The sequence below is a fragment of the Camellia sinensis genome, chromosome 8, assembly GCF_055761805.1.
Source record: "Camellia sinensis isolate YWXY chromosome 8, ASM5576180v1, whole genome shotgun sequence".
NCBI classification, from domain to species: domain Eukaryota; kingdom Viridiplantae; phylum Streptophyta; class Magnoliopsida; order Ericales; family Theaceae; genus Camellia; species Camellia sinensis.
The window spans coordinates 157,310,860-157,435,129 of NC_138968.1; the positions used below are offsets into that span (position 1 = coordinate 157,310,860).

At 39.7% G+C, this 124,270-nt stretch overlaps 3 protein-coding genes and 2 long non-coding RNA genes across 7 annotated transcripts; all 5 read right to left on the bottom strand.

Moving 5' to 3' along the window:
• Positions 1-8,072: 8,072 nt before the first annotated feature.
• LOC145798213 (ATP-dependent DNA helicase PIF1-like) lies at positions 8,073-11,167 on the bottom strand. The gene is made up of 3 exons (XM_082885709.1): positions 10,252-11,167; positions 8,958-9,316; positions 8,073-8,837 (listed from the first exon to the last, which is right to left on the bottom strand). The coding sequence occupies exons 1-3, from the start codon at positions 11,165-11,167 to the stop codon at positions 8,073-8,075; spliced, it is 2,040 nt and encodes a 679-aa protein (XP_082741835.1).
• Positions 11,168-26,822: 15,655 nt separating this feature from the next.
• On the bottom strand, positions 26,823-62,379 carry LOC114288471 (uncharacterized). Of its 2 annotated transcripts, XM_082883887.1 has the most exons (10): positions 62,083-62,379; positions 48,227-48,245; positions 45,482-45,516; positions 41,864-41,898; positions 28,522-28,580; positions 28,364-28,387; positions 28,203-28,280; positions 27,974-28,063; positions 27,068-27,489; positions 26,823-26,959 (listed from the first exon to the last, which is right to left on the bottom strand). In XM_082883887.1, the coding sequence occupies exons 1-5, from the start codon at positions 62,263-62,265 to the stop codon at positions 28,565-28,567; spliced, it is 288 nt and encodes a 95-aa protein (XP_082740013.1). In that variant the 5' UTR covers positions 62,266-62,379; the 3' UTR covers positions 26,823-26,959; positions 27,068-27,489; positions 27,974-28,063; positions 28,203-28,280; positions 28,364-28,387; positions 28,522-28,564. The 2 variants fall into 2 exon arrangements, with proteins under 2 accessions (XP_082740013.1, XP_082740012.1); XM_082883886.1 differs by lacking the exons at positions 26,823-26,959; positions 27,068-27,489; positions 27,974-28,063; ... (1 more) ...; positions 28,364-28,387; positions 28,522-28,580 and having other exon boundaries at positions 41,705-41,898.
• Positions 62,380-63,731: 1,352 nt separating this feature from the next.
• On the bottom strand, positions 63,732-66,144 carry LOC145796724 (uncharacterized). Of its 2 annotated transcripts, XR_014337214.1 has the most exons (3): positions 65,520-65,875; positions 64,351-64,783; positions 63,732-64,059 (listed from the first exon to the last, which is right to left on the bottom strand). It is a non-coding gene; the product is annotated as an uncharacterized LOC145796724 (long non-coding RNA). The 2 variants fall into 2 exon arrangements; XR_014337215.1 differs by lacking the exon at positions 63,732-64,059 and having other exon boundaries at positions 64,175-64,783; positions 65,520-66,144.
• Positions 66,145-83,475: 17,331 nt separating this feature from the next.
• On the bottom strand, positions 83,476-85,298 carry LOC145798214 (putative disease resistance protein At5g63020). Its single transcript, XM_082885710.1, has 4 exons — positions 85,164-85,298; positions 84,643-84,929; positions 84,263-84,559; positions 83,476-83,554 (listed from the first exon to the last, which is right to left on the bottom strand). Exons 1-4 carry the CDS (start codon positions 85,296-85,298, stop codon positions 83,476-83,478), a joined length of 798 nt encoding a protein of 265 aa, XP_082741836.1.
• A 9,217-nt stretch (positions 85,299-94,515) lies between these two features.
• On the bottom strand, positions 94,516-96,949 carry LOC145797240 (uncharacterized). The gene is made up of 2 exons (XR_014338527.1): positions 96,750-96,949; positions 94,516-95,293 (listed from the first exon to the last, which is right to left on the bottom strand). It is a non-coding gene; the product is annotated as an uncharacterized LOC145797240 (long non-coding RNA).
• Positions 96,950-124,270: the final 27,321 nt, after the last annotated feature.

Consider the following 124,270-nt stretch of genomic DNA (forward strand, 5'->3'; position numbering starts at 1 on the left):
CTACTGCAACCGTGAAATTTTAAAAATCATTAGCAATCCCTCTAAAACCAAATTTTATGCATTTTTTTGACTCTTTTAACTTTAATTTGTTACATTTCAATCAAAATTTCGTTATGTAGGAACATTTTTGACTCATTTTCAACTAAATGATTTGTATTTATTTTTGACATATGCTAAACTTTTAATAAAAAAAAAAATTGATTTGAATATTTATTTTTTCTTGTACTGAGGAAAAAAAAAATATATATATATATATATATATTAATATAAATAGAGGTACAGGTGTATAAACAGGTGTAGCCACACACCACCTCCAAAACAAATAAATAGAAGAAAAAAAAACCCTTATCCCTGGCTTCTTCACTGCAAGTAATATCCAAGTAACTCTCTCTTTTATATCATACTATAAACAAATAAATAGAAGAAAAAAAAAAACTTAAAATTTGAATCTACAAATCCACCATAAACCCATGCACCTCCATGTACCCAAGTAATTCTCTCTTCTTACCCATCTCAACTCAGACTCCCAATGCACCTTCATGTATATCCACTTCAATCTCATACTTCCATACCATAATATAACCACCTCTCTCTCTCTCTCTCTCTCTCTCTCTCTCTCTCAAAATGTTGACCGGAAGTTGCAGAATCCCGCCAAACCCAGGCAACTTCAGTTTAGATTGACGAAAAAAAAAAAAAAAAAAAAAACCAGAACAGAACAGAGCACATCAAGAAGAAAAACAGAGTCGCAGCACAATAACAAAAACAGAGACTGTATCGGCCCGTATTGGCTCATATATCAGATTCACGCTGTAGACACCCCATTTTTGACCGTCCTCAAGACTTGGACGTCACCGTTTGAACACTCGGTGATCATCCATGTTTGTGTTCGTCTTGAGTTCCCGGAGGTCTCCTCCATGCGCCTTGCCTCAAGATCTCTCGACTCGACTGTTTTGTGTTTGGTTTTGCGCCAAACACTTGTGTTTTTGCTTTGGAGGGCAAGGAATGGCTTGTTGGCCATCCCCACACCTCACCGGCCATGGCTTGAGGCAACCGGCCACTGTTTTGTTGCCATCGGCCAAATGTTTGGCCGGTCGGCACTATTGATGGTCGGCCAACCATTGTTTTGGCCAATTTGGCATCTTTGGCTGGCTGACCACTGTGCATCTGCTTTTGAAAGATATTTTGTGCCAGCTGTGCTAGCTGGCACCCACTTTGCCCTCCCTCCATACACGTGTATGAAGGGATTTCACTCTTGTTTAGCTTGTTTTGTAAGCTTTGCAAGAGTGATCCTTTATAAAGGGAGGCCTTCTCCTCCATTCTCAAGGGTTACAAAAAAGTTCCAGAGAGCTCTGAGATTAGGGTTTTGCATAGTGTATCTATCCATCTCTATATCTCCCTCTCTTTTTGCCTTTGTGTGTGTTTGTTCTTAGTTTTGCACTAAGACACCTACCATTACACTATACCTTGGTTGATGAGGAGCCAAAGGGGTGTTCTTGAAGTTCTTCAGTGGATTCAAGCTAAGGAAGGCTGCTGGAGCATTGTTCTTGAAGAGGTCTACAAGGGTAAGAACTTTCCCTTTAAATACCCCATTTTTGCATAGACTTTTAGCCATCCTTACATCTGTTTTTAAGCTTAACTTCTAACATATAAAAAGTTCTGATTTTAAGTGCTTAAAATAGTTGTTTAAGGTTGTCTTGGTGTTTGGGGTTGTTTGACCCCTCTTAGGCCTTGTTTGGCCCCATTTTTGTGCTATTTTGGTAAGCTCCGGGACCACCTTGTTTTGGCCTCCTCACCACTGAAACCCAGAGGGATTTCAGTGGTGGGGATGGTGCTTTAAAGTCCTAAGAAGGAGAGGGTCATCCCCTCTCCTTGTTGCCTTCAATGTTGGCCATTTTAGCCTCATGTGTGAGCATCTTGTTTAAGTGCATGTTGGCCATATCTTAAGTGTTATTTGTGCTTATTTTGCCATGATATAGCACTATTTTTAATTGGTTTAGACACACCATGCTTGCTTTGCATACTTGTCTTGTAATGCCATAAAATTGCCTTAACATGCACCTAGCATTTAGACCACTATGCTTACTTGTTTTGGCTTAGCTTTGTGAAGCTTTTATGCATGTTTTGATGTGCTTGAGGTCTATTTTTGGTTGTTTGGGCCATCCATGGCTTGCTTTGTATAGCTACCATGCAATCTCCTTTGTAGGCCTTGAGTGTTGACCCCTCTAGCATGCTTTACTTGCTTTGTTTCAGTGGTTTGGAACCACTTATCATGTCATTTTAGTCCTTATGGCATGCTTGTATGCTTGCATATGATGCTCTTTTAATGCTTTAAAAGGTTGGTATTTCATGCTCCATGTTTGTACCATTGTGCATGCCTCTAAGATTAGATCATTTAGATGCCATCTAAGTGATTTTTGGGGCTCACTTTGGCATGATTTAGGACTTTTTTGGTCCGCTTTGGTCATTTGCTCCATGTGTCACATGACCATAGTTTAAGTCCTTGGGCTTGGTTGCATGTTTTGCTTGCATTGGTAGGTTGATTTTGCATCATCTTCTACATGTTTTCAAAGCTTATCATGTATGCTATTTGTTCATGTTAAGTATGCTTACAAGCTGCCTCTTTATGCCCAACTATCGGACTTTGTGTGTATGAGTGTTTGTGTGTGTACATTGGCCTTGCATGTTGTCACATACTTGGCCCATAAACATCTTGTTGCATGCTTAGGTTGTAATGCATTTGGCACTCATTCTCTTTTGGTCGCTTAACATGTTGCATGTCATGCATACTTACATGTGTACATTGCATCTTACATGCTTGATTAGCTTGCATACTTCACATGCTTGTTTGCTTAGGTTGTGTGGCTAGTACACATTGCATATTTGTATGCTTACCCTCATGCATGCCTTGCCTCTTGAATCACCATGATAGAGGTTGGGCCTTATGTGTTTATTTGGTTTGCATCTCATTTGATATTGAAATGGCACACTTGGTTTCTTGGGCCATTACGCATTGAAATACGCGATTGGTGGTCCGAGAATCAAGGTCCATCTTCCTTTGAGTCATGAACATGATAAGGAGGGTGTTGGTGCAACATTTGCTTGAAATATATTGTCATGCCATGTTTGTCCTCTGTTGCTGTCAAGACAGGATTCTGCAGGCATATATGGTCGGCCGACCATATATATTGCTGACCGACCAATGATGGATGGCCGAGAGTTTAATATTTGGTCGATGGCCACTTCTCCTTAGCCGGTGACCATTCCTCATAGCTGGTGATGCTCCACAGTGTTCAGAGAGGGTTCCTTGGGACTTGTGCAATTTTCAGAAGAGTAGAGCAGGGTAAACAGAGGCAACTTATGCATGGCATTGGATTTCCAAGCGGAGCCGAGCATGCGTGCATTGGACCCTCTTCCCGAGGCTTTTTTATTGCCTTCTTAGCTTAGTTAATTTGCTTAACTAGTTAGGTGGTCTGTAATAATTAATTAGCTTGTAGGTTAATTAATTTGTATTATTCTTTTGGTTTCTCCGAGCGAGGGCGAATGTGTAATAAGTGTGGGTGTGGGTGTGCATATCTTCCAATCCCCATTTCTTTCTCCCTTTTACTTACCTGCTTTTGATGGTTAGTATTAGGGCATATTTAAATTAGCATACCTTATGCTATGCATGCGTGCATTCATTCATCAGTATTGCATGCACCGGGCTCGGCGCATCATGCTAACTACATAGTATTTCAAATCTAACTTGAATACATGTTACTTGTTGCATTTCACATGCTATCCTAGGATTTGCCGAGCCTATTCTAGATCGCATTTTTCCTGTGATGCATTAGCCATTTAACATGGACTTGGATCATACGTTTGATTGCTAACATGTTCTTTGTTTTGGCTCGGAGTACGCTGTAAGTATTTATACTTTAGCATCTTGCATGAGTGTGAATATTAACATGACAGCATGCTTACCATGAGGCTATGTGCTTATGTGATATAATTGCCTGAATGCCTATGGGTGAAGGTTGGATTGCTTAAGTTGGAACAACTTGTTGAAATCTGTATTTTAGCCTACTTGCGAGTAGCAAATGTCAAATCATTTTCCGAACAAACGGATATGCAATGTTTTGTTCCAAATTAGGCGATCTAGTCTATACTTTTGTGTTGTGCGCATCACATAGTAAGATTAGGCTAATAACCGGTTTAAGAACACATAACGTTTTCAAAACTAGATATCATGGTTAGTAGAGGCCGATCTTTGGATCGGGCGAGCGGGGGTGCTCATAGCTGACCTTCCCTAATTGTACCCAAGTTCCCGAGCCGAGGCAACTTTGGTGATGACGGACACGTGGCCTTTGGCAACGAGTCAGGGTTTCCTAAATTCTCCCAAAATAAAATATTTAGGTAGCGACTCTGTATCTGGCAAAGCAGTCCATGTTTGACACTTCTTTCTAAAAAATCTGTTTTCCAAAATGATTTGCCAGATTTGGACTCTTTGGTGATTTATCAAATCTCACATTGCACATTGTGAGATCAGATTAAGAACCGACACACAAATCGAGTTCGAACTATAGCATGGGGCCCAAGGGCATGTCTACACACGCCATTACGTACCGAGACTCGGACGCTACGGCTGTGAATTTTATTCTCACCGGTATACTGGTGAATATCCGAATCGGTGCTATGATTTTTCGGTACACCGGCTGATATTTAGAACTATGCACTGATCTATACGCATACATATACACAAAACTTGAATCACTGATAATACATATATACACAAATTCACTCACTGATATTCATTCAAAGTTTGTGTATATATATATATATAGAGAGAGAGAGAGCGAGTTATAGAGAGAGAGAGAGAGAGAGAGAGAGAGAGAGAGAGAGATTAGACTTTTCAAATACATGTTGAAATTGTTTTCTATATATCTACATCCTTCGCTCTATATATTTCTTGTGATTTTGTAGGTTGAAGAGAACATTTGCAAGTTTGCAAAGAAAAGCATGAAACCATAGATCCGTGTCATAGATCGTAGTCATTCTATATTTTTTTAGTTATTATTATTGTTGTTGTGGTAGATTGGATCTGCGGAGAAGCTCTCTCTATTTTTTTTAGTTGTTAGATTATTATTGTTGGTGTGGTGATATATCTGGATTGTTGTTAGATTATTATTGTTGTGCTGGATCTGTGGAGATTTTAAATCAGATCTTTATTTTTACTTTTTTTAGTTGTTGATTGTTATTGTTATTGTTGAAGATGAAGAAAAAAAATTGCAACAAAATGGTGATAAAACACAATGCAACAGAAAGAGAGAGAGAAAGAGAGAGAGAGAGAGAGAGAGAGAGAGAGAGAGCGAGAGAAAACAAAGTTCTGAACAGAGAGAGAGAGAGAGAAAACAAGATCTGAACAGATAGAATTTGATTTGGCTTGGTATTTCAACAAACATAGAGATTACACAGATAAAATTTGGACAGATAGAAAATTTGCACAGATAGAAAGTTTTAAAAAAAAAAAATTGAACAAATAGAAAATTTACATAGAAAATTTTGAACAGATAGACAAAAATTTGAACAGATAAACAAAAAAGTTGAACAGATAATCAATGAAAAGTCAAATAGATAAAAAGGTCAGAGGTAAAATTGAAAACAAAACATCTTTTATGATTTCTCACCAAACTGTTTCACAAAGTGTGGATCTTTCATCAACAAAAAAAATTCAATGGACCTAATGCCTTAGACATTTGTTTGAATGGATTTTTCACCAATTTATTTTATTTTATTTTTATTATAGAGAAATAGGAGAATGTGAGAAAAATTACCTTTTTTATTATAGGACAAGTAAAATTGTAGGAGAAATATTGTGGGCCTTCAAATTATTTATTTAGTTTTAAAATTGAAATTCAACATAATTGGGTTAAAGTTATGAAGCTCTTAGAATCTCATGCTTAGAAACTCCATTTTTATTTATATAATAGATATAAGATTCCTATCTAAAATTCGTGATTCAACACTTAGGCCTCGTTTGGCAGCAGGCCAGTTTAGCTAAAAAGTCAAAAAATTACTAAAAAAGTCAAAAAGCCAACAATCCATACCAAAAAGTCAAAGATTCTCTTTTCTCTCTACTTTTTGCACATCCTTTCGTAAAAAGTCAAAAAGTCATCCCAAACATACTAGTTTTTTTTAGCTCATGTTTTAGCCAAATAGCCAAAAAAATACTAAATTAGCCTGTTCCCAAACGAGGCCTTAGTGAACTTTTAAATCAAACATTTTTACTTTTTACATCCACTTAATTTATTTGTATTTAAAAAGTAAAATATTTATGAAAAAATCTTTAAAAAAAATACTAAAGACAAGAAGAAAAAGAAATTGTACATTTTCGTATCTTTGTCTATTTACTAGAGTATGCCCGTGCCTGAAGGCACGGTGACCATTAATAGATGAAAATGTAATTGAACATAAAATTATTGGGTTAAAATGCTATCTTTGTCTATTTACTAGAGTATGCCCGTGCTTGAAGGCACGGTGACCATTAATAGATGAAAATGTAATTGAACATAAAATTATTGGGTTAAAATGCAATTTATTTAATTTGTTGGGAAAAAAAATTTGAGGTGAAAATATAAATAGATGATCCGTATGGTTTTGAATTTTCAAATGAATTTTATAATTAGATTTTTTAAAAGAGTTTGGAGTATTGTAGTATGATGACACAAATGCAAACAAAGATCATATCACCAAATATTTACTATTGTAGTATTTTTGTTTATATAACCCACTTGCAATTTGTAATAGAAAATAAGCATTTTATTATCATAGCCAATAACAGTACCCAAATAAATTTCTATATCCACATTTTTTTAGATAGTGAGTTTTGGTTAAAGTAATGAAGAGAGATCTCAAAGCTATAGTTTTGCATCAATTTTAATGTAATGGTTAAAATCTACCAATTTTTATGGTTTGGTGGTCAGTTTATTGTGCAGAAAATTAAATAAATTGTATGCTACTTGGTGAATAAATCAATTTGAACATAATTTTTCCAAATTTATAGGTAAACGAAATAGTGAAAAGTAAACACATAAGTGCTACGTAAAATTCAAGCACAACCAAAGCATAAGATTTTAAACAAACAACAAAATGTAAATCCCACAATACAGAAACATCTATATAAAAATCATACGAAATACGCCAGCCAATGCTATGCCATAGAAAAAAATAAACAACAAATTAAGCACACCAGCCAATGCTCTGCAATACAAAAATGCCAAATAACAAATTAAGCACACCAGCCAGTGCTCTGCAATACAAAAAAAAAATGTCAAATAACAAATCAAGCACACCAGCCAATGTTCTGTAATACAAAGAAAATGCAACACCCTTCTTGATAAAAAGATAACCAAGTAAAAATATGATTAGTTTTGTTTAACCTAATTCAAGAGCATATTAGGAAGAAAAAACAAATATATATATATATATATATATATCACCTAGTGTGTTACATTTATAAAAACAAACTCATAGCATAAATCAATAATTCAAATGAATATTATCTAACATACATCTAAACTTAGTTATAAATTTCACATAGATAAAAGGCTTTACAAAACTATTGTAAGTAATAAATTTCACATCGATCGGAAACTTTACAAAATATGGATCGTAGCTAGCATATGTACGCTTTTCACAAAAATAAATATTAGATTCAAACTTGTTCTTTCTTAGAAATCCTAGGAGCGCCTCATCACTTTCCAAAAAGTCCTCATATCAACTTGTATGTATCCCCAGTGAGGAGCATGCACGACAATCTACTAATTTATGAAAATAAATAAAATTAGTATATTAGCAAAAGAAAAATTATATATATATCAAAACACTTTAAAATTGAAATTACCTTATTACATCCCCATCGAAGCAATCTAGTTGTATTTATATTTTTGAGCTCCATATATTTTTTAACCCAATCCTACAAAAGTCGACACATATAGTAAAATATTTTTAAAATAACAATTTGTAATCAATAGAAACAAATTTATCAATAAATAAATTGTACCTTTTGACAAAAGTGGTTTGATCCATAAGTAACACTATAACAAAATTTCAGGATAAACAATGTTTGTTGTAGAATCTGGCTCATCATTAGGAAGGAGGACACTTATACGATCAAAGGATGTGCATCTAGATAAGGCCACATACAATTGCCCATGACTAAACACTGGTGTGCGCAAATCAACTCCAACAAATTTCACAGATTGCCCTTGAGATTTATTAATGGTCAGGGCATATGCCAATCGAACTGGAAATTGACGTCTTGTCATTCGAAAAGGCATTTCTGAAGAAGACGGTGTCAAGGATATCCTTGGTATGAATACCAAATTGCCACATTTTTCTCCAGTAAAAATTTGAGCTTCAATTATGCGAGTATTGCATCTAGAAACCATCAATCTTGTGTCATTGCACAGTCCATCTTTTGGTGCAATATTTCTTAACATTATAGGACAACCCACTTTCAACTCTACCTTAAAAGCTGGTAGCCCAGGAGGATCTAATGAATTTAAATATTTATTAGGATATCTATTTATTATAGTACGATCAATTTCATCATCTTCAGACATCTTGTCTGCTGCCAAATAAGTATGTGTGTTGCCAGGAAAAATATTCAATGCTGCAATATTGATAGCACTGGCATCATCATTCCATGCAGAAAGAATTGTACGTTCAGTTAAAAATGTTGTAGTCGATGTCATTGCCACATCCAGTTGCGGATAAACTACTGAGATTATGTCTTTTAGATCTTGGCATTTGTGTATTGTTGATAGAAGTTTAACAATTTCCTGAGGATTGGTCCCAATCTATTTATAAAAATAAATAAATAAAATAGTAAGTAAAATCAATTAAAGTACATAAACGTAAATGTATTTCGTCAATTTAAAAGAACCATATAATAGAGAAAAAGTTTGAAGAAATATTACCTCCATCAAGATTTTTGCAAAATTAGCATTTTCAAGATTTGCATAATTCAAGCGCATGTTCAAATTTAAAGACAGAACATGTATATCCTTCCATAGAAAAGAGTGTCTTAATGATGCATTCACAATTTGCTCACGGACTCCTTTGGTTATAACTGGTAAGATTTGTCGAAAATCTCCACCAAGAACAACAGTGATACCCCCAAATGGCTTTTCACTATCATAAGTGTCCCGAAGTGTGCGATCAACTGCCTCAACACAATGTCTATGTTGCATAGGAACTTCATCCCAGATTATAAGTTTTGTTTCTCTAAACAATTCTGCTTGTAATGATTGCTTGCTAAATCTACAAATTGAATTTTCTAATACATCCAACGGAATGAAAAATGTTGAATGAGCAATATGACCTCATACCAATAATAATGATGCAATTCCAGATGAAGCCACAGTAATAACAATATGGCCAAGGCTGCGACACTTTAATGCAATCGCATTGTACAAAAACGTTTTTCCTATTCCGACACCTCCATTCAAAAAAAAAAAAAAAATAGTTCCTTTATTTTCAAAGACTGAGGAAGTGATTGCATCATAAGCTGTTCGTTGATCATTGTTGAGGCGATCAATAATAATTTATGCATCTGCCTGTTGTGCCTCATTATGCAGTTGTTGATGTTCGAATATCAACCTGTTACCAACTACTGCACTCCAATTTGTAGAAGGTTGTGGCATTGGCGGGAAGTCAATTAAACTTTGTCCTGATTCTTGGAGCATTTGATTCAAAAGATATAGACCATAGTCTTCAATTTGAGCCTCAGTTGGTTCAGAAATGGCAAACAATGTTCGAATCTTATGTGCAAGATCATCACATTATGCATTGAAAATTGATTCCATAACGTATATGGTTACAGTGGAGAGCACTAAGTAAGAATAATAGTAAACAATCTCCTTAATTGATAACCAGTTTTCATAACTGCAGCCTCTTTAAGGCATTGTATCCATTCTTCATCATCTTCTAAAAGTCCTCTTACAACACATGTTGATTTAAACGTATCATGCAAAACATTGTTGATCGTGCGTAAACATTGAAACGATTTTGGTCCTTTGACAACAGTTAATAACAAACGCAAATAAAATCTCTCACCACAATTAGGGTTAGCAAAGTGCATTCTACCGATTGCATAGCCCTGCTACTTTGGTTTCCATCTCTTTTCTGAATTAAGCCAAACAAAATGTTGTGAAAATTCTTGGTAAGTGAATGGACATTCATCTTCCATAGAAGCGCAACATGCAAAAAAACCAGTAAGAGTTGACATTTGTTGGCCGGCTCTAGAAACAATTGCTTCTAATGATTCATCAGGATTAAAAAGAACGCGGTGCATTCCAGGTAAATGAAGTGCTAAGCGTACAATTGTTGGTATCTCTGCATGCAATGGATAACCAAATATTCGCCAAGCAGCTTCTGGAGGTCCAGTATACCTCGCATCGAGATATTGTTGGATCTCATTTATCAATCCTAACACCATTGTTGCACGATCATAACCCTTATAAATGTACTTGTGTATAAACTTGACACATCTCATTCCGTCACAAACTTCCACATTTATGTGACAATTGAAACGTTTAGAAAGATATACATTGTATGGTACGATGTCTCTGTTATCAACTTTTTTTCCCCTCATAATATGAGCTTGACCATTATTGCGACGACGATAGATAGGATATCCATCTTGATCCATAGTAGTTGTTTCTGCGAACGCTCGAGGATATCTCTTAGTACATTTACCATTTTCCATACATGGTTCTTGTGGATTTCGAGCATCACATGGTTCATGTACCATACAACACTTGGTAGTTTCAAAAAGCATAAGTTCATCTTTTGGATCTGGAAATTCTGCACAAACCAATTTGTCTACTTGAGCACATGTCCGAATTTTGTCTGGACCCTTAAGAAATAGAAGTGCATGCATATGAGGAAGGCCTCGCTTTTGGAATTCAATTGTAAAAACATGCGCAACTTTATTACCAAACACTCGGTTTGTTTCTATCTCCTTCATCAAGCACTTTCTTTTTAACTCAAAAACACGGGCAATTAAATCAGGGCGATCAATAGGCTTTTGGTGCCGTAATAATGCCGAAGTAATTTCTGGCCAATTAGGATTTGTAGTCATGGTGAGAAAAATGTCTGGATGTTGGTTGTATCGTGTGATAGCCATTGAGTCTTGAAAGATTTCAAACATGTGTCTAGGACCTCCAGGAAATGAAGATGGCAAAATAAACCTTTGACCAATTTGATTGGGTTGAAGGTCATTTGGATCAATATCTGTCAAATCTTGCTAAAGTTCAGCACGGATCTTCCCTTGATTAAGCTTGTAGTAGTCAACCTATTTTGTTCAGTTGCAGCCCAAGCATCAACCAAAAACTCTTGGAACAATTTCCTAGCTCTCAAAATTGTTGAATACTCTGTGGGTCGTTCAAACAAATGATAACTATAAAAATCCATTTGAGTAAGCCGATCATTTGAAGGCCGATCACGTTCAACATCCCACAGTTTCATCTCAGGTTCCCATCGAAGCTCACCATGTGGAAATAATAAAACATAATGTAATGGCAAATATGCTGGGTGACATTCATTGATTTGCATTAGCTCATTATTTCCATGTAGATGTAAGATTACATCTCTCATTCCACTAACCTTGGTTCCATCAACTGGTATTACAACTACAATCTCATCTATAGTTGGTCGGTTATACCGTCGTCGATCTGTCGATGAACTGTAGTGGAGATGAGCAGGCAAATTTCGTCCTGTCAAGGCTAATTGATTCAAAATTGCATGAGCCTGGCGAAATTTAGCAACGAATGCATTAACCTGTAATAAACTATCTTGAATAGTTTTTAGAACATCACTTCTTAATTGAGGATTTCTACGATTGCGAACTTCTAAAGCTGAATCAGGGTCATAAATGTACAATTGAGCATAAGCTGCATCTTGCCCTGATTGTGGTAGTAGTGATCCTGTTCGATGTCGCAATTCCCCATGGATAGTGAATGATGTAGGGCCTCTTCCAGTAAGTACTCTTGGATCTAATGTAGCACCAAGACTTGTAAAAGCATTGGTTGCATTGTACACTCGAGTATAACGTCGAAACGATTTTGATTTATCATCATTCCCATCATATAATGCTTGAAGAAGTGAAGGGGGTGTAATAAGCAGAGGAAGCTTAACATTCCCTTTTGAACAACATGTTCCGAATAGAGGACGGTTTGGAGATGATTTTACTAATTTTCCATCCATCCAATGTAATGCTGAACAGAAAGGGCATAATACATCCATCTTGCCATGAGAATGACGACATGAATTTATATGTGCTCGATTACTAACCATTGGACTCATAGGTATATCCTCTAATTCCTTATTAGTACATAGATCCTCTTGAAGGGAAGGAGTTGTAAGAGTAGGCCTACAAATATTGGTTCTGTGTAAATTAAAATAGAATGGTAATAGTATGAGTATGTATTTCAAGAATTAAACACAGTCTTTTACCAATTCCTTTGTGGAGCTAAAGATGTGCTTGGCATTGAGAACGAACATGTGGAAGGATGTGCAACCATTGTTTGTTTTTGCGCCGACTGAGTATCCTCAGTTGCCTTTGTTCCTAGTTCCAAGCAAGCACGACTACGACGACACGGTATTAAAGAAGTCTGTCTCAGTTGAATACATTCTCTTGATTTTTCCCGTTCTCGCCGTGCACGTTGGGCCAATGTAGCTTTTGATATAACATTGTTATTGTGTGCCTAAAATGTGAACATTATATCATTGATACCTAAAATACAAATATTATCGTATACTATTTTATTTCTTTTTCTTCCTGCCTTGTGATAATTTTAAGAATATTTTTACATTTTCTTTGTCCTACTTCCTTTTCCATTTTGCTTCCTTTTCCCTCTTAATGCCTTGTGATATAACAATTTGTTTTTTAATTATTGTTTTCTCTTTCTTCTTGCCTCATGATGATTTTAAGAAAATTAAAAATATTTTCTATGCCTATTGTAGACGCGCCCGCGTGAGGCCCTCGTGCTACAGTTAGGACTCAATTTGTGTCACGGTTCTTAATCTGGACCAAAGAGTCCAAATCCGGCAAATCGCTTTGAGAAACAGATTTTTGAAAAGAAGTGCCAAACATGGACTGCTTTGCCAGATACAGAGTCGCCACCTAAATATTTTATTTTGGAGAAATTTAGGAAACCCTGACTCAGTGCCAAAGGCCACGTGTCCGTCATCACCAAAGTTGCCTCGGCTCGGGAACTTGGGTACGATTGGGGAAGGTCAGCTATGAGCACCCCCTCTCACCCGATCCGAAGATCGGCCTCTACTAACCATGATATCCAGTTTTGAAAACGTTATGTGTTCTTATCCCGATTATTAGCCTAGAATTACTATGTTATGCGCACAGCACAAAAGTATAGACTAGATCGCCTAATTTGGAAATAATCATTGCATATCCGTTTGTTTTGAAAATTGTTTTGGAATTTGCTACTCGCAAGTAGGCTAAAACACGGATTTCAATGAGCTATTCCAACTCAGAGAATCCAACCTTCACCCACAGGCATTCAGGCAATTTATAACATATAAGCATCTAGCCACATGGTAAGCATGTTGTCATGTCAACATCCACACGCATGCGGTATGCTAAAGTATAAATACTTACATAGTACTCTAAGCCAAAACAGGGAACTCGTTAGCAAATCAATGTATGATCCAAGTCCATGTTAAGTGCCTAATGCAACGCATATAAAATGTCACTAGAGTAGGCTCGGCTAATCTAGAATGGCATGTAAAGTGCGGCAAGTAGCATGTATTCAAGTCAGATTTGAAATACGATGCAGTTAGCATGATGCGCCGAGCCTGGTGCATGCAATACTGATGAATGATGCACGCGTGCATAGCATGAGGTATGCTAAAGTAAACATGTCCTAATACTAGCCATCAAAGCAAATAAGTAAAAGGGAGAAAGAAGCGGGGGTTGGAAGACATGCACACACACACCCACACTTATTACACAATTGCCCTCGCTCGGAGGGTCCGAATAAATATTACAGTCCGAATAACAAACCAACTATCCTAGCTAATTAATTATTACAGACCAACTAAATTAGTTAAGCAAATCAACTAATCTAAGAAAGCGATAAGCGGCCTCGGGAAAAGAGCTCAATGTAATGCATGCTCGGTCTTGCTCGGAAGTCCATTGCCATGCACAAGCTGCCTCTGTTTTCCCTGCTATACTCCTCTGAAAACTGTCAAAGTCTCAGGATATTCTCACTGGATGCTGGGGAATGCCACCGGCCAAAGGAGATCATCACCGGCTGTGATTTGGTGGTCATCGGCTAAAGATGAATCCATCGGCCACCGATGGATTGCCGGTCGGCACTCTGTTCAGTCGATCGGCAAAAAGTTCCTGCAGAATCTGTTTGACAGCAGTAGAGGACAGAGCTTTGCATGGCAATGCAATTCAAACAATGTATGCACCAACCATATCCCTTATCATGTTTATGACTCAAAGGGACATGGTCCTTGGTTCTCGGACCATCAATCGCGCATTTCAATGCGTGATGGCCCAAGAGACCAAATTATACATGTTGATTTCAAATGCAATGCAAACCAACAAACAAAGGCCCAACTCCCATCACTAAGTCAAGGAACAAGGCATGCATGCTAGATGGAGTGCAACCTAGGCATGTGAACTAGCATGCAACATGGGCATACAATGCATTTATGCAAGTATGCAAGCAAACATGCAATGTAAGCATGCAAACAAGCAAAGGATGGACTTAAGCTCGTTTGGGCAGCCCTTAAGGAAGCCCAAAACAGTGGCCATCAACCAAGGAAATGAGGCCAAATGCACATGCAAGCGTTCATGACAACATGGACCAACATTTAAGCACATAAAGGCAACTTTTAAGTGCACTTTAAAAGAAGCATAGCATGGACAATTAACATGCAAATGAAGCTCTGGAAATCATGCTATAGGAGGTGCCAAACCAACTAAACAAAGCAAGCATATCATGCAACCAAGCCCAATGCCTAAGGCTCACCAAAGAGGCATTGGACTACACTTATCAAGACCAAACATGGCATGATTTAAGCAACTAAAATTAGGGTTTTATCATGTCAAAATGAACCAAAAAAAAAAAAAACACTTAGATGACATCTAAATGACTTACACATGGAAGCATGCACAAATGCACTTTCAAGAAGCATGAAACACAAACTCTTGAAACATCAAAGAGCCATGAAATGCAAGTATACAAGCATGCTAAGTGGACTGAAATGACATGGAAAATAGTCCCAACTCACTAAATCAAAGCAAGTAATGCATGCTATACACTCACATACTTGAAGCCTACAAGCTAAAATGCAAAGGGGCTATGCAATGCATGCTAAATTTGACCCAAACGACTAAGGATAGACCTTAAACATGGCAAAATAAACATGAAAGCTTCACAAAGCCAAGCCTAAAACATGCTAGAACAATGGTTTACAACCTAAGGCATGTTAAGGCAACAAAATGGCATTACAAGGCATGTATGCTAAGTACGCATGGTGTACCAAAACCAACATACAACAATGCTATATTATGGCATAATAAGCATAAAAAACAGCCAAGGCATGGTCAACATGAGCCTAAGCTAGGTGCTCCCTCAAGAGGCAAAAAATGATCCTTTTCAAGGACAACAAGGAGAGGGGGTGGCCCTCTCCTTCTTGGGACCTCAAGGCACCATCCTCACCTCTGAAATCCCTCAATATTTCAGTGGTGAGGAGGCCCAAACACCAAGGTCTCGGAGCTCACCCAAAATGGCACAAAATGGAGCCTTACAAGGCTTAAGAGGGATCAAACAACCCCAAAGGTTGAAGCAACCTCAAACAACTATTTAGAGGGCCTAAAAATAGAACTTTTTTATATTATACACAAAGCTCAAAAATAGTTTCAAGATAGGCTAAAAAGCTTTGCAAAAAAGGGGTAAAAAGGGACAAAAGTCTTACCCTTGTAGACCCTCTTCACAAATGGTGGACCAGCAGTCTCCTTAGGCCCAAACCAGCTTCAAAACTTCAAAAACAACCCTCCAGAACCTCAGTTCCAAGAGAAAGGTATAGCGATCCCGGTTGTCCCTTTACTGTTCTGTTGTGTTCCGGACTCGGTTCCGTGAAGTTGGAGGTGGTATCTATCTTGTTGTCGTCCTTTAATTCCACTTGATTGAGTTTTAGGATGTTTTGAGCAGGGTTGTTACAGGTTGGTTAGGCCTTGGTTTCAATTCCTTGTTGTTCAGTTTTTAGGCGATCCGCTCGAGCGGGTCTTCTTGCGCTCGAACGGGGATTGCACACCTCCAGTATTTTCGTGTTCCTGCAAAACTTCTGCAGATGTGATTTTTACGCTCGAGCGGGTTTGTTTACGCTCGAGCGGTAGCGCTCGAGCGGGTTTGTTGGCGCTCGAGCGGGTAGTACCTTCTGGGTATAGGTTCTGGGAGGGGGAAATTTACGCTCGAGCGGACTAGTTTTCACGCTCGAGCGGAAGTGCTTTATTCTTGTGTCTTGGCGCTCGAGCGGGACTTATTGCGCTCGAGCATGTTCAGATTTTGTTCTTGGCGCTCGAGCGTTGTGTTCTCCGCTGGAGCGGGTCATGCGTATATGAGTTATCCGCTGGGTGATTTTAAATCACTTTTTACTTTCCTTTCTCTTTCCTACTTTTTCTAAAACCCATTTTGAGAGCTTCTCTCTCTAAAACTTTGACTTCTCTCTAAGTATTGATCTAGTAGGAGTGAGTTCCTCACCTTCGGTCTTTGTAAAAGTTGTGTGGATCGTCGAGGGCGTCGTTTTGATCCGAAAATCTTGGTCTTTGGAGCACTTTGGTTTTGGTCTCTTCTCCATCCGAGCTCTAACTTCGAGGTAGGGATATCCTACTCCTCTTTATGAGTTTTGTCTTTAAATTTTTGCATTTTGATATGTTGGGGGTCGTTGGGTAATTTTGAGAGAGTTTGGGCCTTTGTGTAATTTACAAAAGTTGGGGTTTTAGCTATATAAAACCTAGATGCATGTTTGGCATGGAAAAGTGAAATTAATGTTGAAACATTAGTGAAAATAGAACCTAAGGGTTGTAATGTTAATTATGGAATATGCCCTAATTACATTGGTTAATTAATTTGTACAATTAGATATGAGAAATGAGGAATTGATTTGGAAAGGTATGGGATTAAAGGGTGTAGTTGGATTATTTATCGCTCACCTAGTTGAAAGGTTGATCATATATCCATTGTTGCATTTATTTTCTATATAGAAATAACTGCTTTGGGCTATCGGTGGAGAATAGTCTTGATTGTTGTAGACAATGCATGATGATTAGGCAAACTGAAACTAATCACTGGAATGTGTCGTTGAGTAGGACGATTGAAAGAACACATTAAATTTATGTGTTGTGTGATGATTATATGCATTGTGTTGTGTTGGAAGAGATAGGGGATGTACTCCACGGTTTAGGGGAAGATAGGGGATGGACCTCTAAACCGGATGTTGTTGAGAGAAGATAGGGGATAGACTCCATAGATAGAGCTCATATGCTTATCTAGTAATGTGTTGACAGAGCTCATATGCTTGTCTTTGGAAGTGTGATAGTGCTCATATGCATATCTATGGAAGTGATGACATAGCTTGTATGCTTATCTGTTGGTGTGTGATATAGCTAGTATGCTTATCTATTATGAAATGGGAAAGTGCTTAATATGAGTTACTGTCTCATATGAGTTGTTTGGCCAGGTTCTGAGCCATGGTTATAAATTGAGAATTTGAACGGAATTGGAAAATGGATTGCAATATGGACTTGTATGTCATGAAACTGTAAAGCGTGATAAGGGAAAGTATCAGTGTTGGCCATCTATCAACTGCTAATCTTTTAGTCATTGTTCATATTTGGTTTAGTATATTTCTACTGGGCTGTGGCTCACCCTATATGGGAACATCATTTCCAGGTACAGGTAGCATGCCACCTCCAAGGACGTAGCTTGGGAGGCTAGAGGCAGGCGGACTTTTGTGGTTTCATTTTCTTTGATGTATTACATGTATATTCAAGCCAAGGGCTTAATGTGTAAATGAGTTAGCACTCTTTTGTTGTAACCAAGTGTTAACTTGGAAAGCTGTAAGCCCGTAGGGCATGTGCTTTTGTTGTTAACATGTAATACTTTTGTAATGAAGTACTCTGATTAATTGAAGAATGTGGATCTATTGTATATAAATGTATGTCTATATTGATGGGTTTAATGTTATTTTTTTGAGGGCGTTATAACTTGGTATCAGAGCGTACCGGGTTCGAATACTTTGGGTATGTGGGAAGTGATTAGGATCACAATGGGTTTGTCTCGCTTGATAGAGATTTAGATGTAGTGTCATATGCTATGTACTTAATTGATAACATGCTTATGTGACTATGTGGGTATGGGATTTAGTTTCTAGGATGTTGATTGGATCCTTGGGTTTCTGTGAGTCTTGTTGGAAAGGCACTTGATCAATGCTGTTTCTAACCGGAACTCTAGTAACGCCGCGGGGCTATCATTATCCGGAAATGAAATTCGTAAGTGCTTATGTGTTTATGTGCTTACGTGGAGTGAATTACAGTTGTCCACGCATTAGGACGCGAGTGTTATAGCTTCAGCACATTTATGAATGTGCTAATAGTCTTGGTTACCTTTATTAGGATGTCAGGACGAGGACGTGGTAGACGTGGCAGGCATGGTAGGCAGGAGGTACCTCTACCGGATGACGTTCTGGCAGTGCAGGAGGGAGTTGGTCAGGCCAACGTGGCCGAGCCAACGGGTCAGCAGGCTATGGGCGCCTTGGCCCGAGAGATAGCGGGGGCTTTGGGTATTCTCAGAGCTGAGAATCAGGTTGCTGAGGCAGGGCCTTCTTTCTTGAAGAGGGAATTCTTCCGGTCTAACCCGGACGAGTTTGTTGGGGATCCGAAAGAGCCACTTAAGACTGACGAGTGGTTGGAACAGATGGAGAAGACATTCGAGATGCTTGGCATCGAGGACGGGGCTTTAAAGGTGACCTTGGCATCCTTCCAACTGAAGGGAGATGCGGGTCAATGGTGGAAGTACGAGAAGGGCAGTGTTGGTGGTGCATGGGAGGCGTTTGTGAATGCTTTCCAGGAGAAGTTTTTGTCTTCAGCTGCTAGGGAGAAGCTGAGGGAACAGTTTTGCCAGCTTAAACAGCAGGGCTTGTCAGTGGCCGAGTTTGAGGCTACTTTTACCAGTCTGTCCAGGTTTGCACCTGAACTGGTGGCGTCCGAGGAACGCCGTTGCTTTGAGTTTGAGCGGAAGTTGAGGCGAGGCCTCAAGTTGAGGGTTGGTGGATCTTTCATCCGAGAGTATAGTCGTTTGGTGGATGCAGCAGCTCATATGGAGCTCATGATACAGGAGGAGGATGAGGGGCAGAGAGGCTCCAAGAGGAGCCAAGATGGTCAGGGTGATGGTAGGAGACAGAGGGGTCCTAATCCTCAGCAGTCTCAGGGTGGTTTGGCTAGGTCGACCTTTCCAGTGCCGAGTGCAGGCTCCGGGAGAGGTAGTCAGGGGGATTTCACCTGTTACAAGTGTGGCCAGCTGGGCCACAAGGTTTCGGTTTGCCCGCAGAAGGAAGGGGGCCAGCGAGCTGCTTCTTCATCAGCTAGACCTCAGGGCCAGAGTCAGGGCAGGGGCCAGTCCTTGTCTTGCTATCAGTGTGGTCAGCCCGGGCACCTGAAGAGGTTTTGTCCGCAGTTGAGTGCCACTTCGGGAGCTTCTGGTTCTAGACAGACACAGGGATTTCAACCAGCTCAGTCTGTGCAAGCCTTGAGGGCCAATCTGGGGGCTTCGTCGTCCCAGTCAGTGCAGCAGTCGTATGCTCTGAGGGGTGAGCAAGTAGATCAGGGGCCTACGGGGCGCGTGTATGCTGTTACCGCACAGGATCTAGTACCGGCTCCATCAGTAGTGAGAGGTACTTTTCTGTTTTGCAACTCGGTTGCTAGTGTGTTGATTGACACGGGAGCATCTCATTCTTTTGTATCTGCTGCATTTGCATCTGTTTTGGAATTAGAGTTGACATAGTTAGCATCTCCTATTTGTGTGGTATCGCCTATTGGTGGTGAGTTGATCTTGAAACTAGGTGTTAGAGGTTGTGATATAGAGGTCGCCGACCATAGGCTTCCTTTTCCATTTGTGGTCATGCCCATGAAGGGCTTTGATGTTATTTTGGGTATGGACTGGATATCGTCATACCGGGTTGTCATTGATTGCTACCGCCAGAGGGTTACGTTATGTACCTTGAGCGGGGAGTGATTCCATTTCTTGGGAGACCGGGTTAGTAGTGTTTTGCCACCGGGGTATGATTCGCGAGGGCGGAGTGAGCTTAGTGGTCTACTTGCTAGCTTTGAGAGTGGTGAGTGTGGTGAGACCCAGCTTGTTTTGCCGAGGGTGGTTTGTGAGTATTCGGATGTCTTTCCCGAGGACCTTGTTAGTTTGCCACCTCACCGGGAGATAGAGTTCTCTATTGATCTAGTGCCCGGCACGGCGTCGATTTCTATGGCACCTTACCGTTTTGCTCCAGCAGAGTTGGTTAAGTTGAAAGTTCAGCTCCAGGAATTGCTAGATAAGGGTTTTGTTCGCCCTAGTGTTTCGCCGTGGGGAGCACCGGCCCTCTTTGCTAAAAAGAAAGATGGTGCCTTGAGATTGTGTATAGACTACCGGAAGTTGAATCGGGCTACGGTAAAGAATAAGTACCCTATGCCCCGTATAGATGATCTGTTTGACCAGTTGAAAGGTTCCCGTTGTTTCTCTAAGATAGACTTGAGATCGGGTTACCACCAGTTGAGGGTCAGGGAGGAGGATATTCCTAAGACGACATTCCGTACGCGGTATGGCCATTATGAGTTTTTGGTAATGCCATTCGGGCTTACCAATGCACCGGCAGTCTTTATGGACTTGATGAACCGGATCTTCCGGGAATTCATAGACCGTTTTGTAGTCGTTTTCGTGGACGACATCCTGATTTACTTGCCTTCAAAGGAGGAGCACGAGGAACACTTGAGAGTGGTGCTTGAGTTGCTTAGAGCCCATAGGCTGTATGCCAAGTTTGGGAAGTGTGAGTTCTGGCTAGGAGAGGTGAAATTCTTAGGCCATGTGGTATCCGGGGAAGGGGTGTCTGTTGATACATCCAAGGTAGAGGCAGTGCAAGATTGGGCACAGCCTAAGAGTGTGTTTGAGATCCGCAATTTTCTGGGATTAGCTGGGTATTACCGTCGGTTTGTGAAAGATTTCTCCAGGCTAGCTTCGCCGTTGACTAGATTGACGCGAAAAAGGGTCAAGTTTGTATGGAGTGAGACTTGTGAAAAGTCGTTCCAAGAGTTGAAGGTTAGATTGACCACCGCTCCAGTTTTGATTATTCCGGAGAGATGGTTGGGTTATACAGTTTATTGTGATGCCTCACGAGAGGGTTTGGGTTATGTGTTGATGCAAGAGGGGAAAGTGGTAGCTTATGGCTCACGTCAGTTGAAAATACACGAGAAGAATTACCCTACACACGACCTAGAGTTGGCAGCAGTGATATTTGCCTTGAAGATTTGGAGGCACTACCTTTATGGTGAGAGGTTCGAGGTGTTCTCGGACCACAAGAGTTTAAAGTATCTGTTTACACAGAGAGATTTGAATTTGAGGCAGAGGAGATGGATGGAGTTCATTGAGGACTATGATTTTGAGTTGCACTATCACCCGGGAGAGGCCAATGTTGTGGCCGACGCCCTTAGTAGGAAATCCATTAGTGATGTAGCTTGTATAGCCATCCGGGAATGGGAGATGTTGAGTGCGCTTGATGAGTTTGATTTGCTTCTGGGCAAATCTGTTGAGACTGCGACTTTGTTTTCTGTTGTTGCGCAGCCTACACTTGTGACCCGAGTGTTAGAGGCACAGAGAGGTGACCTTGAGGTAGAATCCCTCGGAGAGAAGATCTCAAATGGGAAAGTTGAGAAGGGTTTGACGGTGTATCCCGACCTGAGTGTGAGATACCGAGACCATTTGTTTGTGCCGGAGTCTTGCCGAGGGGAAGTACTCCGAGAGTTCCATCATTCACGCCTTGCGGTGCATTCGGGAGGCACTAAGATGTATCGAGATTTGGGTCGCCAGTTTTGGTGGCGAGGTATGAAGAAAGATGTAACTGTTTTCGTATCGAAGTGCCTTACTTGCTAGCAAGTGAAGACCGAGCATCAGAGGCCAGCAGGTTTGTTGCAACCCTTGCCTATTGCCAAGTGGAAGTGGGAACATGTCACTATGGACTTCGTTGTAGGTCTTCCGAGGACTCAGCGGGGTAGTGATGCCATTTGGGTGGTTGTAGACCGGTTGACTAAGTCGGCGCACTTCATTCCTATGCGCGTGAGAGATTCGGGGGATCATCTTGCTGACTTGTATATTCGGGACATAGTGAGATTGCACGGGGTCCCAGTGACAATCGTCTCAGATAGAGATCCTCGTTTTATTGCTAGGTTGTGGCAGAGTTTGCAGAGTGCCTTGGGCACTAAGTTGACCTTTAGTACGGCCTATCATCCTCAGACTGACGGGCAGTCTGAGCGTACTATCCAGATCCTTGAGGATATGCTTCGAGGTTGTGTCCTTGACTTTAGTGGGACGTGGGAGAGGCATTTGCCCTTGGTGGAGTTTGCCTACAACAACAGTTTTCAGTCTAGCATCGGTATGGCACCGTTTGAGGCCTTGTATGGCCGACCTTGTAGGTCTCCAGTGTGTTGGGCCGAGGTGGGTGATGCACCTTTGTTGGGTCCGGAGTTGGTTAAGGAGACGACAGAGAAAGTTGAGCTTATCCGTAGGAGGCTTGTTACAGCCCAGAGTCGCCAAAAGAGTTATGCCGACCGTAGGAGGAGGCCTTTGGCGTTTGAGGTAGGTGATCATGTCTTCTTGAAAATATCACCTAGGCGAGGTTTGATGAGATTTGACAAGAGTGGGAAGTTATCCCCTCGGTTTATTGGTCCTTTGGAGATCCTTGAGAGGATTGGCGAGGTTGCCTATCGTTTAGCCTTGCTGCCGCAGTTGTCCGGAGTGCATGACGTGTTTCATGTGAGTATGCTTCGAAAGTATGAGCAGGATCCGTCTCACGTGTTAGATTGGACCGATTTAGAGGTACATGAGGATGCTTCGTATGAGGAAAGACCGGTGCGGGTCTTGGATATGCGGGATCAAGTCCTGCGTGGCAAGACCATCCCTTTGGTAAAGGTTTTGTGAAAACATCACGGAGTGGAGGAAGCCACTTGGGAACGTGAGTTGGAGGTCCGCGAGAAATATCCGGACTTGTTTATTGATGAGTAATCTTGTATTTAAATTTTGTAATGTTGTTGGATTTAAGAGCTTTATATATGTCTTAAGTTGTAAAACATTGGTAATGTTTTGGTTTAATGGAAGTATGTTGTAGAACTTACCTTGATATGGAAATTGATTATGATATTGCATATGTTGGCTATATTGTAGAATTGGAGTTGTATCATGTATATTGATTATGATATGAACTGTGAAACATGTATGTTGGAAATGGTTGGGAATGGAAGAAAATAGTATGTTGATAATGCACTTGTAATATATGTTGTGAAATGCCTCTTGAAAAGAGATGGAATTGACCGGTAATGGGTCGAAATGTTTAATATTATGTCGTAATATTGTTAAGAATGGAGAAAACCTATTTTCGAAGAACTTGTGTTTAATTTCGGGGACGAAATTCTTTAAGGGGGGGAGGTTATAGCGATCCCGGTTGTCCCTTTACTGTTCTGTTGTGTTCCGGACTTGGTTCCGTGAAGTTGGTGGTGGTATCTATCTTGTTGTCATCCTTTAATTCCACTTGATTGAGTTTTAGGATGTTTTGAGCAGGGTTGTTACAGGTTGGTTAGGCCTTGGTTTCAATTCCTTGTTGTTCAGTTTTTAGGCGATCCGCTCGAGCGGGTCTTCTTGCGCTCGAGCGGGGATTGCACACCTCTAGTATTTTCGTGTTCCTGCAAAACTTCTGCAGATGTGATTTTTACGCTCGAGCGGGTTTGTTTACGCTCGAGCGGTAGCGCTCGAGCGGGGTTGTTGGCGCTCGAGCGGGTAGTACCTTCTGGGTATAGGTTCTAGGAGGGGAAAATCTACGCTCGAGCGGACTGGTTTTCGCGCTCGAGCGGAAGTGCTTTATTCTTGTGTCTTGGCGCTCGAGCGGGCCTTATTGCGCTCGAGCGTGTTCAGATTTTGTTCTTGGCGCTCGAGCGTTGTGTTCTCCGCTCGAGCGGGTCATGCGTATATGAGTTATCCGCTGGGTGATTTTAAATCACTTTTTACTTTTCTTTCTCTCTCCTACTTTTTCTAAAACCCATTTTGAGAGCTTCTCTCTCTAAAACTTTGACTTCTCTCTAGGTATTGATCTAGTAGGAGTGAGTTTCTCACCTTCGGTCTTTGTAAAAGTTGTGTGGATCGTCGAGGGCGTCGTTTTGATCCGAAAATCTTGGTCTTTGGAGCACTTTGGTTTTGGTCTCTTCTCCATCCGAGCTCTAACTTCGAGGTAGGGATATCCTACTCCTCTTTATGAGCTTTGTCTTTAAATTTTTGCATTTTGATATGTTAGGGGTCGTTGGGTAATTTTGAGAGAGTTTGGGCCTTTGTGTAATTTACAAAAGTTAGGGTTTTAGCTATATAAAACCTAGATGCATGTTTGGCATGGAAAAGTGAAATTAATGTCGAAACATTAGTGAAAATAGAACCTAAGGGTTGTAATGTTAATTATGGAATATGCCCTAATTACATTGATTAATTAATTTGTACAATTAGATATGAGAAATGAGGAATTGATTTGGAAAGGTATGGGATTAAAGGGTGTAGTTGGATTATTTATCGCTCACCTAGTTGAAAGGTTGATCATATATCCATTGTTGCATTTATTTTCTGTATAGAAATAACTGCTTTGGGCTATCGGTGGAGGATAGTCTTGATTGTTATAGACAATGCATGATGATTAGGCAAACTGAAACTAATCACTGGAATGTGTCGTTGAGTATGACGATTGAAAGAACACATTAAATTTATGTGTTGTGTGATGATGTGTATGATTATTGTTTATATGCATTATGTTGTGTTGGAGGAGATAGGGGATGTACTCCACGGTTTAGGGGAAGATAGGGGATGGACCTCTAAACCGGATGTTGTTGGGAGGAGATAGGGGATGGACTCCATAGATATAGCTCATATGCTTATCTAGTAATGTGTTGACAGAGCTCATATGCTTGTCTTTGGAAGTGTGATAGTGCTCATATGCATATCTGTGGAAGTGATGGTATAGCTTGTATGCTTATCTGTTGGTGTGTGATATAGTTAGTATGCTTATCTACTATGAAATGGGAAAGTGCTTAATATGAGTTACTGTCTCATATGAGTTGTTTGGCCAGGTTCTGAGCCATGGTTATAAATTGAGAATTTGAAAGGAATTGGAAAATGGATTGTAATATGGACTTGTATGTCATGAAACTGTAAAGCGTGATAAGGGAAAATATCAGTGTTGGCCATCTATCAACTGCTAATCTTTTAGTCATTGTTCATATTTGGTTTAGTATATTTCTACTGGGTTGTGGCTCACCCTATATGGGAACATCATTTTCAGGTACAGGTAGCATGCCACCTCCAAGGACGTAGCTTGGGAGGCTAGAGGCAGGCGGACTTTTGTTGTTTCATTTTCTTTGATATATTACATGTATATTCAAGCCAAGGGCTTAATGTGTAAATGAGTTAGCACTCTTTTGTTGTAACCAAGTGTTAACTTGGAAAGCTGTAAGCCCGTAGGGTATGTGCTTTTGTTGTTAACATGTAATACTTTTGTAATGAAGTACTCTGATTAATTGAAGAATGTGGATCTATTGTATATAAATGTATGTCTATATTGATGGGTTTAATGTTATTTTTTTGAGGGCGTTACAAAAGGTGTAGTAGTAAGTGTTTGTGTACAAAACTAAGGCTTAAACACACACAATACAAGAGAAGGAGAGATGTAGATATAGGATAGATACAAAACCCTAAACCTAGAACCAGAGCTTCTCTAACAATGTTTTCTAACCCTAATGCCAAGAGAGGAAGCCTCTTCTTATAGGCAACTCCCTCTTGTAAGGCTTCCAAAACAAGCCATCCAAGAGGGAAATCCCTCCATACACGTGTATGGAGGGGAACAGAGTGGGTGCCAGCTATCACAGCTGGCACAAAATATCTACTAAAAGTAGATGAACAGTGATCGGCCATCCAAAATTGCCACTTTGACAAAATAAATGGCCGATCGGCAACAAAGAATGCCGACCGGCAATATATATTGCCGATGGCATAAAATCACTGGCCGGTGGCCTCGAGCCATGGCCGGTGATGTGTGGGGATGCCTCACAAGGCATTCCCTGCCCCTTCAAGGAAAAACACAAGTTTTTGGTGCAAAACCAGACACAAAACAGTCGAGTCGAGAGATCCTGAGGCAAGGCGCGCAACCGAGACCTCCGGGAACCCAAGACGAACACAAACATGGATAATCACCGAGTGTTCAAGCGGTGACGTCCAAGTCTTGAGGACGGTCAAAAATGGGGTGTCTACACCTATGTTCCTCTGTTCCTTTGCTTAGATGTTATAAAGTTTTTCTTGGAGTTGATAAATGTTACAATTATTTTTTAGGAAATGTAAAAGAGAGCTAAAAATACTTTTTTTGAGTGTACAGAAAACAAAGAGCACACAAAAAAAATTGACAACACAGTTTACATTTTTAAAAATATGCATGATCAATGTTCACTTAAACAATATGATTGGCTTTGTTTTACTCGATAAATATTTTTTTAAAGATGTTGAATAGATACCATTGGACATGCATTTTCCTTTCCTTTGTCAAAAGAAGTTTCCTTTTCTTTTCCTTTAGACATTGCCTTGGCCTTTTCCTTTTCCTTTGCCTACCCAAAATAAATAAAATTTATTCAGAATACGAAAAAGAACATGTATTTATAGAATTTATTAAGATTACGAAAAAAGAATATGTTGAACTTGATATTTATACTTACCTTAGAATTGCGGATAATATTAAGATTGCACTCATCACGAATAACAACACCAATATTCCTAGTCTCATGGAGGAATGGGCTTGCATGAGTAGGCCTACAAATATTTGTTGTACACAAAATAAAATTTATAAAATAAAATCTTAACAATAAGAATATGTATTTGTAGTATTAAATACAATGTTTTACAAATTCCTTTGTGAAGCTAAAGATGTGCTTGGCGAAGTAAGATGTGTAAACATTACTCCTTTCTGAGCCGGTGGAGTATTAGTTGTGCTTGGTGGAATCAATTCTCTCGATCTCTCTCGTTCATGTCGCGAACGTTGTCCCAATTGATATGAAGAGCTTGCCTTATCATTTCTTTCACGTTCTCACCATGCACGTTGAGCCAGTGCAGCTTTCGATATAACATTATTGTTATGTGCCTAAAACATGAAGATTAATTTCATAAGATGCCTAAAATATGGATATTATCATCTACAATTTTATACTTTTCTCTTCATTTTTCATTTCTATTAATTTACTTTATCTTAATTCCTTTTCCTTCTGATATTTTGTAAGAAAATTAAAAACTTTTTCATTCTGTATCCCTCCTCCCCTCATTTCTTTTCTGTTCTATTCCTTTTTGCTTCTCTTGTAGATGTTAATGTCAATAGCAAAAAGCCAAAAAATAATAATAATAATTTAAAACAAATATAATGTTTTTGTACAAATGCTATTTTAGCATGCTTCAAAAAAAATATTTCACAAATTTATATGAAACTGTTTACTATAAGAACAGTATATGTCACTGTGCAAGTAGTATGTTAATTTTACATTTAAAAATAAATAAATAAATAATCAAGGTTCATGGTCCAAAATAAATATTTCAAAAAAAGGATTTTAAATGGAAATGTTGAAGAGCCATACTACTGAACATGCATTTTCCTTTCCCTTGCCTGAAATGGTGGTCTTTTCGTTTTTCTTCAACAATGCCTTGGCAATTTCCTTTTCTTTTGCCTACAAAAAATAAAGAAAATTTTTAAAGAATAAAGAAAATATATATATGTAGAAAGTTTTTAAAAAATATATAAATAAGAATATATGGTGTATACTGTGTTTTGAATAAAAAAAATCTATATAATTAAATTAGGCCTACCTCTCGAACACGGATGACATTAAGGTCACGCTCATCACGGATAACAACATTAATATTTCTTTCTTGAATAAATTGGATCTAAAAATACAAAAGAATTAGAGGTAAAAAAAAAAAAAAAAAATTATACATGTAAGAAAATGAGTAAAAGGAGCCAGTATTACAGTTCAACGTAGGTCTCCATCCATCTGTAAATTATAAGAAAAGAGCATTTTGTTATAAGGAATTAGATAAAAAATTATGAAAAGAAAAGAAAATTGACTTTTGCTTATAAGAAAAATGTTTTTTTTTTTTTGAATAAATAAAAAAGAAAACAACTTACATGACCAAAAATAGTAATGTTGTCCATAATTAGCGGTTGAAGGTCAATGGTGTCTCAACCTGAAAGTGCATGGTTACGTAAATTTGACAAAGATAACTATATGAAGGCAAAATGAGGTTTAATAATTGCTGAGAGGGTGATTTATGATCCGGTGTTGGGCCGAGGTATAGGCCGAGCAAGTTGAGGGCCCAGCAGAGCATTGGGCCGAGATGATCGACTGTTCACCCGGAGATGGGCTACCAGAACTTGGGCCGGGCAGAGTTTGGACTGAGTGTGTGCTGCCCCGGACCATGCAGAAGCTGCTCGGCCAGGAAGTGACCGGTCAGACCAGGATGCTCGGTCCGAGGATGGTCGAAACCAGACAGACCGAGAGACCGGCGCTCGGAAAGGCGCGGTCAGCCGAGGTAATTGATTGACCGGCGAGAAGGCCGACCAAAGGAGGAGCCCGGGCTAGGCTTTGCCGAGATGCCGCCTAGCCCGGTCCTTCATTTCTTTATCCGGTTAGGCGCTTAAGGTATGAAGCATGGTACGACCGAGGTAGGGCAGCTCGGCTGCCGAGCTCCGGCTGTGCTGACAGGCAGTTGAGAGCAGGTGATGAATGGCATGGTTTATGCTGACAGATGGGATAGCAGAGCCACGTGTCAAGAGATGACAGGGAGTGGATATGGGGCTCAGAAGGTATATAAGCATGTCTGCGCCCCCCATACGGAACGGACGAACATATCTGTAAGAAATCCTTACACTAAAACACTCTCTCCCTTCTCTCTATTCCCTCTAAGGTGTGTGCTAACTTGACCGTCGGAGGGTTTTTCCGGCCACACACCGCCGAGTAGCTCACCATTATTTGCTCGCAGGTGATCGGACATCGACGGAGCTCGGAAGAAAGGAATACGGGCACGCCGGAATATTTGCTCCCCGTACAATTGGCGCCGTCTGTGGGAATCTTGACAGACAAAACCTTGTCTTCCAGGTTCATCTGATCGCCATCCATGGCGAACAACGACGAGTTCCCGTTGTCCGCCATCGATGGAGCCACCCCGGAGTATACCCGAAGGAGAGAGGGACCACCTGCCGTCCATCCAATGGCTGACTTGGGGACGCCCACTGGAGGACAGTCAGGTGACGCGCGGGATAAGCGCGGAAGGAGTCATGGGCATTCACGGAGTCCAGACGGTCACCGGCGGAGAGACTCACACGCCAGGCGATTGGAAAGCAAGTTAAGGGACCAAGACGCTGTCATCAGGCGGATGGCGGCGGAGATGGAGGATCTTAAGCGGCATGTCAAAGGGAAAAGTGTAGCTGGGGTGAGAGACCACAGTGAGCGCACCCCATCCCGCCGGTCAGGCGATCAGAGTCAACGACGTACTCAGTCCATTTCCATCACCAGGAGTTACCAGGTTGGTGATTCCGACATGCGTGCAGAAAAGTCTAGCGCGCAAGACAGCACTTACAAACCCTCACGTCCGGCGACGACGTCGAGGTACTCTTATTCTGCTCAGTCAGAGGATCTACGGGCAGTATTAAGGGAGCGGGCTCGCCGGCGCGAAGCTCAGAGAATACCTGCTTTCCAGCGGCTCTCCTACGGGGTTCACGGCAGCGAGGAGGTCGGAATGCCTCCACCCCGCCCAGCAATGCCAATATTCGAAGATACAGACTTGGCAAGGCTGAGTGCCACTCCTTTTTCCCTGGAAATAGAAACAACGCCGCTTCCGGCAGGCTTCCACCAGCCTAAGTTCACACTTTACGACGGAAAAACCGATCCGTACATGCATGTGAGCCACTTCCGACAGGTTATGGCCGGACATCGGCGCAATGACGGACTTATGTGCCTAATCTTCCCGTCAAGTTTAGGCGAGCTGGGCCTAAAGTGGTTCGAGAGGTTGCCGGAAGGGAGCATACAAAGGTGGCATCAGTTGGCCGAGGCGTTTGTTACGCGCTTCAAAACCAACACAAAAACACCAAAGGAAGTCGATCACTTGCTAAGTGTCAAGATGGAACCGTGCGACACACTGAAGGCGTACAATTGAAGGTATTGGGAAACCTTCAACGAGATCTTAGACTGCCCGGTCAACCTTGCTATCACGCAATATAAGCGCGGTCTCCCGGTCGGACATAGACTGCGGGACTCGCTTACCATGCACCAACCGACCTCCATGGGCCAGCTCATGCAGCGCATCAATGAGCACATCCGAGTAGAGGATGATGCGTCGGCTTCCACCGTGAAGGCCACTCCGGTCGGAACAGACAAAAAGACAGCAGGCAAGGTGCATGCAGTTGGGCAAGAGTCCAACCGCTCAAATGACCGAGCAGAGGAATTAGACCGAGGTTCAAATCGAAAAAACCGGGGTAGAGGACGTCGGAATGACCGGGATGATTATCCCCGAGATGACGTTGAGGACGCAAACAGAAGAATGAAGGCAAGGACTGGCATAACCACGGTCTTCAAGATTCCAATCTATCGCATACTTAGTGAAATCCGAGACGAGGAGTATGTCCGGTTTCCTGCTAAATTGGGCGATGGACAAAAGGGCTACAATCCGCGGTATCGTTGTACGTTTCACCGGGAGAGGGGCCACCGGACTGAGGATTGTTTGCCTCTGCGACAACACTTGGAAGAACTGGTTGCGGCCGGGCATCTGGACCTTTACATTGATGGCGGAATGAAACCGAATCAGGCTCCGGTCGATCCCAGGGGACAGGACGACCGAGATGCACCACCACAGGGAGTAATTAATGTCATCCACGGAATCGTGGAACCGGAGCGTGTTTGCGAACTCCGGGGCATGATTAAGAAGGCAGAGCATATGAGGGAGGTTTTGTCAGTACAGCCTGCCATCAAAAGGGGGAAGACAGAGGAGAAAGACGTGATCAGTTTCACCTCAAGGGATTTAGAGCGTATCCAGACGCCGCACAACGATGCTCTTGTCGTAACACTACGCGTCAAAGAATTCGATGTTAGACGGATCTTGATCGATCAGGGAAGCTCGGTCGAGATCATGTATTATGATGCGTTCAAACAGCTCAAACTTCGTGAGACAGACTTGGCACCGGCCACTTCGCCACTGGTTGGATTTAACTCGCAGCCGGAGTGGCCATTGGGAAAGATTATCCTGCCGGTCAAAGCGGGATCCGTGGTCAAGCAAGTGGAGTTTTGGGTGCTACAAGTGCCTTCAACATACAACCTTATCCTTGGAAGAGGATGGCTTCACGCCATGCAAGCCGTAGCATCGACCTACCACCAGGTGATGAGATTCCCCTCGGCTATGGGGGCAATCGAGGAGATTTGGGGTGATCAGGTCATGTCCAAGCAGTGCTTCGTGGCGGTCAACGGGAGCCGGGCTGCCAAAGGATTCGTTCAAATGATCGAGGGACCGGAGGACCAGAGTGTCTTGGATGATGTTGGCACCAAAGCAGAAGACAAGGCAGTTGAAGAATTGGTTGAGGTGCGGATTGATGCCGAGCAGCCGGACAGATTCTTCTTGCTCGGTTCAAGTCTCTCGGCCATGGAGAGAACCGAGATGATTGAGTTTTTAATGGCGAACATCGAAGTCTTTGCATGGTCGCCCTATGACATGCCTGGTCTTGACCCAAGCTTTATCTGCCATCACCTCAATGTCTTCCCTGGAGCAAAGCCAGTCATCCAGCGAACAAGGAGATCGGCGCTGCATCACGCCGAGGTAGTAGCAGAGGAGGTAAAGAACTTGCTTGAGGCACGAGCAATACAGGAAGTGCACTACCCTCGGTGGATTTCCAACACGGTAGTGGTGCCCAAGAAAAATGGAAAGTGGCGAGTTTGTGTCGACTACAAGACAGTCAACCGAGCTTGTCCAAAAGACAGCTTCCCTTTGCCGCGCATTGACCAGCTAGTGGATTTGACGGCTGGACACAATCGGCTCAGTTTCTTGGATGCGTACCGCGGCTATCACCAGATTGCCATGCATGGGCCTGACCAAGAAATCACCTCTTTTACGACTCCAAGGGGACTCTTCTGCTATCGAGTTATGCCCTTTGGTTTGAAAAACGCCGGGGCAACCTTTCAGAGGATGGTGACCAAAATGTTCGCTCCTTTGCTCGGCCGGACAATGGAGGCTTACATCGATGATATGGTGGTAAAGAGCCGACATGAGGCACACCATTTGTCCGACTTAGCCGAGATGTTCGCCATTCTTAAGAAGCACAAGCTGCGCTTGAACGCCTCGAAGTGTGCCTTTGGCGTGGGATCCGGGAAATTTTTGGGATTCTTAGTCACGAACCGAGGCATCGAAGCAGACCCTACTCAGATCAGAGCCGTGCAAGAATTGAAACAACCCAGCTCGGCTAAGGACGTGCAGCATCTGGCCGGGATGGCCGCCGCGCTTAATCGATTTATAAGCCGGTCATCAGATCGCTGCCACCCTTTCTTTCAAGCATTGAAGTCAAAGTTCTCATGGGATGACGAGTGTGACCGAGCTTTGGCCGAGCTCAAAGATTATTTGTCTTCTCCGCCGCTGTTGGTTACACCAGAGCCCGGTGAGGAACTCTACCTTTACCTCGCCGTCTCCCAGCACGCAGTAAGTGCGGTGTTAGTCCGGGCTGAAGGAATTAAGCACCTCCCAATTTTTTACGTAAGTAAGACCCTTCTGCCGGCTGAGACGAGGTACTTGCCGCTGGAAAAGCTTGCGTTGGCACTGATGATGGCTTCGAGGAAATTGGCACATTATTTTCACGCCCATACCATCGTCGTACTGACCGAGTTCCCCCTCAAGGCCTTGTTTGAGCGCGCAGACTTTTCCAGCCGAATATTAAAATGGGCGGTCGAGTTGGGACAGTTCGATGTGAAGTTCCAGCCGCGCACCGCAATCAAAGCCCAAACCTTGGCCGATTTTGTTGCCGAGTTCTCACCTGGCACTCATCCGGTATGCCCGGTCGACATTGCCAGAGCAGATGATGAGACGCCCACAATGCCAACCGAGGAACTACCAGCTGCAGAAGGTCGCGCCGCGGAGTTAGCGCGCACCATCGAAATTCCCTCAGTTTGCACGGTAATACCTCCCGGTGCTGCGATGACGGAGTTATGTATCACCAACCCATCCACTCTGTCCGGTACCGCATCACCAATGGGGGAAGGAATGGTTCCACACAGCTCAGAACTTGCTGATTCGCCTACGGACTTGGGCATTCTGAACCAACTTGCTGAGTCTGGTGCCGAATCCTCAAGGGGGGAAGGAATGGTTCCAGGCAGCTCAGAACCTGCGTCCGGCTTCACACCGCAACCTGGTGTTTCGCCTACGGACTTGGGCATTACGGACCAACTTGCTGAGTCCGGTGTCGAATCACCAAGGGGCACTGACTTTGAACTGGTCAACACCAAACTTGACACCGCACAGCCGAGCAGTTGTGATCCCATTGCCCTTCGCAACTCTCAGGACCCATCTGACTGCTGGAAGCTTTTCGTGGGGGACATGTGGAAGCTTTTTGTTGATGGAGCGTCCAACCGTCATGGTGCCGGCCTTGGTATCGTTCTTATATCACCGGACGGCCTAACCATTGAGCATTCTATCACACTCGGCTTCCCGGCGTCTAACAACGAGGCTGAGTACGAGGCGCTTCTTGCTGGGCTCAAGAGCGCAATCCAAATGAAGGCTGCCGAGCTTCTGGTATATAGTGATTCCCAGCTTGTGGTTAATCAAGTTTCCGGGATTTAAGAAGCGAAGGACGACAGGATGGCGAAGTACCAAGCTCTGGTCAGGGACCATATCAAGCAGTTTGAGGCAATCAGAGTCCAGCAGATTGGCCGGGAAGAAAACAGCCGGACTGATGAACTCGCCGGCCTCGCTTCCATGGTAGATAGCACATCTCCAAACCCCCTGTTGATTGACTTTCTTCCGCGGCCAAGCATTGAAAACCCCGGGCAGACGGATGTACTCTGCGCCGAGCTAGGTCCTTCATGGATGGACCCCTTGATCTCGTTCCTCAGAGACCGGACTCTTCCAGCGGACAAGAAAGAAGCACACAAAATCCGGGTGAAGTCAGAGCGGTTTTGGCTCTCTCCATCAGGCGCGTTGTATAAGAAGTCCTTCACCGGTCCGTATCTCAAGTGCGTGCACCCGAACAGTGTGGAGGCCTTCTTGTTTGAAATTCATGAAGGCATTTGTGGCAGCCACATCGGGGGCAGGTCCTTGGCCTACCGAGCTATTTCGCAGGGGTACTGGTGGCCGTGCATGCAGGCCGACGCACAAAAATATGTCCGCAGGTGCGAGAAATGCCAGAAATTCGCCCATCAGATCCATCAGCCTGCCAGGGAACTTCTTCCCCTCACCAGTCCTTGGCCTTTCGCCATGTGTGGGCTAGATATAGTGGGACCATTGCCAACAGCACCGGGCAACCGGAAATTCTTCATCGCGGCCACAGATTACTTCACAAAGTGGGTTGAAGCTGAGCCCTTGGCAACCATCAAAGAGAAAGACGTGAAGCGATTTGTCTGGCAGAACGTTGTCACACGGTTTGGTGTCCCCAAGATTTTGATCTCTGACAACGGCACCCAGTTTGACGGTCGCCTATTCAGAGGATTTTGTGAAGATCTGAAGATAGAATTCTACAACTCCACCCCGGCCTACCCGCAGTCCAATGGTCAAGCCGAAGCATCAAACAAAACTATACTGGATGGTTTGAAGAAACGGTTGGAAAAGGCTAAGGGCAAGTGGGCTGAAGAATTACCGAGCGTCCTTTGGGCATACCGAACAACCCCGCGACGTTCGACCGGGGAAACTCCATTTGCTTTGGCTTATGGCATGGAGGCGGTCATACCTTTGGAAGTTGAAATGCCCACCCTCAAAACTGAGAGTTTTGAGCCCGAACTAAATGCCGAGGCTATTGCCTTGGAGTTGGACCTAGCGGAAGAGCGCCGGGAGAAAGCCCTCATCCATGTGGCCGCCTACCAACAAGAGCTCTCCAAGAAGTATAACAAGACAGTGCACCCCAGACCGTTCAAAGTTGGGGATTGGGTTCTGAGGAAGATTATGGGCAACACCCTGGTGCCAGGAGAAGGCAAACTAGGGGCAAATTGGGAAGGACCCTACAAGATCACTGGTCTGGCTGGCAAGGGGGCTTACCACTTGGAGGATCTAGAGGGAAGAGCCATACCCCGGCCATGGAATGCGGCCAACTTGAAATTGTATTATTTTTAAGCTTTTTACTTTCCTCTTTTTGTAAAGCAATTTTTTGGCTTGCAAAGCAGAATGTAATTCTTTTTGTCAAATTATAGAAGTCATTTTGCTTTAGCACTTGGATTATTGTTTTAATGTTACGAACCGAGATGATGTACTCCGGTTGGAAGAGTTGGCGTCTTGCCCAACTTTGGATTCCCAACCGAGATGGTGTACTCCGGTTGGAAGAGTTGGTGTCTTGGCCAACTTTGGCTTCCCAACCGAGATGGTGTACTCCGGTTGGAAGAGTTGGTGTCTTGTCCAACTTTGGATTCCCAACCGAGATGGTGTACTCCGGTTGGAAGAGTTGGTGTCTTGCCCAACTTTGGATTCCCAACCGAGATGATGTACTCCGGTTGGAAGAGTTGGTGTTCTGTCCAACTTTGGATTCCCAACCGAGATGGTGTACTCCGGTTGGAAGAGTTGGTGTTCTGTCCAACTTTGGATTCCCAACCGAGATGGTGTACTCCGGTTGGAAGAGTTGGCGTCTTGCCCAACTTTGGATTCCCAACCGAGATGGTGTACTCCGGTTGGAAGAGTTGGTGTCTTGGCCAACTTTGGCTTCCCAACCGAGATGGTGTACTCCGGTTGGAAGAGTTGGTGTCTTGTCCAACTTTGGCTTCCCAACCGAGATGGTGTACTCCGGTTGGAAGAGTTGGTGTCTTGTCCAACTTTGGATTCCCAACCGAGATGATGTACTCCGGTTGGAAGTGTTGGTTTGTTCAACTTAGTTACAGCCGAAGTGGCTATTTCGGTTCATGAATTTGTCTCGTTCTGCTAAAGTACTTAGACCGTGTTATGTATTCCGGTTCGATGAGTTATACCGAGATGTTTTGCTGAAGACAGAATTGATTACAACCGTGTGTACACTTGCAAAAATTCAAAATCTTTCATTGATAAAGAAATTCATTACAAAAGATGGGGACAGAGCCCGGTTACATCAAAAGTATTGAAAGCAAAAATACAAAGAAAAGAAAACTAAACCAAGGGGGATAGATTGGTGAATTCATCCTCGGCAGCCTCAAGGTTGACGGTTGGGCTCGCTTCTTGGGCACCGGGCTCAACTTGACCTGGCTGCACTTCCACTTCGGCGTCCTCAGCCTCCGAATCTGTCTCATCACTTCCTTCTTCAAGCCCCTCCTCGGCCTCCGCTTGAAGCGCACTGAATACATCATTTGCGTAAGGCACGAGGTAGACCGGTAGCTTGGCGGGAGGAGGATTAGTAAATACATCGGTGTCGGAGCCCTGGCCGAGGTGCTCGCAGGCGGACTTCCAGCCAGCCTTGAAAAAGATGTCTTGTGTTGCAAAGACTTGCTTCTTGTAGTTCTTCTCGGCTTCGTTAAACCCGGCATTGTTGGCAGCCCGGCAAGCTCTCCTCTTCGTCTTCTTAAAAGCGTCCACCTCAATCTGGAGCTCACTTTGTTTTTTCTCGGCCGCCTCCAGCTGACCGAGCAGTCTGTTGTTGTCAGCATTGGCTATCTGGAGGGAAGCCTTAGCCCGGCCCAGCTCGGCTTGAAGGCTCTCAACCTGGCTGGCTGTGTCGTTTGCCTTTTGCCTAAGCCGGTGGATGCGCTCCAAAACCAGATGCTGTTTTTGAATGGCCTGCAAAAAACAAAGTTGATGAGAAACGGAACCGGGCAAACACTTAGGAAAATTTTCAGAGCTGCATTGGCTTACCCTGGCCATGGACTTTACTGATGACTTGACTAACCGAGTGTCAGGGACGTGGTCGCTGCCAACCACGTCGCTCGGTAGTAGGAATGCTTTGGACAAATCAAAGGCGAGCAGATGCTCTTTGTCAGCCTTGATCGAAGCCGTCACCGGGATGTCCTGACCCCGGTGCTTCAGATGTGGGCGCCAGGCTGGCACTGGGGCGGGGGCGTCCGTGGGGTGCTCGGTGGCGAGCTCGGTGACTAGCTCGGCGGACGGATCTGCCCGAGCTCTTTTCCCGGCCCGCCGCGCAGAAGGTTCTCGGCTGGATTGCCCGGCGGATGGAGTGGCTAGGGCGACCACGGCGCCACTGGATTGACCGGCGGTTGGCGACCGGGTTACCACGCTCGGCACCTCGACAGATGTGGCGGTGAGCAGGTTCTTGATTCGACTTCTCTTGGCCATTTCTTGCTCGTCTGTTAACCGGATTAACGGGACGTCGGGAAGGGTTGGATCTGGCGGTGGCGAAGGAGCTCTGAGGAAGTCGGTTACTTTACTCCGGCGGGGAGCGGAATATCTATATGTAGGACTGTAGTCGAGTAGTTGGTTACAGTCACGATCCCGGTAGCGAAGCGCGGTCCTGATCGCCTCTACGTTGGGGAAGTTGTAGTTGGCTTGCAAGGCTTGGATGGCTGCAAAAGAAACAAGAGAATGATTAAACTGCGAAAAACATAAGTATGTAAACCGAGATTATTTGCGCAGCTTACATGTGCTCCCAAAACTTTTGCTAATCATCCAGCCCGGTGTCTCGGCTGTTTCATAGTTACCAGACACCCAGAAGAAATCATCGTCATGAAGATCCTTGTCTGGTGTGCCGGTTACGATTTTTTCTCGGCCCGGTCGAATCTTCAAGTAATAGGCGAGACCGTCGCCGGTGTGGCCAAGTGTGTATTGGCGTAGGATCTCGGCTAAACCTAGGCTTATGCCTAACCGGTTATTTAACTCATGCACGCCATTTATTATCCTGTATGTGTTGGTGGACACTTGGGTTGGCACTAGCCCGGTTCGGCGTAAGAACTCGGTAATCAGCGGGTTAAGAGGGAAACGAAGGCCCCCTTCGACAATGGACAGCACGGTGAAGGGGCATTCCTTCCTACCCCAAGGCGTGGTTTCTTCTTCGGCCAGCTCGAGATGGACGTCGGCCGGGACGCCGTAATCCTCTCTGAAAGCGGCTAGCGCGGCCGGAGTGTCCACTAGGAAGCGGAATTTCCCCATTCGAGGCCGACTTACTATAGCCCGGTTGATGGGTTGGGCACGGTGGTAATTGGCTGCAGCTCGGTCCTGAGAGGTTCAGGAGTGGCAGTGGTCCCCTTGGACTCTGCAGGAAAAGGATGGCAAGTGTAAGTGAGCGCGGTTTCGCATTAGGAGCTAGACTTCAGCTCGGTCGGTAAGGGTGCCAAACCACCTCGGTTGACTAATTAAGGAGCTCGGTCGCCCAAGCAGACCTAATTTTAGCCCGGTTAAGCGATCGAGTAATTGGGTTATCTCGGTTTGTGCCGTGGTTATTACAAACATGTTGTTTGCCCGGTTTGGTTGGTTTTTTGGATCAAAAGAAGGCCCAGAGCCCGGTTCACCCCAGTTCTTCAGCGTTCTTCAGGGAGACGAAGAACGCCAAGAACAGTGGGAGGTTTGTGACGTTTTCAATGATCAATGCCCTAAAAGCTACGTTTTTGTGCCCTAATGTGTGTAAAATAAAAGAAAATAGCAACGTAAGAGGGATTGAGTATCTTACCTGTGAAGGGCTGAGGGTGTTCTTCCAAAACACGAAGGATGGCAGAATGGCAGAAGATTTGAATACGAGAGTGCTGGGGCTCTGAGGTTGAATATCGAAATGGCAGTAGGGATTGGAGTTTGGGGGAGGTCTCGTATGTATAAGCAAGGGGGAGTCCGCCCAAATTCAAATTCTGACAAAAACGGCGGGTTGGCTGCCCGATGCCCAATGGCAGGCCGCCGCGTGTCCCCATTTATGGCTACGTCGGGGCTGAAGCGACGGGTTGAAAAGACGAAGAGCCAACCGAGCTACTTTCGACGAGAACAGGTCGGCCGAGGAATATAACCGGTCAAATCTGCAGACAATGACGTCAACTAGCTCGGTCAAGGCTTGGCAACTTGACGACCGGAGAAATGTTATCTCGGTCGAAGTGAATAATCCCAGTCACGCTTTCGCGGACGGGATTAAGGGGCAATTGAGAGGGTGATTTATGATCCGGTGTTGGGCCGAGGTATAGACCGAGCAAGTTGAGGGCCCAGCAGAGCATTGGGCCGAGATGATCGACTGTTCACCCGGAGATGGGCTACCAGAACTTGGGCCGGGCAGAGTTTGGACTGAGTGTGTGCTGCCCCGAACCGTGCAGAAGCTGCTCGGCTAGGAAGTGACCGGTCAGACCAGGATGCTCGGTCCGAGGATGGTCGAAACCAGACAGACCGAGAGACCGGCGCTCGGAAAGGCGCGGTCAGCCGAGGTAATTGATTGACCGGCGAGAAGGCCGACCAAAGGAGGAGCCCGGGCTAGGCTTTGCCGAGATGCCGCCTAGCCCGGTCCTTCATTTCTTTATCCGGTTAGGCGCTTAAGGTATGAAGCATGGTACGACCGAGGTAGGGCAGCTCGGCTGCCGAGCTCCGGCTGTGCTGACAGGCAGTTGAGAGCAGGTGATGAATGGCATGGTTTATGCTGACAGATGGGATAGCAGAGCCACGTGTCAGGAGATGACAGGAAGTGGATATGGGGCTCAGAAGGTATATAAGCATGTCTGCGCGCCCCATACGGAACGGACGAACATATCTGTAAGAAATCCTTACACTAAAACACTCTCTCCCTTCTCTCTATTCCCTCTAAGGTGTGTGCTAACTTGACCGTCGGAGGGTTTTTCCGGCCACACACCGCCGGGTAGCTCACCATTATTTGCTCGCAGGTGATCGGACATCGACGGAGCTCGGAAGAAAGGAATACGGGCACGCCGAAATATTTGCTCCCCGTACAATTGCCATAAAGAAAAATTAACAGCCTAGTTTAAGAAGGTCGTTTGTGCATGAATATCACAGATGGAGAAATTGACCTACTACCGGATAGAAGAAAAATTATAATTTTTTTATGTCTTCAATATACATTAAAAAGGATAGAAGAAAAATTAAATACTCTCATAGAAATCTTCATAATTTTTCTCTATTGGCCAAAATGTAGAACTATTGCAGTACATGATTTTGTGGTTGATTTTATATAGTAACTTTGCACTGACAAAGGTTAATTCTTATGGATTGTATTGCCCTTTTTCCTACTAACAACTAAATAAATTATAAAAAATATAAATTATACTATACTAATGAATAAAATTTTAGCAAAACTTAATTACAAAAATTTAATTACTAAATTTGCATTTTAAAATGGGAAAACAAAATAAGTAAAAAACAACAATAAAAATTTATAAAAGGGCTCACCACACTGTAATTGGAAAATTACAAATACCTTTTGTATTATCTGTATAATTGCAAATGCCTTTTTTTAAAAAGTATACTACACAGTAGCTTATTTACTCCAAGGAGTAATACTCTCATAAAAATTATTAAAAAATTATTAAAACAAATTTTTAAAATAAGTTTAAGTTTTTTCAAAAGTTCTGATAAACATCTAAAAAGTCTTTTTTTTGTTTGAAAAATTCCAAAAATGAAATTGAAAAAGCTAAATAAACTGGACTCTTTTTAAAGAGAGAAAAGCCTAAACATTTTAAAATAGCAGTTCAATAAAAAACCAAATTAAAAACAATTCACTAAAAGCCAAAAACATAAGGGTTATCAAATAAAAAGGGTTAACTTTTTAATGTTCCCTTTTCATTTCAATCAACAAATTCCCTTCAAATCCTAAATCCAAATACAGCCAAAGAGAGATGGAAGAAAAAAAGAAAAAAGACCTATCATATTACAAAATTAAACTGTAACAAAATCTTTGTAAAAATTTTTTTTTGAAAAAAAAAAAGAATAGTTATTCAGGCCCAAAAGTTAGACTTATTTTATAGGTCCAGTGATATGTTAAGAAGATGACTGGTTGATAATTAAACATCAACCAGTCATCTTCTTAACATATCACTGGGTTTATAAAATGGGTATAAAAAATGAACTTGTATATCATTATTTAAAAAAAAAAAAAAAAGACATAAGTATTCACATAATTCATCATACATTCCAAAAAAAAAAAAGTATTCTCTAGAAATTGAACAACTATATACCAAGATACATAACTATACACACTATACTAGACTTCTTTCTAAACTAAACATTAAAAGCTTAATGTGTAATCTAATTACTGAAAATTCAAAGACCAAACATGAAAATTCCAGGGCATTAAAGAAATCTAAGAGAGTTCATTCATTAATCCAGAACATTCATTAACCCACTGCAATTCGAAAAAGAAAGCAAGGAACTAATAAAGAATTGCAAGGGAGAGACTTCCTAACCTGAGTATCTTCTTGAGAAGCAAAATTAAAGGAATCTGAGACAGAAGGATAAAAAGAAAAACGCAATTAGTAAGAGCACTCCTCAACACTAAAAATGTACACGAATTGTCACGACCCCAAACCGCCCCTAGTAGCTTGGTGCCGTGATGGCCAGTAATCCGTAATTACCGAAGGCCAACTTTCAAAAGTTTAACACAATCCGAGTATAGATATAGGGGGCTCACAAATGCGGAAGCAATAAATCAAAATACAAGTGGTCCATAAGAGCAGTGCATAAATCCAATGACATGGCATACATCTTTACAACTTGAATATAATAAGGCAAAATACGTATTACATCTTGATCAAAAGGCTTCTCGAGCCGACATATACAAAATACAGTGAATACAAGCCAAGAAGCATGATTTTCAAGATTCGCCGACATAAAATAAATGACATCGCCGACGTGAATACAAAACAAAGCCGACATAATCATGGATCCAAAACAAGCTTTCAAAAACACAATCTAGGCGTCGCCGACGTCCTGCTCATCACCTACGTATATATAGAGAGGGTGAGCTTGGATACTCAGTGAATGGTACAAATAATAAAGGTTTTGCATGAATATAGCCGAAGTCTTTCAAAACGAAACATGCCAAAAACCATACGAATATTAACTGAGATTCTTTCAGAGCAAAACACATCAAACTTTATCAAAACAAGGGATGAACCGTATTCATCTATCAAAGTCTTACAAGTCTCAAGGGATGCTTACTGACGTCGACAAAACACAAATCAAGCTTTCCGAACAAATAAATCCACGCAGTAAACCGTCAGTGGCAAAACAAAGACTGCACGATCCGTAATCGATTAGTCGAAGGTACTACGAAAGTTTATAGTCCTCTAGCACAAGGGACTTGTGTTACTTAAGCCGGTAGCTCTTTTTAACACGATGGAACTTGTGTTACTTAGGCCCGTAGCCCGCTTTAACATGATGGAACTTGTGTTACTTAGGCCCGTAGCCCGCTTTAACACAGTAGTCTTTCCAAGAAAGGACCGTATCCTTTTATACTTAGTGCTGCGAAAGTTTAGAGTCCTCCAGTACAAGGGACTTTTCAGGAATGACATCAAAACAAGGCTTATACTTGATACATCAAAACAGAGCTATTCATTCATGCTTAACAAATACTTTCGTCAAAACAAAGCAAAGCAAGATTTATCAAAGCAGTATAACATAGCTTTATTAAAAATACCACTCACATAGATTTCCTCGGGTGTAGGCTCAAAGCAAAGATCAAGGACCTACAATCACATGGCAATCTCATTCTCAAAACAAGCTTTATATGCAGGCAAATGACCTCGGCATTCTCACCAGGTCCAAGTCAATAGCAAAGCAAAACATTCTGGGAGTTTAAACACTGCTCCCGTCTCATGAAAACATACTGGGTACCAACCAGGTCTTTGCCGAGGTCCCACACCTTCTTGCCGAGGTGTGGTCCCGATGGCCACATTCAAAAGCAAAGTCGGGAAAACTTGGGTTTCCCTTTGAAGAACATGAAGAACATGATGAACATGATCATGAGAAAGATGAATGCAAGATCATAACTTGTTACAAAAATCTGAGATTTCATGCCATGAGTTCAAAACATAGACCTGGGTACCCATACAAGAAAGTCATGCAAGGACAAACACAAAACATGGTTCTTGTTTCAAACTTTCGGATCAAAACGAGACTTTTCTTCAAAAACACATGAATACTATCTTTCTCTTCCGAAACCAACTTCAAATCGATGCATGACATGCAAAACAGATTCGATCATGCAATACAGCTAGATGATCAATAACAACAATCAAAGTAGATCAAGATTCTAACCTCAAAACTCGAACCCAACGGTTCAAACCTCGAAGATCAAGCTTGGAAGATCTACTCTCTCCCTCTAAAACTCCTTCTCCCTCTTCTAGAGCTTCTCTCTCTAAAGACAAAGGTTTGAGACAAAATGATTTGTTTCTAGGTCTGCCGGCTGTCTTAACAATCAGCTTAGACACGTGGCGCTATCAGGTTGGTTCAACTCAAAAGGTGATTGATTGATAAGACAAGTCTATGACAAAGCGTACGCAGCAAACTGGGGTAAGACACATCGGCAAGTAATGACATCGGCTCAAGTCAAAGCTTCGGCAACAGGGTAACAAAGACATCGGCTAGGGAGGACGATACTTGACTAAGCTGTGCCACACCTCGGCCTGGGTGTGCCACACCTCAGCCTAGGCCATACCTACCCACGAACATGGTTCACTAAGTGCAAAACATCTCGGCAAACATGCCCGAGGTGAAGATGAGGGTCGACCGAGGTTCCAAAACAGTTCTAAGTACAAAGGTTCAGAGGTAAACTAAGCTCAAGATGACCTCGGCTACACACCAAGCAAGGAACAAAATTAAGCAAGCAACATCTTAAACAAAACAAGGCAAGAAAAAACCTTCAAAACAACATAACAAGACAAGATCATGCATGAATGTATGCAAGTATGACAAGAGTAAGGTGAGGGTTGCTACACGAATATATTTTCATACTTGACGAATAAGAATATAACCATCAATGATTAATGAAAAGCTCAACCCATTTGATTAAGATGAAATAAAAATGATTGTTGACACGAAATATAACTGTAAGAAGGCAAAATGAGGTTTAATAATTGCCATAAAAAACAATTAATTGACACAGAATTTCCTACTTTAAAAAGTCTTTTTTTAAAAAAAAAATTCCAAAATTAATATTTAAAAAGCTAAATTTTTAGAGAGAGAGAAGCGTAAACATTTTAAAATAGCAGTTCAATTAAAAAAATCAAATTAAAAACAGTTCACTAAAAGCAAAAAAACAAAGGGTTATCAAATAAAAAGGGTTAAGTTTTTAAGGTTTCATTTTCCTTTCAATCAACAAATTCCCTTCAAATCCTAAATCCAAATACAACCTAAGAGAGATGGGAAAAAAAAAAGGAAAAAAAAAAAGACCTATCATATTACAAAATTAAACTGTAACAAAATCTTTGTAAAAAAAAAATAAATAATAGTTATTCAGGCAAAAAAGTTAGACCTACTTTAATGAATCAAGAATCAACCAAAAGTTAGACCTACTTTAATAAATAAAGAGTAGTTATTCAGGCCGAGTGATATGACAAGAATCAACCAATCATCTTCTTGACACATCACTGGGTCTATAAAGTGGGTATAAAAAATGAACTTGTATATCATTATTAAAAAAAAAAAAGACATAAGCATTCACATAATTCATCATACATTCCAACTATTAAAAAAAAAAAAAAACATAAGTATTCTCTAGAAATTTAACAGTTATATTCCATGATACATAACTATACACACTATATTAGACTTCTTTCTAAACCAAACATTATTTTCATCCTGCCTTCAGGCACGGGCATACCCTAGTACACACTATATTAGACTTCTTTCTAAACCAAACATTAATAGCTTAATGTTTAATCTAAGACCAGACATGAAAATTCTAGAGTATTAAAGAAACCTGAGAGAGTTCATTCATTAATCCAAAACATTCATTAACCCACTGCAATTCGAAAAAGAAAACGAGGAACTAATAAAGAATTGCAAGGGAGAGACTTCCTAACCTGAGTATCTGCTTGAGAAGCAAAATTAAAGAAATCTGAGACAGAAGGATAAAAAAAAAACATAATTAGTAAGAGCACTCCTCAACACTAAAAGTGTACACGAATCTATTTTCATGTTTGACGAATAAGAATATGACCATTGATGATTAATGAGAACCTTAACCCATTTGATTAAGATGAAATAAAAATAATTGCTGACATGAAATATAATTGGAAGAAGGCAGAATGAGGTTTAATAATTGCCATAAAGAAAAATTAATCAACACAGAATTAACAACCTCATAACATATTTTAGTTAAGAACCTATTTTAAGAAGTTCATCTTTGCATGAATATCACAGATGGGGAAATTGAACTACTACAGGATAGAAGATAAATTATAATTTTTTAATGTATTTAATATACATTAAAAATGATAGAAGAAAAATTAAATATTGTCATAGAAATCTTCATCATTTTTCTCTATTGGCCAAAATGTAGAACTATCGCAATAAATGATTTTGTGGTTGATTCTATATAGTAATTTTGCATTGACAACAGTTAAATTCTTATGGATTGTATTGCCCACTTTTCGTACTAACAACTAATATATACCACCAAAAAAAAGTAAATAAATAAATTATATAAAAATATAAATTATACAACTAAGTCAAAATAAAATTTTAACAAAACTTCAATATAGAAATTTAATTACTAATTTTGCATTTTAAAATGTGAAAAAAACAATGAAGAGTAAAAGGCTACAATAAAAATTTATAAAAAGTCTCACCACACTGTAACTGGATAAGTACAAATATCTTTTGCCTTATCTATACAATTACAAATGCCTTTTTCAATACTCTCATAAAAATTATACTACACAGTAGCTTATTTTACTCCAATGAGTTACACGACACAGTAGCTTATTTAATCACAAATATATTTCCTTCACCCATTTTTCCATATTGTCCATTCAAAAGTTATATTTATTTATTTATTTATTTTTAATTATATGTTTTATTAGCAGTGAAACAGTGAAGAAAGTTAAAACTTTCTATTTCCTTTTCCTTCCTTTTCTTAGATACCAAACAACAATGCATAAGATTCAAACTTCCTTTTCCTCTCTCTCTCTCTCTCTCAACAATCAACAACCAAACTAAGACAAAGAGAGAGAGAGAGAGAGAGAGAGAGAGAATCCCCCAAAAAAATAAAGTGGGTATGAAAAATGAGCTTGTATATCATTATTAAAATAAAAAAAGTAAGTATTAACATAATTCATCATACATTCCTATTATTTAAATAATAAAAAAAAGACACATAAGTATTCTCTAGAAATTGAACAGCTATATACCAAGATACATAACTACACACACTATATTAGATTTTTTTTAAACCAAACATTAAAAGCTTAATGTTTAATATAATTATTGGAAATTTCAAGACCAAACATGAAAATTCCAAAGCATTAAAGAAATCTGAGAGAGTTCATTAATTAACCCACTACAATTCAAGAAAGGAAGTAGAGAACTAATAAAGAATTGCAAGGGAAAGACCTCCCAACCTAAGTATCTGCTTGAGAATCAAAACTAAAGAAATAGGAGACAAACAGATTTAAAAAAAAAAAAAAAAAAAAAAAAAAAAAAAAACATACACACAATTAGTAAGAGCACTCCTCAACACTAAAAATGTATACGAATCTATTTTTATGTTTGATTAGTAAGAATATGACCATTGATGATTAATGAAAACCTCAACCCATTTGATTAAGATGAAATAAAAATGATTGTTGACATGAAATATAATTGTAGGAAAGCAGAATGAGATTTAGTAATTGCCATAAAGAAAAATTAATTGACACAGAATGAACAACCTTACAGATGGAGAAATTAGTTCACAACCTACTTTAAGAAGTTCGTATGTGCATGAATATCACAGATGGAGAAATTGAACTACTACAAGATTGAAGGCAAATTATAATTTTTTTTATGTCTTCAATATACATTAAAAAGGATAAAAGAAAATTTGAATACTATCATAGAAATCTTCATCATTTTTCTCTATTGGCCAAAATGTAGAACTATTGCAATACATGATTTTGCAGTTAATTCTATATAGTAATTTTGCATTAACAACAGTTAAATTCTTATGGATTGCATTACCCACTTTTTGTGCTAACAACTAATGTATACCACACCAAAAACAAAAAAACAAAAAAAAAAAAAGTAAATTATAAAAAAATATAAATTATACTACTTATGAATAAAATTTTAGCAAACCTTCAATATAGAAATTTAATTACTAATTTTGCATTTTAAAATGTGAAAAAAAAAGTAAAAAACTACAATAAAAATTGATAAAAAGTTTCACCACACTATAACTGGATAATTACAAATATCTTTTGTCTTATCTATGTAATTACAAATACCTTTTTCAATACTCATAAAAATTATGCTACACAGTAGCTTATTTACTCCCATAAGTACTACACAGTAGCTTATTTAATAAAAAAATATCTTTCATTAACCAATTTTTCCATACTTTTCATGAGTACTACACAGTAGTTTATTTATTTTTAATTATATGTTTTATAAGCAATGAAATGGTGAAGAAAGTTAAAATTTTCAATTTCCTTTTCCTTCCTTTTACTCACATACCAAACACCAATGCATAAGATTCAAACTTCATTTTCCTCTTTCTCTCAACAATCAACTGCCAAACTTAAAAGAGAGAGAGAGAGAGAGAGAGAGAGAGAGAGAGAAGTACTAACCAGAGCGTCGAGAAACAATCTGCAAGTAAGAACAAAACACAATCATAAATCAAACAAAAACTAGAAAAAGAACAAAAACAAAATTACAACAATAAAAAATTCTGACAAACCGTCATTTTGTCAACCCATATTTGGTGAGTAAAAATATGACTATTGATAATTATGACCATTGATAATTAAAGAGTCTCAACCCATTTAACTAAGATGAAATAAAAATAATTCTTAACATGAAATCCATTTTTTCTTAACCCCCATTTGAGAGAGAGAGAGAGAGAGAGAGAGAGAGAGAGAGAGAGAGAGAGAGAGAGAGAAGTGGGTGTTGAAACCCAATTGATTATTAAAGAAAAAAACGCAATACAGAATTTCATTATGTATTTTGAGACATTTGAGACAATTGATAAAATTTTTAAAATTCTAACAAACTGTCATTTTGTCAACCCATATTTGGTGAGTAAAAATATGACTATTGATAATTAAATAAAGTCTCAACCCATTTAACTAAGATGAAATAAAAATGATTCTTAATTTGAAATCCATTTTTCCTTAACCCCCATTTGATAGAGAGAGAGAGAGAAGTAGGTGTTGAAACCCAATTGATTATTAAACAAAAAAACACAATGCAGAATTTCATTTTGTATTTTGAGACATTTGATAAAAATTGTAAAATGTTCAACATTTTTGTTTTTGCTATTAAAGCTCATCCTCAACAGCAGCGTTTAATAGATTATAGGAATTATTATCACTAAAAACAGGGTGCAAAATAAAATGGGTTTGGATTATGCAACAAAATAAAACATGGTGCAAACAGCCCTATAATGCAACAAAATCAAAATCCACCACATTTTTAACCCATTTCAATATTTACAAAAATAGAAAGACATCCTATAATGTTTCAATTTCAGTGTGGTCCGAATATAATTGTCATTGGTAGGGTTCAATGCGATTTTTGCTTCAGAAGTGGGTGTTGAAATAAAGATAGTCTCAACCCATAAGATGAAATAAAAATGATTCTTAACATGAAATCCATTTTTCCTTAACCTCCATTTGATAGAGAGAGAGAGAAGTGGGTGTTGAAACCCAATTGATTATTAAAGAAAAAAAAACACAATATAGAATTTTATTTTGTATTTTGAGACATTTGATAAAATTTTAAAAATTCTGACAAACCGTTATTTTTTCAACCCATATTTGGTGAGTAAAAATATGACTATTCATAATTATGACCATTGATAATTGTAGAGAGTCACAACCCATTTAACTAAGATGAAATAAAAATGATTCTTAATTTGAAATCCATTTTTCTTTAACCCCCATTTGATAGAGAGAGAGAGAAGTGGGTGTTGAAACCCAATTGATTATTAAAGAAAAAAAACACAATACAAAATTTTAACATTTGTTGAAACCCAATCTATTTTGTTTAACATTTGATAAAAATTTTAAAATGTTTAACATTTTTGTTTTTGCTATTAAAGATTATAAGAATTTTTATCACCAAAAATAGGGTGCAAAATAAAATGGGCTTTTGATTATGCAACAAAATAAAACAGGGTGCAAACCCCTTTTGTTGGCACCAGATCTTTTTGCTACAAACAAAACACGGTGCAAATAGGGTCCCACTTGATGAATCAAACTTATAAAATTTAGCTTGTTTGATCAATTTTTCTTTTTCTTTTTTGGGTTTGATTTTGTGATATTGTTTGATCAAGTTGAGAACACCCCAAAGATCCAAAAATAAAGCCAAAATCACCAACCCCATCTATAGAACAGAGCCCCTCAAGATTTCTTAAAAATTAATAACAAAGTCAGATATTGAAATAAACTCCAAACAATCTCCATCCCTCAATCACAAACAAAGCTTGACCTTGATAAAATCCAACACCTTTACCCACTCTACACATGCTCCGTTAAAAATACATTCATTCCGAAACTTCCAAAGAGACTAAAAAATAGCAATCAGAATAGAAAACCCATATCCAACCCACCTGATAATGATATTGTTTGTTTTTGTGATATTGTTTGATCAAATTTAGCTTTATTTTTGTGATATTGTTTTTCTATAGAATTGTTTTTGTGATCAATTTAATCAAACTTGATCAAACTTATACAAAACATAAATCATAATCTAAATTGTTAAACGTAATTGTTAAACTTATAGAATTGTTAAATACTTTTGTGGCCAACACGCTATTGATCAAACTTATAGAATTGTTAAATTTTTTTGTCTCATAATCTTAGTACAAAACACAAATCAAAGAGATTAAACAATCTTAAAAAAACCTAACATGGGAAAGAGAGGCAGAGTAAGTGAAGGGTTCAATAAAAGAAACCTAACACAATTCAGTACCCAATCTAACAATCTTACTATTGTTCATGACAGAATAAAATACATAGACGCATTTCAATGAAATCAATGAAGGGTTCAATAAAAGAAAGAGATGAATCCATCTCTTAACATGGGAAAGAGAGGCAGAGTAAGTGAAGAAACACAAACAAATCTAAAACAAACAAATCATCTGTTGAGGATCGGGGGCACACCAGGGAACTCAAACAAACAATAACACACAAGTTTTAACGTGGTTCGGCAAGTCGCCTACGTCCACGGGCAGCGGATTCACTATATTGAACAAAATGGTAAGAATTACACACTCGCTGTAATTCTCTCTCTCTTTGCTCTCAACTCACACCTCTCAGCTCCAAATCTAATGCTCTATATCCTCTCCCTCCCGTCTCTATTTATACACAAAGGAGTAGGTGGGAGAGCCTTCATTCTTGACTTTTGACATGGTTGGTGGCCACCAAGCTTGACTTGGTTGGTTGCCTTGGTTGGTTGCCTTCCATTGTTGACATGAGGATCACCCCTTTCACATGGGGTGACCTCCAGAATCTGTAGCCAATATTCAACAAATCTCCACCTTGGCGAGGATTCTTTTATCCAACATAGTGATCGATCAACACTGCCATGCACCCGAAGGTGCTTAGTTCCGAGAGATGTTGACCAAGTCCAAACAATGTTGGAACTTGATCCCAGAAACTACCTTTGTGAGCATATCGGCCGGATTATCTGCAGTACCAATCTTTTGAAGCAGAATATCCCCTTCATTCACTATTTCTCGGATGAAATGGAAACGGACATCAATGTGCTTGGTGCGGGCATGATGAACCTGGTTCTTTGCCAAACAAATGGCACTCTGACTGTCACAAAACACCTCAACGTGCTTCTGAACAATTCCCAAGTCTTCAATCAACCCATGTAGCCAAATGGCTTCCTTAAAGGCTTCCGTTACTGCCATGTACTCTGCCTCTGTAGTAGACAAAGCCACCGTTGACTGAAGCGTTGACCTCCAACTTACCGGCCCTTTAGCAAGCGTAAATAAATACCCTGTTGTTGACCGGCGTTTGTCTAAGTCACCAGCATAATCTGAGTCCACATATCCTTCCAAATTCTGCCCGAGTCGGTTATCTCTCTCGAACTTCAATCCCAGATTGACCGTGCCATGTATGTACCTTAGGATCCATTTCACTGCCTGCCAGTGATTTTTTCCTGGATCATGCATATACCTGCTTACCATACTCACAGCATGCGAGATGTCAGGCCGTGTACAAACCATAGCATACATTAATGCACCAACTGCATTTGCATATGGAACCTGTGCCATATGCTTCCGTTCTTCTTCTGTGCGTGGAGACAACGAAGCACTAAGCCTGAAATGAGGGGCCAATGGTGTACTTACAGCTTTGGTTTTCCCATTGATGCCAAATCTGTCTAACACCTTTTTCAGATACTGGGTTTGTGTCAGACAAACCGTGCCCTTCTTCCTGTCTCTCTTGATCTCCATGCCAAGAACTTTCTTTGCTTCTCCCAAATCCTTCATTTCAAACTCCCTTGCTAACTGTGCCTTGAGTTTGTCAATCGCCACCTTGCTCGTAGATGCAATCAGCATATCATCTACATATAAGAGCAAATAGATGAAGAAACCGTCGGGAAGCTTACGGAAATATACACAATGATCAAATTGACTTCTTGTGTATTCTGTCTTCATCATGAACCGATCAAATCGCTTGTACCACTGTCTCGGGGATTGCTTCAATCCGTACAGCGATTTGTTCAGCTTACAGGCCCAATTCTCTTTTCCAGCAATTTTGAAACCATCTGGCTGGGACATGTATATCTCCTCTTCAAGATCTCCATGTAAGAAGGCAGTTTTGACGTCGAGTTGGGCGAGCTCGAGATCAAACTGTGCAACCAAAGCTAACAAGATGCGAATAGACGTGTGTTTCACAACAGGTGAGAATACCTCATTGTAGTCTATTCCTTCCTTCTGAGCATAGCCTTTAGCTACCAATCTAGCTTTGAATCTGATGTTGTCTCTGCCTGGAATGCCTTCCTTCTTGGTGTAAACCCACTTACACCCAATTGCTTTCTTGCCTTTTGGAAGTTACACCAACTCCCAAGTCTGGTTCTTGTGAAGTGACCCGATCTCTTCATCCATAGCCTCCTTCCATTTGACACTTTCTGCATTATGCACAGCTTCTTTGAAAGTGTAAGGAATATTGTCTTCAATGATTGGAAGTGCATAGGCTACCATATCGGTCATCCAACTGGGTTTCTTAGTAACCCTTTTTCCTTTCCTGATTGCAATGGGTTCTGATTGTTGCGGAGCCTCTGGATCTTCATTTTCATCTGAACTCTCTTCAGAGCTATCCTCTGAGACTTCTTCAGGATGGTTGATTGGTTGACTAGTCTTTGCTGGAGTCTTAAACTCCACCTGCACTGACTTCTTCAATGCTTCCTCATTCTGTTGAGGATCTGATTGCTTCAGCATTGCAGACTCATCAAAGGTAACGTCTCTTCTGATGAGAACTTTCTTTGATTCAGGGCACCACAGTCTGTATCCCTTGACACCGTCACCGAAGCCCAAGAAGATGGCTTTCTTGGCTCTTGGATCCAACTTAGATTCTGTAACATGAAAATATGCTGGACATCCAAAGATACGTAACTGATCATAATCAGTAACTGGGACTCCTGACCATACCTCCATGGGAGTCTTGCCATCTAATGCTGCAGTAGGTAGTCTGTTGACAAGATGACGAGCATAGTTCAATGCCTCGCCCCAAAATGCCTTGCTCAATCCAGACTGTGACAGCATACACCGGACTTTCTCCACCAAAGTGCGGTTCATGCGTTCTGCAACTCCATTCTGCTGCGGTGTTCCAGGAACTGTGAAATGTCTCACTATCCCTGCATTCTGGCAAACCTCAAAGAAGGGATCTGATGTATATTCTCCACCATTGTCAGATCTGAGCTTCTTGATCCGTCTGCCTGTCTGGGTCTCAATCATCTTCTTCCACGTAAGAAAGATGTCTAAGACTTCATCTTTGTGTTTCATTGTATAAATCCAAACTCTTCTAGAGAAATCATCAATGAACGACACAAAGTAGTGTTTACCTCCCAACGAAGCAGTCTTGGAAGGACCCCATACGTCGGTGTGGACGTAGTTTAGAATCCCTTTGGTACGGTGAATTGCAGTACCAAACTTGATTTTTGTTTGCTTGCCCAATACACAATGCTTGCAGAACTCAAGCTTCCCTGTCTTGGCGCCTTTCAACAGGCCTTGCTTTACCAACCCTTGTAAAGCCTTCTCACCGACATGCCCTAGGCGCATGTGCCAAAGTTTGGAAGTGTCTGATGCATCATCTTCTGAGCTGGAACTGGTGGAGACAGCCACTCTCCCTGTGACTGTAGAGCCATCTAGGAAATATAAATTTCCCTGTCGAGTACCCTTCATTGCAACCAATGCTCCTCGAACAACTTTAAGGACTCCACCTTCCATGGTTACTCTGTAACCTTTGGAGTCTAAAACTCCCACTGAGATGAGATTCTTGGTTAGATCTGGTACATACCGTACATCTTCAAGAATTCTGATTGTTCCATCATGGCTCTTCAGTTTAATTGTTCCAATCCCCTTTGTCTGGCAAGCTTGGTCGTTGCCCATCAGCACAACTCCTCCATCGAACTCTCGTAAGCTCGAGAACCACTGCTTGTTAGGACACATATGGAATGAACATCCGGAATCTATTATCCATTCATCCGACTGGCCATATGATGAAACTGTGAAGGCTCCTCCTTCATCATTATCTCCATCTCGTGCAATATTCACCTTCTCTTCTGTCTTGTCTTTATTTGGACAATCTTTTGCCCAATGTCCCTTCTCGCGACAAGCTGCACACTCGTCTTTTGCAAGACGTCTTTTGTCTGAAAGTTTCCCCCTGGATTTTGAGCGAGACTTTCCTCGCCTTGTATTTCTTCTGTTATTTGTTCTGCCTCTGACTGTTAATGCCTCGGATGTTGAGTCCCTATTTGCAGACTTATCTTTCCTTCTGAACTCATTGTTCACCAAGGCGTTTGCAACATCAATATACTTGATCTTCTCTTTACCGTACAGTAAAGTAGTAGTGAGATGATCATACGAGTCAGGCAAGGAATTTAACAATAACAGTGCTTTGTCTTCATCACCAACGTCATCATCCAAATTCTTCAAATCCGTAATAATTTTGTTGAAATTATTTAGGTGTTCGTTCATCGAAATACCTTTAATGTAGTCGAAACGAAACAACCTCTTCCTCAAGTAGAGCCGGTTCTCAATGCTCTTTGTCATGAACTTATCTTCCAGCGCCTTCCAAAGCTTCTTCGCAATATCATATTCTGTAAAGGCATACTTCTCCTCTTTTGCAAGGCAAAGTCGGATGGAACTGCAAGCCAGGAGATTCACCCTCTCCCATTCTATCTCGTCCAGGTCATCTGGTTTGTCTCCCAGAGTGAAGTGCAGGTTCATTTGGACAAGCATATCCTTAACTTCGCATCTCCACATGCCGAAGTTGCTGCTTCCATCGAACTTCTCTACCTCGAACTTGGCATGGGACACCGGGGTCCAATGCCTAGAAGTGCTTGTACTGGCTGGATTACTTACGGACTCGGTTGATCTAGAGTCTGCCATTTTTTAGAAACTTCAAATCAAAAAACTGACCGTACAGATGTGTCCGGAATACTCCAAATAGTTGGGAAGCACTATTGGATCGTCAAAAACGAACTCCGAATAGCTCCGATCTGGCAAAAAACACTTTGGACGGGTCAGATCTGCAGAATCTGGTGCGCTGAGATACACCGGATAATTTCTCCCATCAACGGCTGGTCAACGGCTCGGTCAACGGCGCAGACGGCGCGGTCAACGGAGGATCGGCGGCGCGGTCAACGGCTTGACGGCTGGTCAACGCGGCTGTGTGAACGGCTCAGGCTGACTGGACTGACACGTGGCCGACACGTGTCTGACACGTGGCCTAACTGTCGGACGCGTGGCGATGACGTGGCGGATGACGTGGCGCCACGTGGCTCGTCTTCTTCCTGAGAGACGCGCGTGTGGCGCGTGGGTGAGATTGGATATCACGCGCCGGTTACTGAACGGCGCGTGGTGGCGCGTGCTGCGACTGGGGCTGACGCGCTTTGTGCAGAGAGCGCGTAAGGGCGCGTGTGAAGGCTTCTTGGCTCTGTTTTTGCTGTTCTGGACTCCTCTCGGGGAGTTCTTCCTCCTGGTATGGTCAAAAGTGGATTTTGAGCACTTCGAAATCTGGGCACTTTCGGGAAAAATTCGATTTTTCGCAACCCGAGCTCTGATACCAATTGTTGAGGATCGGGGGCACACCAGGGAACTCAAACAAACAATAACACACAAGTTTTAACGTGGTTCGGCAAGTCGCCTACGTCCACGGGCAGCGAATTCACTATATTGAACAAAATGGTAAGAATTACACACTCGCTGTAATTCTCTCTCTCTTTGCTCTCAACTCACACCTCTCAGCTCCAAATCTAATGCTCCATATCTTCTCCCTCCCGTCTCTATTTACACACAAAGGAGTAGGTGGGAGAGCCTTCATTCTTGACTTTTGACATGGTTGGTGGCCACCAAGCTTGACTTGGTTGGTTGCCTTGGTTGGTTGCCTTCCATTGTTGACATGAGGATCACCCCTTTCACATGGGGTGACCTCCAAAATCTGTAGGCGCGTGTGAAGGCTTCTTGGCTCTGTTTTTGCTGTTCTGGACTCCTCTCGGGGAGTTCTTCCTCCTGGTATGGTCAAAAGTGGATTTTGAGCACTTCGAAATCTGGGCACTTTCGGGAAAAATTCGATTTTTCGCAACCCGAGCTCTGATACCAATTGTTGAGGATCGGGGGCACACTAGGGAACTCAAACAAACAATAACACACAAGTTTTAACGTGGTTCGGCAAGTCGCCTACGTCCACGGGCAGCGGATTCACTATATTGAACAAAATGGTAAGAATTACACACTCGCTGTAATTCTCTCTCTCTTTGCTCTCAACTCACACCTCTCAGCTCCAAATCTAATGCTCTATATCCTCTCCCTCCCGTCTCTATTTATACACAAAGGAGTAGGTGGGAGAGCCTTCATTCTTGACTTTTGACATGGTTGGTGGCCACCAAGCTTGACTTGGTTGGTTGCCTTGGTTGGTTGCCTTCCATTGTTGACATGAGGATCACCCCTTTCACATGGGGTGACCTCCAGAATCTGTAGGCGCGTGTGAAGGCTTCTTGGCTCTGTTTTTGCTGTTCTGGACTCCTCTCGGGGAGTTCTTCCTCCTGGTATGGTCAAAAGTGGATTTTGAGCACTTCGAAATCTGGGCACTTTCGGGAAAAATTCGATTTTTCGCAACCCGAGCTCTGATACCAATTGTTGAGGATCGGGGGCACACCAGGGAACTCAAACAAACAATAACACACAAGTTTTAACGTGGTTTGGCAAGTCACCTACGTCCACGGGCAGCGGATTCACTATATTGAACAAAATGGTAAGAATTACACACTCGCTGTAATTCTCTCTCTCTTTGCTCTCAACTCACACCTCTCAGCTCCAAATCTAATGCTCTATATCCTCTCCCTCCCGTCTCTATTTATACACAAAGGAGTAGGTGGGAGAGCCTTCATTCTTGACTTTTGACATGGTTGGTGGCCACCATGCTTGACTTGGTTGGTTGCCTTCCATTGTTGACACGAGGATCACCCCTTTCACATGGGGTGACCTCCAGAATCTGTAGCCGCGTGTGAAGGCTTCTTGGCTCTGTTTTTGCTGTTCTGGACTCCTCTCGGGGAGTTCTTCCTCCTGGTATGGTCAAAAGTGGATTTTGAGCACTTCGAAATCTGGGCACTTTCGGGAAAAATTCGATTTTTCGCAACCCGAGCTCTGATACCAATTGTTGAGGATCGGGGGCACACCAGGGAACTCAAACAAACAATAACACACAAGTTTTAACGTGGTTCGGCAAGTCGCCTACGTCCACGGGCAACGAATTCTCTATATTGAACAAAATGGTAAGAATTACACACTCGCTGTAATTCTCTCTCTCATTGCTCTCAACTCACACCTCTCAGCTCCAAATCTAATGCTCTATATCCTCTCCCTCCCGTCTCTATTTATACACAAAGGAGTAGGTGGGAGAGCCTTCATTCTTGACTTTTGACATGGTTGGTGGCCACCAAGCTTGACTTGGTTGGTTGCCTTCCATTGTTGACATGAGGATCACCCCTTTCACATGGGGTGACCTCTAGAATCTGTAGGCGCATGTGAAGGCTTCTTGGCTCTGTTTTTGCTGTTCTGGACTCCTCTCGGGGAGTTCTTCCTCCTGGTATGGTCAAAAGTGGATTTTGAGCACTTCGAAATCTGGGCACTTTCGGGAAAAATTCGATTTTTCGCAACCCGAGCTCTGATACCAATTGTTGAGGATCGGGGGCACACCAGGGAACTCAAACAAACAATAACACACAAGTTTTAACGTGGTTCGGCAAGTCGTCTACGTCCACGGGCAGCGGATTCACTATATTGAACAAAATGGTAAGAATTACACACTCGCTGTAATTCTCTCTCTCTTTGCTCTCAACTCACACCTCTCAGCTCCAAATCTAATGCTCTATATCCTCTCCCTCCCGTCTCTATTTATACACAAAGGAGTAGGTGGGAGAGCCTTCATTCTTGACTTTTGACATGGTTGGTGGCCACCAAGCTTGACTTGGTTGGTTGCCTTCCGTTGTTGACATGAGGATCACCCCTTTCACATGGGGTGACCTCCAGAATCTGTAGGCGCGTGTGAAGGCTTCTTAGCTCTGTTTTTGCTGTTCTTGACTCCTCTCGGGGAGTTCTTCCTCCTGGTATGGTCAAAAGTGGATTTTGAGCACTTCGAAATCTGGGCACTTTCGGGAAAAATTCGATTTTTCGCAACCCGAGCTCTGATACCAATTGTTGAGGATCGGGGGCACACTAGGGAACTCAAACAAACAATAACACACAAGTTTTAACGTGGTTTGGCAAGTCGCCTACGTCCACGGGCAGCGGATTCACTATATTGAACAAAATGGTAAGAATTACACACTCGCTGTAATTCTCTCTCTCTTTGCTCTCAACTCACACCTCTCAGCTCCAAATCTAATGCTCTATATCCTCTCCCTCCCGTCTTTATTTATACACAAAGGAGTAGGTGGGAGAGCCTTCATTCTTGACTTTTGACATGGTTGGTGGCCACCAAGCTTGACTTGGTTGGTTGCCTTGGTTGGTTGCCTTCCATTGTTGACATGAGGATCACCCCTTCCACATGGGGTGACCACTAGAATCTGTAGGCGCGTGTGAAAGCTTCTTGGCTCTGTTTTTGCTGTTCTGGACTCCTCTCGGGGAGTTCTTCCTCCTGGTATGGTCAAAAGTGGATTTTGAGCACTTCGAAATCTGGGCACTTTCGGGAAAAATTCGATTTTTCGCAACCCGAGCTCTGATACCAATTGTTGAGGATCGGGGGCACACTAGGGAACTCAAACAAACAATAACACACAAGTTTTAACGTGGTTCGGCAAGTCGCCTACGTCCACGGGCAGCGGATTCACTATATTGAACAAAATGGTAAGAATTACACACTCGCTGTAATTCTCTCTCTCTTTGCTCTCAACTCACACCTCTCAGCTCCAAATCTAATGCTCTATATCCTCTCCCTCCCGTCTCTATTTATACACAAAGGAGTAGGTGGGAGAGCCTTCATTCTTGACTTTTGACATGGTTGGTGGCCACCAAGCTTGACTTGGTTGGTTGCCTTGGTTGGTTGCCTTCCATTGTTGACATGAGGATCACCCCTTTCACATGGGGTGACCTGCAGAATCTGTAGGCGCGTGTGAAGGCTTCTTGGCTCTGTTTTTGCTGTTCTGGACTCCTCTCGGGGAGTTCTTCCTCCTGGTATGGTCAAAAGTGGATTTTGAGCACTTCGAAATCTGGGCACTTTCGGGAAAAATTCGATTTTTCGCAACCCGAGCTCTGATACCAATTGTTGAGGATCGGGGGCACACCAGGGAACTCAAACAAACAATAACACACAAGTTTTAACGTGGTTCGGCAAGTCGCCTACGTCCACGGGCAGCGGATTCACTATATTGAACAAAATGGTAAGAATTACACACTCGCTGTAATTCTCTCTCTCTTTGCTCTCAACTCACACCTCTCAGCTCCAAATCTAATGCTCTATATCCTCTCCCTCCCGTCTCTATTTATACACAAAGGAGTAGGTGGGAGAGCCTTCATTCTTGACTTTTGACATGGTTGGTGGCCACCAAGCTTGACTTGGTTGGTTGCCTTGGTTGGTTGCCTTCCATTGTTGACATGAGGATCACCCCTTTCACATGGGGTGACCTGCAGAATCTGTAGGCGCGTGTGAAGGCTTCTTGGCTCTGTTTTTGCTGTTCTGGACTCCTCTCGGGGAGTTCTTCCTCCTGGTATGGTCAAAAGTGGATTTTGAGCACTTCGAAATCTGGGCACTTTCGGAAAAAATTCGATTTTTCGCAACCCGAGCTCTGATACCAATTGTTGAGGATCGGGGGCACACCAGGGAACTCAAACAAACAATAACACACAAGTTTTAACGTGGTTTGGCAAGTCGCCTACGTCCACGGGCAGCGGATTCACTATATTGAACAAAATGGTAAGAATTACACACTCGCTGTAATTCTCTCTCTCTTTGCTCTCAACTCACACCTCTCAGCTCCAAATCTAATGCTCTATATCCTCTCCCTCCCGTCTTTATTTATACACAAAGGAGTAGGTGGGAGAGCCTTCATTCTTGACTTTTGACATGGTTGGTGGCCACCAAGCTTGACTTGGTTGGTTGCCTTGGTTGGTTGCCTTCCATTGTTGATATGAGGATCACCCCTTTCACATGGGGTGACCTCCAGAATCTGTAGGCGCGTGTGAAGGCTTCTTGGCTCTGTTTTTGCTGTTCTGGACTCCTCTCGGGGAGTTCTTCCTCCTGGTATGGTCAAAAGTGGATTTTGAGCACTTCGAAATCTGGGCACTTTCGGGAAAAATTCAATTTTTCGCAACCCGAGCTCTGATACCAATTGTTGAGGATCGGGGGCACACCAGGGAACTCAAACAAACAATAACACACAAGTTTTAACGTGGTTCGGCAAGTCGCCTACGTCCACGGGCAGCGGATTCACTATATTGAACAAAATGGTAAGAATTACACACTCGCTGTAATTCTCTCTCTCTTTGCTCTCAACTCACACCTCTCAGCTCCAAATCTAATGCTCTATATCCTCTCCCTCCCGTCTCTATTTATACACAAAGGAGTAGGTGGGAGAGCCTTCATTCTTGACTTTTGACATGGTTGGTGGCCACCAAGCTTGACTTGGTTGGTTGCCTTGGTTGGTTGCCTTCCATTGTTGACATGAGGATCACCCCTTTCACATGGGGTGACCTCCAGAATCTGTAGCCAATATTCAACATCATCTTGACCCATAAACAAATGTTTTGCTTTAGAATTTTTGCTTTAGAGATAAATTTTGCTTCAGAATTTTTGCTTGAAATCAGTACAACAACAACTACTACTTCTTATTAGAATTTGCATTTGTGTTCTGTATTCTGTTGGGTTATGTTGTTTCTTAGTTCAGGGCTAGGTTGTTGCAATGATTCACTTTGTTTTGCTAAAACCTTTAATGGGTTTTATTTTGTTTAAAGTCCATATGTAAGAGTAGTTGTGAAATCAGTACATCAACAACTACTACTCCTGTTGAGAATTTGTAATTGTGTTTTGTATTCTATTGAGGATTAGCTTCTTTTAACAATTAATGCAATGATAATGGACCTTCAATTACTGCAGTTAGAACCAGAACCCATCTATTCCTCGCAATGCATTATTAAAAAATTATCTTCAAAATGGTTTAGGTCTATGTATGTATAAAGGCCTTTCACTGAAGATTCTAATTCAATCTGTTCCTGTGTTGCCACTTACAAATCAAACCCTCCAAATGCTTCAGAATTTTTTTGCTTCACTGAAAAAAATAAATGCTTCAGAATTGTTTTTGAAAAAACAAATGTTTGATAAATACGTTTTTGCTTCAAAAACAAACCCTCCGAATGTTTGAAGAGACACAGATGATACAGATGATACATATGTGCCATGTTTGTTTGGGCGGACTGAATTAGATTAGATTAGCATTTCCATGACTAATAGTCTTAGGACTACGAATCCTTTGGATTATGTATCATATCTTATGTTTGGATTGAGTTAGGATTATAAGGAGGACTAATAGTCTAGACTTTGGTTTAGTATTTTCAATTTATATCCCACCCCTTTCTGTGGGATTGAATAGTCCATCATATGTGGGATACCATATCCAGATGGATTGTTAGTCCGTACTTCAATTGTTTAACCAAATATCGGATTAATAATTTTATTGGACTATTAGTCCAATCCTAAGCTCATGTCCACCTAAACAAACATGGCCATGGTGTAAAGAAGAGACGGGATGAGCTTACCTGGTGATTGTGGAGAGGAGAGGTTTCGATTGAGCTTTCTTCCTTCTTCAAAACTTTCTCAGAGCTTTGTTCATTGATACAGATGATACACATGATGTGAAGAAATGATGTAAAGAGAGGTAAGTGCAGTGGGTTGGTGAGAGTAGACTGGTAAACAAATCTGAACCATTGAATTTTAGTCATTGATAAATCTAGACCATTAAAACTCTTTTCAATCTCAGCTATTGTTTTTAAATTGGACAAATCTAAACCATTAAAGATAGTTTGTGAGAGATATATTTTTAGGAATAAATCTGAGCCATTGCTTTTTAAATTAGATAGATCTAAACCATTAAATTCAAAGACATTTTCAAACTCACCCTTCCATTGTTATATAGATTGAAAATTTTCATAAAGATTTTTATTTTTAAATACATCTAGATTATTTTTTTTAAATATATATATATATATATATATCCAGATTAAGTACATTTAAAAAGTAAAATAATTTGACTAAATATGAAAAAAGTTAACTAAAGCCGATAAGAGGTGAAGAGAATAATTTTTAAAAAATATATATATTTGAAAACTCAACAAGTACAGAGATTTGGCCTATAGGATTTGGAAATTGGATGCATTCATATTGATGGGGGAGTCTCTCACTTTGGTGAAAGCAATTAAGTCCCAGCAAGAGGATCTATCTTGGCCTCTTGATTGGAAGATGTAGGTAGGAGCTTTAAGTGGCTAGAGGTTTGTAACGTGAATCTGCGAAGGAAATTTTTTTTACTGCAGTTACATTATATTAAAATAAAAATAAATAACATATCGAACAAGAAAAGAAAAAAAAAATAACAGGGACAGTTACAAAAACATTTCAAGATTAGAGTTTTATAATAAAATAAATTTTAATTTTTAATTTTGTTAATTTAAATTTCAATATTTTGATTTGTATTCAATATAAATTATTTATCTATTTTTGTTGATTAAAACCGGAAAAAGATAATATTTTAATATTAAACTCAAGGTAAATTTATATAAAATGTTTAAAATACTCTTTTTCATTGAGTTAAATGACTAAAATATCATTTTTTTAGTCCATTTTGTTGAATGAAAATAGAAAAATAATTTAAATTAAAAACAAATAAACAATTAAGGGTAAAAAATTAAAGATTTAATTTGACAAAAATTAAAAATTCAAGATTTACTTTATTATAACGGTCAAACCCTAGATATTTTTTTTAAAAAAAATAATTTTCCCAAATAACAAAGTCTCAAAGGGCCACACAAAAAGATTCAATGAACTATAAATAACAAACTACAAAACCATATAATAAAATAAAATAACTACCAATATGAAAATCCACCAATTTTCTTACAAATGTGATTCAATAGATGTTCAGGTTGGTGGGGCAGTATGTGGCTGAAGGTGAGAAGGATGGGACGAAGTAAAGTTGTGGTCGGCGGTGAAAGAAAAATAAATCCAAGAAAGGGAAAAAGTTAGAGACTGGGACCAAATCTCTTTCTTTTTTTAAATTTTTTAATCAAATACAGTGTTAAACGAAAAATGTGTAAAAGTAAATAAAAATATAATTATACTTTATTCACATTTCACTTACTATTTTCCTTTTTCTTTTTAAATCCTCCAATCAAACAAAAAGTTAGAGGTTTCTCATGTGAATCGGCAAAGGAATTGAGTGGCTCATGTTACATATAGAAATCCAATAGTTCCAATCCAAAAAACAGCAAAGTTAAACAAAGCATATATACAAACAAAACACAAGACCACCTAGATAACTCTTGGTTGTTAAGGATGTACACACTGAAAAAAAAAAAATAAAGAGTTGATAAATAATATTATACAGTCCAAATCAAGGGACTTACCAAAAAAAAAATCGCATTTTTTATTGATCCTAATTATAAAAAAATCACCATCCAACATATTTTTTGCCTTCCACCATCTTTTGTACCCCGACATAGGACCCAACTTTCTTTGGTAATCTGGAGTTTCACACAAAAACAGAGCAAACATTGGTGGAACGTAGCACAATATTGAATCATTTGTATGCAATTATGGGCAACAAACAACTATAGGGAGTCAAACATAAATATGACATCAATAAAAATTTGAAACTACTGCATTGATGAGTGTTATATTGCACCATCAGAAGTACAACCTCGATCGAATTATTGTTGTACATTATTAGCATTAATCAATAAGTATATGCTACCAAAAGTAAATAATAATGAACAGAAGATTTTGCATAACTACAATATGAATCAAATACATACCTCTTCATCGAAATGGAAAAACATTCACCAATCTTCTCTTACATTTCTTGTATGAGGGTCTCCAGGAAGGGCAATCTTTTATTATCGGTGTTACCGAGAGTGGCAATGTACTCCCAAAGGAAAATCTTATCAGGAGTGTTAAATTTAACAGCAGAACTTGTTTTAATTGATAGAGCACGGGATTGATTTCAACATTTGATCCTCTGTTTTTGAATACCTCTTTTAGGGAGCCACAATCTTTGACATAGAAGAATTGTAGGTTTTGCAAACTTCCAAGTAGTTCTGATGGAGTAATATTCAATAAGTTTTGACAATCGACCACATCCAAATGTCTTAGGTTGTTGAAGGAGTTGGTTGGAGGTGTGCTATGCCATATCACTTTGATGTTGCCCAAACTCCAAATTTCCAAGACTTCCAAGCAAGGAAACACAACCTGTATTATTGATAATGACAAAAGGAATAATGAGAAAATTATTAACCTTTATTTAAGAAAGACAGATAAAAGGGCATAGCTTTGATTTCCTAAGCAAGTGAACAAACATAGTGTTAGAGTTCATAGGTTCCGTGATTAGGATTTAGGGGTAAGAAATAATGTTATCTCTTGTAAATGGGCATAATTTTAAGTGCAAGGTTTTGGTTTATTAGAGTCTATGTTATTTAGGTTTTAAGACCTTTTGGAAGCTATCAATCTTTCAAAAATGCAAAGTGCACAAAATTAGAATACAAATAGTACACAGAAAATATATTGTATAGCTGAAATTTATTTGGAATGTCATGTGAGCAATACTTTAAATAAATCTCAACCACAAAACAATTTTTGTGTTATTTCTGCACACCAACCATTGTTGATCTTACTTTGTTTGGGAACTTAAAAAAGGAATAATTGGTATAAAGTATCTAATTAAACAAAATTGAGATACAACCAAAACAATATATGGTTGGGTTAATAAGAGACAAGACTCATGTACTTAATCCCATCTATCATTTTTTATTGGTTGGTGACACTATGCAAGATGAATTCATTCACCGCTATGCTGAAATTTTTATTTTTATTTTCGAAAAGGAGTTTCTACTAATACCTTCAATTTACTGAAACAGGTTTATGATTTTACTTGAATAATTCGAAATTTAGTAGCTCTAGAAACTCATAAAACTTATAGCAATTGTACTTTTTGGTTAAAGAGGGGTTGTGGTTTGAGAATTTCCACATTGAGCTCATGCTTTGTTGATTCTTCTTTTTCTTCTTCAAGTCCACAACTGCTATAGAAACTCTTTAGATTCTCCAATCCTTCCCTATTGGCCACTACTATTGCTTTCAACTTTGCACATCAGTGTATATATAGAAGTCGAAGATGCTCTAGGTTTCTTAATTGACAAAAGGATTCTCTCTCTCCCTGGACAAGGGGTTTTAAACGTTTATTCCATACCACTGATATATTATATACATAAAAAATTCTCAATTCCTCCAAAGCAGGGAATGCCACTTGCAAAATTTGATATATCAATTTTTGTTTTGTTAATTACCAAGAATTGGCAAATAAACATAAAAAGTTACTGGAAAAAAACACGCCCTTCCACAAAAGAGAGGTTGAGGAGTGTTAGAATTGTTTGAAAGGAAGCGCCTGAGCTTGGGTATGTTGCGCAACGTCATTATTTTCAGTTGAAGAAAAATAATTTCCTCATCATTTTCTTGTCCTTCATTTCCAACAATTTCTTCCATATCCTCACAATTTTCTATTTCTAGATGTGTGAGGCGCATAAGAACTCTTGCAATGGAGAGTGAGAAGAGACATTTGAATCTGTGTGTGTTAGTTTTCTGACCACACTGCCAAACAGGTACTCAGCTGGAGAACACCGGCAGAATAGATTGCGCCTGAACGACCTGTCACAGAAAGATAAGACTCCGACGGTGGTTCGTCTGACGATCAAGTCAACACTCAATTATCTCTCAAAGATAGCAAATAGTGCTTTTACTCACTAGTCAGAATATAAAAAACGTATCTTAGACCTACGAGGGTGCCTTACTTTTATAGCCAACACTAACCTGATCCATGTAGAAGCCTAGCTTCTTTTGGACTCTGGCCCAATGCTTATCTTGGACTCTCCAATAGATAAAGATAAACTCTCTAAGAGCTTTTATCATTATCCAGGCTGAGGTCCTCCCCCATTCTAGAACTCTTATCCCTTATCCGCTCATCTCAGATTCCGGTATCTTTGCAGGCAACCTCGGCCTAGCCGATATCACCTCGGTGCGAAAACCAGGACACGTGGCACCTCGGCTAGCACTTCGGTGCCACCTTGGCCACGTGTTGTTATCCAAAAAATATGTCCCTACAACTGCCCCCTAGGTTCTATTACCTCAGCATCCTGAGGTGATAGAACCTATATCATTTGAACCTATAACACATCGGCTAGATTTACTCTATCCTTTATTTCCGAGGTCATCATTCGTCGACTCCATATGTCCAAGACTTGTAGTCTGTTTTTATCAATGCCTTGCCAAAAGCCAAGTTTTTTCAAGTTCCTTAACCGAGATCGTTTCCTTAGCTGAGGTCTTTGCCACGTGTCCCTTCCTTATTGAACCATATCTGACACGCGCCATCAGGTCGCGTCACTTCTGCGCGTGCCACCTGACAAGCACGTCATCTCAAGCACATTTAATGAATACTTTGGCGCTTTTTCGTGTTTTATCAAAAACACTTCCCTCTTTCTTCGTCTCTTCACTTTTGCATCCTTGTTTTTTTCCAAGCTTTCAAACTTTCTCTCTCCAAAAATCCCCCAAATCCTCCATTGTTTCAAGCTCTCAAGCTCTGCAACCTGCTCCGTTCATCCCTTCCAGTGAAGCATTCATCGCTCCGTTCCATTCACCGTCGTGGTCTGACTTCGGCGAATCTTACTCCAGCACCATTTTCTTCGGTAAGTTACTGTTCCCCTCTTTTAAGTTTCGAACTTTATTTCTCTTGTACACTGCTTTTATGAATGCATTCACGTTGTTGAACATATTTGTTTGTGTTCTGAATCCCATCAAAAAGCATGCTTTGTATGGGGATTTCTATTCATTCAATCTGCTTTTGACTCACTGTCCCTTTACACGTATATGCACTGTTTTCATGTTCTTGATAGTTCATCACTATTCTTGATTTTGAATCACATTTTTTTCCATGTTTTCTTGTTGTATTTTCCAGATTCTTGCCTTTAATCCTCCATTTCTACCTAGATTAGGTTTGGGTTTTGGTAGAGAAATCTCAATTTGTTAGGAAAACTGAAACAAATTTCTCTAGATCTTCAAAAAACTCTTGCCCTAGCACCCGCTTAGGTTTTAGCCGAGGTCTTATAAACCTTGACAAACTAATTCCTTCTGAAATCCAACACCTTGTCCCTCTGGCCGACATCATGGGAATGTTTAGGTGGAGGGTAGACACCCCAGACAAGCTTGAATACTTTAGGCAAGAGTTCTCCATCCCTGTCGACGTTCATCTTAGGTTGCCTGGGGAGAAGAACTACATCATGCCCAAAGACAACTCCATGCCCTTCCCAGTAGTAGCCTTCATTGAATGCGGGCTTAGGTTCCCCCTTGACATCCTCTTCCGCCAAATCCTTCACTACTATAAGCTTAACCCGATGTAATGAGCCATTAACTTTACAAAGTTATCAATGGTATCATTGCCTTAGCTAGCCGAGAAAATGCTAGAATAACCCTAGCCGATATCCAATATTGTTATGCAATGTGTGACCTGAAGTCAGAAAAGGGCTACGTCTACTATCTTAAGCCGAGATGCACAGAATACAAACTCATCGCCGACCTCCCAGACTCCAACAAGGGTGCTGGAGACGATTACTTTATTGTCTCGGGCAACTGGGAGTTCCTACCAGACTATGACCTTCACCTCTACCCCTTAAGCCGAATAGTGTTCAAAGAGGAAAATGATAAGAGCCAAGTGTCACTTTACTTGCTTTAAAGTCTTTATTATTTTGATACTCTTGTATGTTCTAACGTTTGTTTGTTTTTCTTTGCAGTTCTTCCTCAGCCCCCAAAGGACTTTCGAAAAAACTTTTATCCCGACAAAGACTTCAAGAAGCTGCTGGACTTACCTGTTAATTAGCGCGAAGCTCCTCTGCTCCTGAACTACATCCCGACCTACAAATCCATTCTTTGCGACGTCCCCAAGAAAAGCAAGTCTCCATCCTTAGCAACAACTCCCCTAACTACCTCATCACCAAGGCCCGATTAAGCCTCAACATCTGACCCAGCAGAATAGCCGTCAACTTCTACTCTACAACTGATTCCACCCTCTCAACGCCAACGCCGACGTCGAGCTCCACTGTTTACCCCTACAGGAAGAACTCGTAGCCGTAAATGCCGAAGTAGTGAGGTGTCGGCTTACGATCCAGCCAACCCACCAACTGCACTTCTAGCGATCCATTTCGGTACTAAAGTCACTGTAGTCGTTGCCGCCGACGAGATAGATCGCAAAAAGGCTGTAGCAGACGACTTTCTAGCCGAAATTTCCAACGTCGTCACAGTCCAATCCTCGCCTTCTCAGTCCTAGCCAAAATCGAAGCCAAAGAGGCTGAAGAAGGCCCAAGCAAAGGCAACGGTGACTCAGATTGACTCTGAGGATAGCTTGCTAATTTCAAAAATGGCCGAGGCAGAAAAAAGTACCTCCACCCTCGAAAAGAGGCCCGCCAAGGCTAAACCCTCCGAATCCACTAAGTCAAAGAAGCCGAGGTCGGACTCAGCAGCCACCTCGGGTTCTCTTAAATCGGATGACCCCTGCGCCCTCTCCATCACAATTGAGGATAAGCCAGTCAGAGCCAGTGACAGCACCTCTGATATTGAGATCGGCGTCGCCTTCTCCACTGCGCTGCGCCTTTCCAATGACCTCAACCGAATGGCCGAGGTCAGCGAATATGAAAATTTCGCTTTGATGGTGCAACATTCTATACAAGTAAATTTCTAACACTTGGTACTCTTTCATTCTCTACTTTCGTGCTTACTAACTTTGTTCCTTGTATTTCTTTTAGGCAATCCAGCATGCTCACTCCTTTGCGATGCAAGCAGAGGTAATAAAGAAGGAGCCGGTCCATAAGACCAAGGAGGTTACTGGATTGCTCAAGTCCCTGAACAAAGTTGAGGCCAAAATGAAATCCTTGATAGATCAGGACAAGGCAGCCAAGCAAGCTCAAGACGAGGTTGAAGAAAGGGTTGGTACTGCAGAGGCTGTTGTTGCGGTTCTTAAGGCAAAGAAACAAGAGGCCGAAGCAAAACCGCTGAAGCCCAGACTGAGCTCCTTGCTACTTTGGCCACAAAAGACGCTGAGATCAAAGCAGCGGACAAGAAGGCCTACGCCGAGGGGGCAGTCGACGTCCGCGAGGACTACAAAAAACAAGTCAAAGAGGCATACAACAAGGGTTACACCCTCAGTTGGATGGCTGCTCTGAAGGAGTTGGCTATCCCGAGGACTCTCCTCTCAGAGATGCAGGCTGACTTGTGCTACTATTCCCTCCCACTTCAAGCCAATCTAAGGCTAAGGCTAGGGGGGGAGGGGGAGCGGGAAGAAGAAGAAGAAGAAGAAGGAGAGGAAGTAAAAGACGAAGAGGCTGAGGTGGCTGATGCTGAAGTTCCTGCTGGGGCCAAGTCCCCAACTCTGAATGAGCAAGTCCTACACTTGACTCAGGATGAGGAGGACGAGGTTTCAAAACGTGCCTCCCCCCAGAAGACAACATCCGAGGTGCCAATCGCCGAGAAGAGCATTGATCAGACTCTACAAGAGATCGACGCCGAGCTCGAGGCTGAGAAGGCTGCCGAGAAGATTCCCCAATCGTCTTCTGGGGCTGAGACATAGCCTGCCACCAACGCCAAGTAGTCTGTTTACAAACTGTTACTTCTTTACTTTGTATTTTCTGTTTTTGGAATCATTGTCACCTTTTGGACCATGTTTTGACTTTAATTTTGGCCGATGTGCCATTTTTGTATATGAACAAGTTGTCTTGAATGCAAGTCCTTTTTTTTTATGAAGTGTTGGATGCTTGTCTCTTCTTTACTGTCTTGTATGATTCCATACTTAGAATAATTTGAATGTCTTCAAAAGTGCATCCCATCTGTGCTATCTCCTTGGGTAAAACTACCTCGGACATAACTTCCAACTTGTTTTATCTCGGCCTTGCCTTTAACACTTAAAAACATTTTAAAAATATTTTCACAAATGTTTAGCTAAAACTTGTGACTTTACTTATTGGCTTCTACCAAGACTTCAGTCTTCCATATTTTCCAAGTTTTGGTAATCTAGTCATCTCGGCAAGTACGTAGATACTTCTTTCAATATTACCTCGGCTTAACTTCAATTTGTAAGTTTTTCTAAAAATTTCAACAAGTGTTAAGCCAACTTTAGCTTGTAAATTCCAATCCCCAAGCATCATTCTCTAGCTCTCTGCCCCGTAATGTGAACTTAACTTTCAGTTATGTTTTCATTAAGCATGTGCCTATGATTTTGTTGCCGAGGTTAGATTCAATCAGAGACTAGCCGAGGTTCTCAACATTGGTTCCTCTGTTAATCTTACTCAAATGTACTTAGTGCCAATCTGTGTTTGACTCTGCCAATATGGTAAGTCCAGGTTAATTCGACTTAGTTCAATTTCATTATATGCAAGTGTAATTCAACTCTGCCATATAATGAGTCTAAGTTATTCGTCATGTTTCACTTAGAAACATTGCCAACTTAGTTCAACTCTATTATATGCAAGTATAATGCAACTCTACCATATAATAAGTCTAAGTTATTTGTCATGTTTCACTTAGAAACATCGCCAACTTAGTTCAACTCTATTATATGCAAGTATAATTCAACTCTGTCATATAATAAGTCTAAGTTATTCGTCATGTTTCACTTAGAAACATCGCCAACTTAGTTCAACTCTATTATATGCAAGTATAATTCAACTCTGCCATATAATAAGTCTAAGTTATTCGTCATGTTTCACTTAGAAACATCGCCAAGTGACTGGTCAGTCGTACTGCACAAGTTTGAAATTAAAAATCGAGCTAAAATTTTATTATTACTTTGGCTAATAACAAAAAACTTTTAAAATACTAAAAATCTAATGATAGAAAAACTTTAGGTTGCAAGGATTCCAGGGTCTTGGCAACCCTTTGTCTTCACTGTCTTTAAGCTGATATGCTCCATTGCCCAGGACCGAGATAATTCTATAAGGTCACTTCCAATTTGGGCCAAGCTTGACCTCTTTGGGATCCTTTTTGTTGCTGACGACCTTTCTCAAGACGAGGTCCCCGACTTGAAACTCTCGTGGGTTGACCTTCTTATTGTAAGCCCTAACAAGCTACTGTTGGTATGCCCTCAGTTGAATTGCTGCTTTCTCCTTTCTTTCTTCTAACAGATCCAGATCTCGGGCCAAGGCCCTGTTTGGTAGAGCTGTGGGAAAGTGCTTATAGCTTATGCCTTAACAGCTTATAGCTTATAACTATGAACATAAGCTGATTTCTGACTTATAAATTAAGTTTCTCCTGCCCCACTTAAAGAATAAGTTGATTTCTGACTTACAAAAAGTTATAAGCTGCATTGTTAAGCTAAACCAAACACATCAAAATAGCTTAAATTAAGCTGAAAGCTGAAATAAGCTGAAAAAAAGCTGTACCAAGCAGGGCTCAAGAATGCCTCATTGGTCCCATTTTCTACTCCCTGGGTTCTGATCCCTGGGATGCCAACCTCCAGTGGAATAACTGCTTCTCTGTCGTAAGCCATGGCGAATGGGGACTCCTCCATTGATCTTCTCGGCGTAGTCTGATATGCCCAGAGTACATTGGGCAACTCATCTACCCACTTTCCCTTTGCTGCTTCTAGCCTTTTCTTAATCCCATCCAAGATAGTTTTGTTGGATGCTTATGCTTGTCCATTGCTTTGAGAGAAGCTTGGAGTGGAATAGTAGTTCTTGATTTTTTACTTTGCACAGAAACTTTTGATCAGCTTGCTGTCAAACTGTGTTCCATTGTCTGCTATTATTGCCCTTGGGATCCCAAAACTGGTGATGATGTTCTTCTATATGAAGCTCTTCACATCAACATCTCTAATCTTTGCAAGGGATTCAGCTTCAACCCACTTGGTGAAGTAATCTGTTGCCATTAGTAGGAACTTCCTTTGTCCAGTCGCTTGAGGCAGTTGCCCAACAAGATCCATGCCCCAAGGGCTGGATACTGGGTTTAAATCTGCTGCTGGTTGGTGTATCAAAGGTGCAAACCTCTGACACTTCTCACACTTTCTGAAATAAGCTTCAGCATCTTTCTGCATGTAAGGCCACCAGTACCCCTGAGTAATGGCTCTATGAGCAAGTGACCTGCCCCCAGTGTGGCTTCCACATACTCCTTCATGTATTTCATACAGGAAGTCTTCAACTTGTGAAGGATGCACACACCTCAAAAGGGGACCAGTAAAAGATCTTCTGTAGAGATGTCCTTCTGCTGTCAAACTGAATCTTGCCGACTTCAGTCTGATCTTGTGTGCTTCTTTATGATCATCTGGTAGTTTTTCATTTCTAAGGAATACGATTATTGCATCCATCCAGCTTGGTCCCATCTCCATACACATTGCCTCATGCTCTGTGTTCAGTGATTCTACACTTAGACCTGGCAAGTAGTCAACCATTATTGTCCTTGCCTCTTTTGTTTTCATTGCACTAGCCAGATTGGCCAAGGCATCAACATAGCTGTTGTCATCTCGGCTAACTTGCTGTAGTCGGCAATTTTGGAATAATGTTGTCAGTCTGCCCACCTCCTTTACATAAGCCATCATTCTTTCATCTCGGAATGCGTATTTGCCTGTTGCCTGGTTGACGATAAACTGGGAGTCACAAAAGGCCATCACCTTGTCGGCTTCCATCGCTACTGCCAACTTCAACCCCGCGATCAGCGTTTCATACTCTGCTTCGTTGTTTGAGGCTTTAAATCCCAAACAAATGGATTGTTCCAGCATCCGCCCATCTGGTGATACTAGCATTACTCCTATCCCCCCTCCTTATTGGTTTGAACTTCCACTAACTAACAGGAGGAAGGAGTTGCCGACGTAAATACTGCAGGGCCTGAGTTTCTCTTCTTTCCTCTGTTCTACTATCCCTAGCTAGGTTTCTCCTTGTTCACTTGGACATCGTATACCCCGACTTGACGGAGCCCGATGTATAATGGCGCAAGGTGTGAACTCAGCCACGAAGTCGACCAAAACTTGGCCTTTGATTGCTGTTCTGGGTCTGAATTCCAGGTCATATTGGCCCAACACCACTGCCCATCTAGCTATCCTGCCTGTCAGATCTCCTTGCTGCAACAGGGACTTCCAAGGATGCTCAGTTAATACCACAATCTTGTGGGCCTAGTGTAGACACCCCATTTTTGACCAACCTTCAGACTCAGACGTCATCGATTGAGTGCTCGGTGGTGGTGCATGTTGTGCTCGTTTCGAGTCTCCGGAGTTTTGGCTGAGAGCCTTACCTCCAGGCCTCTGAATTCTTTTGTGCTTCGGCTCGGTTTGTGGACCGAATCTTGTTTTCTCTTCCCAGAGGGAGGGAGAGGTCTTGTAGACCATCTCTTTGTGGTCGTAGACCACTTTTTGTGGTCGTAGGCCACTTTTCCCATTTGGAGACTAGTTTTCGATTTTTGGAGCCTTTGGTCGCGCGCCTTGTCTCGGGACTGCTTAACGTTCTCCGTTTGGCGTGATTTTTGAACCACACCTTGTTGCCTCTGCTTAGAGGAACACTGTGGTCCGGGAGACCACTTTTGTGGTTGCATACCACTTTTCGTGCTCGTCAGCTAGTTTTCGTGACTTTCGGCCGCGTGCTTTGCCTCCCGATCTCTCGTCTTGCACCCGTTTTGGTTTGTTTTTGGTACAAACCTTATTTTCCTTGTTTGGAAGGTGGTACAGGGGTGCGAGACCACTTTTTCTCCTTGGAGATCACTTTTCCTTCTGCTAGCCAGATTTCTGGTCGGATAACTGGCTTGCTTGGTCTTTGGGCCACATTTTCTGGTCGGCCACCACACCACTAGCTTTCTTTCATGCCCTGGACTCTCTCCCACCATGGCCAACCAGTTTGTGTCTTGGAAGACCACTTGAAGTGGTCGACTGACCACTTTAAGTAGCAGGACGACCACTTTAGGTGGTCGGCTGCTTTTTGGCACCTTTTTGGAGATATTTTCCTCCAGCTGGCACAACTAGAGGGCATTTGGGCTATCCTCCATACACGTGTATGGAGGGATTTGTTTGAAGCTTAGCTTCTCCAAGAAGCTTTGCCTTTTAATTTCTATAAGAGGGAGGCTCCTCCTTCCTCCTCTAGGTTTAGAAACTTGAGGCTTGAGAGTTAGATATACACTTGTATCTATACTTCCTTCTTTGCTTCATTTTTGTGCTTTAAAGTGTTATTTTGTCTTAGTTTAACACACAAAAACACACTCAAACACCTTCCTTTGGTTGATGAGGTGCTAAAGGGTTGTTTTTGGTGTTCTTGGACTGGTTTAAGCTCAAAGAACTTACTGGAGTTGCAATTGTAAAAGAGGTCTTCAAGGGTGAGCATTTGACCTTTAAATCCCCATTTCTTGCTTAAGCTTTTAGCCCTTCTTGCATACGTTTTTAACCTTAACTCTTAACTAGAAAAAGTTCTATTTTTGCATGCTTAAAATAGTTGTTTAAGGTCACTTTTTCGTTTGGGGTGATTTACCCCCTCTTAGGCCTTGTTAGGCCTTGTTTTGAGCCATCCCTTTAGGCTCTTGTTGAACCCTTTGCATGAGCTTTCTACCACTGAAATCCAGATGATTTTCTGTGGTGGAAAGATGGCTTTGGTGTCCTAAACAGGAGCTGGTCATCCCCTCTCCTTGTATTGTGTTTACTAGCTTCATATGCCTCATGTTTGAGCACCTTTGATAAGCTTGTGTTAGCTTGTTCTTAGCTAGTATTTGTGGTTATTTTGCTGAGGCATACCACTATTTTTGCTTGCTTTGGTCACTCCATGCATGGTTAATACACTTGTAGTGTAAATCTTACAAACTAGCTTTGTGTGCCTCATGTTTGAGCATGTCTTTCTACCTTATTTTGGGGCCATCTCAGTAGGTTTTTGGTGTCATTTTAACATGCCTTAGATCTATTTTGGGTCGGTTTAGTTGGCTCTTGCATGCCTTATACACTTGTAGTGTAAATTACACAAATTAGTCTTGTATGCTTCATGAAGTAACATGTCATTCTAGCTTGTTTTGTTTTCATTTTAGCATGTTTTTGGTGATGTTTTGCCATGTCATACCTCTGTTAGGGTTTGGTTTGGTCACCTCTTGCATGCCTCATGCACTTGTAGTGCAATCCCATGAAATAACCTAACATGCATCATGCTTTAACATGTCATTCTAGCATGCTTTTGGCTTAACTTCAAGAAGATTTTGTCCATGTTTTAACATGCTTTAGCTCTAATTTGTGTTGTTTTGGTCATGCATGACTTGCTTTGTATAGCTATAGTTCAATCTAGCTTGTTAGCTTTGTACATCAAGTCCATTGGCTTGCATTACTTGGACTATTTGAATGATTTGGCATCATTTATTATGTGATTTCAGTCCATGTTTCATGCTCATGCACTTGCATTTATCACTCATTCAATGCGTTGGAGGGTTTGCCCTTTTATGCCTTAACATGAACCATTGCGTATGCCTTCATGCCTTAGCTTGCGAGCCATCATTTCAATGTGTTTTTGGGGTTATCTTGCCACGATATAACTCTGATTTTTGTTGCTTAAGTCATCCCATGCTTGGTCCTAATAGGTGTAGTGTAATCCATCTTATTTGCCTTGTATGCATCATGCCTTATGCCCCTCATGCTAGCATGTTTTGGCTTCCTTCCATGCGTGTTTTAAACTCATTTTAACATGTTCTAGGACTGTTTCGGGTTGCCTTAGCCGTATGCTTCATGTTTTGTATAGCTATAGTACAAGTGCTCTTGCTTGCTTCAAGCTTTGAACATCATAGCATGCTTCATTTGTGTTGTGTACATGATTTGGCATCACTTAACATAACATTGCAGAGCATTTAAGACTGCCATGTTCCCACTTCTTTCATGCTTTGAATGCCTTTGAGTATTGTGCATTGTTGCCTTACTTGTAGCCTAGCTTGTATGCTTGCATGCCTAGGTCTTTGAGCCTCTATCTTAGCATGTTTTGGTCCATGTTTTGACCTATTTCAACTCTGTCCATGGTTGGTTCATGCATTTGTGCCATGTATTGCATGTCTCTAGAGTAATCCTCTTTGTTAGCTTTCATGCTTTAGGATTCTTGCATGCTTTACTTGCTTTGTTTGAATGATTTGGCATCATTTCTTACCTCATTTCAGTGCACTTAGTGTTGCTATACTTCCACTTTTGTCACTCTTCGAGCACTCTTGAGAGTTGTGCTCTTTAGCCTAATTGGTGAGCTAATTGGCATGCATGCTTATATATGCTTTTGCTGTCTTTGCTTTTGTGTTATGGCCACTAATTTGGGCATGATTGAGGTCTACCCCTTTTGGTTTAAGTCCATTGATTATGCCATGTATATTGCATTGAGTATACCATATTATTCATTGCATTGAATATGCGATCCTACATTGGATTGTGCATGCCATATGGTTATTTGCATTGTGTATGCCAAGTTGTTTCTTTGCATTGTGTATGCATGTTCCTAACATTGCTAAGTTGCCCTTGTAGCATTGCATTGTGCATGCATGTGTTAGCATTGTTTACATGCCATTTGCATTGGTAGTTTGATCATGTTGTATTGCATGTTGTTGCATGCCTGTCCCTTGCATTGTGTATGCTATGTAGTAGCATTGTGCATGCCATGTTATGTGTTGCATTGTGTTTGGAATAGGTGTTAGTCCAAACACGGGAAAAGAGGGACGTTTCATACTTAAAGTGATGAAACGTGCCTTAATTCCCGATCGGCGACACTCTTGATCATACATGATAGAGTTCTAGGCCTTATGTGTTTACTTGTGCATTTATTTTACATTGAATTGTGCAACTTCGCCTCTTGGCTATCATGCATTGAAATACGTGATTGGTGGCCTGAGGGTCGAGAACCGCACTCCCTTGAGTTCATGACATGATAGGGAGGCTGGTTGTGCACACATATCTTGCAAATACATTGCCATGCCCTTTCTTGCTCTCTATTGCAGCAAACTGGAATTCAGCAGCAACAACTGGTCGGCCAGCCAGAAAAACTAGCTGGCCGACCACTTTTTCTAGCTTTCAACAAAGAAAGTGGTCGGCAGCTGGCTGGAGAGATCAAAAGTGGTCGGCCACCCTCCCACAGGTTTCCTAAGATGGAGTTTAAGCTATCTAGAGCTTGGTGCAAGTTTCTGAGGACAATTAAAAACAGAGGTAAATCGGGGCATAGCATTGGATTTCTAAACGAGGCGACCGGGCTTGCACGCATTCCTCTCCCTCTGAGGCTCCTGATTTACTGCTTTATTTTAGCTAATGTGTTTGGCTAGCTTATGCTTTGGTTTGTACCCTTAATAGTTAATGCGTTTAGCTATTTAAATTTGTTTTGTAATAATTAGTTAACTAGGGCTAGTTAATTAATTTGTTGTGTAATAATTAGTTTAATTAGCTTAGATTAGCTAGTTAGCTTCTTATTCGGTCTCTCATTCGAGAGGGCCATATTGTTGTAATAAGCGTGTGTATGTGTGATGCATGTCTTCCAACCTCCATTTCTTTCTCCCTTTTACTTAACCGCTTACGATAGTTAGTTTTAGGGCATATTTCATTTAGCATACCTTATGCTTTGCATGTGTGCATCCATTCATCTGTCTTGCATGCACCGGGCTCGATGCATCATACTAACTGCATTATATTTCAATACCTATTTGAATACATATACCAAGTTGCATTTCCTATGCCATTCTAGTATAGCCGAGCCTATTTTGGTTGCATTTTCGCATGTGTTGCATTAGCCATCTTAACATGAACTAGGATCATGCATGATTTCTAACTAGTTCTTTGTTTTGGCTCGGAGTACACTGAGTGTTTACGCTTTAGCATACTGCACGTGTGTTAATGTTGCCATGAAAGCATGCTTTCCATGAGGCTAACTGCTTATTTGATATAATTGCTTGAGTGCCTGTGGGTGAAGGTTAGATTACTTGAATTAGAACAATTCATTGAAATTCGCATTTTAGCCTACTTGCGAGTAGCAAACTTCAAACGATTTTCTAAACAAACGGATATGCGATGCTTTGTTCCAAATTAGGCGATCCAGTCTATACTTGTGTGTTGTGCGCATCACGTAGTAAGATTAGCTAATTAACCGAAATAAGAGCACATGTGTTTTTAAAAACAAAATATCATGCTTAGAACAGGCTGATCTTTGATCAGGCGAGCGAGGGTGCTCATTGCATGACCTTCCCCTCTCGTACCCAAGTTCCCGAGCTAAGGTAACTTTGGTGATGACGGACACGTGGCCTTAGGCACGAGTCAGGGTTTCCTAAATTTCCCCAAAATAAAATATTTAGATGGTGACTCTGTATCTGGCAAATCAGTCAATGTTTGGCATTTTTTTTATAAAAATCAATTTTTCAAAAGCGATTTGCTGTATTTGGACTCTTTGGTGATTTATCGGTCTTACATTGCACATTGTAAGATTAGATTTAGAACCGTGACATTTGAGTCCAAACTGTGGTAGCTCAGAGAACAAAACGAGAATTCGTGCCCCGCCCTCGCAGGCGCGCGCGGACGTCGGGAGTTCCCAGGAGCGCGTCTACACCTGGAAGTAATGATTTAGTTTCTTGGAGGCCATTACTAAAGCCAGTGTCAGTTTCTCTAAGGGCAAGTATCTGGTCTCTGCATCTGCTAGGTTTCTACTCACATAGTAAACCGCCCTTTGTTCTCCATTTTCTTCTCTGATTACCACTGCACTTACTGCATGCTCTGAAACCGCCAAGTATAAGAACAGCTCCTCTCCAGGTACTGGATTTGAGAGAACCGGAGCGGTGGTCAAGTATTTCTTCAAGTCGGCCAAGGTGATTTTGCACTCTTCTATCCGTAAGAAATCTGTGGCTTTCTTCACCAAACTAAAGAAAGGTTTGCATTTGTCAGAACTTCTACTTATGAATCTATTTAGGGCTGCAACCCTTCCGGTCAGCATCTGCACTTGTTTTGCTGACGCTGGGCTCTTCAACTGCAAGATAGCATGATCTGATCCGGGCATGCCTCAATGCCCTTTCTAGTGACCAGGTATCCCAGGAATTTCCCTGACCCAACTCCAAATGCACACTTCAACGCATTGAGTCAGAGCCAAAATGTCCTTAGGATATCAAAGACTGTTTTCAGGTCGGCCAGATGATCCTCAGGTTCCTTGGTCTTTACGACCATGTCATCAATGTATACCACCACTGTTCTACCTATTAGATATTTGAACATTTTAGTCACCAATCTCTGGTAAGTTGCTCCTACTTTTTTCAACCCAAAAGGCATCACTCTGTAGCAGTACAGCCCTTTTGGGGTGATTAATGCAGTCTTTTCCTTATCTTGGGGGTACATAGCTATCTGATGGTACCCCCTGTAAGCGTCCAGGAAGCTCATCCTTCCATGTCCTGAGGTGACATCCACCAATTGGTCAATTTTGGAGAGTGGGAAACTGTCTTTGGGATAAGCTTTGTTCCAGGTTGGTGAAGTCCACACAGACCCTCCACTTTCCATTCTTTTTCTTCACAACTATCGTGTTTGATAGCCATGTTGGGAAGTTTACTTTTTTAATAGCTTTGGCCTCTAGAAATTTATCCACTTCCTCTTCTACTGCCTCAACATGCATCAACGTAGGCCTCCTTGCTCGCTAGATGACAGGTTTGGCCGACCTGTCCACATTTAGTTTATGGCAAGTGACTTCGGGGTCAATGCTAGACATCTCGTACGGTGTCCAGGCAAACACCTCAAGGTTTGCCCTCAAGAACGCCTCTAATTCCTTTTTTTTCTTCCTCGGCCAAGCCTGAGCCAAGAAGAAAGAAGCGCTCTTCATCCCCTTGCTAGACTAAGATCTTCTTCAAGGCTTCCTCACTTTTCTCGGCTGGTTCTTTGCCGACGTCCTTAAGGACCTCCATGTCCTCATCCTCAATCTCTGCTGTTTCTGCTTCTCGGATGTTGCAGGTGGGTTTCATCGCTGCCATGAAGCAATTCTTTGCCTACACCTGATCCCCTCTGATTTTCTCAATTCCATGTTCTGTTGGGAATCGCAACAGCTAGCGCAATGTTGAGGGAACAGCCCCCATTGCATACAGCCATGGCCTTCCTAGGATAGCATTGTAAGGGGAGGGGGTATCAATTATTGTGAACTCTTTTTACCTTCTTGGTGTCAGCCTGTACCTCTAAACTTATTGCTCCCAGGGGCTACGTCGGCATTCCGTTGAACCCAACCATTGGTCTATTGGATTGTTCCAGATCATCTTGGTGAAGGCCAAGCTTCTTGTAACACCTGACATACATGAAGCCACAAGAGCTTCCTTGGTCGATTAGAATTCGCTTTACCTGGCACTCTACAATCTAGAGGGATATTACCAAGGCATCGTTGTGTGGATGCTGCACCATCTCTAGGTCGTCTTCAGTAAAGGACATCATTGGTCCATGACACTCGTCTGCCCTAGGTCTTTTCTGCCGGACCTGGTACACATGCTGTAAGTGTTTTACCTTCTGAGTTTCCCTCCATATCTCGTTCTCATTGACCTTCGAGTGAATCACATTGATCACTCGAGGTCTGCCTACTTACAGTTGTGGTGCTGGAGGAGGTGGTGCTGCTTATGCCTAAGGCAGTCTCGCTTGCTCTTCCCTTGTCCTGGCCTCATCTACCAGGTCTCTTAGATGACCTTGTCTTACCAGGTCTTCTAGATGTTCTTTTAGGGCTCTGCACCCTTGAGTTAGATGCCCATCCTCATTGTGGTAGGCATAGTGTTTCCCCAGACTTCTTCCCATAAATTCATCAGGAATCTTCTCTGGTGCTCTATAATATGGCTGATTTCGGATTCTTTCCAAGACTTTGCAAATCAGGATTTGGAATATGGTTGTGACTGCCTGTGTAGCCCTCAGTCCTGTCTCCTGCTTTTGTATCCACTATTACCTCAGCCTCGCTTCGGCGAGTCGTTTCTCTTCTCTTGTTTTGACGCTTTTGTCTCTGGCGTGTCCTCCTCGGCCCTCACATACTTCTCTATCCTAGCCATAAGTTCCTCCATACTTTTTGGTAGCGTCTTTGCCAGTGATTTTTGGAGCAGAGTTGTCGTTCAGGCCGTTCTTAAAAGAAACGACCGCCACCTCGTGGTTGCATCCTGTTATGCGGTTGAACACCTCATAATACCTTTTGGCATAAGCCTTAAAGCTTTCATCCTCACCAATTCTCAGAGCCATCAGGGAGTCCACCCTTAACAGTTGCAATTTGTTTGTCACAAACCTGGCCATGAACATCTTGGCCAGGCCTTCCCAGCTTTTCACAATTCCTTTCGGCAACTTGTGAAACCAGTCTGATGTGATTTCCCCAAAAGACGAGAGCAACACTTTGCAGAGCAACGGCTCATTCCCTGTGTACAGTGCCATTGAGTTCAGGTACAAACCGATGTGAAAGTTAGGGTCAGACTTACCGTTGTATATCTGGAATCTCGGCATGTGGAACCTTTTCGGGGCCTCAAATTTGAACAATTCTACCGAAAACGGTGTTCTCAGTTTGACCGGGGAGGTTACCTTGGCATCTTGTCGCTTTCTTTGGAAGTAATCCCTCAGATCCTGCTTGGTCCGTCCAAGAGCTCGGCTATCAACGGATTTTAGCCTCTTTGGTGCACTACTCCCAGTGTCGTTATGAGTCCTCTTTGACCTCCCTCCATTAGTCGTGTCGAAACAGAGCTTCTTCCCTTGAACATGCCGATGTTCTTTGGAATCGGCTTCTTTGGTGCGATGTATCTTTCGAGACTCTCCCTTCATCGAATCTCTTCGCCCGACCTCCTGTGAGGCTCGGTGAGAGTATTTCTTGGTCCTGGTGTGCTGGGGGACTGCAAGAACTATTTTATGCCCCCTTTTCTGGGCATCTTTCTTGGCTGTTGGAATCGGCGTATCTTGTAACAGAAACGGTGGTTGCATGACGTTGTTCTGCATCATGAAATTGACGATCGATTGCAGGTCCAACAATTTGTTTACCGTTATCTTCATCTCGCCGTCCCTCCGCAGGCATCTGTCTTTCCATACCTGCAGGTCGTCCTCGTTATAATACCTGCCTCGGTCTGCCTTCTTTGGTACGTCTCCCTCTTGGCCGACATCTTTCTTTCCGAGATTCTGATCTCGAGTTTCCTCGTTGCAATTATCCTCCTCTATGTTAGGGTCAATGTGTTTACCACTTCCAGTAGGGATGTCGTTCTCATTCTTCTCTTTCTGTCCATCGTTGGCCATCTATTCTCCTTTCTTTTCTACAAATAGTGCCAAATTGTGTGTGCTATTTTCTGACCACGCTGCCAAACAGGTACTCAGCTAGAGAACACCGACAGAATAGATTGCGCCCGAACGACCTGTCACAGAAAAATAAGACTCCGACAGTGGTTCGTCCACCCGGGGGCACTCTGACGATCAAGTCAGCACTCAATTATCTCTCAAAGATAACAAATAGTGCTTTTACTCACTAGTCAGAATACAAAAAACATACCTTAGACCCACGATGGTGCCTTACTTTTATAGTCAACACTAACATGATCCCTGTAGAAGCCCAGCTTCTTTTGGACTTTGGCCCAATGCTCATCTTGGACTCTCCAATAGATAAAGATAAACTTCCTAAGAGCTTTTATATTTATCCAGGCTGAGGTCCTCCCTCATTTTAGGACTCTTATCCCTTATCTGCTTATCTCGGATGTCGATATTTTCGCAGGCAACCTCGACCTAGCCGATATCACCTCGGTGCCAAAACCGGGACACGTGGCACCTCGGCTGGCACTTCGGTGCCACCTTGGCCACGTGTTGTTATCCAAAAAATATGTCCCCACAGAATCCACAATTTCGAACATGTAACTCGCGCAAGTTAGAAAAAGAACTTGGCAGACTTTGTGGTTGAATTTTTAGACGCCTTGTAGGCATTCCAAGAAGACATTCAACATCATTACATTCTATAACCTCCAAATGCCTCATTCAAGAAACCCCTCTCCATCTCTGTCATGAAGCAGAACCTTTGTTGCTGCCTGGCAATTTATTCAAATATAGCAGTTCAACTTTCTCCAACACATCTCGGAACTTGTTTTCTATAGGAATGCCACAGAGTTTCAAGATCCTTGTTGAGGAATAATTTTCCTTATATTTAATATTTTCCCCATTTGATATACTAAATCTAGTCAACTTAGGCAATGACATCGACCTTGGCATATGAACTTTTAAAGTCTTTAATAGTGTTAGAGAATTCAATTCGAGAAGGCTTGCGTTCTCTTGCTGTTGGTCAGTTCCTTCAACTTTCCATTGGTCAGAGGTATCTAAAATGTATAATTCCTTAAGTTGTGTTAATTTCGATATGACATTTGGTGGAATTACTCTTAAGTTGGTATAATTTTCCAAATCTAGCAATCATAGACTAGTCAACTCTCTAATCTTTGGTGCCAACTCCTCGATCCCATGAAGGCTAAGTATCTCAAGGTTCTTTAATCTCCTCAATAGAGCTATGTCCCTTGATAGGCCATTTAGACATAACATCCGAAGCTTAACCAACCTTGGAAGCGATGATGGGGAGCTCTTTAATGACATTTCACTCAAATCTAGGATTTTAAGATTATTCTCCATCCCATTGAAAAAAACTCTTTTTAACATCTGTGGGTGAAGAGTCCCTTCATTTCAACACCAAGGTATGGAGTCTTGTACATTCCAACACATTGGGAAGCTCTTGAATATTTGTGGTGAACCTTAATGAGATTGCCGAGTAATGTTCATATGTGTCTTTTTCTGGCCATTTTTTGATAACATGTTTCACGAGATATCCTTTCTTCTCTTCCGCGATTGTTATTGCAACATCTCCAATAACATCGTGCATTTTGACCACATTTTCGTTCGTTCCATCTAACAACAAACAAGATTTGTTGAGGACATCAATCATCGCAAGTACTCTGTCTCTTACTTCATCAAATATATTCAGATTTTGATCAAGCAATCTCATCCCAGCACTGTATCTCACCAAGTCATCAATAGAAATCTCGGCTTTTCTGGAAACAAAGAGCAAAGCAAGAAGCATGACCGTGCATCCTTGGGTTCTAAACGATCATAACTCCATTTTAAGGAGATGAACAAATCTGGCTCAATACCTGCAATTTCTTTCATCTTGTAATTTTTTAGTTGTCGAAGTGCATCTTTCCATGAATGCTTGCCATTACCTTTTAATGTTGCTGCAACTGCACGTATAGCAATTGGCAAGTCTCCACATTTGTCACACACTTCCTTCGCTTCAGAAGGGATTTCAGAATCAATTGAAATTCCAGTGATTTTCTTGAATAGGGTCCATGCTTCAATCTCTGCTAAGACACCGATCAGGATCTCCTTCGTCGATGCTTCTAGCACTTTGATCAAGGAATCTTCCTAAGCAATTGGCATTGGTATCATTTGGCACAAACCTTTTTTCCGTGACGTTATGACAACTTTGCAGCCCATGTTGCCATTTGTAATTGGAATTTCAATGTTTGCAAAGTTAAATTTTTCCCAAACGTCGTCCAATATTACAAGGTTCTTTTTCCCATTGTTCAATCTACGCTATAGTTGACCTGTATTTCCATTCAGTGTTAGTCCCAATTAGGAAGCACGCTTTTCTTTAACAATTTTTTCATCGAGAGTTTGTGAAACAGTTGCTATGGCAACATCATCAAAAAGCCCATTTCGCTCTGCTAGCTTGCCTACTTCCACCACCATGGTGGTCTTGCCAACACCGCCTGCTCCATATACACCAATCATTTTAATGCGCAGATCTTCCAATGCTTTCACGATCTCTTTAAAGATCTTTGCTCTTGAATCAAAATGTAATAACCCTCACGCTATCCTAACCATACTCATATGCATTCATGTGATTCTGTCTTGTAAACTTGCATTTCGAGTCTTGTCCTTGTTCGTTTAAGTGTTACAGCATGTTTTGTACCTTGCTTGGTGTGGGTTTGGCCGAGGGCGTCTTTAGTCTAGAACTTCCTTGGAACCACTTTGTTTGACCTCTACCATCGCTTTGACATACTGGCCGAGGTGTTCATCACCAAGGCCAATGTGTGAATTATCTAGGCCGAGATGTTACCTTTGCACCTAAGTTATCTTGTCCCGGAAAGGTATGACCTAGACCGAGGTGTGGTACATCTAGGCTAAGGTGTGGCGCAGCTTAGTCAAGTGTTGTCCTTCCTAGCGGAGGTCATTATTTCCTACTTGCCGATGTCTTGTTCTTAGCCGAGATCATTACTCGCCAGAGTACCCATGCCGTCTTGCTTGTTGAACACACTTTGTCATAGTTTTGTCTTGTCACTCAGCCACCTTTCTGTGTAGCACCAACCAGCCGCTGCCACGTGCCTCTGTAGAGGGTTAAGTCAGCCAGCAGACTTAGAAATGTATCATTTTGCTATATGTCTTTGTTTGTGAGGAGAGAGAAGATCTAGAAGAAGAAGAAGAAGTTTGGAGTGAGAGAGTGGGTTTTCGAGCTTGATTCCTAGAGATCAAACCATTAGATTCGCGTATTGAGGTTAGATTCTTGATTTACTCTTGTCATTCTTATTGATCATCTAGCTGCATTGCATGATCGAACCCGTTTTGCATGTCATGCATCGATTTAAAGTTGGTTTTAGAAAGAGAAAATGGTGTTCACGTGTTCTTGAAAGAAAGGTCTTGTTTGATCTGAAAGTTTGCATTAAGTTTCATGTCTTTGTGTTTGTTCTCACTAGATCCCTGAATATGGGTACCTAGGTCCATGTTTTTGAACTCATAGCATGAAATCTCAGATTTTATAATAGCAAATCACGATCTTTGCATTCATCTTCCTCATGTGCATGTTCTTCATGTTCATTATGTTCTTCAAGAAAGGGAAACCCAGATTTTTCCCGACTTCATTCCTTTGAATGTGGCCATCGAGGCCACACCTCGGCAAGGGGGTGTGGAACCTCGGCCTAGACCTGGTAGTTGCCTAGCATATTTCCTCGAGATAAAGAACTGTATTTGTTTTGATTCGACTTAGTCCTGAGGAATGCCGAGATCATCTGCATGCATGTGAAACTTGTTTGAAAGTGCATTCAACAGACTTTGCCATGTGTTTGTAGGGTTTGGACTTTGCCTTGACCCCGACGTTCGAAGAACTAAGTGAGTGGTATTTTTAATAAAGTTACATTATAATGCTTTGATAAAAGTCTTGTTTTGCTTTGTTTTGGAAAGTATTTGTAAGCATGAATGGTTATCCCTAATCGGAAAAAAAAAATATATATATATATATATATCTTGTTTTGATGACATTCTTGGAAAGTCCATACGTGCTAAGGGACTATAAGCATTGGTAGCACAAAGTTTGGAAGTCCGTACGTGCTAAGGGACTATAAGCATTGGTAGCACAAAGTTTGGAAGTCCGTATGTGCTAAGGGACTATAAGCATTGGTAGCACAAGTCCTTAGTGTCCGGGGACTATAATGCAACGACACCATCGAATTGAGATATCTCCCTTGTCTTGCCTTGTCTTGTCTTGTTTGCCACTGATGGTTTACCGCGTGGGTTTGTTTGCCGAGATGTCATCACTTGTATTATAATGATGTTAGTAAACATCCTTTGAAACTTGACAGATTTGGTAGATGGACTTGGTTCATCCTTTGACTTGCACTAATTATGTTATGTATTGTTTGATAAAGAATCTTGAATGCCAGTCATGCAAACTCCTTTATTTCTTATACCATTCACTGAGTATCTAAGCTCACCCTCTCTATATATATATGTAGGTGATGAGCAGGAAGGCGGTGATGCCTAGGTGTGACTCGCAAGCTTGTTTTGGGTTTTGTCATGTCGGCTTAACTTGTATACATGTCGGCAGTCATGAAAACTATGCTTCTCAGCTTATAATGTCTGCAATTTACACATGTCGGCTGGAGAAGCCTTTTGATCAAGATGAAAAATGTATTTTGTACTTCATTGTATTTGTATTCAAGTTGCAATACTATGTAAAGTTGTATGCCATTCCATGTAACTTACGCACTGCTCTTACGGACCACTTGTATTTTTAAATTAATGCTTCCGCACTTGTGAGCCCCATATATATATTTATACTCTGATTGTGTGCGGATTTTGGAGATTGGCCTTCGGTAATCCCGGATTCCTGGCCATCACGGCACCAAACTAGTAGGGGCAGTTTGGGGTCATGACAGATTGGTATCAGAGCACGCATTCTTTATAGTGCGTTATTCACACACTTTGAGTCCTAAAGAGCATAGGATGTCCCTTAGAATGATTTTAGGATTGCATCATGTTGCTTGTTACTTGACAAGGTGTGCATCATCTCGGCATAACCATTTGTTATTTGCATACATGGTTCTTGGCTCAGTTTGTTTTAAGGTTGTATTTTGCCTACTCATATCATCATGAGGAGAGGTAGACCATCAGTTGGCCGAGATCAATCAGAGGATAGATTGGACAGACTGGAAAGACTGGTTGAAGGTTTAACCCATGAATTGAGGCAGATGAGGCAACAGAATGCAAGCGCTACATCTACCCCGGCCGAACAGATAGACGGCCGACATGCAGCTCCACCTCTTCCAGTACCCCAAGTACCTCCACAGCCAGCCTTGTATGGGGAGGGGACAATGACTTTGATTAAAGAGTTCAAGAAGATGAACCCACCAAGATTCGCAGGGGGCATAGAACCGATGAAGGCCGAGGCATGGGTTTTGGAAATGGAAAAGCTGTTCGAGATCTTTCCTAGCATCGACACCCAGAAGGTGACATTAGCAGCATTCACATTAGACGACGACGCTCAAAGGTGGTGGATGATGATCCGGGAGGCTAATCCGGGTTTAACTTGGGCCAGATTTTTAGAACTGTTTTACAACAAGCATTTTCCGCTTAGCGTTTGAGATCGCAAGACCATAGAGTTCCAGACTCTGACACAAGGCAACAGAACAGTGGCAGAGTACGACCGTGCCTTCACCGAATTGGCGAGATATGCGCCTCATATGGTCAGTGATGAGTATAGGAAAGCCCGAAAGTTTGAAAGTGGACTGCGTGGACCAATTCAGGATCGGGTCAACATGCTCAATATGCCGACTTACGCCGAGGTGTTAGACAAGGCCATCTTGGCGGAAGCTAACTTAAACCGATATCAAAGTTCAGGAGAGAGTCAGAAGAAGAGACAGAACTATGAAGGTCGTCGGATGCCGTTTAATGCCAAGAAGAAGGCGAATGTGGGCAGTTCCAGCAACTTAGATCGGGATGGAAATGCTAAGTCGACGTGTGCGAGTTGTGGAAAGCCGCATCTCGGGGTTTGTTGCTGGACGACAGGAGCCTGCTTCGAATGTGGCGAGATAGGCCACCGCGTGAAGGACTGTCCAAAGGCAAGAGCTGGTGATGGTAAGAAAAATGGGAGCACCTCGGGCTCTGCACAAGGAAGCAACGTCGGAAGGACACAGATGAGACAGGGCAAAGTTTTTGCTCTAGTGCCAGGAGACACCCAGAATGCTGAAATGGTAGTGTCAGGTACACTCTCAATTTGCTCTCAAGTTGCATACGTCTTGATTGATTCGGGCTCTACACATTCTTTTGTATCTGTTAAATTTTCCGAGAAGTTGAACAGACCATTAGAACCCCTTGATTATGTGCTATCTGTATCTACTCCATCTGGGGGAATTATAATTATTACATCCATATATAGAGCGTGTCTTGTGGTGATTGAGGATGTAGAATTATTAGCTGATTTGATGCCATTAAGCATGACTCACTTCGATGTCATATTGGGAATGGATTGGTTAGTAGCGCATCATGCATCCATTAATTGTGTTACTAAGAGCGTTACATTGAAGACCCCAAACAAAACCGAGGTCTTTTTCCAGGGTAAGGGAGTAGTACCCCTACCCTACTTAATCTCATCCATGAAAGCCTATAGGTTGATCCAAAAGGGGTGTCAAGGGTATTTGTGCAGTATACTAAGTGATTTGAATGGAAGTGTTGAATTAGCCGGCATACCAGTTGTTAAGGAATTTCCGAACGTCTTTCCAAATGAGCTGCCTGGTCACTTAGTCGATAGGAAAATAGAGTTTACTGTGGACCTCGTGTCGGGAACGCAACCTATCTCCAAAACACCCTATAGGATGGCTCCTGCTGAACTTAGAGAACTGAAACTGCAGTTACAAGAATTGTTGGATAAGGGATTCATTAGGCCGAGCACTTCACCGTGGGGAGCACCCGTTTTATTTGTTAAGAAGAAGGATGGCACCCTTCGCCTTTGCATTGATTACAGAGAACTTAATAAGGTAACCATCAAGAACAAGTACCCATTGCCTAGGATTGACGATTTGCTTGATCAATTACAAGGGGCACGAGTCTTTTCCAAGATTGACCTTAGGTCGGCTACCACCAGCTGAAGGTTAAAGCCGAGGACATTGAGAAGACTGCTTTCCGGACAAGGTATGGCCACTACGAATTTTTGGTAATGCCTTTCGGAGTGACCAATGCTCCTGCAGCGTTCATGGACTTGATGAACAGAGTCTTTAAGCCGTATCTAGATGAGTTCGTAGTTGTTTTTATTGACGACATACTGATCTATTCCAAGAGTACAATTGAGCATGAGAATCATCCGAGGCTTGCCCTGCAAATTTTGAGAGACAAGAAGTTGTACGCCAAGTTGAGTAAGTGCGAGTTTTGGCTTTCCAGCATCTCATTTTTAGGGCATGTGATTAATGAAGAGGGTATATCAGTTGATCCGAGCAAGATTGAGGCCATTGTGAATTGGCCGACGCCGACCAACGTGTCCGAGGTTCGTAGTTTTCTGGGCTTGACAGGTTATTACAGAAAGTTTGTGAAGGACTTCTCAAGGATAGCAGTACCATTGACACAACTCACTAAGAAGGGAATAGCATATGAATGGACCGATGATAGAGAATCGGCTTTCCAAAAGTTGAAGACGAGGTTAGTTACGGCACCAGTCCTTGTACTCCCGTCAGGTAATGAGGAATTTTAGATTTTCAGCGATGTTTCACATAAGGGTTTGGGTTGTGTGTTAATGCAAGGGGGCAGAGTCATAGCATATGCATCTCGTCAGTTGAAACTTCATGAGAAGAACTATCCAACCCATGATCTAGAGCTAGCAGTCGTGGTGTTTGCCCTGAAGATTTGGCGCCACTACTTGTATGGAGCCTCTTGCCAAGTTTTTACACCCAAAAGGAACTAAATCTGAGGCAGAAGAGATGGCTTGAATTATTGAAGGATTACGACATGCAGATTCAGTATCACCCAGGTAAAGCAAACTCGGTAGCCAACGCATTGAGTAGGAAGGCAGTGGGAAGTTTGGCATGCCTAGCCATGATTTCAGTGGAGCCGACTATTATCGGGGAGGTAAAGGCAAGGCAAATGGAGGATGGATTCCTGAAGAAGGTAGCCGATGAGATTACCACCAGGCCGGAGTCGGGTTACACCCTTGAGAATGGAGTACTTAAATTTGAAGGAAGATTGTGCGTGGCTGACGTCCCGAAATTGAAAAGAAGGATTTTGCAAGACTCTCATGGATCTAGATTTGCAGTTCATCCAGGGAACACCAAGATGTATCAAGATGTGAAACAGACCTTTTGGTGGCCGAACATGAAAAGAGAGATAGCCGAGTTCGTGTCTCAGTGTTTGTATTGTCAACAAGTGAAAGCGGAACATCAGAGGCCGGCAGGACTTCTCCAACCTTTGCCGATTTCTGAGTGGAAATGGGAAGACATCTCCATGGACTTCGTGACTGGGTTGCCGAAGACACGGAAAGGAATGGATTCGATTTGGGTTATAATCGACAGGTTAACTAAGTCAACACATTTCTTGCTGGTTAGGACTTTGTTCAGTGCTGATTGACTTGCTGTGTTGTATATGAACGAGATCGTTAGACTTCATGGTGTACCGATGTCCATCGTGTCGGACCGAGATCCGAAATTTGTTTCCAGATTTTGGCAAAGTTTACAAAGGGCTTTAGGGACCGAATTGAGGTTTAGTACAGCTTTTCATCCCCAGATCGATGGCCAAACAGAGAGAACAATTCAAACACTTGAAGATATGCTTAGACTGTGTGTATTGGACTTTAAGGGAAGCTGGGAAGAGCATCTGCCATTAGTAGAGTTCGCTTACAACAACAGCTATCAAGCTAGCATTGGCATGGCACCGTACGAAGCTTTGTATGGAAGGAAATGCAGATCGCTGATATGTTGGACTGAAGTGGGAGATAAAGCTTTGATTGGTCTTGAGTTAGTTCAGGTTACAACCGAGATTAAGACTGCTCAGAGTCGACAAAGGATATCCGAGATTAAGCTCATTCGACAAAGGATCAAGACTGCTCAGAGTCGACAAAAAAGTTATGCCGACCAGAGAAGAAGGGAGTTGGAATTTGAAATTGGGGATCATGTATTCCTGAAGGTTTCACTAATGAAAGGAGTTTCAAGATTTGGGAAGAAGGGTAAATTGGCACCCCGTTACATTGGACCGTTCGAAATCCTTGAGAAAGTCAACCCGGTTGCCTACAGACTCGCTTTACCACCGAGATTAAGTCAAGTTCATAATGTGTTTCATATCTCGATGTTGAGAAAGTATATACGGGATCCACTACACGTGATCGATCATTTCGGGATTGTGGTTGATGAAGGCCTAAGCTATGAAGAAGAGCCAATACGCATCATCGATAGACAAGTGAGACGATTGAGAAATAAGGCAATACCGATGGTGAAGATTGAGTGGAAAGAACATTACGGCAAGGATGCTACGTAGGAAATGGAAGAGGAAATGAAAGTCCGATACCCGGAGTTATTCTTGAACCAAGGTAACTCAAGTTTGGGGACCAAACTTCTTTAAGGGGGGTAGGATGTAATAACCCTCACGCTATCCTAACCATACTCATATGCATTCATGTGATTCTGTCTTGTAAACTTGCATTTCGAGTCTTGTCCTTGTTCGTTTAAGTGTTACAGCATGTTTTGTACCCTGCTTGGTGTGAGTTTGGCAGAGGGCGTCTTTAGTCTAGAACTTCCTTGGAACCACTTTGTTTGACCTCTACCATCGCTTTGACATACTGGCCGAGATGTCATTATCTAGGCCGATGTGTTCATCACCAAGGCCGAGGTGTGAATTATCTAGGTCGAGATGTTACCTTTGCACCTAAGTGATCTTGTCCCGGAAAGGTATGACCTAGACCGATGTGTGGCACATCTAGGCCAAGGTGTGGCACAGCTTAGTCAAGTGTTGTCCTTCCTAGCCGAGGTCATTATTTCCTATTTGCCGATGTCATGTTCTTAGCCGAGATCATTACTCGCCAGAGTGCCCATGCCGTCTTGCTTGTTGAACACACTTTGTCATAGTTTTGTCTTATCACTCAGCCACCTTTCTGTGTAGCACCAACCAGCCGCTGCCACGTGCCTCTGTAGAGGGTTAAGTCAGCCAGCAGACTTAGAAATGTATCATTTTGCTATATGTCTTTGTTTGTGAGGAGAGAGAAGCTCTAGAAGAAGAAGAAGAAGTTTGGAGTGAGAGAGTGGGTTTTCGAGCTTGATTCCTAGAGATCAAACCATTAGATTCGCGTATTGAGGTTAGATTCTTGATTTACTCTTGTCATTCTTATTGATCATCTAGCTGCATTGCATGATCGAACTCGTTTTGCATGTCATGCATCGATTTAAAGTTGGTTTTAGAAAGAGAAAATGGTGTTCACGTGTTCTTAAAAGAAAGGTCTTGTTTGATCTGAAAGTTTGCATTAAGTTTCATGTCTTTGTGTTTGTTCTAACTAGATCCCTGAATATGGGTACCCAGGTCCATGTTTTTGACCTCATAGCATGAAATCTCAGATTTTGTAATAGCAAATCACGATCTTTGCATTCATCTTCCTCATGTGCATGTTCTTCATGTTCATTATGTTCTTCAAGAAAGGGAAATCCAGATTTTTCCCGACTTCATTCCTTTGAATGTGGCCATCGAGGCCACACCTCGGCAAGGGGGTGTGGAACCTCAGCCTAGACCTGGTAGTTGCCCAGCATATTTCCCCGAGATAAAGAACTGTATTTGTTTTGATTCGACTTAGTCCTGAGGAATGCCGAGATCATCTGCATGCATGTGAAACTTGTTTGAAAGTGCATTCAACTGACTTTGCCATGTGTTTGTAGGGTTTGGACTTTGCCTTGACCCCGATGTTCGAAGAACTAAGTGAGTGGTATTTTTAATAAAGCTACATTATAATGCTTTGATAAAAGTCTTGTTTTGCTTTGTTTTGGAAAGTATTTGTAAGCATGAATGGTTATCCCTAATCGGAAAAAATATATATATATATATATATCTTATTTTGATGACATTCTTGGAAAGTCCGTACGTGCTAAGGGACTATAAGCATTGGTAGCACAAAGTTTGGAAGTCCGTACGTGCTAAGGGACTATAAGCATTGGTAGCACAAAGTTTGGAAGTCCGTACGTGCTAGGGGACTCTAAGCACTAGTAGCACAAGTCCTTAGTGTCCGGGGACTATAATGCAACGACACCATCGAATTGAGATATCTCCCTTGTCTTGCCTTGTCTTGTCTTGTTTGCCACTGACGGTTGATCGCGTGGGTTTGTTTGCCGAGATGTCATCACTTGTATTATAATGATGTTAGTAAGCATCCTTTGAAACTTGACAGATTTGCTAGATGGACTTGGTTCATCCTTTGACTTGCACTAATTATGTTATGTATTGTTTGATAAATAATCTTGAATACCAGTCATGCAAACCCCTTTATTTCTTATACCATTCACTGAGTATCCAAGCTCACCCTCTCTATATATATATGTAGGTGATGAGCAGGAAGGCGGTGACGCCTAGGTGTGACTCGCAAGCTTGTTTTGGGTTTTTGTCATGTCGGCTTAACTTGTATACATGCCGGCAGTCTTGAAAACTATGCTTCTCGGCTTATAATGTCTGCAATTTACACATGTCGGCTGGAGAAGCCTTTTGATCAAGATGAAAAATGTATTTTGTATTTCATTGTATTTATATTCAAGTTGTAATACTATGTAAAGTTGTATGTCATTCCATGTAACTTACGCACTGCTCTTACGGACCACTTGTATTTTTAAATTAATGCTTCCGCACTTGTGAGCCCCATATATATATTTATACTCTGATTGTGTGTGGATTTTGGAGGTTGGCCTTCGGTAATTCCGGATTACTGGCCATCACGGCACCAAACTAGTAGGGACAGTTTGGGGTCGTGACACAAAATCCTCGTAACCTCAAGAGAAATTGTACCCAAATTTCATATGAGGTACGTGGTGTGCCACTTCCAATGTCATAAACTTCTCACCCTTGTCTTTGAGACTAATATCACGATCTATCTTCTCTTTGGAATCCTTGCCTAGCCGGTGACGCCAATAAATATTCGGACACCAATTGAAGCACAACTTGTTTTCTCCCTCTCCTAGAAATTCCTCCACATCTATTTTCATCCCATTTGCTGACTTTATCCACGACAGAACATCAGCCTCAGGGATTTCACCGTTGGTTCTGGCTCTCTCAACCCTTCCATTGATCTTTCTCACCTCATTTTCAAGTTTTTCTTTTTCATCTTGGAGTTTTTTACTATTCTTCTTATGGTGAATCACATAGCCCATGTGATCCCAAGCTGTTATGCAACATTTTTCAATTGCGTCCGACCATTCATTAAGGATTTCAGGCAAACAAATCATTTTTGCTTTTCTTTCTCTTCCTCTTTTTCCTTTTCTCTATGTCTATCTCTCCCTCTTCAATTGCTGAAAACAAAAGGGTACAACATTAATAACCAGAACTAACTGTTGTAAATAAATAAATAAAAATACAGAACTTTTGCTTCAAGAGTTTCAGAATTTATTTATATTTTCTTTTCAATTACAAGCCAATAGCCTTGACTCTGTCGTGTGAAACAAATGAAAAAACAAGTACAAGCTAATTAATTTAACAAAGATTAAAATGTAAATTATATAGGGAGAAGTATATGTATTAGTTCACATTTGGTTGATGAAACAGAAGGGACTGCATTAGTTTGATATTATTGGATAATAATAATAATAATAATAATAATAATAATATAGAAATACAAAATGTATACAGTATGATTCTTTAAAAAAAAATCTGGAAAATTATATTTTCCTTTTGTTGAAAAATGAGAATAGGCAAAATATTTTTAAATAAAAACTATATGGGAGATTCTTGTAATTGTTAAATACTTTAAGGGACCCGTGTAATTAGCCCAAATATTTTTAAATAGAATATTAAATCAAGAATTGAAGTTTAAAAAGGAAAAAGCCTTGAAAATAAAATTAAGATTTACTCGTACTGTAGAAAATGAATCAATCACAGTTTAAATGAATAGATTTGACATTAAGAATTTAAGGAGTATAGCATTTAATCCAATGTAAAAGCATCTCCAATCCTTTCATCGGAGAAACATTTTTTTATCAAATTTAAATTTGTTGAAAATTTAGAAAGATAAAACATTAGAGATAATTTTTCATCAACTTTGATGAAAGGGTTAGAGTCCTTCATATTAAATCAAGTTTTTTACTCAAATTTGAAATCAAATTAGATGAGAAAAAATAGTGAAGGGTTAGAAATGCTCTAAAATTTTTTAGATTTAGATGTCAAGAATAAATTTGAGCTTATAATGATGGATTTCAAATATTTTGCAAAAATAGTGATGTGAAATCCTACCACAAAAATTCTACTTGTACAAAAATTACCACTCTCATACTTCTATTAAATCCTCCACTTTAAAGTTATCAATCTATCTTCAATAAGATATCTTCTTATAATTTTATAAAATTCAATCCCAAATCCATTAATTTGAAATTCACTCATCCAAAGGGAGCCTAAATCTCAATTTTCAGTAAGGTTTTGTTAATGTAATCCAACATCCCCTAAAATACACTGCACATACATACCAATTTTGGAAAACACATCATCTTCATTTCAAAGCCACTTTCTCATGCTCCCAATTACTTTATTTAATACTCCCAATATACCAAAAAAAATACACACACACACAAAACAAGAACAACAAAGGAAGAAGAAACAGATCATTAACCAATTAGTAAATTGATTATGAATTTTAGAAATTAGTAGCTGAAGTTTAGATCTGAACTCCAAATCTAAAAAGAAAAGCAAAAGTGATAACAGAAACATCTACAGTAAAAAGGAAATTATTAGGAAGATAACAGACATGAGACATACCTTCTGTGTTTTTTTTTTTTTTTAAATTGGGCAAATATTGTGGTTACAAAAATGGAATAATGAAGATTTGGGGATGAGATTCACAAGTAGCAGATGACAGAGAGAGCAAAGATTTCAGGACGAAGTGCCAATCAAAAACATATTAAACGATGTGTGGCTATAAAATTGGTTGTACCTCGGATTGACAATGTTCACATGTAACTAGAGGTTGACTAGGCCTCTTGGCTCAGTTGCCATTGAGAAATGGTTACAGGTTTAATTCTTATTAAAAAAAAAAATTAATATTGTTTATTTCTCTTCCAAGTTATATATAATAATTGCTTTTTTATAATTTAATTTTACTGATGCTTTGTTTTCTAGTTATTATAGTTAGCTAATTTGATGTAATGTTTCTTATATTTATTACTTTTCTCTTATTGATTGACAAAATCAAAACGACTATAGGAAAAGAGGTATCAATTTAGGAGTTTTTAGCTTAAGGTCTTTGATATTAAAATTTTATAAATGACATGCAATGCAACACTTTCATAATGGTTAGGATCCCTCAACATTTTTACAGAGAAATACTCTTCCAATAGAAATTTCAATTCCACAAATAAAATTTAGAAATTTCACATAGAAACTTGTCACAGAAATTTAATTTCTCTATAACGAGCTGAAATTTCTCTAATAATATTATTGAGGAATCTTAACTAATAAGAAAAAATATATTGAACATCTCCTACTATCAAAAGTTAGAAAGAGATATTTTACTAATTTTTTCATTAATTTAGTGCCTTTAATCACTTATAATCGTTTGGTAATAAAAGAGTTTAAAGTTCAGATCTAATCTGCAGCTACTAATTTTAAAATGCACAATCAATTTCCATATTTGTTCCACTTAAACCAGATTGTTTTACTAATACGAAACTTTTGTGCATTCTTAACATGGAAAAACCACAATTGTAGCTCCTCCAATTGTGATAAAAAGTCACAAAACAATTCATTAAGAAGACACAAAGGAATTACATCAATTACCTAGTGAATCCATGCTTGAATCAAACTGACCCCTATGTTCCTCTTCCTGCCCCGTCTTCACCTCGGAATTGTCTTGCCCAATGTTGAATCCACAACGCCGATATTGAGTCTATGATGATGAGTCACTCCGGAATTCACCAAAGTTTCAGGCCCAAATTCTACGGAATCCACCGAAGAACAACTCTCTTTTAATAAAACAAACTAAACAAATCCTTTGATATAATCTACTCAATTCATGATTAAACTCTTATAGATATCAAAGGAAACAAGAAAAGAAATTCCAAATGAAAACCCTAATACCCAAAAAGAAGATCTGGCAGCCGTACCTTAAAACCTGACTGAACCGTAGCTTTTATAGCAAACAGATCCGCAATCACCGCTTGAGTGTAGGAATGGCCTCTCGAGCAGACTGACTAAAACGTGTGTGACTAAACAGGGTCTACCCTCGAGCGCAAGAATGACCGCTCAAGTGGAAAAAAACAACTCCCAGTACTTTTGCAAGCGAGTGAAACTTTTGAAAGGCCGCGATCTCCGCTCAAGCACAAGAATGGCCGCTTGAGTGGGAAAAAAAAAACTTCGACTGCAATTTTACTTTTTGCTTCGGGGGCGCTGTCCCTGGACCTCACCTGGGCACTACCACAGACCCGCCAAGGGGTGCTACCCCTTGGACCCTCGTGAGCTGATCGGGCAGATCAATCCCCGACATAATCAGCGAAGTGGCAAACATGATAGGATTAAAATCACTAACTCATGTGCATAGGCACAATTCAGGTTGGATTCACATCCAAATATCCAAAGCCTCACTTAAATTAAAAAAATGAATAAAATTACACTGACAAGGAGTTTTGTCAAATGGGATTGCTAATAACGAAAACCTAACATGAAAGATATGCCATATGCACTCTTGTACGAGTGCACAAAATAAAATTTCCTTTTACTAATTCAATCAGAAATTGATTATACTTATAAAATCATTCAAAAATATTCACAAACATACTTGAGCATTTCATAATTCTCTATATTATATTAAATTTTATAAAAACGCGTAAAACACAACAAAATCTTCATATTATATATAAATATACTACAGGAAAACTGAAATTTAGTGACGTTCTATAGGCCTGAAAAACACCACAATTGGTTTTTACGACGTTTTGAAAAATCTAGAAATCCCCTATATATTGATTTGTGATTATGTAACAATTTTAAGCAGTCTATAACAATTCCAATCAAACAATCAAGATAAATCAACACAACGATTTTAACGTGGAAAAAACCATAATTGGACACCTCCAACTGTGATTAAAAAATCACGGGCAACAGCCACAAAACAATCCACTAAGAAGATTTAAAGGAATTACGCAGGTATACTCTTAATTACCTAGCAAATCCACGCCTAATTGAACCAACCTCTCTGTGCCTCTTCCAACCCGTCTTCACCTCGGAATTGTCTTTACGATGAGCCACCCCAGAATCCACCAAAGCTTCAAGCTTGAATTCTTCAGAATCCACCGAAGAACAACTCTCTCTTTTGTAGAACAAACAAAACCTTTGATGTATACTCTTTAAAACATGAGTTGAATACTCAATCAAAACATCAAAGAAAACTCACAAAGTATCCCCAGATATAAACCCTAGAATCCAAAAAGAAGATCTGGAGTAGTAATCCTAAAATCTGACCCAACATGTGAATTTATAGAATCTGTCCCGCGATCTCCGCTCGAGCGCCCAACAGCCCGCTCGAGCGGCTTCAGCAAAATATGTGCGTGATATAACAAGGTCCGCTCGAGCGCTGGAGAATCCGCTCGAGCGCGAAATCACACCTTCCAGTATTTTTACAAACCTGACAAACTTCTGAAACCCAGCATTCTCCACTCGAGCGGGGTAATGTCCGCTCGAGCAGACAGGCAACTTGGAATGCATTTTTTCATTTTGCATCGGGGGTGCTGCCCCTCGACCCCGCCGTGGCGCTGCTCCGAACCCGCCAAGGGGCGCTGCCTCCTGGACCCCCGCGAGCTGACCGGGCAGCTCGATCCCCGTCATAATCAGCGAAGTGGCAATCTTGAAAGCATTAGTATCACAAACTTCTCTGAAAGACACAATTCAGATTGGATTCGCATCTAAACACTCATATCCTCATTGAAATAAAAGAGCGAAAATAAATACAACTGAAAGGAGTTTTGTTTTGTCAAACGGGGTTGCCAAGAATAAAACCTAACAATCTCCCCCTTTGGCAATGCCGTGACAAAACACACCTAACAAATAAAATCCTAAACACCCTAACCCATTACAGCCAACAAAAGCCAACTTCTTTCTCAAGGTCTTGATCTGCAAAACAGTTATTAATGCCACAATCTCCAAAACAACTATTAGTCCCACAAGAGTATATGAAAAAGCAATAGACATATGACACGATTATCTTGAAACATGAGATGGAAAACATGAATAGATGAAAACTAAGACTCATGAAAAACAACTCTCAAACAACAAAAGCAAGATCATAAACCCTACAAGCAATGATATTACGATGTAAATACCAGGAGCATGCAAGAAGGAAATAAATAGCAAACAGTGCATATCAACATGCAAAACATATAGCCAATCTCCCTTACCAAACATATCAAAGTGTTAATGCTAAACAACTCTTGCAAAGAAAAAACAAACTCCCTTACCAACCCAAATCAAGATGAACCAAACTCCCCCTCACTAAAAGCAACCACAGACACTGAAAAACAATGAACAAGAATAAAACGACAAAAATACTATGGTGGAGCAAGCAAGGAATTGTAGATTAGTACTTTAAAACACATAAGATTATCCAAAAAGCACCATTACAAGAAAACACAATGTGCACAGTCTGTAGAAGATTCCTCATGCAAGAAAGTGATGCATTATGTGAAAATCATAGATCCCATGATAAAAGTGTGTGTGTGACTCTTGGAGTTCGACAAACACTAGATTCAATCCTAGTAGTGATATGAAAGCCGGACCTCCGACAAGAGAATCTAAGCACGACAAAGGAAAGTCAAACCACTAGGAATCAAGGGATATTTGGTGAGTAAAGGCGGAGGCTCCCCCTCAATCAATGAATCTTTTCCTTTTTTTTTCTTTCTTTCTTTTGCACATTTTTTTTTATTTCTTTTGCATATTTTGTCTTCTTCTCTTTCTTTTTCTTTTCTTTTGCACAATCATTGGTGGCTGACACGCTCAAGAGTATGGAAACCGAACCAGAGAAGCATGGATATAATAAGGATGGCCTGGTTGGTGACTCTGAGGTAGCCTTTTCCTCATGGCTAGACTGCAAAGAATTAAGGAGAAAGCCATGGAGATGCAAAAGGATGGTAGGTGGTTAAGAGACTGAACATCACCCAAGATATGCTAGTATAGGTCAATTCCTCTAGAAAAGCAAAAGAAACAATGCCATAAGTCCAAAAAAAATAATCACTAAGGCGGAAAACTCCAAAATTTGCTAATCCAAGAGTGTGTACAAAATGAGACATACTAATCAATGAACAAACACTCCAAAACGAGTAATGACCACAGAAAGCACACATATATTAACATGTAATGGACATTCTCATTAAATCCAATATGCACCAAGGACCACTCAAAAATTTCAAGCTTGCAAAACCATACTAAGAAAATCTTTTTGGGATTTTTTTTTTTCAAAAAAATAAAGCAAGGTAAAAAAAAAAAAAAAAAAACGAACAAGCACAAATTTTTTTTTCATTAAAAACAACATACAAAAACTCAAAAGCTAAAACAAATAAACAAATTAATACAAGTCAAGTTTTCTCACCCAAACCACTTTAGTATGAACAAAGTTGTGAGTATTGTGGTTCTTGGGTGGTGTCTTGACGTTGTGGTTCCTTTCCCAAGCAATAGGAACCCGTCTCGACATGATTTCCAACTTCCTATTCCTAGGTCTAGGCAAATACACTTTCCCATGCAACTTATAACAATACAGGCGAATATGACCATGCATACCACAATGATGACAAATAAAAACAGGGTGTACCTTCTTTTCTTTTACCTTACCAACTCTAGGAAGTTTGAGAAGTCCATCCTTATGTTGAATTTTTTGTTCTCCCTTTCCTTGAGTTCTTGTATCATGAGATGTTGAAGCACTCTGTTTTTGCTCTTTCTTACCACCAAAGCCAATGCCACTCTTGTCACAACTCATTTGTTGAGACCCAATGATATCCTCCAAAGTCTTTGATCCTTTGTTCCAAAGACCAATGGTAGCCATAGCACACTTGAGCTCCTCATCTTTCTTGATCATTAGTTCTTCCAAAGCAACTTGTGACATCTCGAGAGTTTCAATCTTTTCTTCATACATGGCATGGGTTTGCAGTAGCTCATTCCTCTCTGTCTCACAAGTCAACAGTTTTGCGCAAAGAACTTGTCGATCATCAGCTACCTTGATGGCATTAATCCTGGCCTCGGAAATCTCCTCCTTAAGTTTGACATTCTCACTTTCACATGCTTTGAGTTTCTTTGTGAGTTTGTCATTCAATTTGAATAAGTTAAGAGACTCCTTATACAACTTTTCATAAGCTTGCTCAAGCTCTTCATGATCACTCTCCGAGGATTCATCATCAATGATATTCTCAACTGACCACTTCGGAGAATCTGTTTGTCCTTCAGCTTCGAAAGCCACCATGAAAGTAAGGAATTGTTTATGTCCCTCTTCGCCATGATCTTCATTGTCACTTTCATCTTCATCAGATTCAGATTCATCATCCCAAGTGATGGCAAGGGCTTTCTTCTTCTTCAAACGAGTGGGGCATTCTTAAGCAAAATGGCCAAATCCTTGGCATTCATAGCATTGGAGTCTTTCAGAGTTCCCTTGTATCTTTCCTTTCTCCTTCTTGGCTATGGAATTAATTTTGAGTCTTTCTTTGCCTTTAGATTTATGAGTATGAGTAGATTCCAAAAGATTAGGATTCTTTTTCAAAAAAGATTTTTTAAATTGTTTAACAAAAGCAGCTGTAATCTTAGAATCTATCTCACAATCCTCATCAGAATCCTCTCCAACTCTATGAGCACTACTAAAAGCAATATCTTTTTGTTTCTTTTTGAAATTCCTATGTGCTTCATAAGTTTGGAGATTTCCAACCAACTGATCCAGCTTGAGGTTGTCAACATCTTGAACCTCCTCAATAGCCATAACTTTTGGTTGGAACCGATCGGGCAAGGATCTCAAAAATTTTCCCACAACTTTGGATTCTGGAATTTTTTCACCTAGATTGAAGCTGGAATTTACAATATCACTCAATTTCGCATAAAATTCATCAAAGGTCTCACTATCTTTCATTGAAAGGTTTTCGAAACTAGACGTGAGCCTTTGAAGTTTTGAATGTTTAACAGAAGGAGTGCCCTCATGAATAGTTTATAAGATATCCCAAGCCTCTTTTGCGACTTCACAATTACAAATACGACTAAATTCTTCAGGTGTGACAGCGCAAAAGAGAGAATTGATGGCTTTACTATTCCAGCTACTATTTTGGTAATCAATAGTGTCCCACTTATCAATTGGTTTGGGGATTGTAACTCTATCAACGGTAATTGTTGGTTCGGTCCACCCATTCATGATAGATTGCCAAACTTTTTCATCTATAGATTTCAAAAACGATCATTCGAGCTTTCCAAAAAGAATAATTAGATCCGTCAAGTAGGGGTGGTCGAACCATCGAATTTCCCTCACGAATTGAATCCATTATAACAAATCAAACAAGATCTCGTTCTAAAAGAATATATTTGTTTTTAAAACAAATAGAATGACCTGCTCTGATACCAATTGAAAAATCTAGAAATTCCCTAAATATTGATTTGTGATTATGTAACAATTTTAAGCAGTCTATAACAATCCCAATCAAACAATCAAGATAAATCAACACAACGATTTTAATGTGGAAAAAACCACAATTGGACACCTCCAACTGTGATTAAAAAACCACGGGCAACAGCCACAAAACAATCCACTAAGAAGATTTAAAGGAATTACACAGGTATACTCTCAATTACCTAGCGAATCCACGCCTAATTGAACCAACCTCTATGTGCCTCTTCCAACCCGTCTCCACCTCGGAATTGTCTTTACGATGAGCCACCCCGGAATCCACCAAAGCTTTAGGCTCGAATTCTTCAGAATCCACCGAAGAACAACTCTTTCTTTTGTAGAACAAACAAAACCTTTGATGTATACTCTTTAAAACATGAGTTGAATACTCAATCAAAACATCAAAGAAAACTCACAAAGTATCCCCAGATATAAACCCTAGAACCCAAAAATAAAATCTGGAGTAGTAATCTTAAAATCTGACCCAACATGCGAATTTATAGAATCTGTCCCGCGATCTCCGCTCAAGCGCCCAACAGCCCGCTCGAGCGGCTTCAGCAAAATATGCGCGTGATATAACAAAGGTCCGCTTGAGCGCTGGAGAATCCGCTCGAGCGCGAAATCACACCTTCCAGTATTTTTACAAACCTGACAAACTTCTGAAACCCAGCATTCTTCGCTCGAGCGGGGTAATGTCTGCTCGAGCGGACAGGCAACTTGTAATGTTCGCTGCCCCTCGACCCCGCCGTGGCGCTGCCCCAGACCCGCCAAGGGGCGCTGCCCCCTGGACCCCCGTGAGCTGACCGGGCAGCTCGATCCCTGTCATAATCAGCAAAGTGGCAATCTTGAAGCATTAGTATCACAAACTTCTCTGAAAGGCACAATTCGGGTTGGATTCGCATCTAAACACTCATATCCTCACTAAAATAAAAGAGCGAAAATAAATACAACTGAAAGGAGTTTTATTTTGTCAAACGGGGATGCCAAGAATAAAACCTAACACGTTTAATATTTTTGTTGCTAATGCGGCCGTCGTAATAACTTCACAGCGTTTAAAAAACATCTCAAAAAGACAATAGGCGGCAAAATCTTTGACAACCAGTTTAAATATCTATCACAATTAACGTATGACATCATGGTGACGTCATTTAGTGGCGTTTTCTAAAAAAACGCTACCTTTCTTTTTTCTAAATAGACTCACAAGTGACATCATTTGGTGGGATTTTTAAAAAAAATGCCATCCCCCCCTCTCTCTCTCTCTCTCCTTCGTGATTCTGAGCATAGCTGGATAATTAATTAAAAATTTGTATAAGAACACATATGGCTCAAATTTATCAACACATTTAATATTAACATCCCTTACTGCCCTTGAAGCCTTAAAGCCTGAAGAAAGCGGCATCAAGCTAATTCAGCTCTTGCCAACATGCATCAGGCTAATCACAATATTTACATGTTCAATATATCAACTAACTCCTCTACGCAAAAAATTCTCTCAATCATTCATACATAAAGTATCATCAAAATACATCTTCATCAAAACCATCATCCAAGTCCATCAATCCCGTCATCAATAATTTGGTTCCATCTTGCATATGACATGATCATGAGTATTCCACCTTTGACAGAATAGTGGCACTGAAAAAAACACAACAATTCAAAACAAATAAGAAAAACCAAAAACCCTCATTGGCCCATTCCATAATGGGCCAATCAGCGTATGCTTAACAAGTTGGAACTATTATAAGACAACTATAAGACCAATAATGAGGTGCATGCTGGAACATTATGAATGTATCTTGCATTCTGGAACATTATAAATTTTTTTGATAGGTAAAACAATAGTTAGTGCAAAAAAACATATAAGCATGGAAGCATGCAACTAATCTATAATAACATCTAACCTTAAGCCTACAGTTGATGCTACTTTTAAACCATAATTCTAGTGTAACATATTACTATCAATATCAGTAAATAAATAGCCAAGTAGACAGATAATCAAACTAAAAAGAGGCATTTTTTCATTGAGTTTGTCCTATCTACTTCTTCTTCTTCTTTTCTTTCTTTGATATTTGAACTTGCATTGAATAAGAACAAATAACATGAATAAAATGTCATTGAAAATTTCATGAAAACACAACACAGTTGCAACCAAAGTGAAAACACCAGTAGAAAACACAACTGCAGCACCAGCAGAAAACACAGACACTAAAGCCCAAGCAATTCATCCAGGGGCTGTAGGACACGTAACAGTTGACAAAGTGTTTTTGAGCCAAGATCAATATTCCACTAATTCTAACGGACTTAATCATCAGGCTATAGACATTCTTAACAAGCAATTTGAGAAAAGAATTACCACATATTTCCTTATCGAATAGCTGATGCATCTCCATTCCATCCATAGATTTTGATAAACCACAACTATCATCTATCACTATCTGCTCCTCCAAAGTATTGCATTTGTTTTTGTTTTTTGTTTCTTACAATCCATAGCAGAGGTTAATAGGGAAAGGAAAAGTTGCATTGCATAGCAATAAAACTCAAACCTAGCAATCACACTCGGAGAGGGAACACTTTGTCCACTAGGCCATCCCTTGCAATTTGACAAAGTATTAAATGACTCTCTAAACATTATGTACGACAAGAACAATATATTAATTCTTTTGTATCCCCCTCCTGCTATTTGCCATTTTTCGAAGCAACTTTCAACTGCGGCACAACAGAATTGTTGTTGCCTATGGTCACACCCCAGTTAATCATCCAGTTTAGTTTTGCTATGTAACAATTCTACAGCCAAAAAGGATATGTCTTCGCTTGTCGCTACACTTTGCGCACAGCCTAGAGTGTAGTATGTTCAAAATGTTGGACCAAAATAAACCAGAAAAGACAACAAGAAGGAAAAAATTTACTGAATCAAATAGAGAAATAAACCATATATCTAAGATTTTTCCTTATATAGTTTATGGGATTTGAACCATAAATCTAAGAATATTTGACAAGTCAAAAAATAAATATTGTACAACAAATGAGGCCATGCAAAGCATCAGATTCTAAATTGTTGAGCTATACCAAAACTTTGCTTCCAGTTTTTGGGCTCACTTCTCTTTTAAGAAATCCATTCGTTTCCTTATTCTTACATTTGGAAACAAGTATTTGGCATTGCCAACTTATCTAGAGTGATTTTTCCAATTTAATAGTATCAATAAATGTTCTTTATCAAAGGAGAATGAATACAAGATATTGCGAAAATTGATGTTTCATCTAGTCAAATCATATATTTTTAAATGTCTATGAACATAATCGCACGCCTTCTTGTGAAATAAAAGCATCTTTAGCACATATATGTGGCATTTACTTGTATTATGTATAGTGTTTCCCACCTTGAATCTCTTAGAGCGCACATTGTTAGGACTGAAGTGAGAAAAATGTCATTGAAGTCGGAGAGCTTCACTTCTATAATTTCCTACACCCAATGGTGGCATCCAGCTACACTTTTCTTGTGTTTCATTCCTAGCATATTGAAAGAAGCCATCCTTGTCCCAAGTCACCTCATAATCAGCTTTCAATCATGATCCTTGCTGGAAATTTTGAAGGAAGGCCAAGGGGAAAAGGTAGGAAAAGTGAAAGGAAGAGAGGAAACTCAAGAATTTGCGAAGAGATTCAATCATTCAACAACTCTAGGTAAGATTTCTAATTCCAATCTTGTAGTAATTCCTCCCAACATCTCAAATCAAGAAGAAATATAATCCAATTGTATGTGAATTTGGGTATAATGAAAAGAAAAATTAGTTTCAAGAACTAAGAAATTAATTTAGAAAATTTATCAATTGAGTTTAATTTGTGTTATTTCTCATGAATTTGGACTTAATCTTTACATGCATTAATGAATTTTTAAGAATTTGATCCTTCAAGGTTATGTTTTGAAGAACAAAGAAAAGAGAGTTTGAATTTAGGTTTGATATGGAGAAAATTGATTAAATCTAAATTAGGATAAGTTAGAGAGCAAAATTATGATTTGACTTTGATTTTAATTTTGTACATGCAACTGTTTTTCTAAAAGTTTTATGGTTTTAATTTGATATTTTAAATGGAATTAGTAAGAAGGATAAAAAAATTGAGTTAGGTTCAAAATTATAGAAGTTAATTTGGAAATTAATTATTTTGGATTTGATTTTGAAAGTTATAATTAAATTAAGCTTCATAAATTACTTGTATTATGAATTTTCAGGGATTGAGCCATGCAATTTCATTATATTCGATTTTGAAGAAGAATTTTAGAAACCATAAGTTCATTTGTGTTTTGATTTTAAAATTTAAGCAAGGTTTTGGTCCAAATAAAATAATTATTAATTATTTTTCATGATTTTGAGTTTGGATTTTAAAGTATTGATGTATGAAAGTTTTTGTATTGAATTTTATTTTTAGAAAAATTCATGAGTTTCATGTTTAATTTCATACTTATGTTTCAAAGGAAAAGAAGTTGAAAATATTTGCATGCATGAAGTTTTGATTTAAAATTGGACAATTTAATGAGAATTTGAGCAAATGATTTATAAATAAATAAGTGTTTATGTTTTCGAAAGTATTTTCAAGGTTTTGATTAAGATATGTATGAATTTAAAGATTGAAAATGCATTTGGGAGCCAATTGTGAGAAATTCAAAATTCTGAAATTTTACAGACCTCTCAAGCTCACATTGAAGGCTTCCAGTACTTTTGCAGTCTTTTACAGACCGCTCGAGTGACTAAAAGTTCGCTCGAGGGAATAGCTATTTTCAGCATATTTTGAAAAATTATTTTTAGTTTGTATTTTCATTCTCATCTCTTCCCAAGCATTCTAGACATGATTTCTAGCTTAATGAAGATTAATAAGCTAACAATCAACATAAATTAATTGGTTAAAGAATAAATCATTGATTTAGTAGTAATTGATTGAGAAGCCAAGTAAGAAAGCAGTCTATTTGGAAAAGAATGATTTAGTAATGAAAGAATATATGAAATGAGAATCCGATTCATTTGAATAAAGAAAGAATAAGCGTAGTAGAACTTCAGATTATTTAGGCAGAAAAAGACAAGAGAAGTCAAGTTTGATCAAGGAAGTGATATTCTGTTTCAATGTGTATATGTTATGTGTTTGTGTAGGTCACGCGCTACCTTCTGTCTGATCCGTCTGTTCTACTTCTAGAGCTATCTGTGAGTAATAACTTAGTAAAGTTATGTTCAACTTTTTTTTTTGTATGATGAAATAAGATATATTTTTTGAAATGTTATGTTCAGTACAATGAATGATTCTCTAATTTCTGACAAGTATTTATGGCATCCTTGGCATATCTGTTAACTATTACCTGGTATTGGAGGTTCCATCATGGAACTCAGTATGTTTGTTATCTGTCACCCGTACTGGAGGCTCCGTCATGGAGCTCAACATATCTGTTATCTGTTACCCGAATTTAGAGATTTCTTTATGGAACTAGTTACTCATAACCACAATCTATTCTGTATCTGTTCTATTAGCGCTAATGGATGTACCACGCATGATTAAGTATGAACTTTGATTTCTATATATGATCTAAACAAGAATATGAATATGAATTTGCTTTTGTTTCTAAAATACAAATGAATCTGCTTTTCGAATCTGATATAGGACATCATTCATTTAAACCCCTTTACTCTGTTGTAATTCGTTGGGCTCCAGCTCACTGTTTATATATATATATATATATATGTAGGTGATTAGGCGCATGACCAGGGCTAGAGTTTCTGCATGGAATCTATCTTGTCAACCAACCTATGTGCCTCTCGTGGAGGTTCCAGATACGTCAAGTAGTTAAGGCTATATGATTAAAGTTTAAGTTTTTGTTTATTCTATAATTAGGGTTAAGTTCCTTTTTGTGTAATCTGTATATATATGTGTGTGTGTGTGTGTGTGTGTAAATAGGTATATTAAAAGTTTAAATTTTTTTTGTCTCCTATAAGTCTGCACAGCTCAATGGACATTGTATATTTATTATTTGCTTCCGCTAGCCCCTAATACTTTGATTTCTGATTAAGAGGCCTTAGTTAATCTATGGATCACTGCCCGGTTACGATGCTATACCTATAGTGGCAGGTTTGGGTTGTGACATCCAATGTGATCAATATGAGAAATAGAGGTACCTCTAAGTTTCATCGAATATCTAGGCATTGCAATAACCAAATCACATTTGTATGGTATTAGTGAATCCCCACAAACAAATCAAGATCTATAGAAGCATCACCTTTCATGTACATACAAAAAAATATCCTACCAAGATTATAATGAAGTTCTTATACAGATTATAATGAAATCAAAAGATATATTTACATTGTATATTGCACTGAAATCATAAAGAATGGAGAAGAGAATGAATCAGAGAGATTAGAAATCAACCTACACATTCAATGTTTTCCACACAATGAATAAGAAAATGACCTGGAATTGCAACCCAAAGCATATTAATTAGAAAAAATAAGTACCTTGTCCTTACTAGAACCAGTTAAAGTACCACATTGATCTGCAAAAGAAGAAGAAAAAAACGACAGTTTACACTAATGATATCGAATAAGAAAGCAGATTCACATATATATATATATATATATATATAATCAAACAAATCAAAACCACTAATAATAAAACAAAATTAAACAAACATTCACAACAACATTAGATTTGAAGCTATGGAAACTATCTATTTTCTTCCGAGAATGAATAGTATTATAACGCGTATCAAACAGCGTATGACTAAACAAGGAATGTAAGCATAGGAAAAAAAGTTATCAATTTTCAAAAAAAGTAAATCAAAAAAATAATTATACATAAACTATTTTAACTAAATTGATGAAAATAAACTAGTTTCATAATTTTTGTTATTGTGATTTAGAGGGCGTTGATACTATGTAAATCAAAAATTTTAATTATACAAAAACTATCAAAATTAACTATAAATTCATCAGTGAATCATCACTTGTATCACATATTGAATTCCACCACGCCTAAATTCCAAACAGAAGTAAGAGAGATTAATCACTTGTGAGGAGGAACTAATTGATCTAAAAAATGTACCTGAGATGAAGAGTAAGAGAGATCGATCTATTCAATCGATCTGATCTGAGAATGGAGAAATAGATAGTTAATCAACAGATCTAATTTGACAATGAGAAAGTATATATGATAGTTCAAACTCAAACATCGATTAACGCTTGTTAATGAAAAACAAAATAAAAATGGCTTGCTTTAAACCTTGTTAATGAACAAATCTAACAAAATGCAAGAGAGATCAGATCAATCTGAGTTCAATTTTCGATCAGATTAGATCAACCTTCTTGTTCGATTTTGGATGTGCAATTTGCAAGAGAGATCGAGTTTGATGAATAGCTAGAGCGAAAACAGATCTAACAAAATTCGAGAGAGATCAAATCAGATCGAGTTCGGATTTTGATCAAATTAGATTGACTTTCTTGTTCGATTTTAGATATGTGATTTGCGAGAGAGATCGAGTTCAATAAAGAACAGCTAGAGTAAGAGAGATTGATTTTAATCGCGAGAGAGAAGACCAGTGTGTGAGAGAGAGTGAGATTTTGTTATTTTTGGTAACTGGAATGGTTTGAATAGATATGGGGTTAAGTGTCTATTAAGTTAAACAAACTTGGCTCATTGAGACCGTCACGCCTTGAAACACGCGTTGATTATTGAGATATATCACCACGTTTTTTAAAAAGTCTTGATACAAGCGCCATCATAGGCAACTTTTCTTGTAGTGATACTAATTAAATGGAATTGTGAATTGTCAAAAATCTTATGAAGGAACTGTTCAGTTTGAACTATTAAGTTCTTTTAAGCCTTCATTTACAAATCGAATCATAATTAATTATTTTTAATTATTTCAAATCAGATCTTATTTTTTTTTTATTTTTTTTTTAAAAAATACATACACCAAAGTGTATAATATAGACCAACAACATTTTTTTAACACCCCTATTAACAGATTTCTGTCATCGAACAACAAATTAAAGTCATAATTGTTTGGAAAAGTTAGAAATCTAAACTTAACCTCCCAGAATTTTTGAGGTTTGTGTTTGTTTGATGGCGATTGAATTTTTGTATAAATTGTATAATTAAACAAGATAAATAGATTCATGATTTATTAAATTAAATAATAGAACATCAAATAAATCCATATTTGATAAATTACATTCTAGAGCATGAAACATGAAACATGATTAACATAAATAAATATTTAATCAAAATATTGAAAACAAGGAAACATACCAAATTCTATGTGATACTACAGTGTCCTTAAAACAGATTAGCCGCCTCACCGTGGGTACTCGAAGAACGTCGACTTCTGTCTTCCAGGATAAGATGGTTTAGACTGGCTAACGCAGAAACACCTTCTATTAGCTTTGGCGAACAGACAATAGCAGTGCTCTCTCACACATGAAGAAAATTATAGCCAAAAGCAGACTGACTGTATAATTCTGGAAGGCAAAAATCTGTACCAAAACCAAGAGAGATGGGTCTCCTTTTATACACAATGAGGAGAGAGAAGGAACCTTCAGCCATGAAGGTTAGCAACCAATGCTCATTACTCCTGCAAACTACCGGAGTAATTGATCAAAACTAATGAGACAACAATATATATACTCTGTACACACAAGGGTATACATCTACAGCAGATTTGGCCCAAAAAGATTAGGTTGGTGGACCACCAATACGGCCCAGCCCAAACCTATTCCAGCCAACCTCAAGTCCCAAGATCCACAGATCACGAACCTGGACTCGGCCTGGTCCGGGCGGAGCCCGTATGGCAATTTTGTCATAACCAACTTGGATCATAGTCTAGGCCCAAGCCCATCCTTAAAGCATCCATAACTCTCTTCCTTCGGAAAATTTGAATGCCACAAAGGGCTTATACCCTTATCAAAATCTTGAGATTTAAATACCCATCAAAGCTTTTCTGTACAATCAATGTGGGATTGGTAGTTATACACAATTCCCAATACCTCATTCATGAGGCCATTTTTATGAGACAATTTTCCATTCAATTCCTCAATGATTTTTTTTCATTCTTTTTGTGGTGTAAAGACCTTATTACAAATAATCCAAGCCCATTTAATCCCACATCAACTAATGGTTGGGACCTACTTCAATTTCACATTAAAGTTACCAAAAAATCATTTTTTCCAGCATGAATTCGTATAGTATGAAATCCATATATAGACTGAATTTGAATTATAAGATGATAATTTTGAGTAATTTTTAAATAGTTATGTCCAAGTTTATAATATTACTGTAATTGTTTTAGCCCTTATAATCTGAACAATTGAAATAACTCAAATTTACTTAACGTGTACAAATTTTAACTTAAATTATAAGATTATATCATCAAATTATTAAATCTTTTAAATTGGACTTTTTGTTCTTCTTTTTTTTTTTTTTTTTGGTGTGGACCCGAACTCTCTGTTCAAGTTGACCACCCAAATTGCATCCCTATCGTACATGAAATTAGTAGTTTTTTACTTGCAACTAACGTTTTATGCTCTCTCACTCTTGCCCTCTTAATTTAAATTATATTCCTTTAAATTATATTCCTTATCATTATAAGAAAGGCTTTTATTGATAAATCTCATTTAGAAGTGTTCTAACTTAAAAAGTCTATGAAGGAATTTTTTAACCCACTTAATCCCATGTATTTATACTTTTATTCCATAAAGTCCTTTTTCTTGATTTATATTATTTTCTTAAACTCTTATGCCCTTATATTTAATATTGATATTTAATGTTGATATTTAATGTTGAAAGAGGAGAGAGAAGGGAAAGGATCATGGCATAGGAAATTTCATACAGAAATTAAATAATATTCATGTTATTATTTTATATTATTATATAATGTGAATATATTTTTAATTGACAACACATTAAAAATAATGTGAACATTCTCTCTTATCTGATGTGAACGTTCACAACACCTTTCCGAAAAATTTTGTCTCATCTAATGTAGTGATATGAACGTTCACAATATGTGAACCTTCTTATTTTTAATTGACAACACATTAAAATAACGTTCATTATATTTTTAATTGACAACACATTCTTATTCACAACATGTAGTGATGTGAACATTCACAACATATGAACATTCTTTCTCATCTAACATAGTGATGTGAACGTTCACATTCGTATGTTTTAGTATGAATATTCACATCATGTAATTAACAACACAATGACAAAAATTTATTTCAAATTAATGTAAATATAATGATGCGAATATTCATTTCAATTGCATAATGTGAATATTCACATCATGTAATTGACAACACAATGACAAAAATTCATTTCAAATTAATATGAATATAATGATAATCAACATCTTGATACATGGGAACTATCAAATCATAATGACAATCAACATTAAATATCAACATTAATAGGGGGTAGGAGAGATTGATGGTGTTTTGGTCTTCTTATCTTAAATAGGACCCAATGGAATAGTAAAAAACAATATGGGTTGGATGGAATAAAAATCTTAGAAAAAGGATTTATCAAAAAAGCTCCCTTATAAGATTTCACTCTTTCTATCTTAATTTAAAGTATATTCCTTGTCATTTAAGCACTCGTTTGGAAAGTTAGATTGGGCTGGATTGGGATTAAAATAGTGACAAAAATAAATAAATAAATAAATAATTTTTTTAACTTTAGGCTAAAAAATGTCATATTTAAACCATAATCATTTTATTTTTTTCTCTCACAAAAGTCAAAAAGGCCAAAAAGTTCATCCCAAACAAGGCTTTTTAACCCTAGGCTAAAATAGTCAAAAAACCAACCTACATAACAAATGAACTCTAAGATTTTTCAACGTAGCTAGTCATAAAAAAAGATGAGAAAATTGGTAATAAATTCAATTTAAGGAGGATATAAGACTTTGGATCTAGTAAATATGTTTTTCGTTGGTGAAAAGTCCACCATTTGTTAAATTATTTGATGAAAAATCATTTTGTTTGTTTTGAAAGACATTTTGCTTTCAATTTTACTTCTTAATTTATCTGTTTCAAATTTATATGTTTATGTTCAAATTATTTTCTATCTGTTCAAACTTTTTGACTATCTATTCAATTTGTTCACCTTATCTGTTCAAATATTTATTAAAACTTTATTATCTATTCAAACTTTTTTGACTATCTGTTAAATTTTTCCCTTATCTGTTCAAATATCTATCCAAATTTTATTATCTGTTCAATTTTTTTCATTGAATTCTATTTATATGTTCAAATCTTTGTTATTGAAATACACCAAAGCCATTATCTGTCCAAATTTTGAACAAATATGTTCATCGACAATTTTTTTTGAACCTATCTTTGACATATCTGTTTAATTTTTTGAATATGGAGACACAACAGATCTGTTTGGAAGCACAAATAGATCTGTCTACTCAACAACACCACATTTTCTATCACTATTTGTTGGAATTATCATCATCATCAACAACAACTACAAAGGAACAAAAAACAAATAATCAAATCATGAACAACAACAAACCAGATCCAAAAAAAAAAAAAAAAAAATGAAAACCACTCCTCTGAGATCCACAACAAATCAAACACAACAGATATGTTGAAAAAAAAAAGAAGAAATGATTCATGAATAAGATACAAATTCAACATATCTCTCTCTCTCTCTCTCTCTCTCTCTCTTTAAAGTTCTCCTTCACCAAATCCCCAGTTTCCAAACACCAACAACTGCCAATCATGGCCATCACCACACAACCAGCCGCTGCTACCAGCTACAGCCACAGTACCAATTGCACTCCCTTCTATCGTAGATACACATCATAACATTACACTCAGGCCATGTTTGATTCACAAAACTAATAGTGAGGTATTAATAATCCAATCAAATTAGTGCGGTATTCACTATCTAATTGGATTAATAAGATAAATTATCCATTGGATTGATAATCTCACATCTACCCCATTACTAATAATCCTACAAATTTGTTGGATTAATTATCCATTAGATTAATAATCCTAAACCAAAATGCTAAAACAAACATAGGATAATTGGGCCCATGGATTAATAATCTCAATCTCATGCTCTAATCCTTCCAATCAAACATGCCCTTTGTCACGACCCCAAACCGCTCCTAGTAGGATGGTGCCATGATGGCCAGTAATCCGAGATTACCATAGGCCTCTTTCCAAGATTCACACACAAACAGAGTATACATAGGGGACTTACAAATGCGGAAGCAATAAATTAAAATACAAGTGGTCCATAAGAGCCGTGCATAGATCAAATAAAATGGCATACATCTTAACATAGGTTACAACTTGGATACAAATAAAGTAAGTACATGTTACATCTTGATCAAAAGGCTTCTCAAGCCGACGTATGCAAAATACAAGTATAACAAGTTGAGAAACATAATCTTCAAGATTGCCGACATGAATACAAGTCAAGCTGACATAACATGAATCCAAAACAAGCTTGCAAAACACATCTAGGCGTTGTCGCCGTCCTGCTCATCACCTACATATATATGGAGAGGGTGAGCTTGGATACTCAGTGAATGGTACAAATAATAAAGCATTGCATGAATAATAGCCGAAGACTTTTCAAAACAATACATATCAAACTTTACAAATCAAGGGATGAACCACGTTCATCTAACAAATCTTCAAAGCTCCAAGGACGCTTACTAGCATCAACGCAATACAAAATGATGACATTCCGGACAAACAAACCCACGAGGTAAACCGTCAGTGGCAAAACAAAGGAATAATCGACCTAGAATCGATTAGACAGACCCACTCGCACAAGGCCGTCAGTGGCAAGGGAGATATCTCGAACAAGAGTGCTACAAAAGTTTAGAGTCCTCTAGCACAAAAGGACCTATGTTACAAAGGCTTAAAGTCCCCTAACACGAAAAGACTTGTACTACAAAAGCTTAGAGTCCTCTAGTACGAAAGGACTTGTACTACAAAAGCTTAGAGTCCTCTAGTATGAAAGGACTTTCCAAGAATGTCATCAAAACAAACGTATTTACTTGATACACAAAATAGGGATAATCATTCATGCTTGATCAAACACTTTTATCAAAACAAGGCAAAGCAAAGCTTTATCAAAACTTCATAACATAGCTTTATTAAAAATACCACTCACATAGCTCTTCGGATGTAGGCTCAAGGCAAAGATCAAAGACCTACAATCACATGGCAAATACTACTGAATGCACTTCAAGTAGGCAAGAAGAGATGCTCAAAGATGGATATGAAATGCATCCTTAAAACAAGCTTTACATGAATGCAATGATCCCGACATTCTTCAAAAACTAAGTCAAGTCAAAACAAAACACTGTTTCTCATCTCGGAAAACATGCTGGGCACCAACCAAGTCTTGGCCGAGGTCCCACACCTTCTCGCCAAGGTGTGGTCCCGACGGCCACATTCAAAAGCGAAGTCGGGAAAATCTAGGTTTCCCTTCGAAGAACATAAAGAACGTGAAGAACATGAAGATGGAGAAAATGAAGAACATGCATGCTTAAATCGCAACTTGTTATCACAAAATCTGAGATTTCATGCTATGAGTTCAAAAACATGGACCTGGGTACCCATACTTGAAGATCTTATGAAAACAAACACAAAAACATGGTTCTTAATACAAACTTTCAGATCAAAACAAGACTTTTCTTCAAGAACACATGAACACTAACTTCTCTTTCTAAAACCAACTTTAAATCAATGCATGGCATGCAAAACAGGTTCGATCATGCAATGCAGCTAGATGATCAATAAGAACAACAAGAGTAGATTAAGATTCTAACCTCAAAACTCGAATCTAACGGTTCAAACTCCAACGATCAAGCTTGGAAGTCTACTCTCTCACTCAAAAACTTCTCCTTCTTCTTCCTAGAGCCTCTCTCTCTAAAAGACAAGATTTGATACAAAAATGATATGTTTTCTCGACAGTCACAGACTTAACCCTCTGCTGGGACACGTGGCATCGGCTGATTGGTTCTTCTCAAAAAGGGGACTGACTTGACAAGACAAGACTATGACAAAAGTGTGTTCAACAAGCTAGACGGCAAGAGCACTCCGGCAAGTGATGATCTCGGCTAAGGACAAAGCTTCGACAAGTAGGGTAACAATGACATCGGCTTGGAAGGACAACACTTGACTAAGTTGTGCCACCCTTCAGCCTAGATGTGCCACACCTCAGTCTAGGTCATACCAATCCAGGAACAAAATCACTTAGGTGCAAGGATAAACATCTCGGCCTAGATAATACACATCTCGCCCAATATGCCAGGGTGAAGATGGAGGTCAACCAAAGTGGTTCCAAGATAATTCTAAGTGTAAAAGGGTTCAAAGGTGACTAGGCTAAAGATGACATCGGCAACAAACCAGGCAAGAATAAAGTATGCAAGCATCACTCAAGCAAAGCAAGGCAAGATTTGCAAATGCAACATGACAAGACAAGATCATACATAAATGTATGCAAGTATGACCAAGTCGAAGTAAGGGTTGTTACACCCTTACAGTACAACCACCACACTAAAAACCAAGGCCACACCATTCACACTATATTGCAGCAGCACATACCACACAACAATCTAGGGTTCAGATCCAGATCTAGTAGGTCGCAAACCCTTAGATGATAGCCACTGGTGGAGAGAGGCAGTGGAAATGAGATCGGTTGTTTCCTCCTCCGCCTCGGTCGCGGTGGACGTCGATCGAGCTAAGCTGATGAGGTAAAGTCAATAATATTTTTCGACAAAGATGGGTTTGAGGTTTCCAGCAGCAAAGACGGTGCAGTCGCCATCGTTTATGGCAATTACGGAGGAGGAACTAATGATTTGATGGACGGATCGCTGACTAGGGTTTGACGATCTATGTGTGTGTGTGTGTGTGTGTGTGTGTGAGAGAGAGAGAGAGAGAGAGAGAGAGAGAGAGAGAGAGAGATGCAATAGTTCTGGTAGTGGATCTTGAAGTAGGTGAGGAGGAGGCGGTGGACGGAGGGACTCTGAAGAAGATGAAGAGGAAGAGAAGGAAAGAGAGAGGGGGGTTCGTTTGGTAAAAATTTAACTTATATTTTTGTCACATTTTCTGTTCTTTTCACAAATTCTTAAAATTCATGATTCAAACCAAACTTAAAAGAACTTTTGAAGACCCCTTCTTCGAAAATGAATTTTACATGTCATCTCACTTTTCCAATCTCTTCGTAGCTTTTTCCACCTGCAATACATTCAAATTAATTTTCAACAAATTTCGTTTCTTAATATATTTTTATTATTTTTCGTGAAATATTTTTAAATAAAAGATTTTTATAATTTTTTTTTTCAATTATATTTTCTGATGTTTGGTTGATATTCAAAAAATAACATCCCAAAATCAAATCTGGTGGGTCTAGTGGCATTTCAGCAGCTGGAACTCTTCTTCAGTGAAGAGTCTTCACTGACCCAAAATTAACTTGCCGACCATGAAAACAAGTCATTTTACGTACTTTCCGTGAAAATTACTTTTTTACAAAAATATTTTTCATAGCTTTTATTCAACCAAATAATGTAACTACGTAAAATATTTTTAGGAAAGATATTTTACGTCAAAACAAAAAAAGCATTAGTTGCAATATTTAGAGCATGCTGAGTCTCATTCTACATAATTAACAAATTATTAGTAGTAGTAAAAGTCTTTTACCCACAATTTATCAATGGTGGCTACTTAATGTGTACCAAAGCTACTCTTATGTAATTATACTAATTTAAATACGCTGAAGCTAAAGTCTGGCAGTTATGTTTGAATTTTGAACTTGTGAAGGAAAAAAATAAAGTATAATAAAAAAAATTCTCAATTTTCTTTTTCGCAAATCCCTCACAAACACAACCTTAGTGACATTTAATGACAACATATATGAGCTCGTCCTACTCAATTCAAAAAGTTTAATTCTACTCATAAAAAATAAAATAAAATAATTATGTTTGGGTTATGTTAGGTGGGTGCATTGAATATTTGGCATTATATATTATAGACATAGTGTAAGAAATTTGTATAAATGTCAAGAGAAAAATGGAGTACCTCTTTCTTCCAATTTGTTCTATAAGTCACCCAGACCAGAATAATGGTTTGCACCAGTGTGCCCCTATCAACCCTGACCATATTCCCTACAAACACCACAAATAGTTTTTGAAAATGTCTTATCACTCTTTACACAAACAATAGAAGAATGACATGAAAGAAACAGTCCCTTTAATGATGGACCTTGCCATCTGATATGTATGAAAATGAATTGTCACTCTTTATACAAACTATAAATCTAGGGACATAAAAGTGCAATCGGAAAGAATTGCTCTTCGCTCACGGGCCCTTCCATTGGATATCTAATATTATAATTATTTTGTGTGTTTAGTTTTGTGTCTCTGGACTTATTGTATTAAAAGATAATCGAGTGTACACTACAGGAAATGACACTTTTGGTAACTAAAATATTGGTCACTAAAAGTCCCATGTATGGTTGCTGAAACTAATTAGCGACTAAATTTTTTTGTCATCAAGGTCGTCGTCTATACCCTGTCAGTGATAGTATTGGCGACTAAACTATTTTTGGTCACTGAAAGTAAAACATTTGGCTACTAAACATTGGTTAGTCGGCAAAATCTATCTTTTGGTAACTAAAACATTAGTCGCCGAAAGTGAATTTTTGGCTACTAAACTTTGGTTAGTTTGGAAAGGTAATCTTTTGGCGACTAAATTATTGGTCGTTGGAAGTTCTAACATAAACTAAATTCAACTATTAGAGATTAAAGTTTTAGTCGCCAATAGAATACATACGTTTAGCGACCATGGAATTTAGTCGTTGTTACTTTACTGGCTACAGACTTTAGTCGCCAAAAGCCTCTTAATTTTCATTTTATTATTTTTTACCACCAACCATTTTAATTGCCAAAGGATGTCATGTTTTTCATGACTAAAATATTTAGTTGTCAATAGTTTCTTCCTCTCATTCTGATTTGTTTTAGCCACTAACTGTTTGGTCACAAAAAACCACTTGGTTCTTTTTTGCTACTAAATTATTAGTCGCCAAAACATTTGCTTACGTTTTTGGCTACCAACATATTTTTAGTTGCCAAATACTCTATTAATTTTTTTTAATTTTATGAACCACCTATATCCATTATTAGTGCAACCTGTACCCTGTATAAACAATATAATCCATCAATACTTAATATATTATCAACCATTCGACAACGTTCACACATTTCATTTCCAACCATCCAAAAAATTCATATTGAACATCCAATTCTAAATATAATACAAATTCCATACGAACCAAGTATAATCCAACCTCAATAATTTAATTCCATACATAATAAAGGATTAATCAAATTTAATATCCAAAAGGCAATCTGTACCACACCAAAATTTAATCTGTACTGCCCCAAAAACTAATTTGTACCACATCCAATGCTAATTTCTACTAGGCCAAATTTTAGATATTTACCATGCCAAAAAAATAATTTGTATGAACCACTATATATATAGATGGAGGTACAAAAACAATGTTCTTCTATACTTGTCAAAAAAAGTCATATCCACATTTGTACATCAAAAACCATCTGCAAAAAAAAATAATAATAATTATTAGTATTGACTACATATTGGCCAATTTAAAATTATAAAAAAAAAACACAAAACTCGAAATTAAGTAATCTTTTCAAATTAATCATTAGTTTTGCATATTCGAATATATATGAAATAAAAATTTTGAAAACTCGAATGCATATCTTAGGCAACCAATAATATTTTACAAGTAATCATTCTACATAATTATAAGTATTTTTCCATTGTTGGCGACTAAAACGCTGTTTTCGACTAAGTTTATGACATTTTCAACTCTAACTCCCAACCTACGTATCCTATTTACGTAGATGAGACACGGGAACATGTTCCCCCTGGTGCACCCAAGTTATATACGAACATGCCATTCCTCTTCGGATCAAGTGCATCCACACAACTTGTCTGCTCTATTTTGTGCCATTAATGCAATCGACACACGGACACCTAATTTCATCCTCTAGGCCTAAATTTGCCATAGTAAAGTCAAGGAATGACTTCACCCCTTCTTGATACTCTTTACTTGTCAACCTATTATTTATCATCATCCAACTCTTGTCCATTTATTGTCACCTACAACTCAAGCAAAGATTAACCAATGAACAAATGAGAACATGTGTTTAAATCCATTGGCCACATAACAGTGGGTGTTGTGCATAGTGCACAACAGCATCCTCTTAATAAAGGAGGAGTATTTTTTTTTTTTTATTTAACAAAATGTAATCTTATGTGTGCAACAATGATTAACTGAAAAATTTAAATTGAACTGAAGTATAGCAACCACATTGGAGAGCCAAAGAGGGAGGGTAGAAAGGCCCGACATCGTAATTACAAATACCACACGGAGGGGATATCTGCAGGTCCTCTCATAGGGATTGAGCTATAACCACTGCCCTATCAATCACCCTCTTTCTTTATATTTTCTTTCGCTCACACTTAACAAACGACCACAAATCAAGCACTATATATATATATATATATAAAGGGCCAAGTGTACTACAAAAGAGCACACCTTACATTTATAAACCAGTATAGAACATCAAATAAGAAAGAGCACACCCTCCAAAAATGAATCCATCTTAGAATCATGTTAAAGCTTACTAAACACTCTGGAGTCCATATTATATTCTTATAATTTCACTAAGTGACTACCAAATGATTCATTAATGTATGACCAACATTAACACATACTTTCAAACAAACAAAAAAAAAAAAATCAATAGCAAAATTATATTATTTGAAATAGATTTATGCTTTTCAAAAAGATTTAGAAATAGATATATGATGACTTTCAGCTTATGAAATTTCATACACAGATTTTGAAAATAATGACGACTAAAATGATTGGGATAATCAGAATACATACACAGATAATCTGTGTATGTAATCTAAATCTCAGAATACATACACAGATTTAAATTTGTATATGTAATCTCAATAATGACGACAGATTACGAAATCCGTGTATGTAAATCCGTGTTTTTCGTGACTAAGATCTCAATCTCAGAATACATACATAGATAATCTGTGTATATAAATTTCATACACAAATTTGCATACACAGATTTAGAAAATATGACGACTAGAATACATGAGAGAGAAAATTTAATGAAAATAATCAAAATACATGAGATTAGATAGACAATCAATGCGCAACCATACATGCAAATACATAGACAATCAATGGAGTAGGGCTTTGAAACTAATGAGAGAGAAAGGAAAAAGTGGGGGAAAGGTATCAAACCCTAAAATCAAACCCATTTACAACATCAAACCTATGAAACTTTAGCAATGAAACCACTTCAAACAAACCCATTTCAAAAATGAAGAAAAAATTAAACTGAATAGGTAGAATAAACAACCCTAGAGCAAAAGTTCATAGTTGGGGAAATAGAAGAAAGGGTAGAGAGAGAGAGAGAGAGAGAGAGAGAGAGAGAGGGAGAGAGAGAGAGAGAGACAAAGCAAGAGAGTGAAAGGGAGTGAGAAGGAAAGCGAACTTGCTAGCGGCGGTGGCGGTGGCGGTGCTGAAGATGCGCGGTCGTGAGGTTTGCTGGTTATTGATCTGTGTGAGAGAGAGGTTCTGTGGCTGTGTATACACAGAGAGGCAAAATGTGTGAGACAGAGGCGCAAATATAAAATAATTCCCTCTATAAAATTTAGAGCTTTAGCGACTAAATGTTTTATTTGTCGGAAATGTTAATATATAAGGAGTAAATAATTTTATACAACGACTAATTTTTTGTTAGTCACCAAAACTGAATCATTGCCGACCAAAATTTTTGGTTGCTAAAAAGTTTTCAATATCATCTGCTGCTATTTGGCGACTAAATATTATTTTGTCGGCAAAAGGTATAAGATGCCGATAAAAACAATTTAGTAGCCTAAAATACATACTATCGCCGACTAAAATTTTTTATATGATGGAATATTTAGCGACAAAAATATTTTTTTGGTCGTCAATAAGCTATATTTCTCGATTAAAAAAATTTAGCAGTTATATCATTCGGCGACTAAATAATTTTAGTAGCCAAAACTAACTGTACAACGACTAAAAAGTGTTTTTGTCACCAATTGCGCAATTTTTAGCGACCAAATAATATTTTAGTTGCCAATTGTGGCATTATTAGCGACTAAATTTGTTTTAGTCGCTGATAAACAATACGCACCGACTAAAAAACTTTAGTAGCTAAATCTTGTACTTTTGTCAACTAATAAAATATTTGGTCGCTAATTCCACAACTTTTGGCGATTAAATTTTTTTTAGTCGCCAAATTTGGTCGCCAAAAGTGTCATTTCCTATAGTGGTATATGCAACTAGAAGAATAGAAGAAAGCACGTGAGTTGTCAAGTAGCCAACCTTAGTGCCGAATTTGAAGTGAAAATCGAGTAGCGAGCTCAGTGGGATCCCAACTATATAATAACAGCTAATATTCACGTATGAAACGAAAGCTTGCCATCCACACCCCACAGCAACTCCTTCGTTCCTCTTATTTCATATTCAAGTTAGAAGATGAAAGAAAAGTGAAGCCATCTAAAAGTGA

Excerpts from the sequence above, each read along its gene's own strand:
- LOC114288471 (XM_082883886.1), bottom strand. The coding sequence starts at position 62,265 with ATGACTAAAATTCAATGGTTCAGATTTGTTTACCAGTCTACTCTCACC. Across the intron at positions 41,899-45,481 it reads CTTCTCAAGCAGATACTCAG|ATTCCTTTAATTTTGCTTCT; the intron begins GTTAGGAAGTCT and ends CTTCTGTCTCAG.
- LOC145798213 (XM_082885709.1), bottom strand. The coding sequence starts at position 11,167 with ATGGCTATCACACGATACAACCAACATCCAGACATTTTTCTCACCATG. Across the intron at positions 9,317-10,251 it reads ACAAATGTCAACTCTTACTG|AAAATTCAATTTGTAGATTT; the intron begins GTTTTTTTGCAT and ends TGGATGTATTAG. Across the intron at positions 8,838-8,957 it reads TTGCAAAAATCTTGATGGAG|ATTGGGACCAATCCTCAGGA; the intron begins GTAATATTTCTT and ends TTTTATAAATAG.
- LOC145798214 (XM_082885710.1), bottom strand. The coding sequence starts at position 85,298 with ATGATTGGTGTATATGGAGCAGGCGGTGTTGGCAAGACCACCATGGTG. Across the intron at positions 84,930-85,163 it reads AAACTCTCGATGAAAAAATT|GAAGATTCCTTGATCAAAGT; the intron begins GTTAAAGAAAAG and ends CCAATTGCTTAG. Across the intron at positions 84,560-84,642 it reads GCAGGTATTGAGCCAGATTT|AAAAGCCGAGATTTCTATTG; the intron begins GTTCATCTCCTT and ends CTTTGTTTCCAG.